Here is a 141,439-nt window from a genome sequence, read left to right as displayed (position 1 = left end):
CAGTCCAAGTGGTTAAAGAAAAAACAAAACAAAAGGCGGTCTTGGCTCATCATGAATCTAAAGGAAAGTGCACGTGAGTGAAGTGAGATGAGTGAGATATTGGTAAAATGTAAGAAAAAGAAAACAGCAACAACAACAACAAAAATTGGTGTCTGAGGTTCCCAGTGAGTTGGAAGTTTCAGATGGGGCAGACAATGAACAGCTGTGCATGGTTAAAAAAGAATCCAAAGGCCTTGGTACTTGGAGTAATTCTCCCCAGAAAGGCTTCATCAACATAGTTTAAAAATTAGAGACAGTCTTCCAAGCCACAGTCCCGAGACCACAAACATTTGTGTTGTGCGAGATAAAGCCCTGCAGCCATCGTGCTCATTACGATAGCGGCAAAGAGGCGAGCAGGAGAAGACGCTCTAGCAATCAAAGACGCTCGGCTCTACAATGTAAGCATCGAGCTTCTCTTCCTCCTCCAGAGAAGATTTGCTCCTAAGAGTCAACAGTTATCACGCCCTCTTTCTCGGCTGAAAAGGAAACCGTTGGGACCTTTTCATGACTGGCCTCTGTTTTCTGTGACATTTTCAAGAAGACTCCTAAAATCTAACAAAGATGGCCAGGGACGTTCTGTGAATTAATCAGAAACCTTGAATACCCGAAGGCCGAGCAAGTGTCTCCAACAATTTTTTTTTTTAAAAAGCAGCCTTCATTCACCAGTAGCGTGGTTACAGTGCACGTCTGACATTCCCAACTTGGCCACTCAGCTGCAAACATGAAGCCATCCAACATCCTAAATACCCTGCAAAGTGCATTGATACACTGCCAAGTCTTCATCAAGACTTCATCTACACTTCATCAAGAATCTTTTTCAAGTGTCCAGCACCTACATAAAGTCGTGACGCTTCCACTTTGTCTTTCGAAATACCAAGAGCTCATCAGCATACAAGAGTATCAAAAAATGAATTACAGTCCCGGGTTCAATTCTTACATGCTGTAGTTCACGCTACATCGGAAGTAGATGAGCAGTTCTACGCCGAGTGCATTTCAATCTCTTTCTCTGATTCAATATTTGCAAAAAAAAAAAATCAACACGACCCTCAGGGGGTCAATGGGTTACACAAGAGGTGGTTTCATTACAGTCAATTAAGACAAGCATGCACAAGGAGTTGACGTCCGCAACTCAACACTGATGGGAGGTCTGGAAGAGTCTACAGAAGTGTTTACTTGTATTTAACAAGAAAAAAGGGCAAAGATAAACACGTAGAAAAAACAAGCGCACGCCGATCTGCAACAAGCGCCCAGATCGCTGGTATCGCCGCCCGGGGCGGCGCACGTTATTTAAACAGAGCAAAGATCAAGGTGAAGTCGGACAATAGCTACCAATTAATGACGCATAGCCAGTAATTTGAGTCGCGCTTTGAACTCGTGCACGCCACATGGACTCTGTTCCAGAAAATCAGAAACGCTCCAACAAATCAAGTCGTCAGTCCTGCGTCGACATGTTCATTTATTTAGTCACACTGGGCTGCAGGTTGTTTTGTGGTATCGCCTGGAACTCTTATTACATGATCTGATACACACACACACACACACAGGTCAAAGCAGACAACACTTGCATGCACTTTTCCAAGCCCTCATTCTAGAGCAGCGTTTCTCAAGTGGTGGGTCGCAACCAAAAAGTTGATCTTGTGATTGGGTCGCGGCTTCGTGGGCAGTTTCCCCATTTTTTTTTTTTTTTTTTTCTTAAGGGATTTTAAAATATATGTATTCATATATGTTAAAAGTATATATTATGTTTTGTTCATATGATGACTCAGAAAGGATGGAGTCATTCTTTAATGTTGCACTATCTTTCTGTTTTTGTGGAATAAATTTGAGTGCTGTGTAATACACTTGGATCGCCACCTCATGACAAGGAAAACAACCGGGGTCCTGAGACTCCACCAGGTGAGAACCACTGTTGTTGAAGAATCACTCCAGGCTGCGCTTTCTCGGAGAGGAAGAAGAAGAAGAAGTACCACTTGCTGTGTGTCAGACATCAGCCATCAATCTGGGGATGGGATGCACTCTGCACATGTTGACATGTCGACAACACAAAGTAGATCCAGACACACCCACAAGCATGCAACCTGACTCAGGGCTCCGCCAACGCTGTTTACGGCCGGCGTCCTCCCACTAATACTCGTGCGTACAACTGATGCCACCCCTTTTCGCCAGTAACAAAGGAGCGGCTTTGCAGCGAGGCTTGTGTTTGAACAGTCGCCGGAGTTCGCCTGGAGATATTTTTGTAAAAGCAGGAAGAAAAGAGAGGCACAGCCAGACTCGCAAACCCTATTATTTTGTTTTCACTCTGCGCTCATAAAAGCCACATGATCATTTTTTTTTTTTTTTTTTTTGGGTCCAAACATCCGTTATAACAAAACCAGGTTCCACGTGCAGATTCATCATTACATGTTCTTTCAAGCTCTTAAAGTAATCTACCCGCCTCAGGACATAATGACACTCGGTCACATATTTTAAGACTGTGAGTTTGAACTCTCTTTATGTCATACCACAACTCTCCTGCAGTGTTTTTGTTTCAGCAATCCCACAAGGCAACAGTGCACTGGCACCCTGGTTTCTCTATGATCAATACTTCTTTCACAGACACTGTCCCAGATTTCTGCCTCTTTGCAGACTGCTTATTAAAGAAAGCCGAGTCTTTATCTACCATAATGCAGCAAATGCGGGCCGATCACAAAATTGCTGTTTATCACTGTACTCTGCGAGATGGCCGTTTATCCACGACTACTTAAGGTAATTAGACAAAACACCATTTATAGAAATGTGAGCCAGGTTTTAGACAGCTCAAACCGAGTAGAACTGGAAATCCTTTAAGTGAACTGCTGACTTAATGATGCAGGTGATTATTCTATTCTTGTTGAGGAACAGCTATGGGATTGGGAATTTTGACACAGGCTAAACAGATGCTGCCAACCAGGATGGAAAAATTGGATGCCGCCAAAAAAAATTGCCTTTCGTTTATTCTCACTTTTAATCACACCTGATCTATAAATATATTTGTGGAGTTACACAGAAGTCAACCCTGATCAGTTTTCCTGCACTCATAGCGTTGCATGTCGTTGCTAACGTGAGTTCACACGTGTGTCTCTTTCAAGGTCAAACGAGACACAACATTATCCCAGTGATTCCCATGGCTGCACGAGAAAAACAACAAGAGACGAACCACATGTCGCACCAGCAGAGGAATGAGAATGCCATCTTTTTTCCCCGAACGGAGAGAAGCTTCTGTCATTAGAATAATTTGAGAGACTCCATTGCCACATAAAAAGTCCGAGGTCGATGAGGTTACGTAAACCACTTAAAACAAGAGTGAGCAATAAATACAAAGGAACTTTTTTTCTATTTTGACATTTACTGGTAGAAGTTCACAATAAACAGCCATTAAGTGCAGATCCGGGTTACTGAGGACAAAGCCCTCAAAACACACAAGCACTCTGGCCTCTTTCATCGACAGGCTGGAATTTATGAATAATTGCCAGTTTGTCTTCTGCCGGTAGATTCTTGCCCCCGATTCCTTCTCTTCGTGTTCTTCCTGTCAATCTTTCCCCGTCAGTAAGTGCGTGCGTGTGTGTGTGTGTGTGTGTGTGTGTGTGTGTGTGCTCTCTTTCTTTTACCGCAACACTGGCAACACTTGATGAAAAGAAAAAAATCTTGCATCATTAGCAGCATGAGAGAATAAAATAATAAAATAATGTAATTTCAAATGTCCTGACGATACAAAGTGAACGTTTAGTACTTTTTGTCTTTATTTGTGTTGTGAAAGATGAACGGCGTCCTCTGCACAGTCCTCCTGTATCTGTGTCTGTATCTGTGTCTCATCAAACCAAAAGTGTTTGAATGGAAGTCATCCGCCAAATGACTTTTTCTTTCCATAATTAACTAACACGTAATGTAACATCAGTTTGACTTTTACGTCACTGTCCCATGGCATTTTTTTTAGGGCTTGGTCCTTCGTGGCAGGACCTTGTCATTTTTTTTTTGTACACAGAACATGAAGTAATCACATTTTTTCCAAAGAACCGTGCGAGCACAGGATCTTTGATTGATCCAAAAAGAACATAACAATTGACTGTGCATAAGCATTGACTGCGACTCGCATTCATTCCAGGCAGGTGAGGGCGCACCTTCAGTCAGCACTTTTTTAACTTACAATGAGCCCCCAAAAACGACGTAATGACACCCTTGAGACATTTCTTTGGGTGTAACGTCGGTTAATTCCTGTTTACTGACTAAACACAATGAGATGAGGGGTTTTCTGAGCGACCAGCCAAGGAGGAGACAGGTGGGCAGCTCTGCACGAACCCAATCACACCGGAGAAAAACCAATATCGCAACGGGTGGGAGGGGGTGGGGGCAGCGCTGACCCAGCATCAGTTATATTACGGACTTCAAAGGGCTGCAGGAAGATGTCAGGGGATCTTCAGAGGGATGCTGAGGAGAAACAAGGGGGCAATCTTCCCCCGTCCTCCAACACACACACACACACACACACACACACACACACACACACACACACACACACACACACACACACACACACACACACACACACAATCATTTTGAGCGTGCCCAGCCTGATGAGGAGGAGGAGAGGCAGCCGAGTGTGACACTGTCTGGTCCGGAGACACAACAGCTGCCCTTGTCTGGCCGCAGTGCCATCCGACAGGGACCTGACCTCCGCTTGATGTGAGGCCGTCAGCTGCACTAATGAGGTCGCCGGTTCAGACTCTGAGGTAGCCGCGGATGGAAACACGTGACAGTAGCCACAACCCCACTGGGCTGTTCTATGGTACTGCTCCTGTGACTCTTGCTCTTGTCCTAATGAACAATTATCAGATTTTAAAAGATTCCTTCTGGTGTTTCATACAACCAGTTGGTGAATTGACATGAACTGGGCAACTTTTCCAAGCACCCATAGTGGGACGTCAGTGTCACTCCTCCACTCACCTTGCTGCAGTATTTTGCCAAAGTACTTGTTGTGGCTGGTGCAGTTCCACCGGCGGTACCTGAACTGGTACTGGCACTCCCTGATGCCCAGTCGGGCCCCTTTGGCCACTTCGCTGACGATCTCCGGCTGGTTCTGGCACAGCTCGGCCTGCTTCCCGGCCAGCCGCCTCGTCTTTCTGCAGATGCTGTTGGGGTCCATGACCAGCGGACTGCCCACAGCCCTGCAAGGCAAGAGCAAGTCGACGGCGTCAGCACAAGGAAAACAAGATGGGAAGGAAGAAGGAATTAATCTCCATCATAGAAGAAACAACAAAAAAGTTTTTATTTTTTATTCCCTCCATTCTCAGTTAGCAGCACCTGTTAAAGGTCCAGTATGTAAAATCTTTTAAAGGAGTATTTAAGGAAGCACGCCACTTCTCAGCTGCAGTGACAGTGCCGCGCCTTGAGGTTCCCGGAGGCATCTCAGCGGCCCGGACATCGGACTTTGTGCGAGTCTGTGTTTTGCCGCCGCAGTGGATCCGGGAGAGCGGCGGAGGTCTCCGGGGGTTAGACGTTCTTTTTGCAGAAAGCCTACTTACAGTCCATCCTAATGCTAAGTTAAGTTAGCCAAACCGAAGAGGAGACTTTCTAGATTTCATAATGATAAAAAGTGTCTCCAGGGGGATTTCAGAACAGTTAAGCGCCTCGCGGCCCCCAGACCACACAAATCCTTGGAGTCGCTGCATTGAAGAAAAAAAATTAAAAAAAAATAAAATAAAAAGACAGTTCTAAAAGACTCACAAAGATGAAAAGTTTATTACGTTACCTAAAAAACTGATTAAATGAGTGGCGAAGGAAGTCAACCTTGTATATTGAAAATATTGCCCCGTATTTGATGAATATTATTGGACCTCCTGTGGACCTGTTGCAGATGAGCGTGAATGATAAATACTCTTAAAGGGAGGTCACTGGGTTCTGCCACCCCAGGCAGAGAGATAACTGTTTATTTCCACTCTACCAGCTGCCCAACATTAGCGTCGTTCCATGGTTTCAACACTCTTTTCCCCGTCGAGTTTGACCAACTTGCAGTCAAATGTTACCTTGTTGCCCTGAGTTCAACCGTGACCCGGTAGTCTCGGAGGGAAGGTGGGGGGGACGGCGGGGGAGCTCAAGACTGCATCGGTAGGTCGGCTCCTTCAACTTTTGGCCCGCGCCGCCTGCTATCATTCGTCTGCTTTGAGAGACTGTTTTAAGAAGCAGAACAAACAGTCTGGCAAATCCCCTCCGCTGGCGGTGCCGCACAAAGGCGTTTGCACAGACGCAGACGCACGGACACGCACGCATGCGTGTGCAGACGTTCATCCTCTGACTGCGTCTCCATGTTGAGCCGCCGACTGTTTTATTTCTAATGTTTATGTGACTTGATTACAAATGCATACACGTTGCAACAACGACCAGGAGCAAGTGGAGAAGTTGACTGGCGGCCAAACTGTTCGCCCGCTTAAATTGTAAGTCCTGACCGAGCATTTTGATTGGACAAGAGGTACTCCATGAGTGTTGGACTTGGACTTCAAGCTTGTGTATGTGCGTCAGTCTACGACTGCATCACACCCTTTTCATATATTTACATTATGTGTCGAAGGATTCGATGCCATAAATATATATATATATATATATAAAAAAAGGAAACGTCTTATGTGCAAGTTTCCATTGCAGAATATTTATGTACCGTCTCCTCACCAACATCAACACAAGTCTGTCAACACACTCAGGGAACGTAGCTGTGATTAGTGCCAGCCAACAGGAAGTGTCACCATGGAAACAGGCTTTTTTTTTCTTTTTTTCAATAGAAGTTTTATGTGTTTGTAATGTGTTCATGAGAGTGTGAGTGTGTGTGAGTGTGTGTGGTAGTCACACCAATGATTAACACAGACAAACAGACTCTGTGTGTGTGTGTGTGTGTGTGTGTGTGTGTGTGTGTGTGTGTGTGTGTGTGTGTGTGTGTGTTCGTTAATTAGCAGGTAGCGGTACATCACTTAGCAACACTCACTCCCTCTCAACAACCAGTCATTATCCACCCACTGCCACACGTGTGCATGTTAATGTGTGTGTGTGTGTGTGTGTGTGTGTGTGTGTGCGTGCGTGCGTGCGTGTGTGCATGCGTGTGTGTGAGCAAGAGAGGAAAAAATACGTTTGCAAGTACAGTATATGTTTTATGGATCGGAGACAAAGAATTTGGTTTTTCTTTTTCTTTTTTTCCTGGCGTGTGGCTGCATGTCTGTGCATGTGCACGTGCCAGTGGCAGCAGTGGCAAGCTGGATTTTCACAATAGACAGCCTCGATTTTAAAATGGGAGCGTTGAGTGGTGAACTTCGCAGCAGCCCAGGATCTCAACGTCTGTGTCTGTTTCTTGTTTTTGTGTTGAGCCTGAAACCTTCAAATTTCTCCTTCTGCATTTGACCAACATTTGACCACTTCTAGCACCGTCCAGGGAACGTAACGACATAGACATAACCGTGGTCTGATCTAGTTACTGCCTTGCTTATTTGGTGAAGGACGTTCACGAGAACAAAAGGATTGATTCAGTAAAGCTTCCAGTGTTTGAGTGTCTGATGCCAGCGTGCAGCTCGCTGCTCACCCAGAAGCTCAGACTTTGAGGATGACTGACAGTCTGTGTGTGAATGTCTACGCTTTGAGAAGAAAAGCTCAAAGACAACAAACCAAATCGAGAGGCTGTGCATGGACTTAAGCAGCACTCCAACACAAAGCAGCCTGGTTCAAAAGTGAAGATTGCTGAGTTTTGAAAAATTGTGAGTGGAAAAATCAAAACCAAAAACGAGTGTGTTTGGATTGTCGCGACCGAGTAGAAGCTTTAATTACCAACATGGGCTACGAATGTAAGTCACTTTAGGCACTGGCGGTAGCAGACATCACATTAATTTTGCCGGATGCCAGTTAGACCAAAGCCAAACACGGTGCAAATGATTTAAGTCTGGAAGAAGCTCCACAGCTTCCAATTGGAACACAGAGCAGGATCAGCTGAGCCGCCATCGGCTGGCGCCAACTCGGTTTTAATGAGCGGGCTGGACATCTTGCACTCACCCAGTGAGGATGCAGTTGTCGGGTTTTGGGGTTTTTTTTTAACGGCTGGAGAGCGGCAGCGATGTGGGAATCAGAAAAGTGGAGGGAACTGAGGCGGAAAGGCAATGGTAATATAACCAAAGATGGGGCGCATTGATGGGATAATAGGATGAAGGACTGCTGGGGCCCGACATTCTTTGCCTTGTTTGGTATTAAAGGAAAAAAAAAAAACATGCATCCTACAACGTCGGAGAGAATGGTGGAGTCATTCCACGCAGACGTAGCGATCCGCCTGCCGTTGGCTTCAACTCGCCTCGTTCCTTCTGTGTGCACATCAATGGAATATGGAATAAGGTTGAACGTAACGAAGGTGAAATTGCAAAGGTGCGATGCGCCGAGTCAGTAAGCCAGTCAAAAGATGTGCGCAAATCCCCGCGTGCACACCAAACCGGGTCTAATCGGAGCCGACTGATTCCTCCGTGTGCAGGCATGCGCACAGATAAAAGCGCACGGCGGCGCACTTGAACCGAAGCCTGAAAATAATCGGATATCCGTCCCGTCGCCGGCCCTTCAGAGCCAACCCTCCACAACAGCCCCCATCCGACCGGATGACATCAACAAGAAGCGCTGCCACGGATATTATCAAGAGTTCCAATGAAGCGCCGTCCCGCTCGGACATTTCGCCGTGATAATGTCCCTGCTGGGTTACAAAAATAAACGCGCTGCGTCACCGACAGCGGGAATATTGATGGTGCTACCGTGTGCTCCCACTTGCCCCCCCATCTCCACCTCTTCACCAAAAAAAACAGGCCGCCAAAAACGCAAGAGTTTTGAAAATGAGGAAGCAGACGCCTCCTCCTGAGGCCTGGAGGTCGCGCACAAAAAGAGATTAGAGCTCGGCGCGACCTCAGGTTTCATTAAGGATCTCACGGCACCGCAGATAAAGTGCTGTACTGTACGGGGCCCTTCTTCTTTTTTTCTTTTTTTTTTCACTCCGCCCACGAATGAGTGAGTTTCATCCCTCCTTAATCCCTCAAGTATGCCGGAGATGAAGACAGTCACGACAAGCGCCAGACTGAGACGCCAGAGCTGGAGAGGGGGAAGAGGGCTGAGAAAGAGGGTGTCTGGAGACTTGGGGGGGGGGGGGGGGGGGGGTGAATGAGGGTGTCGCTCTTAGATAAGGATGAGGCTGGATGGATAACCAAGACATACATACAGCAAAGATAACCTGCTGGAAATAAAAACACAAGCGATTGTCCCAAACAAAGAAGCGAAGATGGAAACTCGTCTTTGTGCACCCGCTGCAGTCTGCGACCCGCTGCAGACCCGCTGCAGTCTGCGACCGGCTGCAGTCTGCGACCCGCTGCAGTCTGCGACCCACTGCAGACCCACTGCAGACCCGCTGCAGTCTGCGACCGGCTGCAGTCTGCGATGTGTCCATCATTTTCAAACAAGTTTGCTCACCTTGCTGCTAGCAGTCCCGCAGGTTTCACTTATGATGGAAAAGCTTTGCAAGAGCAACACAGCAAATTTTCGAAGAAAAAAAAAGTCCCTGAACATTTTCAAGCAGACACGCTACAGCACTGCAGAGGGGAACTGTCCAAAAGTGTGTGTGTTCCCAGAAAGCAGGGCTGGTGCACGGATACTAATGAGACTCAGCAGTGACTCGGAATGTGAAAAGGGGAAAAGCTGGAAGGATAAACAGCAGGTCGGTGAAAGCTGATGCTTTGCAAGCAAGGTAAGTGTGGGTGAAGAGCCGCAGAAATAAACACAGTCAACAGCTGAACAGCTGAGTCTTGCATTACCACATTATAACTATTATCAGACCTTCACTTTTTCATTCTGGACTGGATTCTGCATGATTTCCCTTGGAGATCTCCAGGAAACGGCACACTTTGCCCTCTGTTTAGAGCTTCCTGCTCAGGCTTTTTTTTTTTTTTTACCCTTCACTGATGGAAGGCTTCTATCACGCACACCCCTAAAGAATGGGCACGCACACACACACACACACACACACACACGCATATGCCATCGCCCCCCTGCGCACAGACCCGCATAAACACATTTCATTTAGTTGCCCAGCGATTGCCAAACCCGCAAAGTCATTTCAGTCCTTATCTCCTGCCCCAATCTCACTGCTCGTGATTACACATCCAGCTTCAGAGCACACGAGAGGAGCGGACAAGATAAGATCTGCTACAGTCAGGCCTTCTTCTGGTGATGATGGCAATTCTCACTATTGTGTGTGTGTGGGGGGGTTGTGGTGGGGCATGAGAAGGGGGATGAGTATAACTAACTCAGAGCATGACTGGACAATCCCATTTCATACATCCTTCTGTGGATGTTTGTCAGATTAACCAGGAGCCGGTGGTTGGAAATGTACTGGGACTGACACGTACATACACAAAGGGGAGTAATTGAATGCAAAAAGGCACAAACACACACACACACACACACACACACACACACACACACACACGGCCCATGCAGGGGGAAAAACCCAATAATAAGTGAGCAGACGGACGGAGGCATCCTGCTCTCTGCTCCGGGGCCAAATGATTAGCGCGCCCTAATCAGCAGGAGGCTCTGACAGGACGGCGTTTCATCTCTCTAGCGCTCGCCGTCTGTCACCGCAGCTTTCTTCTGGCGACAACCTATCCCCTGAGCCACGAGGGAGCCGAGCGACCGCAGAAGCTCGGCAGAAGACACGAGCAGCGACAGGACAAAGAAAACCAAGATGCGCGCTGGTATGTCCAGCGGCTTCTTCCCACAGAGAGCATCATTGTCCCGGCAGAGCCGAGGGCCGAGCACAGGTGTGGCCTCCGCCTGGTCGCACCACAGTCAGCCACTGTGTGTGTGTGTGTGTGTGTGTGTGTGAGTGTGTGTATGAGGGGGGGAATCCACATGGAAATATGCGCACTTGTGTCTCTGTGAAAAGGGAGCTGGCGATAAAGTGAGTGAGTGAAGGAAGATGACAATATGTGTCAGTGAGGATGAAAAGCAGGCGGCTGATTTCGTCGTGCTGATTCCCTCAATCCACCACAGCTTATTTTCAAACGGAGTCCCCCCCCCCCGCAATCACCCTTCACCCCCAACACAGACATCCGAGTCCTGAGAGCGAGCTGCGTGAGGAGCCCCGTCCTGTCCCGTGGCTCACGGATACACAGGCTTGTGTGTAGAAAACAACGCTGACATTCGATGGAAATCCGATTGACTATTATTTACCAAGGACACCAACTGATTCCTCCACTGGAGACATGAAGCGACACTTAAAGTGACCCAGTGGTCCAGATTAGTGTGCAGGTTCACTTTTAACCCGGTGCGCACATCTGCGCATCTGCCTAATACCAATACAAACATCAACTCTTCACCCTTTTGGAACTTCTGCAAACTCTTTTTAAAGTGTTCTTTCTTAACAGTCAGTCGTCACTGGCCAATAGAAACGCAGCTCTCAGGCCGAGACAACAATGTCATAATGAACCAACGCAGCTCACTGATCACCTGAGAGTTTGTCCTGCTAACCTGCCTCCATCACTTGCAACATTCATCTCAAAGACAATTAAAAAAAAAGTCCTTGAGAGAGTGAACAAACTTTTTCGCAAATATTTCATATTTTTCCATTTCCATGAATTTTTAAAAGTGATCTTCTCCAAAATGCACATTCAACTACTTAAAATGCAGATGAACAAATCTGTGCAATTCTTCTCACATCTGAAAAACATCCACTTCGAATTCATCCCAACAGGAGGAAGAAAAAACAAACGAAAAAAAAAAAATGTGAAAGACAATGTGCTGAATGCCCAAAACGCCCATTGATTCATCAAGTGAAGCATGTGTGACTCCACTATAATTGCACACGCCGTGTCCACTCTCAGTGTGTAAGCACTGGACCTTTGTTTTCCCGCTGACCTATGACGTCACAGATCAAATAATCAGCAAGGTTGAGTCACGCTGCAATATCTCATCGCTCGTCCAACAACGCGTCAGTGTCTCTCCAGCAGCTGCTGTTTACTGTGTTGTTCTTGGGTCCGTCTTCTTCCTCTGTTCACACTCACGCTTGTTGACTTCCAGGTCTGACCTCCGAGCAGGAAACTGGACCGGTTTGGATCTGGTCGAAGTGAATAAACAGAGTGGAAGAAGTCCGACCTCTCAATGTACAACAAGTTTCTGACTTTGAGAGATCTGATTTGATTCCTTCCTCTTTCAGTTTTCCTCCCTACATGGTATCAGCGTACAACCTGAGGCCCGGACATCCATCGCACACACACACACACTCACACACACAAACTTAACAAAGGCTGTGAGTGTCTGATAGGCAAAGACAAAGAAAAAAAGTTTTTTTCCCCTGGCAACTTTTTTCGATTCGTGCTTTTACAGGTTAACTGCACTCCTCCCTCGCCGTCGCAGAGCAGAGTGACGGAGCAGTGAGTGACTACCCACTGAGTCGGGCCCACCCAGCTCTCAGTTATACAAGGACAATCGGCGGACTTTCTCCTTCTCTCTGACACCACAGCCCACGCTGACCTTGACTGCTGCGAGCGAACAGTGGGAGGATTCTCTGGGAAGAAGTCACAAAGCTGCACATTCAAACGTTGCCGCTTCACGGGAGTAGGGAGGCAGCTTGCATGCGCGCGCGCGCGTGTGTGTGTGTGTGTGTGTGTGTGTGTGTGTGTGTGTGTGTGTGTGTGTAAGTAGAAGCAGGAAAGGCAGAAATACTGCATATGCTGAGGGATGAAACACAACGGGCAAAGCACACAGCAGAGGCGGGCGGACGGACAGACGGACGAGATGCAGATGGACGGAAAGTATGTTATCAGTCGATCTTCAGTGGCCGTCTGTCCGTCCGTCCGTCCGTCCAGCTGTCACACACCTCACAGAACTGAGCCAGTATGGATTGTTTTATGATGACACATCCACTGCGCCTAGAGGGCCACCTGACATTCCTGACTCCAAACATCCAACACACACACACACACACACACACACACACACACACACACACAGTGTATGACTCCAGGCAATGAGGAGCAGACAGACACCCAGCTCACCCGTTTCTTTTTTTGTTGTAATTGTGGTTCAATATCTCAGCATTTAAACCCTATTAGACCTTATATAAAACATTGAAACACATATTGATTTTGTTTTTTTTATAATAAAAGAAACAAAATTGATGAATTGATAAATTTTGCATTTTTTAATACATTTATTTCACTGCATATTTGCTCTGATTCTCTGTTTTTGCTACATTCATTTATTGGACTTGAGTTTGTCTTCCTGGCTGACTGTCTGGCTGTGATTGCAGTGACTGCGCTGGAGGTAAATATAGCAGGTCGGGTGGGAAGTAGGCAGACGAAAAAGAAAAAAAAACAAAAAGAAAAGGAAACCTTAAACCCACATGTCGGCGCGCGACATTGGGGGCATTAAACACGTGGTGCGGACGGACGGACGGACGGACGGAGCACTCACCACCAGAGGCCGATGATGTTGACGGGGCAGAGCAGGATGAAGAAGAGGGCCAGCTGGATCCGGGAGAGACGAGCCGTCATGGTGAACGCGGCGAGGTTCCCCCCCCACAAAGTTCAAAGAGTAGTGACGAGTCCAGCCGACGCCGATTCAGAGTGTTTGCAAACCGCATAGGTCGCCTCGGAACAGTGTTCACTTTGCAGCGGAACCAGCGGGAAGTCCCTCGCCAGATTCCGTCAACAGGAGCGCAAAGAGTTCATCATCCAGATCCTCGCCGCCGCTCGGGCGCATCTTATTGGTGCGTAAAGGACGCTCGTCGGGGGACTCAGGGGTCAGGGGGCTCCTGGAGAGCCGTCCTGCTCCCGGAGCTGCGCCTGAAAACAGCTCGTCATCGTCGCGGGGCTCCGCTCCGTCGCCGCAGCGCATCACATGCCTCCAGGGACGGTGCGAAGATGAACCGCGAGCGAGTGCAAGACTTCCGAGTCCCCTCGTGAGTCCTCCGGGTGACTCCGGTTCGCGTGGACGCCGGAAATTCTCGGCACGCGTTGAGGGAGATACGTTTTTAAAAAAGAAAGAAAGAGAGAGAGAGAGAGAAAAAAAAGTTTGATGGAGAGGAAAAGCGCGCACTGTCCTTGAGAAGTTTCTTTTAATCCCCTTGTTTTGTAGATTCTGATGCGCTCCGAAGGGACGAGCTGTTGAACTTGGTGAAGAGCTGCTTTGCGCACGAGCTGCAGGTAGAGGCGTCGGTGCGTCACTGCCTCGCGCCCTGTTTTCCCTGGATAATAAAGGCAACGGGGGAGAGAGAGTGAGAGCGAGAGAGGGGGGAGAGAGAGAGGGAGAGAGAGAGAGAGAGAGAGAGGGAAAAATGTTCTCGTGTTCTTCCACCTTGGTGTGACGTCGCTCGGGGCGAAGCGAAATCCTCGCTGTCACTCAAAGAGCAAGAGGGAGAGAGAGGGAGAGAGAGAGAGAGAGAGAGAGAGAGAGAGAGAGAGAGAGAGAGCGAGAGAGAGAGAGAGGGAGAGAAATTAGCTGCGAGAGAAGCAGGAGAGAGAGAGAGAGAGAGAGAGAGAGAGAGAGAGATCTGCCTCTCTCACATGTCCAGAGTGTCTTGAGGGGTGGACTCGAAATCAGAGCCTATGGAATGAGGTGATGTCAGTACAGGTGTGGTGGGTTACCTGCTTGATTCTGGTGCCAGCATAAACTTTATCATTTTTTTTTACAGCCTTCTTCTTCTCTTTTCTTTTTATCAGCCTGCAGTGGCTCGTGCCAAATGTGTGAAGAGTGGACGCGCGCGTGCGCGCTGGGCGACTGGCAGGATGGGAGGAGGGCCAGCGGGGGGTCGGCCGGCTAGTATTCTGGCCAAGGGCATATCCATTGAAATCCAACACCACTGTACCGCAGTCACCTCGAAAAGCCCGCGTGACAGCCGACTTCGTTCCACCGCAGTGATGCAATCAATCACAAGTGTCGCGCGAGGTGTCACACAGGCTGAACCCGAGGCCCCTGTCCATGTCCAAAAAGGAATGAATCAATGAGTCAATTTGCCTCTACTTTGTAAAATGTGAAATTTCCCCAGTGCAGCTGTTGGTCTTCAATCCAGGCTTTAAAGGCCCAGTGTGGTACAACTGAAGGGATCGGATGGAGTGAAATTGAACAGGAGATGCATAAAGTAAATTCATTAAAACATTAATTATTAATACTTGTATCAGCAAGGAATCACCATTTTTGAGTTGTCATGAAGAGCAGGTTCACTTGTTGGGATTATACCTGCACCTCGTTGGATCTGCGGTAGCCCAGGACATCACATGAGCACAGCAGTGGCATGTGCACCCATTGTTTTGTTATTGTTGTTGTTGTTGTTGTTTTTCCAAGGCGGTCAATAAAACTTTGTGAGGGCTAACTATCCAGTGCCAGATGCCAAAGCTCTCACAAAAGCGTACAGATCTTCTGGAATCTACTGGAAAACGTTTCAAGTCTGCCCAAATTCTTTAAAAACCTCGTGTGCAACACCATCAAAAATGCACCCTTTATCTGTTCGCCGCTTTTGTTATTCCTTAACCCCCCCCCCACCCCCACCCCCCCCCCACCCCTTTTCTTTTCCTTCGCAAAGCTATGATCGGCAGCTGGAGTTGAACTTTTACAAACCTGAAGCTAAAACGTATCTGCACAACCTTATCTAAAGTCAACCTGGTCGCAGGTTCAGTTTCTCTTGTGATTACACGATTCACCGCCGGCGATAAGAGGAAACAGGTGTCGCATTGACATGGTGGATTTATCTGCTTTTCTCAACGCTGAAGGGGAAGGTCTTTGAGATTCGGCTTCTTCTCGTCCGCTCAGAGCACCCTGACCCAAAAAGATCCAAGACCATGGCTAATTACTGAATGACAATTGAGTATGTCTGAGCTGACTGCTGATACTTCAGGGCAGAAGCTTGGTACTCTACAGTGCAGCACTGAGATAGACTCTCTGAGATGTCGTTGGTGATGAGGTGTGAGGAAAATGTGACATAAAATATGAGAGCATATAGTATTTGAGGGTTTTGCAATAAGGCGCTGAGGCACGACAGGATGTCAGCATGTTCATGCCTGCCGTTATTCTCAGACTCACAGACACCTGAACAACACACCTGGTGCGTTGTTCAATTTCAGAATCTTTGAATCCGGAATTCCGTATCTTGTTTGTCAAAACACTGGGTCTTTGAGGAAATAAAAAAAGCAAAGTGAAATAATGTCTTCCACCAAAAAAGGCTGTAAAACGTGAGAAACACCTGGGTCTGCGCTAGAGGCCTGCTGGGTTCCGCAGAACACTATTAAACTGTGACTTTTCATCAAGTCCGGTCGAAGGGATTATTGGTGGAGATTTTCATAGTCACACCTGTTCATGTCAATGCCTATTTCTTCTCACTATAAAAAAAAAAAAATTGGCTTGAGGTTGCCATGTGAAGGTCACAGGTGAATCCCAACATTTGGGTCCACTTACTTTGCTTTGAGCGATGGGTTTGGACCGACGCACACTTGCTCTCCAGACCTCCAGAAGTATTTGCTGGAAGATCAGATACGTTGCAACTGAGTTCTGACGTTAAGCCTTTTAACGGTTTACAGCCTGCACGTTCTAACCCTTCCCATATTATCATTTCAGCAGAAAACTCAGTGTCCTTTGCACTGAAAGTTTAGTCCTGGTGTTGTTGGGACAGTTTTTGGCCCCGATTGTGTTAGCACAGACAAAAAGTTACAGCTGCCTTTAATTACCTGCTTCAAAAACACAACCCTGAACCTCACAATGTCCAAAACGTAGAACAACAAGTCATCAAAATTAGTGTCGCCTCAAAGATGTCTACAACCGACCACCCCCCCCCCACCCCCACCCTTGCATTTCCCCCCAAACAAATGGTCAGATCACCCGGCTGCCTTGAGTGGCGGTCGCTTTGGCAACTGTAGCAACCAGCTACGCAACACCTCCACAGACCACGCCCCCTCCTGATGAGACGGTACGGTCACTGAATATAAGAGGATGTGCACTGTAAAAATACTAAAACAGAATACCAGGGTTGTTCAAAGTCGGAGTCAGACGATCTCCTGGGCAGGTTTTCTGTTGGTACATGAACTGGGGCGGCGGCAGAATTGGACAGTTATGAAAATTGAGTTATCGCTCATTGACCTATAAATAACTGCGCGAGCGAGAACCATTGTTCCATAGCAACTGCTCTCCGCCTCGCCCTCGCCGTCTTTCTCAGACTCTCTCTGCCTGCATCTCGCCCAGTTGCGCTCTGGGTCTCGTCCCCCCTCGCTGCTGGATGAGTGTGTTTTGTTAGAGAGGGGCTGATTCTTCATACTTGGCTGAAGCTTTATGGACAATAAAGATCTGATTTCAAAGTCCGGCAGGGTGTTGGGCCTGGGGTCTTGGCTCACAGCTTTAGTTGCCTGCTGGGAGGAGACAGTGCACAGCCCCTAACCAGATGGCCATCGGCCCACATATAGATTCATACTGCACATACAGTCCGCTGTTCAAAGCCTGGGGCCTGTGCAGCTCTGCGCACCAAGACCACAAGTGCTGGACAGAGTTGCCGAGCTGCTCAAAATGCCTCTGTCAAGGTTTTAATCTGCTTTTCATAGAGCAGCTTGCAGCTGACTCCCAAGTGTTGAGGTTTCCATAAAGGCACCAAATGATGGATTCATCAGAAATCGTCTAGACAGCGTTGCCACACAACCGAGGCGTAAGTTTGAGGGAGAATGACTTCCAGCAGGGTGGTAAATACAGAGAGTGCAGGCCACTCAGCTGTACACCGGGCCCCAGGGGGGAAGCAAACACGACAAAATGTTCTCTACTTCCGTCTTTTGCTTGAATAGACAAAAGAGCTGCGATTTGTGTTTGCTTAACTTCCGAATCTCACCAATTCTTGATCACATTACTTCTGAGGTTGACATCAGGTGGCTACCTGGACCGTAATTTATAGCACAGGAGATGCTGGACATGCCATAGAGTGTGTCCAAGTTAGCGGGCAATATTTGAAATTCAATTTCTGAAATGAAGTTTGAATGAAAAAACGGAAGCTTAATTTTTTTTTTTTTGTGAAGAAAAAACACAAGGCGCCGTGCTCTGTTAATTTGATTGAGTTCTGATAAAACGACCTTGGCAGAAGCAGCTTTCTTCAGCTTGGTTTCCAACCAAAGGCTGAAAGCACTTCAGATGGGAGGTTCCTAAGATAAATCGATGGGATTTTAGACTTGGAATTTCAGCATTTCAGCCACCTTTAAAAGGTAAATTGCTCAGGTGTTTTATCGCAATGTTTTGTTGGGTGGTTACCTTTATAAAGAATATTATAACTAGATACCTTTTCTTGATTAGGGTTGGTATCTTCCATTGAACCTTCAAGGCTTTGGTTTTGTGAACTCTGCACAAATGTGACCCCCTAGGAAACAATACAACGAGCATCAGGATGTAAATATTCCAGGACACAACTCTTGACCACACAAACAATGTACTGATCCCTCCCTCAACAGTAAGCAGATGCGGTGAGCAACACAGCACAATATTTACAATGGTTCACCGATACACAACAGCTCAGATCTCAACTTGTCGCTCTCTGAGGTCCAGTGGCTGGAAGAAGAGTTTCCCCGATAGAAGGAATTCCTCTTGACCGACTCCCCTCCCACTCCATGACGCCACCACAACCTCAAGCTGCTTTGTGATCAGCAAAGTCCCCTTCGATGTTTGCTTTTTTTCCGCCCAGCCCATTTCATCTTAATCACACAGTTCACAGCACAGATATCACACGCCCCCTCCATCTCGTATTGTACATCTGCAGAGACTTAATTTCGGTGTTCTGAAGGAGAACGCCCTGATAGATACAGGGCCTTTGCTCTGAGCTGCCAGCAGCACATTTTTCAGTCGTTATATTGAAGTTCAGGCCTTTAACATTGTTTTTGTTTTGCGCGATATCATATCATAATGGGCAAGGGAGGGTAAATAAGAGGTGAAACAAGGATTTACATGAGTCCATGACATATTTTTCACTCTCTGGGTGTAAAATGTTTATTTTTCGGAGTCGTGCAACAACATAGAAAAGGAAGCTGCCTGCACAATTGCAACGTTTTTACTGAGACATTAACTAAACGACTTCATTTTCTTCTGTTCCACCGGGTGAAAGTGTTTTCACCAGTGCTGGATGGATGCATGGATTTTGTTGTCAATTTGACCACTTTTTCCATTTTTTTCCCCCAGCTTCCCTCAGTGCAACCCAGATTTTAACAGTTTTAAATTTGAATTTTTGGGGTTTACCGAGAAACCAGACAGAATCACAACTTCCTGTATCAAAGTCCAATAAATACCAAATAATATTGTTTTCTAGTGGATACATTCAACACCCTTGATGCACGTGTGTGTGTGTGTGTGTGTGCGTGTGGTCTGAAAACAATGTGGAGATCTCCTTTTCATAATTGTACGTCTGAGAGCGTGGTGATGCCGGGCCCATCCCAGAAGGAGTGAGCCTTTGAAGAATGCCTCTCTGATACGAAATCGTGATACTCTCACCTGGTACCAATCAATCTGTTTACCTGTGGAATGTTCCAAACAGATGTTTTTGGAGCATTCCACGCATATCCCAGTCTTTTGTTGCCCCTGTTCCAACTTGCTTCAAACATGTTTGCTGGCATCAAATTCAGAACAGGCATGTGCTAAAACAAATCAGGGAGGTCAACCGTGACAGTGAACTCCATTGCGCGCTCTCCGCTTCTAATTCCGCGATAATTATAAAACAGCTAAGCGGTTCCGTTGAAGCCATTTATCACAACACGCGTGCTATGATAATGTTTTCACAGCTTCTAAAATCTCACTCATCCATTTTGCCAAACTCCACAAGATAGCTTTTTTTTTTAAAAAAAAACTTTCTTTTCAGCTTTGATGAACGCAGGAAGAAAGAGCTGCTACGAAGAAACTTGGGGAGGGAAAGTGAGCCTAAGTGCAGCTAATGAGATTAGCATGAATTCTGTAGTAGCAGCAGTTTTTACACTTTCACGTTACAATAAGAACGTAGCTACCATCTTGAACTGGCAGTAAAAGAAAATGTGATTTGATCACTTGAATTTAAGAAAGAGAAGGTTGGTCCAATCACATTCCAAGTTTTGATTCCTCTTTATAAAGGAATTTCTGTGGGCTCTTTACAGGATGGATTCACCAAATACATTTGTTTTTTTTACAATAACTGCCCAGCCGACCATCTATTCTCACATTGTCAAACTTATCAACGCATCTGCAGATCAGGGAAGACATTCCGGAATATTGTCTTCGCCGGAACAATGAACATTTGCCAGTAAAACAACAACCCCGTGGTCCCTCCCTGCTCTTTGCGTCTGTCGCCGGTAGAACCGCGGGAGCATCGTTCCAGGTCACGATGTGTTTCCTCCCTCCCTCTTCCTCCACCTCGGAAAAGCTAACAGGCCTAACCCCTGTCCTGCCACACCTATCGCACACAGGCAACGCACACATTCCTACTCTCACACTGCTTTCATCTGGGGCGTGAAATGGATTCCCACTGTCTGCCAGAATGCACCACCTATCTCTGGATGTGATTCTCGTCCGAAGCCCCCCCACCCTTTTCCTCTCTCTCTATCTCGGTCTCCCTCTCTCTTTGTGCCACATGCGTGCCCCTTTGTTTCCACAGAAAAAAAAAGGCCTCACCCACTTTGTGAAGGTTCACAAAACACATTCCCGCAGTGGTTTTAGTGGAAAGTGTGCAGAAATCCCATCGGGACTAATATTTTATACGATAACTCGAATTGGGCCTAAATTAGAAACACATGATGGTCGTCCACTTTTTTTTTCTTTTTTTTTTTTAAACAAACCACAGTTATCCCAGGAATCCCCAAGGGGAAAGGCATGTTCATAAAATTTCTTCATAACTGGCAAACACACACACACACACACACACATTGCAAATGTGAGAGGCTGTGGTGCGAAATATTGATACCACCCGCTGCCACATGATGTTACATGTCCACAAGGGGAAAGTTTGTCTTTGGGAGAGGGAGGAACTGCGCTTGTCTAAAATGATGGTCTTGTTACGGCGAGTAATGGAAGTCAATCCTGCTCGAGACCAAAGACAACCACCGTTCGACTGCAGTCCGTCAGCAAGAGCTTCGTCACTTTGGTGCGATTCGGACACGTCACGCTTGCCACTTCAGATTGAGCCCATGAGTGGTCACATGTTATTTGGATCTTAGGAGCCGTCAGAGCGGATGACAAGATAACTGGAAGAGTTGAGGCCAACACCGCTAACATGTCGGGCACAATTATTTTCTCTGGTCGAACTGAGATCACTTGATGTCTCAAGAGGAATTTCACTTTTGGACTGTTTTCTGTATGTTCAATATGCGTGCAGCCTGTCAATGGACCACTTGTTCACATTTTTTTTTTTTTTTTTTTTTTAAAAGAATTGAAAAAAGAAAACGAATAAAAACAAAGGTTCTGGAAATTAGTTTTTCGTGAAGTCACACAGGACAAAAAAAACACTGATGTGAATCTTCCCCAGGTTAGTACATTCCCGTAGCCAACATTTTCATGACTCCTACACTCTCCATTTAACTTCTTTTCACTGTTTATGGAATATATGGTTGCTTCATTGAAATAATTCCAATTACTTGTAAATGTTTTGTAAAATATATAATATTTAATACTTTATTTATAAAAACTTACTGGAAACCATCATGGCTGGTCTACAAATATAATGAATGTATGTATGTATGTATTGGATTTCCTTTTTTGTAACACATTATATAAGTGTTTTTGATAGCAGTTGTTTTCTGTGCATGTGGGTTTGTATAACTGCTGTGATTCATAGTCCGAATCCAAAAAATTGAGAATTTTTTCAACATTTCTTAGGAAAATGAGAACGGCTGTCTTCCTGAGAACCCAACGATTGTGTCCACATTTGATTGGAAACACTTGAGTGTGAAGAAGATTAATGACCAGACAGTCCTAATTTCATGGTGAAGTTAATCATTGGGACTGTGTGTTTTTCTTTTTTTAAATCAGCCACCAGGATTATTTATGCCAGACGCGAGTGAAGTTGACATACTCAGCCATACTCACAAGTGGCAGTGACGCATCTGGCGATACAGCCAGATGCGTCACTGCCACTTGTGAGTAACGATGACATTGTGGCTGAACTTTTGGTTTTGGTATCAGAGTGACCACGACGTTCCCCATGCATGTTGCTTGTGCACGCCATAGCCTGCTGAAACTGAAGCTTTTTGCACGCTTGTGCAACAATCTAAATTTTAAAAGTCATTTAAAAGTAGTTTTCCTGCTTTTCATTCTGACCGACAGAAACAAGGTTCTCTACAGTTTGATTTCCCAGCATTACCTACACAACACTGACCCTATTGCGCCGTGTATTACATGCTGTGCCATGCGCTCCATTTTAAAATCTTCTTTATTCTATTTTGTTTTTCCAACTCATGACCAGAGGGCCTGCAGGGTTGCACAGAGATTGAGGGAGATCCAGCCAGATGGGTGAAATACACACACACACACACACATACACACACGCAGATTGTCTGAGAGATATGGTGTGCAGATGACTTCTATCCACCCTGTGTCTCTACCAGCCACACACAGGAACGCGCAGCGGTTTAATAACAGAAGCACATGCCACAGATCTATTCTTATCCTCTCTCTCTCTCTCTATATATATATATATATATATATATATATATATATACATATATATGAATTACAGGACGCATCCAAACAGATCAAGTACAATCACAGGAAGTATCACAAGGAAAAGCATGCAAAGCTATTTATCCTCTGCATGTGCTGCATAAGCACGCCTCTCAAACAATCATTCAAACACGTTTAAGATTCTTAGCACGACAGAGTGTGTAATGCATCGCAGTGGAAAATAAGCCGGTTAATGACTCTGATTTACTGGAGAACACAAGCGAAGGGGCTGTGGATTGAATTAAGTTCAGCTGTGACAGATGAACGTTAACGAGTTCAATAGAAACCAGGTGAATTTGTTTGTGCATAGTGCCATCTTGTGGATGATGTTGTCAGGGGAGACGCGCGTGTTCTTGCTTGTGTGTGTTCTGTGGTGCTGGTTCCCTGGTAACCTATCAGATGGGTAATAGATTAATAAATGGCATCTGAGTGTGGTTTTAATTTTTGGTTGTGAAACAGAAATCATTGCCAGGCGTCATTGTGTGTTTGGTATCCCGCCTTCACGAGGCCTGCATAACTCTGCAGAAGTCCAAGATGGGTTCAATTCAATTCACATTAAAAGACTGACATACATTACATTAAGAATGTGTCAAACTAGGAGAACATTTGAGTTGCAGACATGCAGCATGCGCATACAGTCCTTTACTTACCTGAATCATGTGTATTTTTATTTATTTATTATTATTATTATTATTATTATTATTATTATTATTATTATTATTATTATTATTATTATTATTATTTTCCAACTCCCGGCCCCTTTTGTAGCTTTATTTCAGCCGGCCAATCACAAAGCACCCGAGTATATAATATGCAGGCACCGTGCACTACACTTTGTGACCACACGATGGCAGCACATGTAAACGCACGTGTCCGCCTTACACAAGCCAGTTACCAAACCGCTGCAGTCGTGTTCTGTAACGGGTGGCAGCGGTTCCCCGGGACGGCGGTGACCACCTGAAGGTAAGACGCGTGTACGGCAACACCGAGGTCAACTTTAATCCAGAACTGCTTGTATATACTGGCGCCAGGGTCTCCGCTCGCCGCCTTTAACAACGTCTCGTAGTGTCCCGAACTTTCCAATGTAACGTATCATTCTCCTTCCATGTCGGTCTGCCGCATGACGTTGCATTCGAGTATGAGTAAATGTATGTAGACAAAGTATTGGGGGGGGGGGAAGTGTAAAGTAAGTTGTGAGAGAGCGAGAGAAGGGGGGGGGGGGGGGTGGAGCTGGTAAACAATGCAATGATGACACGATGACCTCTTCCTCCCCCTTTCATTCTGTTTTCATCTCGACGTACAGGAAGCTGCCGTTACGTCATCGCTGTCAAGAGCATGAAGTCCGTCGCCTGTCTCTCGTCTGTCCGAGCGGCCTGTCAACACACCGCCGCCTGCCTCCCTCATGGTCTCCCCCTGGTTCGAGCTGCTGCTGCTCCGCTCACGGCGCTCGGCAGGTCGGCCACCGGCGGGGACTCCGTCGGCCTCAGATCTGCCGTCGTGCAGCAGCCTCTCCATGGCACGCGCGTCAACGCGGCGGCGGTGGTGGTGCGGCAGGTGAGCGCCGCTGCCGCGAGACCACCCATGGCACCGGGGAGGAGAGACCACGAGGTGGCCGTGTACCGGCTCGGTGGGTGTGTGGGGGCGGCGCCACAGCCCTCCCAGTACAGCCCCTACACCAAACCCCGCAGCAGAGTGGATGTGAAGTCCCTGTTCGAGGGCGATGTGATCCCAGAGCTGTGCTCCAGGCTGGCTGGCCTCCCGAGCAGCGAGCGGACAGAAGGTCTGGCCACGCTCCTGGGAGCGTGTGCCGAGTACGGCCTGGACTCCCGGAGCCCTCTGGTCCGCATCCTGATCGACGAGAGCCTGCAGCTCCTGGGCCGCCACGGCGGGGACGTGGGCTTGGCTCAGCTCTGCCACCTGGGCGAGGTGGCCTACACCCTGGAGGGCCGCTCGTCGGCCGTGCTGGCAGAGGTCCTGAACTCCGTCGGCTTTGCCGTGGCCGAGGGCGCCCTGGGCCCCGGCGAGGCCGTCGGAGTCTACTCCCTGCTGGCCCTGTGCCACGACCCTGCCAGCCGCCGACAGTCACACACGCTGTCCGCCCTGCACAGGCAGACGCAGAGGCTGGTGCACCGGCTGAGAGCCGGCCAGGTCAGCGACATCCTGCAGCTGCTTGTCAAGTTCCAGCAGAGGCAGGTGGGTAGAGCGCCGTCGTCCTCTGCGGCCCCTCGCGGTGGTTGGAGTGCCAAGTTGGTCCGTCAACGTCAACCCCAACCTGTGCCCTTCTCCTCAGGCCATCTCCCTGGTGCTCAGGCTGAGTCACAGGGCCTCACGGGTCTTCAGAGCCTTCAGCGACGATGAAGTGGTCAAGGTGCTCTCTGCCCTCACAATCCTGGGCCAGCACGACGAGGAGCTCCTGGCTGCCATGGAGGAACACCTGCCTGGTGAGATTTGCTCTCCTCCGTCTGGACGCTGCGATAATCCTCCTGCACTGTCCAGTCTTCACTGTTCATGTTCACTGCGACGCTGTGGCTGGGGTTTCTCAGGGAGGCTGGAGAAGTGTGATCCGGACCTCATCAGCACAGTCATGGAGTACTGCCTGCAGACGAGGTGCCGCTCCAAGCCCATCTTCGAGGCCGTGGCGGAGGACTTTGTGCGGCGCGGGGAGAAGCACACCACCCTGCAGATTGCCAAGCAGGTCATCGCGATGGGGAGACTCAACTACTTGCCACAGGTGAGCGAAATGTCTCTCTGATCAGCTGACCATTATGAACCAACTCTGTTCAAGGAAGAAGCGTTTTATGTCTGGGCTCTTGTCGTCTTTCTGTTCTGTCAGTGCTCCAGCCACATGTTCAAGAAGCTGGAGAGCATTTTGTCGACCAGGTTCTCCCAGTTTCAGCCTCGCTCCCTTATAGAGGTGTTGCACGCCTGCATCCACCTGGAACGTATCCCACTCAATCATCTGTCCAGAGTCTTCAGTCCATACTTCCTGCAGAGGCTGCAGGGTGAGGCGACTCATTGTTTTTTTTTCTTTATTTTTGCTGTCTCTCCATCATGACAAAGTTCTTTTGGTCACTGTCAGTGTTTGTCATGGATCTGTGATTCCCATCATACAGTGCAGGGCGAACCGCTGGATAGAAATGCACTGGGACAGCTGACGCAGCTCCATCTCGCCACCTCGCTGGAGTGCGACTTCTACTGGGTCAGTTTTCACTCACAGTGAATTCACTCACAAAAAAAATCCTTGCCCAGGAATTGAAAAGAGTCAATGCCTCTCAATGTTTCACTCCTCAGGGTCCCAGACTGCCCTACTTCCTGCACGTGAAGAAGTTTTCCTCAATGGATCAGGCCTTCGAGACGCCCATGGACAGTCTCTTGTATAAACTGGTCCGAGGGCCCCTCACCGAACTGCTGGGTGGGAATACATACTCCACCAGGACAGCAACTCCATGTGGCTACACTGTCGGTAAGCTTGAAGAATCCCACCAGGGACTCCACACATTTGTCCCGATGGTCTCTCCTCCTCGTTTCAGTCTTTTCTCTTTCCAGACGCCGTCCTAACAGATGTTCCCGTCTTTGTTTTTCAGACGTAGAAATATGTTTGGATGAAGGAGGGCTCGTTCTGCCTCCGTCCCTCTGGGAACACACTCACAGAAGGCAAGGTGCACTCGGCACCGACAAACAACTTGGAAAATTGATCGATGGACAACTAAACTAAAACCGTGTCCCCTTTTCCACCACGTCCTTGTGCAGAATGGCCTTGTGTCTGGATGGTCAGAGCAGATTCTGCAACAACACGCATCACCTGCTGGGGAAGGAAGCCACTAAAAGGAGGCACCTCCGCAGGATGGGCTACGAGGTCGTGCAGGTAGGAGTCAGGAAGTTTTAGGAATATGACCGTAAGATTCCTCTCACTTGGCAGTGTAATTGTGTGTTAAGAGAGATGTCAGTCATTGATTGTTCACTGATCATGTTAGGGGAGAGGAAAGTAAAATATCGTCAACAAGAAACACCCAGGATGCTCTCTGCTCTCGTCCCTTTCAGATCCCATACTATGAATTTGAGAGGCTGAGGACTTCGCAGGAACAAGTGGAATATCTTCACAACAAGATCTTCCCCATCATCTTCAAGTTCAGTCACAAGTTTTAGTTCTTCACTTTCTGTGGAAAACTGTGATTGTACATCATCACACCGGTATGACTTGTGAAGCATACACCTAAGAAGATGAAAGACTTGCAATAGGAAGGAAAATATTGAATATTTTTGCACATTTTTCTGGGTCACCTCAGTAAGAGTGAAGCTCTGGTGCAGTTTTGTGATTCTTGCCAGTGTGCAGTTCCTGTTGTCACAAAATTATGATTTTGCTCCTTGAGGTGGGCATTTCAGGGAAAATTAAGAGAAACTAGTCTTCTTTTTTTTTTTATCCTTTTTTAGCTTGAAATAAAGACATCAACAGACTTTTAAGACGACGCAATGAAATGTCAAAGCTGTCTGTTAAGGAAGTGGAGACCCATCTGGCTGTTATTAATAAAGAGTAGCAGAAAATCCTACCTCTAAAAAAAACATTTCTCAATAGTCTTTGGTGCACTTTAATACCTGCAGAGGCTTTAAATTCAGCCAGTGAAACACTGGTGTTACTCTTCAAATTGTGTTGTGTTGTCAAATTGACATGACTGTGCCTATTTATCGAAAGAAATAAAATCCATGTGAAGTGTGCTCATTGTTCAAGACTTTTGTTCTCTGGTTAAAGATGGAAAATCAAATGCCAAAGATCACACTTGTTGATAAACTTTTTTTTTATGTTTGTAATAATAATAATAATAATAATGTGTTGCCATAGTAAAACGTAAATATAACACGTGTGTCAACAAAATTTGGGACAGAAACATAAAAAAGAAAATGTGCCACTTCATACTATTGGAGACGAGTGTCTATCATCACTGTGAGGATGACAGTGGGACATCCGTCCCAGCAGGTTCCTGCCCAACTTCCAAGCTTCCTGATTCTTCTCTGTCCGAGCTCTTGGGGGTACTCCTGATCACAAATGAAACACGCAATGTCTAGATCAGCTACTGACACTGATATTTCTCATTATCCCTACGTACACAACACACAGTAGGACGGCAGCGCTGTTACCTTGTGTGTGTGCGTGTGCACCACGTGTCTCTCCACTCACCTGTGAGAGGACGGCAGGATGTTGGTGTGGGGGTGCGCTGTGAGCACCAGCTCTCCTCTGACGGCTTCCATCATCAGGCTCTGGGTGATGCCCAGCAGGAAGTGCTCGTACGTGTCTCCTGGGAGATCTGTCGCGCGCCGCCGCGTCTCGGTTTGCGGCAGCTTTTCCAGACTTTCCGCGGTAGCCTCGGTGTCCACCGGGCGGCGCTGTTTCCCTCGCTCGGCCACTCGCTGAGACGGTGAGGACGGAGCAGGCTTGGAAGACGGGCTTGATGGACCAGGCTGCTGCGCCATGTAGACGATGGGCTTGCACGGGGTGGCGTTCAGCAACTCCATGAAGACTGGATCATCGATCGCGCACCTGCAAGAGGGTGGGGCATAAAAACGAGCCATGTGACCGTGCATTCATCAAAGCCGTGACTTAACTTTGCGTTGGAGAAGTATTACCACAGCAGGGATGTCAGTATGTCCCCAACTATGTGTTTCTCTGGGCAGAGTGTGGATGAAGACACCGCAGCTGGACGATCCAAGTTTGAGGGTTTAGGTTTCTCAGAATTCAGAGACTGTAGATACCTTTGCAAGACATAATATAAAGAACACTGGGTCATCAGCTGGAAAGGCTTTTAGCACTGATATGATACAAACAGAGCTAAAAGCAGGGGGGAAAAAATGGAATAAACAACATCTATTTTGTGTATGTTTTGTAGAAACCGTTGCCATTAAATGCAACATTACCGATATTATAATTTACAGCAAGTAAAGTAAAGTCAGCGATACTGTATGTATACTTCCTGATGAGACAGCCCCCCCACCGAAATAATATACAGTGGGTTTCTATTGTAACAAATAAGCAAAGCTACTAAAATGCCAAAGGAATATATATATATATATACATATATATACATATACATATATATGTTTTTTAATACCTATGAAGCTTCTGGAACTGCTTAGGGAAGTGCGACAGGTAGTCGGGCAGGCTGTGGGAGTGTGCCGTGACCCACAGCTGCAGCACAAAGGGCTGCGGAGGTTCCGGACGCTTCCACAGTCTCGCTGCTTCCCGCTGCACCCGGCGCTCAGCTCGCGTCGATTTGGTAAACAAGGTGCTCACCAGTTCAGTACCGTCGTAAATTGGAGGAAGGGTCTGGAAGGAAGAGGAAGGCAAGGAAAGTGTCATCGGGTCTAAATCTCCAATTTGGAGTGTCAATATTTGAACTGTGTGACAAAGTCATGGCATAACAGACCACCTTGTACTTCCTGATTGGTGGCCCTTGTCTCACTGAAGGTACATGTTCCTGTAATGAGACAAAGTACAGTTAGGTTTGGTAACCAAAACTGTAAATTAATTAAAAGTAATGACCCTAGAATATTAGAAAATTACATCTTCTTCTAGGATGGGCTGAGTTTTTAACAGCTTTTTGTCGGTGATGATGAATTCAGTCTGCTGTCTCTCTTTCTCCTTCTCCCATCGCTGCAGGGCATTTTTATACTGAACCAGTTCATCTTCCTGTAAAATCTGAGACGGACACAGGTGTGACGTCACTTCAACCTGGCGATAAACTTTATTTTCACAGGCGACTATAGACATGAGCTGCACGATCCAGTCCAGTACCTGACAGAAGACATCTAACTGATAACAGGTGGGATGTTCACTGGAGATGAAGGTCAGGACGAATAGGACGGTCTCCCCTGGACTGAGGGTACCTTCGTCTGGTTTGATCTGAACCAACTGGGATGAAAAAGGAACCTCATGAGGAGAACTGCTTTCAAGTGAAGGAGTTCAGAACTTTTGTAATGTATTGCAGCCTCCTCTCTGGTTGGCTCTCTGTGTTGTATTGTTCCAAAGTGACCCCTGACCTGCTGATGGCTCTTGTTCCAAGTGAAATGAAGAGTGTTTGAGTGGGACAGGTTGATCAAGAAGAGGAGCCTGGAAGATCTCGAGCAAACAGGGATGTCCCCAAAAGAGACGTTGTCCTCTGACAGGAAGACCAGCTGCACAAAGACACACGAGATGCACAAACCTCAACATGATCGAAAAGACCAATTGATGAAAGCCAGTGTAATCCTACCTGTCCTGGGAAGGGCCTCTTCAGCAAACTCTGCTCTGATGCCACCGATTCGCTGCTGCTCGACAGGTTCTTGTAACTGAGTTCTGGAGCTCTCAGCCCGCAGCCTTCAAACCTCACCACCGCGGTGTCCCCGTTCTCAACATGGATGGGAACGTCCATCTGGTGAGACAAGCCTCGGAATTACATGGCAGCAACACGAGCATCAGGCAACGTGCCAACAACAGCTTACTTCTGATGCAAGGAAGTCAAATCCCATCGCCTGTAAAACATTTGAATGGTCAGTCAAGAGTCTCCGTCCTCACCTGGTACAACTTAGCCTCTAGAGGGGAGAAGATCCATTCCAACACAGCCGTCTGGCCCGGTAGAACCGTTCCCTTCGGGTTGAGGCAACGCAGCAGCGGATGGTTGAAGTTGTCGGTCTGCAGTCGTGACAAAACCGACGCGTCCACTTGGTAATGGACTGGCCTCGCGCCAGCATTGTGCAGTTCATACACCTGCAAGGCAAAACTGGGCTTTTATGCAGAGCAACGCAGAAAAAATACATCCATTAGAGAGAGAGAAAAAAAAAAAACCCTAACTGGCATGTCAGGTTACATGGCCGCTTCTTGTATCAAATGATGTGAAGGCAGATACCTGTCTTGGTGATGTAGAGTCTGCAATTGATACAGAGGTGAAGACGTGTCTCTTGGAGGGAAAGTGAAGGTAGGATGAGTCCTTCTCCACCGTCATCGCCTTCAGGTTGAGCTGCACACGCAAGCACAACACACACTGCTGTCAGCATATCTGCCAAGCCAGGAGCTCACCACACCATCGCCGAGGGTAACGCATTCATAACACAGTCATCATACAGGAATTCTGCTACTGACAGTAGTCTAGAGCGTTATTATGAATGTTGTCCCATAGCTTACTAGAATCTCTCTCCCCTGGGCAAGTTTCAACACCACAGGATACTGTTTTGGACCCACAAAGTGATGGCTGCAAAGACAAACATTTTATTCATGTTATTAGAACTCTCTGGTGCCAAGACTGACCGAAATAAGAAACAATCATGGTGTTTATCTAGAATGAGCCGTAAACTCCCTCCCAGTGCTGCAGACCTGTAACTGAAGTATACTGCCCTCTGCTGGCCAGGGAGTAAGGTTCCAGAACGGGGAGAAATGCCGAAGAGCTCTTTTTCCTCACCATCCTGGTGTAGAAGGAAGATTTGCGCTTTTTGTCTGTACCTTTGAATCTAGATGTCCGTTTCCTCCCAAATGCACTACTACAAAATGCATATTTGAGAGTGAAAAAAAAAAAAATCCTTTACCTCCAGCTGGTTTATTAAGAAAGCCCTAATAGTGAAGAGAAGACCAGGATCAGTGGATTAGTATTATAAGTATATTCTAATAATAAGTATTTTAGTATAATATAAAAGGATTTAGTGATTTCACACAGATTGCACTCACCATTCCACAGGGTTGGAACACGGATTGTGAAATATCAATACAAAGACTGACGGGTCAGAATGCAGTGGAGCTGCGCTGAAGTCAAAGTTCAGCTTGGAGTCAGTGAAGACAGAGGGACTGGAAACACAGAGAGGCCACTTCTTGAAAAAGCTTGAATATATTCTATGGTATGGATAACTGACACTTGCCAGATGTTATCTAACATGTTATAATAACTAAATGATTGCGTGAACCACTGGATACAAGGATACAGAACCTTTGCTTTCTGCCGCCTCTGTGTGTGAGCTCTGCAGGGGTCGGGCTGGAGCGCAGGTGCATGTTAAGCCTGTCCAGTGAGAAGAGCTTCCACAGGTGCACCTTGCTCAGTTTGCCAACGCTGCCGCCCGTGCAGACGTCAATCACCATCAAGGTGGGATACACAACGGTGGCTTGCACCTCGCACAAGACCTGCGGAGGAGAAGAAGCCGACCCTGCAGACGGGAAGGTGGATGTTTTTAACAATGTAGATGGCCCTTTGTACAACAGAGTGTGCATATTTCTTTTTACCGTTGGCATTCAGTGTCTGGTAGCTGATGGTCCACAGGTACTGGGCTTGTCTTTGTGGTCTGATAGTTGAACGAAGCAGCAGAGTGGATTGTGAGGTCATGGTGGCCCTCTCAAACTGCAGCTGAATGCCTTCAAGAGGAAACAAAGCGGGATTAAGTCACCTGTTCCATCATTCTACTCATACATTAAAACAAAGGAGTACCGCTTGACTCTGTCTCCGGGTCCTCATCCACAGGACTCTGCTGCACGGAGAGGCTGAAGGTGACCGAACACGGGCTTTTGTTCACCAGAAGAACCTCGAGCGGCTTACAGCTTCCAACCAGAATCTCCCCAACATCCAAAAGTGACTTTTCAGCCTGGGAAAGAAAAAAATACACACACACACACATACACAGTTCTAGGTTTGGGAAACGTAAGCTACAATATTTTTAAAAAATTCAACACATTTTCTCAGGCATCTGGCAAACTGCAAAAGCGAACAAACCTCGATGAAGCCTTTGAAACCAATGCCCACCACTTTGAGCCTTTGCTGTGACTCACTGAATCCAGGAGTGTGAACGGGCCAGAAGGTGAGGGTGGGTCTGAGGTTGTATGTTTTTTCTTCACTCGGGCTGAAGGACCAGACCTGGCCCTGCGATGTCCAGAGGAGAGTCAGTAAAATGATCAACACTCTCAGGAAATGTTTCAGGGCAGACGTTCTATCAACCTGTAAAAGCAGACGGCACGTTTTGGTGACTCACTGAGTTCTCATTGGGTTGCAGCACACCAGCTTCCGGTTCGACAGAGATAAAGCCCTGGTCATCCTCCGGAATGTTCCACTGGAATCTGTCGTGCAGCGCAATCAATCACAGTGATGTGAATAAAACTATACAAATATTTATGCTGGAGTAAAACTACTCGGCCAACCAACCGCAGAGGAAGGTGACTCTGGTTCTGGATGCGGTGGGAGCGCTGCGACTGCGAGCAAACCGCCGTTGGTGGGAAATACAAGCTGCCGTCCCCTTCCAGAGCCACAGACACACTCTCCACCACACTGACGACCTTCAGTTCCTGCAGGGTAGAACGCACACGTTCAAAAGACAAGCCCAAACTCCGTCACCTCTGCCAGGTTCACGGCTTTACCTTTGTGATTTTGTTCCCATTCAGCCGGAAGCTGACGCTGAAGCCCTGCCTGGGACTCTCTTCGGAAGGCGTGGTTCTGACAGTGAGGATTTGGTGACACCCCGGAGGGATCAGGCCGCAGCTCGGCACGACAGACACGGCTTCGGCCAAGGCGGGTTCCGAGCCGCCGTCCAGGCAGAAAGTAAGTGGAAGGTCCCCACGGTTCTGGATGACTGTTGTACGGTAGGACAGAACACCGAGGGCTGGAAACACCTGGGAAGAGAAAAACATCGAGAGTACACGGTGCCTGACTGCCTGCTGAAATTCTGAAGAGCAAACTTCCCAATACAGAAGGAGAAAGAGGGAAAGATATATTATGACTCCGACTCTCACCAGCCCAGGGGGTTTTAGGACACAACAGGGAGTGGGAGGCTCCTGGCCGGGCAGAAAGTAGTGGCCTACAACTCTGACGGTCAAGCACCAGGGCGGACGTGGATATCGGTCGTCTAATTGATCCTGCGGCCCAGAAAAAGTCACAGGGGAGCAGCGGTTGGAACATCTAAGTGCTTTTAAGAGCCGCAGATCATAATTAATATACCTTATTATAGGCAAAGCACTCCAGCTGCGCTCCGTGCAGAGCGCTGGGCTGCTTGGGGTCATAGTTCACTCTGAAGGAGGTGGACTTGAGTGGAGCCAGGTCACATGACGGGGGCGACACAGAGAATGGGGAGTTTGGAGCAGCCGTCCACAACAGGCTGGAGTATGAAAGGAAGAAACAAATTATTCTTTTTCATTTTCATCACGTATTGATTTTCTTATTAAAAATTACATATTCTTCAAAGGCATGCACTCTTTTGTTTTGTTTTGTTTATCGCCTGTTGTGCTAAATAAATAACTAGGACAACGTCGTGTTCCTTCTTGTCGCCAGCGTACCTGAGTTTCTCCCCCGTGTAGTTGGTGATTGCGACGGATTGCGAGGAAGCAAAGGAAACAGACGAGGAGGAAGAGGGTTTGTGATGAAACACCAGTTCACTGGGCGCAACAGTCATGTGCGAGGTTGACGAAGCGGAGGCAGAGGAAACAGCATCGATACACCCCTGGGTGGCCTGGACATACTGCTGCATGGGAGATATCGACCAATCCAAGGCACTGTCTGCTCTCTGTTGACAGGTGACAACACGGGAATAGAGTCTGGTTTCTGATGTACTGGTTCCAGGCGGAACTTTAAATCAGCCAATCTGCACGTCTGCTCTACTACCTCCTCCAGAAGACAGAGCACGGACGTTTGCTCCGAGCCTGACGCGTGACCTTGCCGCATGCCACCAGGGGAGTGTTGTGAGTCGGGCCGCTGGTAACACCGAAGCAAGTGCTCAGCTTTCAGGACAGTCGGTTGCTGGAGCTTTGAGTGACAGGTGCCGATCAGGTCGAGGAAGACGGGCTCCTGCAGGGGAGGATTGTGGGTGAAGACAAAACAGTCTGAAAGACACACTTGCGGTGGTGTGTGTGTGTGTGTGTGTGTGTGTGTGTGTGTGTGTGTGTGTGTGTGTGTGTGTGTGTGTCTATTTCCTACCCTGTGCAGAATGAGACATGCCACCCTCCTGTGATGTATGATGGGATGCGTTGGCCTATAGACCGCCCTCAGTATGACCTTGCCATTTGGGCGTATGGCGCCACTCGCTGGCTGAATGCTGAACACGCTGTGCCTGCCGCCGCCGTCCAGGTCCATTTGATAAACGGCTTCGGCCGGTGAGGAATTGACAATCTCCACCGTCTGCTCGACCGTTCCTCCCTCCTTCACGAAACCAAAGTCCACCACAGAGGAGGACAATGAGACTTTGGGACCTAGTTATGACAGAAAGTGGAATTAAAAATAAAATTAAACCTAGCTAAGTTCCCCCGACAGGACTTTGTTTTTGCAATGCCATCCACGGCCCTGACCTTCACACCGTCCGATAACTTTGAGGCGAGTTTCCCCGAGTGCTCCCGAGCACTTGAGATGGAAGTACTCCACAGAGATGGTTTCCACCACGGCCGGGGTGAAGGTGACGGACGCCTGCAGAGACTCGCCAGGCAACACTGTGCCCCTACTGACGTCACAGCTGAACTCTAACTCCAACAAAGGCACTGAATCAGACTGGAGTGAGAATGAGAAAGATGCCGTCACCTGGAAGAGATGGAGGCAGGAAGAGAGCCGAGAAAAATTTTAAGTTTGTCAGTTGGCTAAAGTCCAGCTGAATGTAAATACGTCTTGTGTTGCTTACAATACATTTACATTTAGACAATACATAATTAGTCTTTAATGATCTCACTTATATGTGGATGCATACTTGATGCATTACTGAGCATGGTGCTTCTTGTTTTGTATTGTTTTGTCGTAGCTGCTGCCGGACAGACGTTTGTGAGGCTGGGAGGGGAAAACAGTGAGTACCCACCAGAATAAACGAGACTGCGCCACTGATGCTCACTTTTTCAAAATGCCAACAATCAATCTACTCGCACTTGTGTATTTGTTCACTCACGGGGGAAGGGTTGAAGATGTGAAAAAACTTCTGGGAATTTTGTCCGATCGCTACAGAGCCAAAGTCCAGCACCGCATCACACTGTGGTTTTTCATCCTTGGAGGACAGATTTCGCAGCAGAAGATATGGATAGCTGGCTGAGAAAGGGAGCGGAGATGATCTCGAGTTACACAATTAGACCTTCGCTTGCAAATTCTGGAAAGTCTTTGAATGTTGACACTTGACCAGGTCGGAGAACATGCAGTTTGTATTTTTAAGGTTTTGAAACTAATCAGCAGTTTTTGCTGAATTCTGCTCAGGCAAAAGAATGCATTCATTGCTAATACTCATGGTCCAATAAACGCACTGTCTTTTAAAATCAGTGGATCTGGAAAAGAATAATTGTTTCTGCCAGATGCTGAGTGCATACCTACTCCCTGCAGCAGCACCGTGCAACTGCTCTGTGCAGTCTCACTTTCTTCTCCAAACCTGCAGGTGGCATGCTCCTGGTACACCAGTGCTTCCAGTGCCTGGAAGACCACAGTGATGTAACACTCCTGGTTCGGCCCTAGCAGGCCTCGCTCGGGGCTTAGGTGAAACGGCGCCATGCCCTCCCACTGGAAATATGTCTGGAGTTTACTGTTGGAGGGGAAAGGTCATGCAGGGAGAATTGACATCACATTTGCTCAAAGCAACCTGTCGCATTCCGCCGCTTTCTCCTTGAACGACTCCTGCTTTTCTGTAAGACCCATTCGTGTTTTGTACCTGACGTTCCGGAGCAGGAAGGAGGCCTGCGTGGAGTTCTGAACAGCACAGAGAGGCAGCAAGACGGAGTCGGGCATCTCCAAGGCGTAGCACGGAATGGTGGCACGGAGAGACACGGAGAAGCTGCCGTCCTTGCCTTGAAATTCAATATTGTCTTCATACTCACACTGGTAGCAGCAATAAGACAAGTCACACAGGGTAGAGAGACAGAGAACATCAAATAAAGACCCACTTTTTTGCCGTTCACAAGACAAGTCTATTAATGCAAATGGTGTGAACGGTTACTTGTTGTTAATATAACCTTCATTAAAAAGTTGTGAAGTTTTACCTTTTGTTGTGGTTTGAAGGTGACTTGCATTGAGAAAGACGTCCCTGGACTGATAAGAATTGATCGGGGTATCAAAGTGTTGAAAACCTTGGAAGCTGGAGGCCTAAGAGAGTTGAACAATTCAACAAGAGGTCAGCTAAATGTTCTGATCTTACTGTACATAGAAGCGTTACACCTTGATTGACTCTGTTTTTTTTCTGTGTGTGTGTCCATAGTGTTTGTGAGACCTGACGATCAACTTTTGCAGCTTGCTGTGGACATTCTTCAACACCAATGTCTTGGTGAACTCTCTTTGGGGTTCCCATCGCTCCCAGACCAACTCTGACTTCATTTCCAGCCCATAGCAGGAGATTCTTTGGCTGGAGGTTTGTTGTCGGCTCCTCCATCCCTGTTGACTCTGACGAAATTTAAGAAAAAAGACTCAAGTCTGCGAGGAATTTATTCTCATTTACAGTAACAGCAACGAGTCAGATGACACCGTGGAGGGTAAAGGCTAATTGGGCCTAGTTTGGACAATTTCACCTCGGGGTGCACTTACTTTTGTTGCCAGCAGGAGAGACATTTAATGCTGTGGGATGAGTTGTTTTGATGGAACAGCACTTTTCACTGTTATTCAAGCTGTACACTGACTACTTTACATTTTATCAACTTGTCATTTCTTTCGCGTTGCCCTCTGAAGATATAATCATTATTATTATTTTTTTATAGAAATGTGGGGGGTGTACTGACTTTTGTGAGATGCTGTATATAGAAGTTGTGTAATGTCTACAATGTTTATATGAAAGAGTTATCTACCTTGACATCTCTGCCAATGGTGGAGAGCTTCCTCGGCGTTGTTGAACCAAATGGTTCAAGACCTCGATCCTCTGCCAACATTCCTTTCGGGAAGAGACACAACTGGGAATTTTATTGAACCTAAGATTTAGGTGTTTGCTAAATCAAACTAAATGTACATTAACAGGCGGATGGCAGACAAAGGTTTCGACCTAAAGTTGGATAAATTGACAGTCTGCAAGACTAAGACTGGCGCTTAATGATAGAGGCGAATGAGCGTTCTTACCTCTCAGATTCGAAATATTGCGCCCACTATGCTCTAAAAATAATTATGTTTTCATGGCCAAAAAAAACAAAGAGATTTTGAGGCCACCACGGACTATTTAAGAAGTTTGTCACTGCGGTCAAACCGACCGTCTCCGTTTTCCCTGACCGGATGTCTAGAATTCGAGTGCACTAGTATTCTTGCCTTTGTGGTAAAATCCCAAGCAGCAGGAATCACTCAAACACGAAGGGCTAACGACTTTTGTCTGTTTTAAACGATGACATTTCACAGGACAGAAACAAATCTTTCTTCTGTTAGGAGGGTAAATGCAAGCCAAATATCTTCCGTTATTGCCGTATTTCGCAAGTTAATTATATATACCCAATCTTTTTCTTTTTTTTTTTCTTTTCCCGGTTTTCAAAATAAGGACCCATTCATCGAATGAGAAATAACGTCACTCCTACCTGGGACACCTGGGACTTTTAATTACACACGTATGTTGTCCATGAAATATTTGAACGTCTCCTTATTCCATTATTTTCATTAGAAATGAAACAAGCACAGGGTTTAACAGCAAGTTGCATGGGAAAATGTCGAGTTCCTGCCATTCTGTCACGAATAATTTGCTTTTTTTCAAAACGCAAACTCAGAGAAGAGCCAGTTAATTAATTACCTTTATCTGGGATAAAAGGTTTATCTTTAGTAAGAAGTACACTCGATACTTAATTGATGAAGATCGAGATTTCTGGGGGGGCGACAACCCTCACATAAATATGCTGTTTTGTATTAGGTATATAGATAAATAGAAATTGTACTCACTCTGAGGTAACGAGCAGTCAGATTCGTTTACCTTCCGTGACATCTGTGCTACAGAGCATGCTGCCCTCTGCTGGTTATTGATATACCTACGTTAATTGAAATGGAGGGCTGGGCACATTAGCAATAATAATACGACAAAATACAAGCAAACGTCAAATGAAATGACACTCTTTTTTCCATGCTTGTAGCGCTTTCCCCAAAATACACAAGCGTTCCTAAATTGCTAATGTTTCGCCGGTTGTGTGCAATCGTTATCTGACAACAACTCTGAAAATGTTGTCGTACCATCGCCGTACAGCCGCTTTAAACAGTTCAAATTGTTATCCCCTACATTTAATTCGATAACGTCTCACAGAAATAAGATACTGTTACATTTAGCTTGGGTGTGCTAATATTTTGAAAAGCGGAAGTCGTTTTAACAGGTTAGCCACTAGCCTTTTTAAGAACCTATTTTTGCGGTCCTAAACTTTACATTTCATGGTCGTTCTGTATAGGCAGAACATTTTTAATAGTTAGAAAGTAAAACAAACGAACGAATAAAGAAAAAGTCCCTGACTTTGCTATCCAGAAAGCTCAGTTTCAATGTAGCTACCTTAATGGTAAGAATACACGGCCCTATTAAATGTAGAAGCCGCTGGTTTGGCTAAGCGGTAGTGTTACCCCTGGCAACTGTCTACTGCGTCTCAAAACTGCGGTATGGCAACCAAGGAGGGACATCTGCGACGTCTAAACAGTGAACACACGTCATCGTTCGTCTTTACTAACATTTTAAATAGTGACGCCTCAGGAGACACGGTATTGTTTGGTGCTGAAACAAAATATATTAAATTTTTATGTTTTAAATTATACAGACAACATAACACGTTAACTATGGGAGGACTAGACAAAAAAATACAAGACACATACCATATCAAAAGCAAAGTTGAAATGTCTTACATTACATCCGGGCTTTGTGTTTAAGGGGCTTTAACAAGACACAACATGCGTTTTCATTCAAGGGTACAACGCAAGGTAAAACAAATGAATGACCGGATGGTCCAAATGTTTGACTGAAGAGAAAATATTTATTTTACCAACTAATTTCCTACTTTGGCTGAGTCAATATAGATAAAGATTTATTTTTTTTATTTTTTTTGTCATCAATGCTAAAAGTGGTACTTTTTCCCCCCCCTTTTATTCCAGTATTTGTAACAGACAGGGAGTAACAACATAGCACTTGTTGCACTAGCCTCTCAGTAAACTTTTTGGGGCACCTTGTGCCTTTCCCTTCCTGAAATAGTGCTTTTTTTTTTTCTTTTCTTTTTTTGGAACTGACAGGACAGGGGTGTTTCTCTGGCTTTCAGTTTCATTCATTTAGAAAAAAAATGAAGAAAAAAAAAGATTATTCTAAGTCGTCTGAAATGGAGACCTTTACACAAATATTACGTTAATCTCTAATATAGCTGTACATGCGCAGGTCAACGCACACATTTCTTAATGGCATTTTGGATTGGACAGCGAAAAAGTGATCCATCATTTTTGTGTGAAGTGTACAGCGTTGTGTATTGTCTTCTCAAGAGCAATAAATATGCAAAAACACATACAGAAACAGCATGCCAAATATTCTAACTAAGGGTAGATCACACTTCTTGTTCTGGGCACTCCTTCCTCCAGCTCCCCTTCCGAGGAAGAACTGTAGTTCCCCATTCCATTTCTCAAGAATCCCGTCGGGTTCAAAGAACCTGCCCTGAGCTGCCCCATTCCCTCTTTCCCGTCGTCGTCCCCCAGCTCGAGGTCCTCGTCATCTTCGGGACTCGAGCTGTGTGAATCTCTCTGATGCTTGCTGCTGAGCACGTCCGTCTCGGCTCCTTCCGAGCCGGTCTGTGGGGATGACGGGCTCGCTTGTTCCTTGGCTTTGCGACTCCTTTTCCACTTCATGCGTCTGTTCTGGAACCAGATTTTAACCTGTTGAAACACAAAAGGTTTTTTTTTTATGTTATATGCACATTCTAGATTTTTTAGGACAGCATGAAGGAAAAAAACAAAACAAAACATTGTACAGCTTCCTGTCTAACCTGCGTCTCAGTCAGCATGAGTGAAGTGGCCACCTCAAAGCGTTTGGGTCTTGACAGGTACTTGTTGAGTTTGAACTGGTTTTCTAACTCCAGCAGTTGCTGGCTGGTGAAAGCGGTCCGGGGTCGGCGGCATTTCCCCAGCAGACTCGCCTGAGCAGAAACTGAGAAAAGAAAGAACAGAAGCTGAGAATTTAAATATTTTTTCTAGGATAAGCAGCACAAGAAGACGTTGTTTTTCAGTCCTAAACTTTCCAAATCAGCTCTAGTTTGTTTGTTAAAGGGCCTTCCACATTCTGTCTTTGCATCTAACTGTCCCAATAATTTATCTCATGATAGGGGGTTCCTAGTGAGAGAATATTGCTTTGAAGGGGTAATAAAGCACCACACAGAACCATTACCTTAATGAAAACGCTGTAAACGTCAATGGTTGATTAAGTAGTATGTCTATTTTAGGTGTTACCTTTACCGTAAATGTTGCCGTTATTTATGAGCGGAAGTGTCCTTAAATGACAGGATCTCAATGTCACAATGTCATGGTATTTTTATGAAAGAACAAAGACAAACAAAAGCTGGTTTAGAAATGTAGTTATTGGCCTGTTACCTGTTGGTTTGCTCTCATCTGTTTGATGTTCTGATTGTTTTACATACATGTCTGTGACTGAAGTTAGGCTACAAATGTATGATTTAAACCCAAATGCTATTTATTTATCTGAAAATAAACTAATTGAAATTGCTCAAGAAAAAAGAGGCCTCATACATGGCTGGGGACCATTGAATGGAAAAACAAACAAACAAACAAACAAACAAACAAACAAACAATTGATATAGAAATGTTTACTACAGCTAATGAGTTTGAGTTTATGACCATTAACTGACATTCAACATGTTAGACGTGCTCTTGAAAATATGTTTGCCTTTATTATATTATATATCAATATATTTAAAGACATCCAATTAGGAGAGCGGTTACTTTCGCTTCTTTTCAACCGATCAGATAGAATTATGACCAACAAACTAACGGAGATGGACAACTGTTATTTATGGCTTGCATACAGTCATAAACATACATACGCTCTTTCGTGTTTCACTTTGACATTTCTGAATCTCTTGGTGTTATTTTTAATAATTATTATATAATAATTATTACTAATTATAGACAGCTGAGTTTGTACACACTTGTCAATACAAAGTTGACTTTGTTTCTGAACAAATGGTACCCGGCTCACCTCCAAACTCCCCGACCCTCGGGACCATCATCCCGGCTCGGATCCAGTGCTCCAGCGGCAGGGAGGCGGCCATGGCGGCCCCCTTCAACTGCTCCGGGTACGGATGGACGAGCTGCGCGAAGCCGGGGTACATGAAGGCGTGCTGCTGGCCTCTGAGGGCCGCCAGATGATACATGGAGCCCGGGTGCATTCCTAGCAGGCCCGCCTGGTGCAGCGCAGCGATTCCCGTCTGCGGCGCGCCGAAGAGCGCGGCTTTGGCCGCAGCGCCCTGCTGGGCTGGAGAAGAGTTCGTTGGCTTTGGGTGAGGGGACGGCGTCTCGGAGCCGCGGTGGGAGCCCGGACTTCCGCCGGGGCTCCTGCTGCTCCTGCTGCTGCTGCTGCTGCCGCTGCTGCTGCTGTATAACGTCGGAGACGCACCGCCGAGGTCCGCCTTGTGTTCCACGTTGTGCGCCAGCAGTGCGTCTATGCGAAAGTTTTTAGATTTCTCCATGGTGCTGGTCATTGTGCACGACACCGACTCCAAAAAGTATTAGTTGTATACTGCAGGTAGGTGGGGGGGGGGGGGGGGGGGGGGAGAAAAAAACACCTTTCGCTGTTCTATATTTTGTTGTACTGAAACTAAGTTGACGGAAGTGTCTGCCAGCGTGCTTCCTCGCTGATCTTCTCCCTGCTGTGCTCCACTTGAGCTCCCTGCCTAAACACCTCCTCAGTCAGTCCAGCTGTAGGCTGAAAAATGACTCGGACCCGGTAGCGCAATAAAGTTTGCTCCACTGTGATTGGCCAGCGCGCTGCAGACAGCACCAGCGGCAGGCTGCACCTCTGAATTTATCGCAGAAGATTTATTTATTATTTTTTTTTATTTTTTTATTTTTTTTGCTCAGTCGAGCTGTGCGGCCCACATTTCCATGCCTTCTCTTCACCTTACTTTTTGTATCGCTGCTCTCCTGCTATCCTCACCTCAGGTGTTATTCAGGTTCTGTATCCTCTGAACAACCCTTTCACACTTTCGCCAAGAAGAAGATAAAAAAAAAAAGAAAAAAAAGAGTGGGACACACCCAACCCGGGAAACGGGTGTGTGGTGTTAATTACTCTAATGTCACTTCAGAGAAATTCATTATTTTACAACTAAGCCTTCATTAAATTTTATTGCCGGCTAAAGGGTTATAGAAACCCGACCGCCCTTATCACCGCTCGCTCCTTTGATTATGGGCCATTGCCACACCTCGGCGCAGATAAACTGGCTGTAAAGTCAGTAAAAAACAAACTCATTTTCTCTCCATGCACCGGAGCTGGACGCAGGCAAAGCATTCAAGTCTGCCCTCCTTCCCCCAACCCACCTAATCCGCTCATATGTGCATGAGGAGCCATAAATTAATAAAACTGCACGCCAAAGTTGCGATTACATTTGAAAGCACACACTCAGGTGTTTGCAGGCTCCACTGACCGACCGCCATTCACAGGCTGGTGGGATTTTCACTTGTTCATCTTGCCAGTGACCAAAGCGGGGTCTCATCCTGGAGAAATGCTACGCTGCGCGGCTTGATTACACTTTGAGGCTGAGTGTGTCCCTTTGCGCAGGGTGATTTCCAGCTCCTGGTGTAATCGGGGACTGATAAGACACACACAGTCTGTGGCCTGGGAAAACAGTCTGCCCTCACTTAAAAGGCAAACACGTCGACACCTGCTAAACTCTCCAATAAACTGCATGACCTGTTGATCTGTCTGCATGCAAGTCTGTGTGTGTGTGTGTGTGTGTGTGTGTGTGTGTGTGTGTGTGTGTGTGTGTGTGTGTGTGTGAGGGAGGGAGAGGAAATGAGAAAACTTGTGGATCATTGACTGTTTTTAATACGTCAAAGTTTTGGGTTTCAGTTTCTTCACAGTCAATTACTAATAATAAAAAAAAACGCCTCTGTTTTCTGCAGCCTACAGCTGAGTGAGGGCTACCACATAGACTTCCCATTAAGAGAATCAGAGTGGCTTCTGCTTTTGAGATGTGTCAATAAAAGAAACAACAACTTCAAATTAACATGTAGATCAGGTCATTCTTCATTTGGATTTGGCTTTGTTGTTCCAGCTTTATCTTAAAAAGCAATGTCAACTAATTTACAAGTGCCATGACCACTAATTATGCCGGTTCATTATATTCACAACGACCTTTGGCAATGCATGTCTGTAATCTCTGCGGTTGGTTATCAAGAGAACAACTTCAAAAGTAAGATTCGTCTGCGTCCTTCCTCTGTTTTTGTTGACGACGCTGATGATTCAATGGTAAGTAAGTCATGGCTGCCTCTGCCCTTGATGGACAGGTTGGGCAAATGTGTGAGGACCGGGACGTGGTTGTATAAGCCTGCCGTAAACTCATTAATGTCCTGTGATCTGTTCTGCAGTGGATCAAAGGAAGAGGAAAAAGATAGACCTCACACTTTAATAACGTTTGCACAACTTGTTTTCACAATGATAAATTAGCAAAAAAAAAAGAAAAAAATATCTGATAAGGTGGTGCAGATAAAGAATAATAAATTCACACTGCTGCCTGGTATTAAACAGGGTGCTATATTGTAATTGGGATTTATGGTCATTGAATTGCCGTGTTAATAATGCCAAAGATGAACGACTCTGTGAGCCAAGTATTTTTAATCATCAAGCAAATAGAGCATTAGAAAAAACAACCAAAAAACATGCAGCAGCAACAACTATACAGTGCATACTGTATCCCAGTGGAATTGGAACTGAATCATATTTAAAATTGAACAGCAAATTATGATTTCTTTTTTTATTTCAGTGTCAGAGAGCATAACTTGGACTAAAAGTCAAATATACATGAAAAGTTTTATGCTTTTGAGATGAAACTTCACTTGTATTATTACTGATATAAGAAAGTACAAAGACTAATAATTGTTCGGAGAAACTCTTGCTCTAAAGCCACTAAAGATGTAGCACATGCACACACACACACACACACACACACACACACACACACACACACACACACACACACACACACACACACGCGGGCACAACAATGCAGATCACAAAGTCAAATTAGAAAGAAACAAGTGTGCAAGACACAGGGGAACTACATAGGCCACAGAAAGTCTCGCTGGAAAGGGACCATTCACTATTCACTTTCCCTCTATTCATACACAAATGTAAAGAAGAGGTGAACCCAGTGGGCGAAACTGCCAGACCTCTAGTGACACACACACACACACACACACACACACAAAGGTTCCCTCATGTTGCACGCTGAATGAGAATTTAACGAAGAAAAAAACCAAACCCACATAGATTTGCTCTTGTTTTTCATATAACGGATGAATTACATTGTAGTTTTTTTTTGTTTTTTTTAATGGCTATTTTTATGCAAAACCTTGTAGTATCAGTATAACGCATATAACATATATACTTTGGAAACATGTAAAAAAAAAAAAAAAGAATTAGTGTACTCCATGAAAATACATATTTTGCTCTAACTGCTCTGTATTTCAGAAATGTGTCACAGCATCTCATGGTCAGGACCATGAATATCAATCATGTGAGATATATATATATATACACATATATTTTAAATCAAGTATTACTATGCATCCCTGCAGACGTCAGGAAAATCTCCACTAGAATAAAGCCTGTTGTTCTCTCTCTGTGCTATTGTGTTTTTGTTTTTCCTTTCATGTGTCATATCTGCTTTTTGCTCCCCATTGTTGCACCCGTTGTCAAGTCTCATTTTTTGCACTGATTGGCCTAATGAGCCGTGGGGGGAATAGAACACTTCCTGCTTGAGAAGGGATGGGTAACACTACTGCGGGGTGGCAAGGTTCAACATCGTTCAAAATGTGGTGATTAATGGCGCCCGTCACGAGTGAGACCGCTGCCCATAATGAGGAGGACGAGAGGGAGGAGCGGAGGAGGGTCCGGAGCCGGGAGGGAGGGGTCGTGGCAGGAGGAGAGCCGAGATTGGATGATTATTACTTAGCGCGGTGACAGCACAATGGGATGAGGCCCGGGGGCAGCGGCAGAGGAGGCGGGCAGCTAATTAGTTCTAAACAGAGGCGGCTGAATGAGAGGAGGAGACGGACACACGTAGGGCTGGTCCGCGCACAAAGACGGGGGCCGGACGGGGGCGGCGCTCTGCTGGCAGAGCAGAGTAGTTAAACATCTGTTGCTCTGCGGGACGGCCAGACCGCCCTGCAGGGTCCGCTTCCCAAAATATCCCCCGTCCACTCCCAAATATGTTGCTCCTTTAAGGAAATCTGGGTCTGCGGCAACGTGCAAGAATCCCAGAGAGCAGCGCAACCTTGGGACCAGTCCACTGGCTTCCATCAAAGCGGTCAAACTGGGACCAGTTTCAGTATCGGTCTGTACTTCTGAAGCACTTTTCATCCAGTAAAATGTAGCAGCCCTCCACCCCGACCTCCTAACATGCTCACACAGTGGAATTATTTCTGTCTCTAAAGCTGTCTTGAGATGTTAAGTCTCATTCTCACGTCATTATACACTGCATAACTTTATGCACAGGTCGGGTCACCCGAGAAGTCAGACCCAACATCTTGCGCTTTGCAACGATAAATGTAAACATGATGACATTTTGCATTGGCAGGCACTGGGATTTAAACTTCCCAATTTGTCAGATTGAGCAGAGGATCAAAAGAAAAGCGAGAGAGCAGTGACTGACAGGAAAGCTGGAGAGAAGCTCTGAGTGGAGCTGAGCTGCTGTGTGTTAACGAGGTGACGACCAGGTGTGTTTGATTAGAGATGCAGAGCAGGTGTGGGTTCCAGGTGGAAGGTGACAGAGAGCAGGGCACCGTGAGAGAGAGGGAGAGAGAGAGAGAGAGAGAGAGAGAGAGCGCACACTACGCACTTTGAGATCTGCATCTATTCTTCTTCTGAAACTTGATTTCTGACACTGCTCATTCATATAGTGTTGCAGTGCAGTGCAGTGTGAATTTGGCCTTTTTGTCACACAGGTTGTCAGATATGTTGAAAAGCAAATGTTTGAAGAAGGACATGAAGTATTGTAAAAGGGCAAATTTGTAAAGTATGTTACAGTTTTCCTATTCAAAATGGCTCTACCATCAAATATTAATCAAAAATACATATGTACAAGCATCAGGAATTAAAAATGAGATCTGGGCCAGCAGGAATCCACAGAGGAGCTGAAATCCTTTCTACTTAAAGTTCTCTTTGCATTGTAACATCAAAACACGTCAGTCACATGACACTCCTGCTGCCGCTGCCGCCGCCGCCGCCGCTGCTTCTTCAATCCAGCCACCGTCACTCTCGCCACCCTTCACCACGCCGAGACGCTTCAATTAGCCCGGCGGCCCGCCAACACGCCCACCAATCCATGGCCTGTGCGCTTTAATCAGAGCGGGAGTGTGCCGGGGGGTCTGCAGGTATGGGCGATAAAAGGGAGCGCAAACCCCTCAAAACATATTCATATCACCTCTCATCCCCCAGCTGTTTTATTTATCCTCTCCCTCTCTCGCGGCCCCTCTCCTCCCCCAGATGCAGAGCAGCCACAGAGGAAGATGAAATAATAAAAGGCTGGGTGGGGGGAATGAGCGAAGGCTGCTGGTTCTGGAGCCGATTGCCTCCCAGTGCAGGGTGCTAAAGCCCCGCGTGCACCCAAATGAACCTGCCCGGTGATTTACAGCGTCGAGGCAATTTGGATAAAAGAGGCAATAAGGCGTATTGGTGGCATGTGTCCTTTACAATAACCCTCTATCCCCCCTGCACAAACACACACACACACACACACACACACACACACACGCACGCACTACAGGGTTAAAAAAGATATTTGACGGTGAGGTTTTGTCTTTGTCTGGTTGAGGGAGCGCCAGTCGGCGACGATATCGGATTATATGAATAATAAAATTCTTCAATCTTCTTTTATGCTCTCTTCTAAAAGGTCTCGTATTATAGCTGTCGTCAGATCTTCAGTTTTTCTCAGAGCCGCTTGGCCCGATTTCTTTTTTTTTTTTTTTACCAAGCCCCAAAAACACTTTGCAGAAAAGTGCAGGCAGCAAAATGAAGCTACGGATGGACTTTCCTCCATTCAGAGGGAGTTTCATTGGCAGGTTAGAGAGAGATATCACATATATAGTCAGAAACAAACCTAGAGTATGGAGTTTAAAACATTTGCATTTTGAATAATATGAGTCTTTGGTAGCATAAAGAAAAAAACGATAGCAGGGAAGCGACTGGAGAGAGAGAGGAGCCTACAATCAAAAACAGGCTTTCAGTGTTGCTTTCAATTTCAAATTGCTATAAATAACAAACACTACCACTACACAATTATTCATTTACGTTCAGTATCACGCTCACACTAAATAAAATCTCTACACAGCTGCATGTCGTGAACTGAATGTTCAATGCAAGTTTAAAAGCATCATACAGATCAGGAAAAGAAAGCAAGTGCACCCGGGTACTTGCAGAAAAAAATGCTCTGTGTGGGTTCTCGTGCACAGAAGGAGGCTGTGGAGGCTGTGGAGGCTGTGCCGGGGTTAACGGGGGGATTAGCTTTGCTTTAACAGGTCGTTTTGACAGAGGCGGGATCGACATGCCAAGAGGAGGGGCTGTCACCGCTTGATGTATGTCGTCCCACACTGAAGATGAGATTTCATTTCCCTAATTGACCCCTTCCTCACACACACACACACACACACACACACACACACACACACACACACACACACTACCCCCCTCACTGCTTGTTTTACTCTACCTTCTGCCGGTGTCTCCTCCGCTCTTTAGCTCTGCCTTCGGTTCCGCCCCCCCCCCACCACCTCCATCCCCCAAACACCACCGCCAGATGCTGCCTACCTAATGTCAGCCCTGGCGATTCCATCACACGGAGCAATGGGCAAAATGAAATGAAATGAATGAAATGAGAGGCCAGGCACTGATTATGATGGTACAATCAGCGGTTGTGTGAATGTCAAGAGGGGAATCGTTAGTGTCTCTTGGGACGACCACCGTGAGCTGCTTAAAGACCTCAGCCAGACACAAAACAAGGGCCAGTTTGTGTTTGTCTCGCCACTAAAATTGCATTCAATTGATCTTGAAGTTTGCGATGGATTCCATCAGCAGTTGAGAGGAGGAGGAATGAGAGTGAGGAGCAATTGTTCCAGACCTCTTCATCCGAGGAAGACCAAGCCATTGTCTTTAGATATCTTGTTGGATATCTTGGCACTCGCTGCAGAACAAGACATAAACAAATGGCACTGGAGGTTTTTCAGGACGGCACTGTTTCACTTTGCTTCCGGTCGCTCCCATCATGGCCGAGGGAGAAATCCCCAAGAAACACAGAAAGAAAGGGAACAATCCGTCGTTCAGCTCGATACCTGGTTCTGGAGTTCATCCGAGATCTTGAGTATCTGTTACACTGCTGGCGACGCAACCATGGGTGTAAGTGCCTTGATAATGTCCTAGTTTTTAAAGAGGGGGCCACTTGTAACCAGCAGTAAATGTGGGATAATATGGGGAAAAAAACAGCAATCGAGGAATAGCTCATGACCAAATTAGTTCGGCACGACGAGTCTGCGTCTTGATACAATCTGCCTAGAAAAAAAAAAAAAAAATACATGCAGCAATGTGACCAGGGCCTTCGTCGGGGTCATGACCTTGTTTAGCGAGTGGAGAGAGAGTCACAAGTAGAGTTTTGGGGTGAAAATAAAGGTACAAGGGAATAATTACCCAACACAAATTGGGTGCGGATGTACGACCACACACACACACGCGCGCACACACACACACACAAACACACACACACACGCACATGCTGGCTCGGATCCACTGAACTGGAGCGAGTTTGCCGCTGCTGTCTGTAAATGAGCACCTAATGATGTGTGTGCAGCTATTTGCTTATCATTGTATCCGCGACGCAGCTGCCGGCGTTCACATGCGCGGTGCCGACGAACAGACACAGACTCACACAGACTCTAATACACCCCAAACCCCCCACCCACCCACCCAAAACTGTCCCCTCGCTGTCGAGGAAGATCGGCGAGTGCGGCCGCTGATAGCGATGATTTGTTCTCTGACTTGTTGGCTCAGTGATGCAAGAGCAGCGCTGGGCTGAGATAGCTGAGGAGGAAGGACATATTGATTTAGCTGCACAAGGATATATGGGTGTTTTTTTCCTCCTTGTTGCCAAAGTGCCTCTAAAAATCTGCACCTGTGCAACCGCCACAGCAATCATCCACCACAAGACTGTAATTGGAAATATTTATATACACGCTTCAATAAAAATAAAATTGGATATAAGCTCAACTTTAACATTGGCACTGGTGAGCTCTGAAATGTTTCATATATTGTCAAGAGCAACAAAGAGAAAATTTGTGATCACGTTGGCTGATTTTTTTTTTCTAAAATTTTAATTTAAAGATTAGTGGCATACTATGGCACAAAATGGTGTGTTAATAATAATCCATGTGTTTTTTTTTTCAGGTCAGGCTCACATCATTCTTGTGCCAACTGTGATGTCAAAGTTAAAATGATGAAACCCCGATTCACATGATGCACTCCTGTAGATCCAGCTGAAGCAATTTTCCTCCTTAAAAACCATCCAACGACATTAAAAATGGGTTTTAAGCAGATAATCACTGTCACCTCAGCGACACAGCAGCAGCAGCAGCAGCAGCAGCAGTGACGGAGCTCGCTGACGTGGAGCCGTCCACAGATGGCGCGACAGACGACCCTCTCTCTCACTCTCTCTCTCTCGTCCTCCCTCTTCTCTCTCCATTCTTGGCCTATTGACGGGATAATGGCCACACATTGATAAAGCCATTGAGGGAGTTAGTGTCACGGGGGGTGAGCGGGGACACAAACTCTCCACCGCCACCCAGTAACGGCCATTAATCAAGCCGGGGCCCCGCCCTCGGCCCCTCCCTCCAGACAGCCCGACACGGCGCCGTGCTGGAACGCAGCGGCTCGTCTGAGTCTCTGAGTCTCCTGCACGCAGCTCCACTTTAATGTGGCTGTTGTACACTCAATAAATTCACTGATATGAAGCCTCAAGCTGGAGCCTCCTGGCTAAACTGACACAGGCAAATGTGATTAGTCCACTTAAATTTAACATACAAAACTTCTGTCCAATCATCTCGCATCTTTCTCCCTCAGATTTTCCAGTTGCGCCATCTACGGGCTTTGGAATTGATGAACGCAGAACAATAAATTCAAAGTACTTAGGAAGCTCTCCATCTGAGGCTCTAAGTGAGGAGTGACCTTCACTGCTTGCCATCTTATTAATCCTGAATCGAAGGTGCGACGCAGAGTGAACCGACTCAGTGTTTTTTGAGGTCGGGGCGTTTTGCATGTAAATCACACACATGGATTGGGTCCAGAGTAAATCAGGGGCCCCAAGTGTTGACATCTACATCTACAGCCTCAGCTCACTCAATAATGAAAGCAGCCTTGACGCCGCGGCGGCTCAATACAGTCGATGGTATTTAACTAAGTTGCAGCGGGCGCAGGACGTGTCAGTAACGTAACGCTGATTAGAGGGCCGCCGGGGCAGAGCCGGAGAAACAATTCAGACGTTTGGAGGCGGCTGGAGGCCGGCAGGGTTCTAATTGAATTACAGGAGAGGAGTCACAGGGCGGCTCTGTCTCAGAGTGCAATATTTCAAGGGAGAAAAACGAGAACGATTGTGATTTCGGGTCAAAAGAAAATATGCAACGTTAATTTAATGGCGAAAATAGAACAGAGGTTGGGAAATGTGAACGTGGAGATTTATGACTTGGCCATGAACTTTGATCTTATTGACTCTGTGGTTGTAAATTCCAGAAGAAACCCTGGTTATAATACAAATGGCAGCTTCCAGGTTTTAATGCGCCAGTGTGTGTTTTTGTCCCCCTTCACACCCTCCAGTGTGCTCGGGGTAGCGATGCGTTGCTTTTGGAGTGGACCGAAAGGTTGTCGGTTCAATCCCAGCCACTCTCGCATGGTGAAGTGTCCTTGAGCCTGAGGATAAACCCCAGATCGCTCTTGAAGAGGCTCCATCACTCAAAGAGGAAGTGCACACGGTAGCCATGTGGCATGTGTTGTCTTGTAAATAATGCAAGCATTGACTACACAGTGGTTAAAAGGAGCAGTGTACTGACAAATTAAATGATACTGTTGTTATTAGAAGGAGAAGGAGAAGGATGATGACAATAGCAAAAAATGCTGGCTGCTTTGTTCAAAAAAGGAATGCCAGCAACCACCATGATTGATGCCCTGTCGTTGGTTCCACGGCTTGAATTTGTCTGCCCCCTAGTGGACGTGCTAAAGCAGCTGCTGTTGCATATCTCTGACCGCCCCGACCTATGGAAACCAGAAGACGGCCAATATTGATATTGCATCCACCCTCACCACTAAAAACACCCCAACAATCCCCCCACGAGACGGAAACAAAAACAAATAACTGAAAATAAAAATAATTTAATTAAAATTAAAAACATTAGTTTTTTCCCCACATATTTACCTCAATCAACATAGTAATATTTCCAGTTGTTCAAGTCGTTGTACGAGGAAAAAACAACAACTTTAATTTTTTGCCTCTGTTTACCACAAAGTGCACAAGGAAAGCCAGTAAAAAGCATCAGCGGTGAGTGGTGTCGGAACAGGAAATGTGAACAGTTAAACCTTTATCGTCAAATTTGCATTTCAAATGAATAAACTGTGCTGATAAAATAGTCATTGAAGTGAGCAGGGAAAAGGAAAAGACAATGAAACTTTACCCCTCAAATCATAAAGGAGGTCTGAAGTACTGAAGAAACTTCAGACTGTGAATGCAAATCATCTCTTTCCAGTCCAGTATCTTGTACTCATCACACTGGCGCAGGGCGCCGCATGTGCAGAAAACACAGGCGGGGCTTTGGAGAGTCAAGTGGCAGGGGGTTCAGACGCGGGGTTGCACAGCTCGAGTTCTTCTCTCCCTGAAACCTCTTGAAAGTCAATCGTCGAGGTCGTGGCTTTCTTGAGTCTCTGACGATCGGAGAAGGCGACAATTCACAAACAGCTCAGGCAGTCAAGTCAAAGACACAAACAACGGGTTTGTAAACAAAGGGAAGGATGTATGTTGCCAAAGTCAAAGCAGCTGACCCAGTGTTAATCTGCATAGAGCATTCGTTTCCCCTAGTGGGCTGTGAAGGTAGTGCCAATAAGGCTGAAACATGTAGCCTACTTTTGAAATTAATTTCTCAGTAAAAAAGAATTTGTTTTCATCCGAGTTGCTAATGATGTTTAAAAAAAAAAAAAAAAAGAATTAAAAACTTGACAGAGGCTACATCCCTGACTGAAACAGCACAGTTTCAAGTGGGCCAGATCTACAAAGCATGGAGTGTTGTTGATAGTTGCCATAAGTTTCACGCTTTAAACTTGACGGCAGAAAAGCTGCAAACTGAGCAAATGACAGGCACAGAAAAAAACAACTGACAACTGAGTCCTTCTCTCACCTGGAGAAACGAGCCTTTGTGGCAGAAGATCTCATGAATGGCTCCGACTGGGATCCACACAACAGAAACCATTGCAATTCCCCAACCCAGGACCTCAGCCCACACCGGGTACGTGTACTTCCCATAGCGAGTGCGCGTGTACTGGGCCATGCTGGTGACCATGATGACCTAACGTCAGGAGAAGGAGAAGGACAACCTTGAAACGACTGGATTAGACAGCTGTGGGGTTCGCATCCAAATCTACAATATAGAATGAATGGAAGGTCCAACAAAGCAGCAGGAAGTTCAGGTTCTGCTGGTGGAATAAATCCTCGAGTGAAGCAGCCTCACTGGAGTCAACTGACACATCTGACAAACTCATCAGTTTGAAATCCTCTGGAACCTCACCAGCACCAGCACGGGACACAGCAGCAGCCAAGACAGACGGAAGTAGATGTGTGGAGCTCTCCCCAGCATCTTCTTGATCATTAAAGAGAGTCTTGGAACACCTTCACACACAAAGGGGAGGAACTAATGTGATGTTCTCAACGCATACGTATGTTGTCTGTGTCTGGTCTCAAATAGGTAGAGCAGGTTTTTACCAAAGATCCAGCTGACAGGTACAACTTCACAGAAGGCCAGGAATACAAGGGACTGCACCGCAGTGTAGTTGTCCATCAGCTGGAATATGTAGATGCCTCCCTGAGCCACAAGGTGAGAGATGAGAATCAGGGTGAAAACACTGATGACGTGGTGAGACGTGTGAGACTGTTGCTCGTGCACACCTTGGTGACGTGAGGAAGGCCCAGGATGAAGCCAACAGCGCATATAACCAAGGTCACCAGCTCCTCCCTCCTCAGGTAGGGCAGGGCCTTGTGGCCAAACTCATCTTTGATGAACGTTATGGCCACGTCCACGTTGGCAAACTGGGAAACCAAAAAACTTTGGCCTATGAAATGTAAACTTCCTCCACACATGCATTAACTCTTTAAATATAAACGCTGTCTTAATGTAGTTTGACGCAAATGTCATATGAACAATGAAACACACAGCGCACAATGAGAAGTGGAAACAATGTTCCCATCCATTACGTCTCAAAGAAACATCTGCGAAGACAAAAGGCCGGCAGGTCTCACCTGGCTGTCTAAGCTGAGAAGCAGCAGCATGAAGAAGAAGAGAACGGACCACAGCTGGGGGACGGGCATGGTGGAGAGGATCTCCGGGCACACCACAAACACCAAGCCAGGACCTGGACCACCACAGTGTTGCAAGGTATTTCTGGTACAAAGCATAATGTACACAGGAAAAATGCAAAGAGACATGATGAGAACGAGGTGCATGTGTGGCTCACCGTCCGTGGCTATCTTGTCCACTGGGAGGTTGTGCATGTGAGCCATGTAGCCAATCGCAGAGAAGATCACAAAGCCGGCCAGGATGCTTGTAAACGAGTTGACAGTCGACATAATTAAAGTGTCCCTGGGTGGAGAATGGAAAATGCTGTGAACTGTGGCTCACTCATTATTAGGATAGCAATAGTACAGTGTCTATTTGGGGGGTTTAATCCGAACCTGAGGATGTTGCTGTTGGACTTGCTGTAACTGGCCATGGAAACCAAACAGCCAAAAGCTATGCCGAGAGAGTTGAAGACCTGACCTGCCGCATGGGCCCAAGTCTGCAGGTGGGTAGAGGGTGTCAGTTACAATATCTACTTGCCTTCAATCAGAACCTTGAGATGTTAATGGCAGTGGCTGCTGGGAGGATGAAAAATAGCCATATGGTAGCCATGGTAACTCTAATTTACAAAAATGCGAATTAATTTACAATATACCATCATAAACCATAAAATAGATTATCGGAGAACCTTCCACAGTGGTTTAGTCCCCTGAATACATACTCTTCATTAAAACGATCAAAGCTCCATTTAAACAGGTCACAGACATGACCTCTCTCTGTAAGAAACACCTTTCAGCGCCATCCAAATCGTTGCATCCATGTCCATTCGTTGTTAATACATGGTGAGTCACAGGACTGATATTCTTCAGCCTAAAACTTAAAATTATTTTTTTGTTTGTTTGTTTTTTTTAATTAAATGTGAGCTACCGCACCTGCCAGGCTGTCTTGTCCTTCACCAGTCATAAGGGGACTAACTTACCGGCAGAGTCTCACCTTTACTTTAAACAGTTTGCTCCAAACAGGCGTCACAAAGTAGAGGATGCCGTCTTTGGCACCGGGAAGCCTGACGTTATTAATGAGCAGAGCAAACAGGATGACATACGGAGCTAAAGCAGTGAAATACACAACCTGTAAGACAGAAACGGTGAAAACGGGGGGAAATTATATGGAAGAACAGGAGAAAACATGCAACATGAAATAAGATGCAAGAGGATATGGTGGAATTTAAAATGCAACATAGCTGCAGACTTTATCACACTCATTATATGATTTAAGATTGCGCTGACGGTTAAATGCTAGTGTGCTAATGTCAAAATTATGAACAAAACGCTCTGCAAAGCCGTGGGAGCAGCAGAGCTCGGTGGCGGGACAGCGCTGGAGTTGAAACAACCTCTACGTGCGCTATCGATGAAAACGACCTCTCACAAACACATCTTTCAGAGGAGCGGCCGTTGTTCTGACCTTGCCGGTGGATTTGACTCCTTTAAATATGCTGAAGTACACAATGACCCAGGCCAGGAGGAGGTAGCCGCAGAGGTCCCAGCGAATGCCGCCTATGTCTTCGATGCCATTGGTTTGTTCCAGAAGCTTGTGACTGTGAAGTGGGGTGCAAGAAAAAATGTGTGAGAGCTAAATGGAACGACCGGTGTGTGCACTAAAACATGGCGCAGGCCACATCTTGTTGACACTCCGACTGGAGGGAGTTTCTCACTCGAAGAACTGCTGGCTGGCAGACTGCCTGTTGGTGACGTTCCTGCTGAGAAAACCACTCGAGCAGTTCCCGTCCACGTTCCAGGTGTTGTTGCAGGATGTCCACGGGAGCGTTGATCCGAACGAGTGGAACAAGTAGTAGAGTGCCCAGCTGATCAGCACCATGTAGTACGTGGAGAAGATATAGGACATGAAGACTGCGGCCAGGCCGACACCTGCAGAGTGACAGAGTGGGGTAGCAGACCACAACGACAACAACAATGATACACCGGAAACTTTTGATTTTCTTCCTCTAGATCTTCAACACTCTCTTTGCACTGTGCATAAACATTGTTATCATTGCATCTACATTGAATCTGCATTAAAGAAGAGGAACACGCCGCTTAATTAAATTTGACACGCAAAAAAAAATTATCCAACTAAATAGACCCAATCAAGCCAAATCAGATCAAATTGGAAAAATACTAATTAACGTATCTCCAGCGAAATGTAAAATCATCAAATTCAATGTCAGCATGACCACCGTGGATGTGCATGAGTGAGTGTGTTTTGTGACGTTGTTGCAGAGAACCCCAGGGGCTGGAACACAGCAAATGTAAAGACATTTACATACTGCAAACAGACTGCCAGAAGCAAAACGCCTTTGGAAACACATAAAAAAACGCCTGAAAACCAGGTCTTCCTTTGGCAAACAGACTACAGCACACACAGGTGTAATCCATCCATCTATCTATCTATCTATCTATCAATTCTGGGATGAGAGTTAATCCTTTAATTTTGCAGCTTCACCTTAAGTGAAGAAAAATACAAGCAGCATTGCTTCCCACTTTATCCCGCAAAAAAAAAGGGCACTTTCTTGTGGATAATAACAAATTCACAGGCATGCATACCTTCAGTGGAACGATTCAAAGACCGAAATTATAATTTGCCACTCACCTTTGAACAGTGGGCAGATCTTAGCGAAAGCATGCACAGGCCCTAATTGAGTACACTGGCCAATGGCAATCTCCATGTAGACGAGAGGGACTCCGCAGACCAACACCATGATGAAGTAGGGGATCAAGAAGGCACCTAAGCAAGAGCACAGCAAGAGCTCGTCATCTGCCGCTGATGTTGACTTACAATCACAATGTGTTACAATTACTGTCAGGGGTGACAGATGAATAAAAATGTAATTTGTTGGAAACCAATATTTCACTCTCAGTTTGCCCACAAGGAGAATGGGACAGGAGAAAATGTCATTATTGTGCGTGGTCAACAGTTATTTTCTGCTTGAGCTAATATTTTGGAACCCTTTGTTCTGGCAACCATGTGTGTTTTCTCAAGAAAAACGCCATTCAAACCGCAACTGGAGACTTGTTATAGCATGCATTGTGTGTTAAGGGTGGGGCACAAAGAAATTCACCTGTGGAATGTAAACGGAGAAGATAGGACCTCAGAGAAACCACACAGTGAGCTTATTGTCACACAGCAAGTAATGCTAGAAATAAAGACAAACTAAACAAACAAACAATTAACTGTGCGTAGGCTTGTGGGGGGCAGGAGCCATTATTTTCACTGGACGTATGAACCATAAAGGGAATTCTGATCATTTGACAGTGGTCAATATTGTTGAATTCACACACACACACACACACACACACACACAAACACCAATTCACAGTGGTTGAAACAAGCAAATAAAAAAAAAAAAACGGCAGCAGCAGAAACAACAACGACAACAAATAAATGGTTGGTTTGCAGTCAGTACATCCAAACTTTTTTTTGTTGTTGCCATCAGTTATGATGCTGCAGGCGCCTTCAAGTCACCATACTGTCACTATACACAAGCTGGCTTTCAAACTCCAGTTTGAATTCTAAAAAGAAAGGGAAAAAACTGGATTGCAGCCAGGACGCAGCCTCACCTCCTCCACTGTTGTAGCACAGGTAGGGGAACCTCCAGACGTTCCCCAGTCCCACCGCGTAGCCCACGGTGGCCAGGATGAACTCCAGCTGCCTGCTCCATGTGGCCCTCTGCTGCTGCTGCTGCTGCTGCTGCTGGTCCAGCTGCTTGAGAGCGAGATCTTTCTCCGCGTCCTCACCATTCATCTCCATCGTGGGAGCAGCCACAAGTGGTCTCTCCTCCCTTGCTGCACGGCATTCGGCGGCTGCGAGTGCTCCGCAAACATAAACTGAAGTGCACCTGGCCACTAGGGGCACCAAACCGAGGGATATTATGGACCAATCCCGCGGCCCTTTTTATTTTCTCTGTATTCATTTCGGTAGAGGTGGAATATAAGAGGGTACATTTCCCCTTGTGTCGTGTTAAAACTCTTGGCCGTGACCTTTAGGAGCATTACAGGAAAACAACCGACCTGCGCAGCTAACGTTAGTGTGCTGGTATTTTCATTTATTCTGTTTCCTCGTGCGAAGTTTGGCGACTTCCCTCTGGCAGGTTTCAGGGAGTCTCCTTGGAAGTTCATTACTCCAACATTGAGATGAGTACACTATATATGTATATATATGTATACATATATATGTATATATATGTATACATATATATATATATATATATATATATATATACATATATATATATATATATATACATATATATATATATATATATATATACATATATATATATACATATACATATACATATATATATATACATATACATATATATATATATATATATATATATATATATATATACGTATACATATATATATATATATATATATATATATATATATATGTATATATATATATATATATATATATATATATGTATATATACGTATACATATATATATATATATATATATATATATATATATATATATATATATATATATATATATATATAAACAATTAATAAAAAAACAACAACAACGAATTAATAGAATTTGTCATAATACTGTTTATGAGTCTGCATTGGTTACCGTGAGCGTGTGTTCCCGCTGAATTTTCTGAAGCCATGTAATACCATTTATATCCACGGGAGGCCGCCAAAGACTGCCCAATAACAAATACTGCTCACTTTTTACCCCCCGGCGACTCTGCGACAACTCAATTTTTGGATGTGCACGGATGCTGCCATTACGAGTGTAATGATTCTAACAAAGGTGGGCGGGGGGGTGCAAATGAAAAGAAAACACGTGACTCTGACTTCTCAAACTTTACTTCTCCTCAAATATAAGAATCCCGCGACTCGCAGATGCTGCGGTGGGGCGAGGTCCCCGTGAATCACAGGTAATTTTTTATGCCTTGACACGATGCAGATGTGGGCGAGTGCTTAAAACAGGCAGGATGTGAGATGGTGCGCTGCGACTCCCACCGCAGGCTGCACGTCCTCCGGGAGGCCGCGACTCCTCCCTCCTTTCCCAGCCTGCAGAGTGGTGGGAACCGAACCGAGTGCCGGGCAGCCCAGCCGCGCTATTTTTACCACACTGTGCTCAGGCTCAGTCCGAGGGCCCAGTCCCCGGAGACCTGTAGCCAGCAGCCTTCCCCAGGCCGCGGAATTTAACCCCAGGACGACTCTCCCCAGAGGTGATGGAAAACATCTGGCCAGCTGCTCCGGCTACAAGGCCTCGGTGCTGCTGGAGACACTCAAGACCTCTCAGTCATGGACAAAACCTCCCCAATGGTGCTTGATTGTATTGTTTCTGCAAACAGAGTATGAACATGTTTATTCTGGACTTTTCCTGTTATGGTAAAGCTACCATGGCGAGCAAACCATTGCTGAAGAGCCCACGTTTTGCAAACTGTACATAATGGATGCGTCCAGGTGTTAGGGCATTAGCAGTCCTTGATACGAACATCCATGGATTTAATGGAGGATGCAATGATGAACTAAGAACACCTGAAGTTGAGACTCTACCTTTTGAAAAGTTTCCCCATGTAGAAAGTTCAATGATTTACACATTGTGTTTATTGTATATTGTGGGCATCAGGATGACCATAATAATGACGGCAAGAATTTGGAGAATAAAAGAAGACAAACAAACGCGCCAGTGTTTTTCAGAATAACAACATTTATTGATGACTGATTTTTACTTAATTTAAAAAAAAAAAAAAAAAGATAACTTGTAAATGTTACACTGAGCTCTACTGAAATGTATCTAACCCGTCTGGCAGCACAGGTCATCATCATTAGGCACACGAGAATGCAAGACGTCATTTTGCAGCTTGAAAGCAGACAGTCGAGAAAGAGGAAAAAGAGGTGGGAGGGGTCGGGAAGGGAGACGCCTCGGGGGGGTGGGGGGGGTCGGGGGTCACCTTAGCAGCAGCGCAACGCTAAACTGTGCTGCGCCAAGGAAGGAAACGCCGCACGAGTGACAGCGTCATTCCATTTAATCGAGTCCTTGCGTCGCAGCCGACATAAGAGAGAGAAAAAAAAAAAGAAAAACGGCTTACAGAGACTGAGAAACCCTGGACTGCAAAACATGTTTAAACCAACTTTGGTTGGAAGCTTTGTCTTTGTCTTCCCTCACAGTTGGCCCAGAATGATGGGACTGAAAAAATAAAAAAAGGAAAAAACCCACTACCAGAACATGAAAACTTGTTATACCAAAAACAGCATTGTTGCCTCTAAAATCATTTGGCCTGCGAGTAGTTAAATGCGTACTAAGGTTGCAAAAAGCTGCGAGCCGTTGGATTTGTTCCAACGCCTCAAATTCTATGGTCACGCACGCTTCATATTTGGCCTTTTCCCCTTTGAAAACACACACACACATTGGGTCAGAGGAAGTCAAGCACTACCATTAATCAAGCAGCAGCAGCAGCAGCAAGAGAAAGAGAGAGCGAGAGAAAAAAAAACAACAACAGCTATTTTCACGGACACAGCAAGTGAAATGATGTCACTAAAGAAAGATGTTACTAAAAAGCCTTTGTCCATGCCGGGGCTTCAGCTTCAGAGCCTATGTACAACCTATAGTACAGCCAGGGGGCCGCGGGTTCTCATTGGTTTATGTTCGAGGGAGTACAATCAAGACGAGACTTCTCATTTATTGCACATGAAAAAAAGAAGAAGAAGAAAAAAAAAGAGAACAGGTCAAGGGATTTACACAACGTTGGTGAAGTGGCTCCTGCGTCCTTCCACCGCAAAGTCTCTGGGACCAGCAGCGTGGTTCACTTCAGGTTGGACTTTTCTTTTCCTCTTATTTCTTTTATTTATTTTTTTAAAGATATGGATTCAGTTTAATGAAACAAATCATAATGAAATAAATGGATTAAATGGACGAGATCACAAATTGTGCCGCCCTCTGGGGGAAAACGCAGTGGCGCAGACGCAGTAACAAGACGACGGCCGCACTGGCGAGCTCCCTTATAAACACCACAAACTGATCAGGATTGATTCTCTCGCACTAGATTTTGTAAACGCTCTCATTTCTTCACCGGCACGCGACAAGTCAAAGGACTCGCTCGGTGGCACGCATGGCAAATGAGAGAAAAGTAACGTTTTAGAATTAATCAATCAAACCACAAATGACTTTTTATGCCACATTTTTTTTTTTTTTTTTTTTGCACCCCTTCAGAAAAAAATATATAAATACAACACAACATACAATAATCAGATGGTTGTTTTTTTTTTTATGTCATCCAATTTTGGTCATACAGAGATGAAAACAAGTGCCAAAATAAACTTTAGAGGAGAAACAATCTGCGATAATCGGAGCCTTAAAGTACAGAATCGTCAGGGTTTGAAAGTCTAGGCCTGCTGAGAATGAAGCTCCTCACATAGTTTTATATATTCATATAAAACAACATTTTCCCTCATTTAACATCAAGCCAACTCACTTTTCATCAACATCACCACTGATAGACAGAATTCTCTTACTTTTACGCCCCCCACCAACTCTTTACTCCAGTTTTTCACCACATTTCTATGGCATGCAACCCAATGAAGGGCTTTCTTTGCCAAAAAAAATGGCACTTGGTTACAAATAGTAGCGGCAAAGTAAATCTGGGCAAAAACAAAAACAAGACTTTGAGAGAGAAATGTTCAATAACACAAGTCAAAAAACCTGCACTCTTATGTCTGGGCTTGCGTTTGTCGGGCACTGGAGTGGGCGGCGGCCTAGCGGGAGGGGCGGCGCTAGGCCGTGGACGGCACCATCACCTCCAGCAGCCGGTTGTTCTTGCGCCTGCAGGAGGCGCTGTTGCCGTTCTTGGGCGCTCCCTGGATGAACTTCACGCACACTTTGTCCTGCTTGAACTGGACCAGGAACCTGTGGCACACAGAGACACAGTGAGAGCAGCCCCCCAGCTCCCATTCATTTCAATGGAGTTGTTCACTCAGCACATACTGAAAAAGTTTTGACTTCCCCATTAATGGACCCATAGAGCAAAAATCTACAATAGAAAGATTTGCTATGAATCGCGTTTCAGTGTCATCGTCGTCCTGTCAGCCGCTTTAAAGGCCTTTATTTTTGTACTGCAGTCAATGGGAAAAATACTTTTTCTGCTGCAGTACCTCGAGTGGCCACTGGGAAAAATCGGTCCGTAGTATCCAGTTCTTAGAATACATCCATGTTTGAGAGACCATCCCCACCCCTGAACTCCTCCACCCCCCCCCCCCCCCCCCCTTTCCTCCTTCAGGCCTCTTACTCGTCCGAGATGTCGATGTTGAGCTGCTCCTGGTCGGCGGCCGTGGCTCCGGTGCGGTGCAGCTTGGTGATGATCTCGATCAGGTGTTCGCTGCTGAGCAAGAAGTCTCCCTTGATGGCTGAGGCGGAACCCTGAGAATGAGTTGAACAAACAAATAAACCAAAAAAACAAAACACCATACATTTATTTGCATTGCACGGCCCTCTATAATATCAGTCACATCTTTATTTTTCAATCCAGACTCTCCGGTGCTCCTGTTCATCTTCATTTCACTTTCATTCAAAAGAAAAAGTGTTGACAGTTAGCTTTTTTCATTGTCTGCCACTAAATACCGCCGTATCGATCATCCTCCCTCCCCTCATCTTCCAGCCTGAGATCGAAGACGACGACTCCCAGCTTTAAGTGGATAAGAAAAATAAAATCCTGTAGCATTTGGGAAAAACACCTGGCAGTTAGCGACGCGCCACCTGGTTCTGCACGCGCTGCTGTTGCTGCTGCGGATACACAACCGCTTGTTGCAAAGAGAAAGAAACTCGGGTGGAAAAAAAAAAAAAAAAAAAAAAAAATCAATGAGTCGCAAAGCCTCTGACGAGCGCCTTAAGTGGCGCTGCATCATCTCTTCTCCTGTCGAAAAAGAAACGCCGAAAGGTTGCGGTAAAAATAAAAACAAGACGAGACGACGGGAGTGAGGCGCTCGACCTGGTTGCTCGCGTCATCGCTATTTTTTCCCCACTTTTGAGTCTGAAAAGAAAACTTGTGCTTCAAGACTCGCAGCCACGCTTCATAATGTATCAGCCAGTCTGCTTTTCTGGCTGACTTCAGAATTGTTCTCCCTCTATTCCTCAAACAAGGCTGCAGACTGAGATCCTGCAGTCAGCCGCTCAAACAAGGATCCAAAAACTGCCTTTTGAAGGCCTTTCTCCATAAATGTTACATTAAAATGGGCAATTTAGTGAGTCTGACCGCTTTGAGTTTGAGGGCGAAGAAGCCGTCGGTCTGCGTGCTGACCGACACGCTGGCCAGGTCGGGCAGAGGGACGCTGGCCTTCACCTGGCCCGTCTTCTGGTCAGCCAGCACCACGCTCTTCTTGGTCAGCAGGAAGATGCGAGCAGCGCCCTGCAACATACACACACACACACACACACACACACACACACACACACACAGTTTACCCCATGCTGTCTGTCTGTCAAGATCCCTCCCACTTTTTCTCCCACTGACACGTCTCTCTGATCTACAGCCGTCTGACAGCTTCTGATACAAAAACAACAGCAACACAAACAAAGAAAACAAACAGTGGCACTTTTTCTTCAATGTGTCAAAAAATATCTATCTGACTGCTGCTCAGGTGACGTCAACAACAACAAGACCATCTCAGCTGCCTGGAGTGATGTGCTTTGTCTGCAGTGGGCGCAACAAGGCGAATCTTAAATACTTCATCACTGCTGCAAGTGTGTGTGTGTGTGTGTGTGTGTGCGCGTGTGTTTTCTTACCTTGCCGTTGGCTCTGTTGATCTTGTTGACCACGTCGGCCAGCAGGACCTTCTCGTCCACGGCGCTGTTGAGCTTCTGGTACTTGGGGTTCTTGCCGATCTCCAGGTAGTCTCCTTTGAAGGGCTGGTTCACGCTGGGAGGTCAAAAAGTAGTTATCACAACATGGGAGGGAGTTGGGATGGGGCTGCTGATTTAATCAAACTGCAGGGGTTGCTGACTTTGACTTAAAATTGATCCATTTTTTTAAAACCCCAGCACCTCCACTGCAAGCTCCCTGGCAGCTCTGTGCACCTACCTGCTGGGGTAGAGGGCCTTCTTGTCTTTGAAGATCTCACTGGCCTCCAGCTTCTCCTCGTACACGGCCTTCATCTCCTCGGTGAACTGGCTCCTGTACTTCTTGCACTGCGCACACATCCAGCACAGGAGAGACCAGAACACATGTGCGTCAAGTTTCAGGCGATACTGTGGCGAGTTGGGTGGATTTTCTTTGAAAGGTTAAGCGTGTATTATTTGGAGATTTTGAAGAAGAAACAGCGACATCAAGTGGTAAGGTTTTAGATTGCAGCATCTTTCACTCTCCCTCCCCCTCCTGAGCTTGCCGGTGAGCTACAGTGGCCTGCGCACCCAAACCTGGATACCTCATCCACCTTCTTCTTCGTTGGTTTGTTTGATGGCACCAGTGTTCACCTTAAATACGCTGTCAGGCAGCTGGATTGGCCACACCAGGCTTCCTTAGGAACATGGTGGTGCAAGATGGCAGCTACCTGGGAGCAAGACCCTTGCTAAATTACTTTTATTGTACTGTGATTATACACTTTTAATAATTTATTAATGGGCAGTATATTTTACGGCAGCTTTTACCAATATAAAAATCATGGGCCTTTAATGGGGGGGGGCGGGGGGTCGACCACAGACCATGCTGCTGCCTCTGGGGTTTTTTGTTTTGATTCCATGCGACTCGAACGTCAAGATTTTGAACAGGTGAGTCAGCATTGACTTGTGACTCAGCAGGGATTTCCTCCAATGACCGAGCTCCTCCTGTGAAGATAATGGGAAAATGGACGGAACCGACCACTGCCTCTCCGCAGTGTTTGGCCTTCGATCGGCGGCGGCGGCGCTATTCGCTCTGCAGAGGGAGACGCTGCTATGCGCTCGGGAGAGGGACATGCCGCTATCTCGGCCGCCACCTGCTCCATCGGGGGGGCGCCGCAGCGTTCACGCAGGACAACGAGACGGCTGTGCCAAGGACGTTCCGACACGCCGATGGAGGTTGTCGGTGATCGATCCGCCGCAGATACCAACCCCCTTCAAACAACAAACAAAACAAAACAAAACAAAACAAAAAAAAAACTACCCGTGACGACGCCTGTGGATTATCAGGCCAATAAAATAACAAAAATACAAAACGATGGATGGGTGGTTTGCCGGCTGCCGCTGACCTTTACAGACGCAACAAAACAAAACAATGGAGATGAGACGTGGAGGCTGTGGAGGATTTGGTAAAAAGTTGTTTTGCTGCGATTTTACGTACCTGGAACAGCGACCGATGTCGCTGCTGTTGTGCGTTTTAATTGCGGGCTGCTGCAAATCAAACCAACAAGGCTGACTTGTAGTCGGAGGCCTGTATTATTATTATCACTCTTATGATTTTAATTCTAAACTGAAGTCGAGCAGCTTTGTTTGGTCGAAAACACTCAACTGCAGCTCACTGTTTAAAGCCTCCCGCAAAAAAGAAAAAAAAAAAGAAACGCTCACATCCTGCTGAAAGTGACGCTCGTTTCTACAGTCGACATGTTTGCTTGTGGATAATGAGGGGGTATCAGCGTATTTTGACATCACAAAGGGTTGATTTCAAGAGCAACCGTCAGTGAGTCACCACCTTTCACGGCGGCCTCCCGTTACTGCTCGCTATGTGAGACAACATATGTGAAGTTATACGAGGTGGGAAGCAGCTCCTACCCGCCACAGATGGAAGATCCTCTGCAGCTCCCTGTGGGCTCCGTCCAGGAAGCGGTACGGTCTGGCCGGCCACTTCTTATCGATGGGCGACATGGAAGGCATGTCGCTCTTCAGGCCCAGGAAGTATTTCTGCATCTGGAAGAGCACAAAGGCAAGGACACAGAGGGTGGATTGTTTTTGTGTGTGCGTCGAGACCCGAGGGCGACATTTCTTCGTGTGCTCGTGCCGCACTCACAATTCTCTGGATGGTGAAGTCGTAGATCTTCTTGCCGGCGTGGGCCCTGAAGAACTTCCTGTACTCCCTGCGGACCTTTTGGCAACGACACGGCAAACAAAAACAGCGACGAGAGAGTCAATGGTTTGTCAGTTTGGTGTTGAAGCAGGGGGCAGATAATGAGATGCACAAGCGGCACTGCAGCAGTGAGAGACGTTGGGTTAGTCACAAACGATGAGCACCTGCCACGGGACACACAAAAACTCCAAGCAGCTGGAATGCATTAAAATAAAATAATGGAAAATCACATAAAAACTGATGTGGCTGTTAAATTCATGACCGGACAAGTCAACGATGTTGCCGTCATGTCATGTTATGACAGATGACCTGCGGACCTCAATTGCACAAATGGAAGCCGCAAACAGGTGCATGACTCAATTAACAGGATGAGGAAATTAATACGAGGGCAGCGTAAAAAAAAAAAAAATTCTTCACGCAACAGAAATCACACACACACACACACACACACACACACACACACACACACACACACACACACACACACACACACACACACACACACACACACACACACACACACACACACGGTTAGTGTCACAGGTGCCGAGGGAAAGACAGCCTCCTTCTGTTTGTCTCAAACTGCTCAGTTTTATTCATTTGTATAATCACTTGAGAATTAATTGTGCGATTCTGGTTTAATGAATCACTTTTCTTTCCCGTCCAGCTGAGGGATCACAGGCCAGTGCCTAATTTTCAGTGGCTCTGACACGCCTGCAGATTCCTTTCAATAGGCCGGCTCACGCGGCGCCATTGCGTCATGGCTCCGAGTGGCTCTTATTGAATCCCATTTCCTTCGCACCTTGTGTGCACGGCTGGAAATATGTCCAGGTTTTTTCACTGAGGTGAAATCGTAAGTGTAAAATAATCACTGGAAAAAGGGCTGAAAAAAAAAAAAAAAAGCAAAACAACTCTAAAATGTGCTGAAACTTTCTGGATCTTTGCCCTGGCAGCTGCAAGGTCTTCATTAAACGGCAGCAATAGGAGAAGAAAAGAGAGGGAGGCTGGCTTCCTGCTGGAGAGTGTTAGAGGGGAAAAAGCAAACTAGTGATGGTAGTGAGTGAGCAGGCGGGTGGGCAGGAAGGTAGGTGGGTGGGTGCGTGGGCGGCAGGTCAACGGGGCCCCGCAGGCCGGGTACCTGGAGTCCCTGCCAGTAGGCCCAAATGACGGCGACGGCGTGCTTCCGCCGGGCCTCCTCCTTCAGCCTCCTCAGCTCCCTGCGAGCCTGCACACACAGGGTGGGCGGGAAGAGACGGAGAGCAGGAAACCCATGAAGCAGGGGAAGGTGTGAGGAGGAAGAGGGAGACATCGTTTTTTTTGGTATTTGTTGCCTGCGGTCAGCAAGCATCTCACACACAAACACACTGCACAGCACTGCACTCTCACAGCAGCCGTCCGCCTCCATGGAGAGGTTTTGAATCCAGACTGAGGGAAAAACAAAACACTGGAGAGCTGCTGGAAGGAAAACCGAGTGAAAAACTCAGGCGGCAGCGGCGGCAGTGGAGGGTCAGGGGAGGGTCAGTGGAGGGGCAGGGGATCCAGATGGTTGACAAAGACAACACCAAGAAAAAAGAAAACATGCTCTAGTTTCACATAGAGGGACAGTCACACATGCAGCGTGCACTGGTGAGGATGGAGAGGAGCTGCATCACAGCTTGATCTATCTGTGTGTGTGTGTGTGTGTGTGTGTGTGTGTGTGTGTGTGTGTGTGTGTCTTCTTATGACTGACTTTCCATCACTGCCAAATTGCAAAATAAGAGCGTGGCGAAGCAAACAGGCCGACACATACACAAAAAAAACTGACTGACAACGATGAAAACCGGCGATCGGTGCTAAAATGACACAATGGTAATGGACGGACAGACGGATGAGTGGACGGAGCTGGGCGACGGGCACGACGGGGCGGGTGGCGAGGTGTTGGGGCGGGGGGGGGGGTTCTTTGGAGGCTTTTTTTTGGATGGCGGCTGTGATGACACGCACGGCAGGGGCGGCGGCAGAGCGACGGCAACGTTTCTTTTCAAACAGGCTTCCCAGATACCTTGGTGCCCTGCCAGCCGGCCCAAATGACCGACACCGCCTGTCTGTTCCTCGCCTCCTCCTTCAGCTGACGCAGCTCTCGCCGGGCCTGATGGGAAGTGGTGGTGGTGGTGGGAGTTTGCAGTTAGGGGTGAAGGAGGATGAGGAAGGAAGGAAGGAAGGAAGGAGGAAGGTTAATTGAAACAATAATCAAGAGTCGAGGACTGGAGGAGCTGCAGGCGGTGACGCTGCGGGACACTGAGGAGGGACGTCCGAGGACGGACACCATGCAGGACGGAGACATTTGCTTCACACATAAAGACACTGAACAAAGGTTTCTGGCGAGACGGCGTTATCGTACTGTTTCCGACCCGGCGTTAACAAACAGGATCAGAGCTCCGTCGTTATCCGAGCGACAATCGCTCAGAGCAAAGTTCCGGAGGCGCGGTGAGTTAATATTTAACAACCTCTTTATAAGGCAGAGATGACGTCTATCTGATCAGCGGGGGGGGAAAAAAACACAATGACTTACTTAACAAGCGACAATATCTCCCCCGCGATAAGGAAGCGGAGATAACGGCTGTACGACTGTACGCTGACACGCAACCACTGCGGGCTCCCAGAGTTACAGCACACCTGCCATCTCGCATCTGGCACAGCGCCAAATATTATTTGTACTTTTACCGAAAGTCAGCTGTGTGGCTCAATTTATGTTGGAGAGAGACAATCGTTGAGTAAAAAGAATCACTTCTGCTCTGCGTGTCTCCACGCCGGTCACACATCAAACCACAGAGGCTGAGTTCTCTTGTTTTGTTTTGGGTTTGTTTTTTTTTGCCAAAGGGCGAACTGAAGAGCCTGGGACGGAGGCTGAACTAGGAGGGCGGGGCTGCCGCCTCCCGGACAGCAGGGGGCAGGACAGGACACGACCAAACATGGGAGGACACAGACGGCTGAGACAGAGACACACTGCAGCTGCGGCTCAAATACCTTCGTTCCCTGCCAGTACGCCCAAATTACTGTCACAGCGTGTTTATTCCGCGCTTCTTGCTTTAGACGTCTCAGCTCCATCCGAGCCTGTCGGGGGGGGGGGGGGTGGAGGGAGGAGGGGGCGATGGCCGGAGGGATGGCGGAGGGGCGGAGAGGCAGGATGAGCAAGAAGAGAAAGAAGGGGAAGAGAGGAGAGGTGGCAGTGGTGTGATCAGAGAGAGAAGCCAGATTTCAAAAAAGGAAATGCAGGTGGTGATTAAATGTATATAGATATAAATGTGGACACGTGGAGGAGCCTCTGCAAGAGAGTTTGCTGCTGCTGCTGCTGCTGCTGCTGCTGCACATCCAGGGTTAAAAACAGCATCTTGTTGTGGTTGCGGGTGAACAGCGCTGCGGCCTCTTTACCTGAGTGCCGTGCCAGTAGGCTGCGATGGTGGTCACCGCCTCCTTGCACCTTTTCTGGTATTTCAGCTCTCGCAGGAGTTTGCGGGCCTGGAGGAGACACACACACACACACAAAAAAACCCCAAAACCCTCAGTTTTAGAGTTGTGCACAACAGACGGTAAGACCTCCCGCTCGCACACACGCACACACACACTCACCTGCCATCCTCTGGCGTAGGACTGCACCACCGTGGTGGCGCTCTTGATCTTCTTGTACTTCTTTTGTTGCTGCAGGAGGAGAGGAGGGGGAGGCAAGGACCATCAGCCACTTTGCTCGACTCAAAAATTGTGTGCTTTCTGTGTTTTTTTCTGGGCTTCTCCTGCTTACGGCGTATCGGCGGTACCAGGCCGACACCACGATCTGGCTCTTCTTCAGCAGCAGGAAGTGTGTGCGGCACTTCCAGCCGCGGTAGATCTTCTGGATGAGCGCGGCCAGGTCCTGCAGGCACTGCTTCCGCCGGTCCTCCAGGAAGAAGAGCTGCAGGTGGTGGTGGTGGGGGTCGGGGGGGGGGGGGGGAGCAGGGAAGACGGCGTGAAGCAACGGAAGGCACGAGGAGGAAATGGTGCGTCTCTTTGTCTTGTCGTTATTTTTTTTAGATACTTTTGAATGTCGACACCGAGCGCACTGCAGCGGCGGCGACCGCGGCGGCAAATTTCACTGGAAGAAACATTGTCCTATCATGTCTTTTCTTCTTCCATTACAACGGCAAATGAAAAAAAGAGAGAGAGAAAAAAAGCCCACTCAGATCAAGTTAAGCTCCCTGCTGCCGGCTTTATTCACGGAGAAATAAAAGGAGAAATTTTCCGCACAAAGGGAAACGGGCCGGGCCCTCCTGGGGAGCTGAAACGAGTCGAGAAATCGTTCTCCACGGTCGCCGTCCCTGGGTGACCGTGGCGCAAATGGACTGGCGGTTTTTAAAAAAAAAAAAAAAAAAAAAAGAAATATCAAAAAACCTTTCAAAGCGAGCCCACTAATGGAAACGAGGCGAAGAGACGGAGGCGAGAGAGAATTGGAACTGGAGCGGCAGCCACCTCAGCAGCAAGAACCACACATCACGACGTCTTCTCAAGAAGAGATCAATAAAAAAAAAATCAGAGGAGCAAACATTGAATCAGTGTGATCTGGAACTCGATCAACTCTCCGTGCACACGGGGATTATAACACGAGCGGGACAGAAGAGACGCTTTGATTTCATTTTTCAAGTTCAGGTCCTGCTGCAAGCCACAGCAAAAATGTCCCGCAACAGTGACATTCGGGCCTCATGCAACGTTTCCCCATTTGCCGTCTGGACTTCCCCCACACAGAGGGAGGCGACGGCGGCGGGGCGTGGCCACAGCGCAGCCCAGCGCGGCTGACGCCAGAGGAAACGGTCCGAAAACGGTGGATTAAAACCCACTCAGCCGGACTCGATGCGGCGATTTCACAGCTGCTGATGTATAATTGAGATAAGTTGATGAGATAGAAAAAAAAAAAGCAATTATTCTCCCCGCCGGCATGAGCTCATGTGACGGCAGGCTTTGTTTGGGGCCTCTGTGCGTGGCGGGTGAGGCTCCGAGGGCAGAGATGCTCGGTTCCCATGTTGGAAAAGTGAAACCATGTGTGGCTTTAATGGTGGTTGAATGCTAATTGCTGAGGCGGCGGCTGGATGTGCAGCCCACCCTGCTTCGCAAACATCTGACTGTGAGAAACACAGGGGGCTGCTGGACACACCGGACCCCATGAACACAGAAAAGGAAAAAAAAAACTTGGATTTTTTTTTTTCTATTTACCGTTCTTGGGTTCCGGATGAAGATCTTGGAGCGGCCGTAGGAGAACTCGTCTGTCGGGACCTGCAGGTCATCCATCAGAACCTCCACGCCCTGCCTGCAGTCAGCCAGAGGTCACAGGGGTCACGCAAAGCATATTTCATGACGTTCCATACAGAGACATAGTGATCTGCGTTTTCACAAAAATGTGACAGAATTTTTCAGAAGAAGAACCGCAGAAGACAGAGTGAGGATGCAGAGGTTGGGAACAAAAAGGCTTCTGTAGTGACGGAGGAAACAAAACAATAAACAGGCGGCCGAGCGGCTGCGCGATGGGTCCGTGCGATAGGAACGATCGCAATCAGCGCGTTTAACGGCGTGCACGTTTTTTGGGGCGAGACGGAACAGACGAGGGCGGTAAGCAGGAAGTGTCTCCACATGTCGCGCAACAGACGCCGGGCGATTCATTTCCTGTCGAGTGTGACGCCGACGCCTGCAGGTTTCACTGACGGAGGGGGAGGAGGAGGAGGAGGAGGATGACGTGACGGCTGCTGCTATCAGCTGCGTCAGTCGGCAGAATAAAACGGCTGCTTAACTGTTATTATTTCTTGCATGTTTCTTTCTTTCTTTTTTTTTATTTTTTCTTTTTTCTGAGAAAAAAAAGCTTTTCAAGCAGCAGAGGGGCAACAAACAAAGAAAAGAAAAGTTTTCCTCTTTTATTTCCTTCATACACCAATAACTGATTAAATTCTGCGGATGATTCGGTTGCTGTTGTCGTTACTCAGTGGTGAGAACTGCAGTGTGCAACAGGGGTGAGTCGTCATCTTTTAAACACTTCGATGTGGGAAAAAAAAAAAAAAAAAACGATCCAGCAGACACAGAAATGAAGGACGGCCCAACCGACGCTGCATAATGTTTGGTTATTAGAATGCAGACTTGCTTCAGTTTTGTATGCAACAGCACCACCGCCACCACTAGCAGCAGCACGCTGGGTTAGTGCTTGTCAGGCTGGTCTGATTATCTCCCCTCTTTGAACCTTTGTTTACCCATTTTAAAGCCATTTGGGCCCCATTCCAGCAATAACCTTCACATTCAAGCCGCTCGGCATAATCACACCTGGGAGCTGACCACTCTGACTGCAGCCTATTAGCGCCGGCCGCGGCCGCTCCCCCGGGTCGAGTCTTGAGGCTTGCGGCTTCAGTTTAACCACGCCGTGGGGAGCGTTTCTCACTTTCCACACTTGTTTTCTTCCCGCAAAAAAAAAAAGGAAGGCGGGAAAAAAAAAATGCCCAAAACGCTTGGGCATGCTTCCAGTTAGGAAAAAAAAACAACCTTCATTACTTCACTCGAGTGCCTTCGCAATTAGCCGCCACCATGGGAGAAAACCGGGCCGTTACCTGGCGGGTCCTCGCCAGTGCGGCCAGGTCCGCTTGCAGAGCATCTTGTAGCGCTCCAGGCACGGCTCGTAGGCCTGGCGGAAGGCGTAGCCGGCCCTCCGCACACGCACGTTCTCCATCAGGCCCAGGTAGCGCGCCTGGTGGCACACCAGGGACTCGGTGAAGATGTGGGAGGCCTTCTTGTCGTTGGGTTTGATGCAACTGCAGCGAAAAAGAAGCAAAAAGAAAAGGAATTGTTGTTTTTGAAAAAAAAATAAAAAAAACATCACTGCACATATGTGTAAATATGTGAAACAAATGTATTATGTGTATCTAGACGACCATTATGGACTCTATGACTCTAGTATCTCCAAAAAACTGTCACTGGCTGAATCATCTGCTCATCATATGTAAGTTAAATATGCAACCTGGACCCGATCCGCTGGCAAGATGTGTGTTGTCTTTTTTGGAGAGTGTTTGATTTTGTCTTGCTGTGGTTTCTTGTTGTAAAAAAAGTTTTAAAACTATGAAAAAAAGCATAATTTTATATTGCGAATAGGGATTGTTTGTTCACTGGACTACAGTTATGGTTATGATTACGCTGATAGTGATGATAGTGATGATGCATGTTGGCTGGAAACCTCCAGAAAAAGCAGACACTATTACCGGATGTAGTTTGGGTTCTTGGTCTGCAGGTTCTTCATCAGCGTCGACACCGAGGCTCTGAACTGGAAGCCGGCGGTGGGCGGCCTCTTCAGGTTGACCTTGGCCGGGTTGCCCTCGGGGAAGAGCTGTTTGATGAGCGAGTGCGTGGCCTTGTACATGGCCTGCGACAGGTCGCGGTACAGCAGGTCGTTGTTCTTGTCCACGAAGCCCTCCGCGCGGTACAGCACCTTCACGACAAGCAGCAAAAAAAAAGAAAAAGAAAGAGGCGTCCGTTTAGATCATACCAAGAAAATGTGTAATATATATATATATTTATATATTTTTTTTCCTTACCTTGCCGGCGTAGTGCTGGATGCGGAAGCAGCTGTGCGGCAGGCTGTGGTCCGTCAGGAACTTTGAGTTCTTGCTGAGGCGGCTCTCAAAGTGCTGGTGCTCGGCGCACACCGTGTTGAGTTTGTCCAGGAAGGTCTCGTCGGTCACCGTCCCCGGCCGCAGACACTCCTCGTCCAGCATGGCCAAAATGCCGTTCTGGTTCTGGTGGTGCGACAGAAAAATAATAATCTGATTTCAATTGCACTTGGCTCTGCCGGTTTGTGCTGAAGAGCTCGGGAGACACACTCACGTTCTCGATGAGGTCGCAGATAACCGCATTGTTGAAATATTCAATGTTGGTCCACTCGATGCCCTGCAACAAAAGACACGAAGGTCAAGGGGACAAAAGCTTGTTTTCCCCTCTTCGCCAACGTCCTCCCGCAGCCACTGACTCCGCTGCTCGGAGCCGAGTGGCTGCTGTAAAGAAAGAAAGGCAGAAAATAAACCCTCCTGAGTGTCTTTCAACAATGCTGGTGGCACCAGGAGGGAAGACGACCCTCAGTCAAAGACCGCGGGCACCACTGCCGGTGGAGCCCGCGGTCTTTGCAGCGCAGATGTGTTTTAGTGATGAACCAACTGGTGACAATCTAAAGTAATCTTTATCCTTTACTGCAACGGCAAAAAAAAAAGAATAGAGAAACAAATCCCTGCATCGCGTGTTAAAGTTAAGAGAAGAAGACAAAGCAGTTCTTGCTTTCACTTCACATTGCTTGGGAAATGTGTCGCTTTGACTTAATGCTTCTTGACAACCAGCGTCCTCAGTTCCAGCGACTGACCTCGGCTCTGTGCACCAGGACGGAGGCCGTGGACAGAGAAGCCTCGCTGGCCTCAGAGGAGGGCAGGAAAAAGTTCTGAATCAGGGGCAAATATTCCGATATTCGGCCCCCAGACTGTTGGGACGCACCCCCCACCCCTCCCTCCAGGTCTGATCAGTCAGTCCGGTTGGTTCTGAGCCGGGCGACCCCACAGGCCTGCAAATAATTTAACCAGAATGACCAAAGATCAAACCCGTCTAAACCCAACGAGCAGATTCAAGACTCTCCACACTGGTGATTTTCTCCTCTTGGCTTCTGATTAAAAAAAAACAAAAAAAAAACAAAAAAAACAGACGGTCCATTCTCATCCAATCGGCCGCTGCCATCAGGCGAGGATGGAGTGCGGCCACTTTTGATAAGAGGAATGTGGATGGTTTATTCTGGGAGCAGAGGGGCGGGGCTTGAAGCACGAGCCGACTGGCGAAATTATTGATTGGCGGTTCTCCCTCCTTCATCCGGTGCTGTGGTATTTTCCCATGGAGCTCACTGGACGGGGGCCAGTGCTGCTGTTAGCGGGGTGGGGTGGGGGGGGTTCCAGAGGAACGGGGAGGGGTGGGGCGGGGCGGGGCGGAGTCACCACGGCGGGGCTCTTACATACATGCAGAGGACTTTGAAAACAAACAGAGCCTCCAGGCCCACGGCGGCGGAGGGCAGTGTTTACTCTCGCCGCAGTGAAGGATCATTTCCGTCCCCTCGGCTCCACCGACGGGGAGCCGGGGGTGGGGGGGGGTGAAAGCCGTTTGACAGTGACAGACTGCAGAGATGGAACAGAGTGAAAGGCAGAAAGTGTTTGGGGTGAAGAGCAAGAATGAGGTTGTTTTTTTTCTGGAAGGGCACCAGACCAGGTTGGGATCAGGGACGACCGACGACGACGACGAATGAAAAGGCCCAGGCTGCCTGAGCTCGCAGCAGGGGCTGATGGGTAACCGACGCACTCTGATGTGCATGGCTTGGATCGTGCTTGTGTGTGTGTGTGTGTGTGTGTGTGTGTGTGTGTGTGTGTGTGTGTGTGTGTGTGTGTGTGTGTGTGTGAGTCCAACGTGCAGACACACGCCGTACCTCCCTGACGTACTCCTCCTGCTCCTCACGCAATGTCAGCTCAATGAAGATCTGCTGCAGCTTCTCGTTGCAGTAGTTGATGATAAACTGCTCAAAGCTGTTGTCCTGAAAGAAAGTGAATAGATTAATAAATTAATGAACAAACAAACAAATAAATAGATACATAATTAAATGTCAGTCCTTTGATTGAACCGTTCCGTCAGTTGAATTACTTTTCCCCTTTAATTTTGCGCTATTAAAAAAAAGCAGGAAGTACAAGCCTGTTAGCACATGTTTGAAGGCCCCCGCTTGACCTCATTTTGACAAAGCAGTTCATTCACTCAATGTTCCCTTTAGGTTTTCTGCAGAATTTGCACATACATATATATGTCTTTTGTTGCAGTGCTACACTGTGTACACATTTTTCATTTTCTTTTAAGAAATTGGGTTTATTCACTTTACCAAATTCTTAAAAGCTTAACAAGAAATGTGTTTCTATTTATGAAATCGTGCTTGCTTTATTACTACGGTTTTGAGTCAACAAAAATCTTAAAATCAAAAATTTTGTAAAATTGTAACATTCTCTTTCATTTGCAGTAAAATGACTCCGCCTCTTATATGATCTGCCTGCATGACCCTTTCTGTGCATCTATATCTGTACCTATACAACACAGTAATAAACACCTGGTGCAAACTAAGCCGGTTCACACCATCCGCTCTCGCGCCGCCTTCCTCGTGAAGTTTACAGCCGTCACTGGACAAACATTTTGATCTGCAGAGTCAACGAGTGGGGCCAGTAAATCTGACTGAAGGAACTAATAAATCCCTTATCAGGATGAGATCATGTTCTCGAAAAGCAAAAGAAAAAAAAATCATCCAGGGTTTTATGAAACATTAAACAGGTAAAAAGCCTGGCCAGGTTATAATGAATTATTGCTGTCAACAATTATGACTGTAAGCCTGTGAGTCACGCTGACCGGCAGCAGAGTTGGAGTGAAACGCTGACAGAGTGAAGGGCGACCGAGGAGAGGAGAGTCAGTGACCAAGAAACACAACTAAGGCACTTTTTTCCCCCCGCCCCATTATTAATATTGAAACTCCATTTCCTCTGACTGAGAAACCGGAATGTCACCTTCACCACGATAAAACACACTGCAGACTGCAGTGTGTCTGTGTCAGCAAGACAGAACACTGAACTGCTTCAGCCACGACTGGACTGGGTTTATATATCAGCTGAAATATGGTCAAATATTTATTTATATGCTGCTCCTTAGCCACACACACACACACACACACACACACACACACACACACACACACACACACACACACACACACACACACACACACACACACACACACACACACACACACACACACACACACACACACACACACCTCTTCAAGCTATAAACACAAATTGAATTTGCTGTATTGAGTCGGGTTGAGTTGGTTCATTTGATTTGTGTTGCTGCTCTTAGATGTCAAGGGTTTGAGGTCGGGACGAAGGGTTAAATAAAGTGCTGCATTTTTATGTTTTTTATTTGGAAAATATCGTAGGAAAATGAACTGAATGAAACTGAATTAAACAATGTTAAACACACAGTGAGATATTAGTCAGACCTTCTGGATAGGTGGAGCTGGTGTACAAGTTTATGGACGCAATTAGTTTTGTTAGATAAACCACAAGACGGTCCAAACATGTTTAGTCAAGTATTAAACTGGTTAAGGAGTAAGTTCAACATTTCACCCAGTAGAACAACAAGAAGCACTCGGTCTTCTTTTTTTGAAGCTACAGCTATATAAAGCTAACGCAAGCCAATACAACAGCCTTGAAATAAATAATCCATCCATCCAGCTTCCACAAAAAACAGAAGCAGCTCGCAGTGTGACTTTCAAAGGGAAAAAAAAACACACACTCAAATTCGAAGATAACAGACACAAACATTATTAGAGGTGGTGGTTTCATTCCATGGCTGTTGTACGCTAATCCATTAGCTTTAGCTCTGCGTGCCCACAAATAAGTGGCAGCTTATGTTGGCACACGGCTGATGCAAAGGCTTCTTTAGCATCGTTTCCTCTTTTCAAGCTGCACACCAGGAAAAAACAAACCAACAAAAAAAACAAAAACACCCTGCATTGTTTTTTAAATGAGTTAAATTAACTGGAGGGGAGCTGAGATTACAGCATGCACGCTGGCACAGCAAAACAAAAACAACAAGCCGGCGCAGATGTTACTTACTCCGTCCTGGTTGACCCAGACGTGACACACACAGTAAGGGGAAGAGGGAAGGACTTTGTGAGTGAGTGGGGTGAATGCACAAGCGAGGTGGGCAGGTGAAACGACATGAACGTACCAGCGATGGTGGCGGGCACCAGGCAACATGGGGTGGCAACATATTCATTCCCAACTGGGCAGTTACATGCACGCACATACATGCAGTCGTGTCTGGGGGCCTCATGTGAGTCAAATCATGCCCATGTATTATGCAATGACTCTGGCGGAGACTTCACAATGCTGCGGTTATATCTTCTTCTACGTGAGAGGCTTTTTTTTCCTTTTTTTTTTAAAAACAGTGACATCATGTCGGCGCCAAAAATATGTTCACCCCAGGGGAGCAAATAAAGCTCAACTAATCTGATCTGAAAGCGGTTTTATTAGCCCTTAATATGGGATGATAAGCTTCCCACAGGTGCAAACGCACGCACGCACGCAAACAGCCCGCGGGCCAAATGCTTTCGCATGTTATAAAGAAAAAGGCCTTTTGCTGGGCCAGAATTTGTCCTTGCTGCAGATAAGAATTTGAAGGTTGGGGGGGGGGAGGGTGGCATGAACGGGAAGAGGGAGGGATCTGCCTGCTGCCCAGCTTTTTCCATTTCCTCCTTACCTCGAATATCTCAAACCCGTAGATGTCGAGCACGCCCATGACCTTGTGGCGAGTTTTAGTTTGTGCCTGCGGGGGAGACGATAGCATCAAAATGTAGAGAACACAACGTTCTCACCATGGTGGAAAATAACAAAAACAGAAAAGAAACTGAAATTGTGGATTAACTGAGAGTTGGATCGGGAGGGGGGGGCAGCGTACTTACTTTAATGCTCTCGTTGATCCTGGTCACTAGCCAGCTGAACAGACGACTGTAGAGGTTTTTGGCAAGGGCATCTCGGGCATAGTAGGCCTGCAAGTCAATTAAACAGGTTTGCTGCATTCGGATGTGCATGGCGCATGTTTGCAGCATCACCTGCTGGCAGCAAACTCGATAAGCTCCAACAACATGACCCACATGTGGATGTCCGGGAGGAGCGGCGCTTATCTATAATGGAGAGGTCTTCACGGAGCGAGCGGGTGGGTGAGATGTATGAGGGTCGACATCCAGCGGAGCAAGTGAGGTGGAAGAAGTGGCGCTTGATCTTTGAAGGCAGTGTGTGTGCGTGCGCGCTCGGTGTGTGTGTGTGTGTGTGTGTGTGTCCAACCTGGGCCACGTTGAGGGTGGTGGACACCTTCTCCAGCTTGGCCTCCACCGTGCGGTAGCTGAAGGCCCTCTCCAGCACCGACTGCTCGATGCCCAGCAGCTCGCACATCTCTTTCAGATCTGCAGTAGTGGGAGCAGATTTAGCAAAGAAACACAGCACAACAAGGCGGCGAAGCGGCTGGATAAAACTGCGGGAAAGAAAAATATTTTCACGCTGCGAGGTGGTTTCCAGAAACTGGCAATCAAAAGGGGGGAAAACATGCAAATGTGCAATTTGCCTGCGCGGTACGGCTGAGGATTTATGCAAATCACACAGCGGCAGAGTTTTGCGTCAGCTGAATGCGACGGTGGAGTTTATATGCAAAACTTTGCACAAGAATTAGGAAATAAAAACAGAGCAAAACAAACATGGAAAGGACGAATACGACTGCGCTCATCTCACATTAATCTGGCAGTAACCGGTCAGACTGTCGACTGCATGAGGTTAAAGTAATCAAACCAACAGGAAAACGATTTTGGGAAACTCGACGTCTCTCCAGCACCGACCGTTTTTGTCCTTGATGCGACTCTCGTCGGTGCCGTTGCAGCGCGACTCCGGCTTGAACTCAATGTTGCCCAGCTTCAGCACGGCCGCCACCAGCTCCAGCACCGACTGCATCTCATCCTCCATGAAGCCCACGATCTGCATGGCATTCTGGACAGGGCCGAAAGGAAAAGGCTTTGGCAATATGCATTCAAAGTAGAATGTAGTGAGACACCGAGATATAGCGGATGTGTGTCCACGAGGTGCAAATCAAAAAGTATTCACGACTTAAATCAGTTCCCTGAAAACAAAAGACGAATAACAGGAGGTCATTTTTAATACGTTTTCTGAAAATCAAGTCATTCAGCCTCTAAGTTTCTGTTTGATTGTCCTGATTATGACATTTTTAGATTTAATAAACAACTTTTTGTGTTGTATTTCCAGCAATCAAGCCAATGAAATGCTTGAAATGCTCAAATTGTCATCTTTAATGCTTAGCATGGTAGTTGACGTGCCAGCAATGCTAAAAGACACGGTGAAGAGCAGAAAAAGTCCCTTTTTGAAGGATAAGGACCCTTTAGTGTGACCTGGGATCAGATTTCACCCTCAGCTGCTGCGGCCGCCACAGCACCAGACAATGGCCCCCGTCCGAGGAATCATTGTTCTGGGGTCCACTTGTGTTTTTCCGGAGCTAATATGCAGCTGCGAGGGGAAACCCGAGTGGAAACCGAGTGGCGATGAGAGGCAGGATGTGAAAAACAGCGAGGAAACAAGTGCAGTAGGACGTGACATAAGTGCACACAAAGGCCCATTACAGTAGGCGAGCGGAGCGTGCTGGGGCCGGAGCGCAACAATGGGCCGCGGCAGCCACGGCCGTGTTGTAGACATAACATCAGGCCGGGAGAAGCTGGTCGAACACACCAGGGGCTGGTTTCTCTGGGTGAACTTATCAGCCCTCGTGTCGGAAGCTTTATTGACTCGCCAAGCCTCTCGCAATCGAGGTGCAAGTTGACTCTGGGCTCCAGGTCCAGTTCAAAATTCAACTTGTTTCGCAACTGCTGGTTTCTGTTTTACAATCTAGACACGGACGCGTGCCCTCGCTTGGTTTAGTTATTGAGCGAAAGACAGCAAAGAAATCTGCCTCTGGCCTCAGTTTCAGGACTGAAGGAGGGCAGTGCAAGTGGGTAAGTATCTTTTTTTTAATCGAACAATAACATTTTCCGAGGCCAATGTCCACATTTGATCCCTCAAACATCAGCTCCGACTCTCCCGTCTGTCCTGAAAACATGAACTACTCACTCTGACCGTCCGGAAGTTGGCGGCGTCGTCCAGCCCGTTGACGGCGGCCGAGTCCAGGCTCAGGTAGTTGTACTTGCTGAAGTCACGGTGCAGTTTCAGCTTCTCTGCACACACACACACACACACACACACACACACACACACACACACACACACACACACACACACACACACACACACACACACACACACACACACACACACACACACACACACACAAATCAAGCCGTGAGCGGGTAAACTTGCATTGTGTTGGCTATAGTGTTGGAGTGGAGTCAAGACCAACCGAGACCAAGACTTTATATATCAGAGCAAAATAACAACAAAACAGAAGAAAAGAAATGACCAGTACCTTTTTGAAATTCAAGTTTGCTTCTAAATGGAACAGCAGCATCTCTTTTTTAGCAAGGTATCTTTTTATCCTTTTCTTTAACATTTTGCTGCTTTTCCCAACTATTTTGAACCATTTTCACAACAACTTTGCTTCACAAAAGCAAAAATAATAAGGGGGCAGGGAGTCACTCTGGCCGTCACCAACAGAGCGTAAAACGCCAGCAGCTGGATTCTTTTCCCGCTATTATCGTTGCATTACAGTGTTGCCGAGACGAGACTGAGACCCTTCAAAAGTGGTCTGGAGACCGAGACCAATCTCCAGTACTACAACACTAGTTTCGGTCCATTTACATGGCGTGCGGGATCTACAACAGCGCTCTGGCAGCTGGCGGGCGCTGCGTTACAAAAAGATAACCCAACAAAACAACAGAAAAATATGTGAAGAAAGCTTGAAACGCCGGCCCCCTTTTCATGAGCAATCTAGAGCGGTTTGTCGCATGAACGTCGTCATGAGCGACACCCAGACGTTGTGAAATATTCATTTGCCGCCTGCAACTCCCTCCCCTGCACCCCTATCAAAAAAAAGAAAACGACACCAGGTCGCTTTCAAGCCTCAACATTACTCTGGGAGATTAAGTGGGTGCATGCGTCACATTTCATTAGAGTTAGCATTAGCTACAGCTGAATCGAGTCCCATCTGATGTGTGTGTGTGTGTGTCTGTGGGCTCCGGTGTCCCTGGCCATTAAATTGTTCTGCCGTGCTCAGGACATAAAACAATGGCCTCTGTCCGCAGCAAAAGCAAACAGGTTTGACGGGGAGCCTTTTGTTCCCCGCCGCCGCTGTTTTGGGCAGCGGCAGGAAGAATGGCTCATTGATGCATCGGCCATGTGTTCCTGCAGCTGCAGCCCCGCTGGAAAATACTTAAGATGTTGACACGGGGAGGGGCATGGGGCTTCAAGTACAGGATGATTAAAATAATAATAATAATATTAATGATACGATCAAGTTGGATTTATCACTTCCTGTAGGAAGAGATGCTCAGGCAAAATGAATTTAATTCATTCCCCAGAACTCGTTTTTGGGCCGATCGTGAAGACAAACTTGGAACCTTCCCTCTTTTTCTGCAGATCCTGCACAGAAGTACAAACAAACAGTCCGACGCTCCGTCTCGCCTCTGCTTTAATAACGACTTACTGAGCGTATCGTCGGAGGCTCCCGACAGAAGCTGATAGAAGATGTGGAAGTTCCTCTCTCCCCTCGGCTGCTTCACCACGCGCGACTTCTCCAGCAGATCTGAAGGAGCGAAAGGAAACCATGACACATTTTTTTTTTTTTTTTTGTATTTCTCTTTGCAGAAAAGGAAAAGAAACGTCGACACCCAACAATAGCCGCCGCTGCAGGAAAGAGTGATTCACTGCGGCCCCGGGGCCGACCTGCTGGCCTAGTTAGGCACCACAGCTGGATTTAAACTCCAGTGCACAGTCAAGCTGCCCTGTGCTGGTGTTGGTCTGGGTCTGTGTGTGACAGTTTGTGTGTTTACACTACAAAGGGAAGAAGCCACGCTTGTATATCAGAACGTCAGCCCTTTTTTTTGTTTTTTCTTGACTTCCCGGCTGGGCTGCGGCCCAAGTGAAACAGCACCTGATTAGAAGGGGAGTCGTCATCTGCTCGCCGCATTAGACTGAGCCTGATTTAATTAAAGGCCGGCTGCGGGGTTCACCGTCTGAGGCGGGCGGCCCTGAGATCTTCCTCTCCGGCCGCTTTAGCCGGATAATAGCATCCAATTAGCCGGCTGAGAAAACATCTTTGGAAGCCTAAAGAGGTCTCCGCGCACGCCTTACCAAAAAGAGACGCCCCGCCCAGGTCACATCTTCAAACCAGACGAGCTCTGACTCACTCACTCGCCGGTCGGTCGGTAGGTGGGCGCTGAGAGGGACACAAGTGCCCCTTTATGCAGCGCTCGCCGCTTCCTAGACAGCGATACAGCAGCCTGAGGCCGTTCAGGGTCAGCAAACTACAGCAGCGCTTCTGTCAGCGGCTGCAACAAGGTCCAGGATTGAGATTCAGCGAGTAATAAATCCGAGTTCAGATCTTAAACTCTCGACATATTCAACGTCCTGAGTATCATTGCTTCGGTTTCTTTTGCTGCAGCCGCTCTCAGCCTGAAGCCCAAAGAAGGGGGCGACCTGGAAACACCTGGTGCATGCGCTGAAAATATCTCGGGCATCAAGAATTTACTTCCACGATATGTGGCCCGTGTAGCATGCGCAGTAGTGTCGCTGCCCATCATGGGAAGAAACATTTTCCTGGGCATTTTCTGGCCTTGAGAATTGTTTAGACAGATTAAGAGTCCATGAGCTAAGAATCTACAGTTGACGGATTTCTTAAGAACTATGGGTTTGGTTGGAGGCGTACCGTCATCGGTTATACAGGTGTTTATTTTTGTATTGCGGTCTAAATTGAACAACGCTTTTAAGGCGTGGGTTTATTGACTGCAGTACCTAGATTGGCCACTGGAAATAATTCCACGCCACTATATTGGAAGTCTGGTATTCAATTCTTATAATACATCCAAGGCTGTTACTGGCAAATGCAACAACGTCCCATTTTAAGTTGCAAAGCATGCTGGGAGGCTTTTATTTCACACCGTTCCACCTTTTCGCCACAGACCAAGCGAGTTAAAGTTTGAAGAACGACCCGTTTGCTTTTTCACTCCAGGCCTCTCGTAGCTCAGCCGAGCTGCTTTTCCAACCGCTTCGCCGTGTCCACCCAGTCAGAATCACAGTCATTTGTGCCCAGTCATAGGAAGCACTTAAGCCCAGGGAGAGAGGACGTGTGTTTAGTCTGAATGTGGAGCTGAGACGGTAGAAGGAGAAAGAGGAGGAGAATTGGGGGGGGGGGGGGAGCGTAGGAGGAGGAGCAGGAGTGGGAGGAGGAGGAGGTGGCAGCGCCAGATCATCGCCGAGTCACCGTCTGGCACAACCTGCCAGCGTCCGTCTGAAGAAGCGCTCACATGTCCGCAGCTCGTCCCGACAGACGGTCCCTTGTTCCAGACCAACTCGGACCCACACACACACACACACACACACACACACACACACACACACACACACACACACACACACACACACACACACACACACACACACACACACACACACACACACACACACACACAACACAAACACACACACACACACAGAGGTTCATTTGTGACTTTGGCCATCAGCCACTCTCTTTGTATCTGTGACCTCTGGCGGGGAAGGCAGCGCAGACAAAACAATGTGAACAGAGGCCAGATAAAGAAAAAAAAAGAGAGGGAGAAAAATACAAGGCCGGACTGTCGGAGTCAGCACTTTTTTTTCCTCAGTCGGTCCGGGAATGGTTTCAATTAAGCGTTCGATTGCACCTCGCCGACTTAGAAAACACAACAACAAAAAACTTGGCACTACTAAACAAACAGAAGATCCTCGATTCCTGAAGTTTTGAACTCACCGCAGCCGAGAGACCAACATGTAACCTCAAGAACCAAAAAAAAAAAGGAAAGAGAAATCGGCAAGAGGAACGATCATTACTGCGCAACAGCAAGACATTGATGTCGCACCCAATCAAACGACTTCAAACAGCTCCTGGGTTCTCTTTGAACTTCAGGCCAGAAAAAGGAAACGATTCAAAGTGCAAACGGATTGAAAACTTGTAATTGGAAGGAATTCTGGGGGATTTTGCCTTCACATAAAATCTGGGAACAACCAAAAAAAAAAAAGAAAAGAAAAAAAGCAGCAGCACAGGAGTGCTTAAAGTGTGATTAATCTGAATGAGCAGAGGAAGACTTTTTGGAAAAGCCCGGTCACCAAACACAGTTTCAACCCACAGAGCAGAAACCACCAAACAACATCTGAAGGCTCCGACGTCAGCAGGCCTGAGCACAGACGCTCACAGTTCACAGCTTGGAGGAAATCAAAGATCTCTCCTCTTCTAAATATGTAGATCACAACCAACAGAGAAGAAGCGTGTCAGCAACTTGTAACGTCACGACAGAGATTATTAACAACATTATTCTAACTTACAGTTGCTGATGACTCCGCCCAGAGGATCTCCTTTGAAGTCAAACTCGATGTCCATGTACTTGCCCTGCGGACCAGAGTGCAAAACAAAACGTGTTGTGAGTGTTGTAAAATGAACACTGTGACTTGGTGCACACACAGGAGTGGCTGACAACATGTAAAAACTCCCTTTGCAGAGAGGACAGCACCAAGTTTCAAACACATTACAACACACCAAGTCGCGCACTACTTGGAGATCGCATGGTCACTATGAAAGGGGAGGAGGGGGGGGAGGGGGGCTTCCTCATCAAGCGCCGCCAAATTCCTCCAGCCAGTGACTCAAAGAACCCATTTCTCTCTGAGACTTGGACATAAAAATATAGGAAGCTTTTCTTTCTTTCTCTCTCTGCCCCCCCTCCAGATTCCGATACATTAACAGCGGACACGTCCTCAGACCGGGCCGCCGCCAACACCAGCAATCCAGCCGCACTCGGCAAAAACCAGGCGACGGTGACGATTCTGACAAACTGGCCTCGGCGCCAAGGTCGGCTAAATACAAGCAGATCAGCGGCGTATAATCCTCCATAATGCGGCCGCTACAAGTGAGGGTCCGGCCGCTGGGACGCGCCGGCCGCCGCTTCATGAATGCATAAAGAATATTGGCGGTGAGGATTTGAAAAGGGGGAAATAATGTGGAAGTCGGTCGGGGCTCCCGCCGCTGCCAACGCTGCTAGAATGAGCAGCAGCAGCAGCAGCAGCAGCAGCAGCAGCAGCAGCAGCAGCAGCAGCAGCAGCCACGGAAACACACCGAGCAGAGATTTTGAAATAATCAGAGCGCTTGTTGTCTGCAGCTCCGTTTGAAAAATTAACTGCAGTTTTGGCAGCGGGCGCAATTTTTCTTTTTTTCTTGGAAACTGAAGCAAATTGTAATCCTTGGGGATGCATTTTCTCCAGGGCCGAGGTCACATCGGTTCCATCTTTATGTGACCTGACGCATTCTCAAACTGATGACGGCTGCACAGCCGACACACGACGGTCAAGAATTTCCGAGTTTCAACGAATGAAACATTGAAAAAAGCAAAGCGAAACAAAACAGATCTCTGGGACCCTGCGAGTGTTTGGCCTCTGTCTGACTAGGTCAGCGTGACTGGCCTGCGCTCGCTTATGGCAGCACAGTGCAGCTGATTAACAGCAGTTAGGGGTCAGAGGTCGTGCCCTGTCATTTGTATTAAGGCCATGTTTGTACCCGACCCAACCCCTGTGATGAAAGCAGGCTGGCTGCAGTGGCGCTTGGCCAACACTGAGGATCTCACGGAAGTGCCCCAGCAGGAAAGTAACAACAGTCTGCACCAGGAAACAGGATATTTAGCCTGTTGTTTGCAGCCGTCTTGTAAAAACAGAGTTTCAGCTTCCAGTGGCTGACGCTTTGTTGGACTTTGAGTGTGTTTGGAAGGGGGGCAAATTAATGCAGCCGGCATGGGAGTGAGGACAGCTCGGGGAGGGGGCGGGGGAGTGACCTGGGAAATCAAGGACCTCTGTGACATCACAAAGGGCTGATTTTCCTAACTGTGTGTTTTAAGGCATACTTTTATTTTTTCAAAGTGGAGTCAACGAATGGAAGGGAGTTCAGCAAAAGGGCAGCAACATTCTCACTGGCTCGGTGACTTTTACACAATTTGTGACCTTTACAGGCTTTGTGGTCGCATCCAATTTCCAACCCACAACTCTGCCTGACTGCTGCATAAAAGCCTCCTAGAGGCTGGAACCATGAAAAGAAAAAGACACACGGTGTTTAAAGTAAAAAAATATTATGTCCCGTTTTATTCATAGTCGTTTTAAACATGAGTCTATGACTTTATTGTGTGTCTCTCCAAAGACCTGAAAGCGACACACAGTTGTGAAGCGCAACGTGCGGCCCGGCACGAGCGCTGTGCTGAGAATAGAACGAGCCGTCGACAACATTATAAATCAAACTCCAAGAGTCGACTCATTCAGCGAGCGGGGCTTAATGGCAGATTCACAGAGTCTGAAATAAATGTGGGGATTTATGGAGAGCGCCAGAAAAGTGGGTATTTAAGAGGAAAACACTCAGGGGCTTCATTTCATTATCGAAAGAACAAGAAAGAGGATGAAAGTGGCAGGTTTAAATGGAGTCTGAGGAAGGAAAAAAAACACACACTTCCGAGATTTGCATCATTTTTCGCCAAATGAGGCTTCATTAGAGATGCGACCATCTAATTAAACAACACGAGTTCATTGCTTCTGAACGATGTACTTACAAAGCGGGACGAGTTGTCATTCCGCACTGTTTTGGCGTTTCCGAAGGCTGAAAAAAAAAAAAGAGGGGGAAGCGTCGTTAGGAGGCGAGACAAAAACAAACCGCTGTGACCGATAAATCACCCTGTGACATCGCCGGCCATTTGAAATTAACCGAAGCCTGTTGACAAAATGTTTGTGGTGACCCCTGACACGGCGCCTGGCTCCAGCCAGCTGCCAGTCGACGTGTAAGCGGCAGGATGTTGGAGCTATTTGGCCCGATAACGCTCCATAATTCGCTGCGGATTAGGCGAGCGCCGGAGCTCTGAGACTTCAGGGAGTGGGAGACTCAACCTTGTCGTCGCACTGCAGTCACGTCAAGTCAAGTCAAAAAAAAAAAAGAGAGCTTCGATATGTGACAGGGCTCAGGAACACAATGTTTGAATGCGCAGCCTCTATTTTCTATTTTTTTTTTTTTTTTTGCTTCAAAGCACTTCTGCAGATGAAGGAAACGTCTTCATTTGTCTCTTGTCGCAGTGCTAATGATATAAGTGGGCATGGGAGCCTATAGCGGCAGATTAGAAGCTGCTGTTTGGGGTGGAGTGGAGACAAAGGGGGAGGAATCGAAGCAAGAAATGGAAAGAAACAGAGGGTGACGGAGAAACAATTAAAGATGCTGATGTGCCTCCATCCCTTCTCCTGACTCTGCCTCTTAAAGAGCAGCAGCAGCAGCAGCAGCAGCAGCAGCACTGGGATTGGCTCCTGTTAAAACCCTCTGCAGATGTTGCTGCTGCTGCTGCTGCTGCTGCTGCACTGGGGGCAAACAAGCTTTATCCTCACTGGGCACTTCCTGTCCAGCAGAGCCAATTAAAATCCTGCTGTTCCCGAGCCGGCAAAAGATCATAAACAAAGTCAGAAGTTCACCAACACGACTCCGTGTGCAAAAGATAACAAAATAATAATAACAAAATAAGGGCATTTTATTTAAAAAAAGAAATAATAAAAATTCAGTCTACCGAATTTGGACGCGGCCTCCTCGCTCGCTCGCTTACTCACCCTCCAGCACGGGATTGGACTGCAGCAGCTGTTCCTTGACCTTGTTGACCTCCTGGCCCTTCCCACACACCGCAGCCACGTATGACATCACAAGCTTACTGGCCTCTGAAAGGACACACACACACACACACACACACACACACACACACACACACACACACACACACACACACACACACACACACACACACACACACACACACACACACACACACACACACACTAGGCTGAGGCATTTGAGAGGAAGGGCGAGTGAGACATGCCACTACTTTTCATACCAACCCCCCCCACCCCCCCACCCCCATCCCACCTTACATCATGGACCCTAATAGAGACCCACTTTGTTTGGCGAGATGGTCGACAGCTATTGCATCAGGTTAGCATCACTCTCACAACGAATCCCACAGGGCCAAACTCCACTCTCAGACGAATCATTTCTTTTTCTCTCTCTTTTTTTTTTGTCCAACCACAAAAGCCGATTCGGCAGACTGCCGAGCGCACAGAGCCCAGATCCCAAAATCACTTCCTGGATTAGGACGTGGGACGCGAGGGGCGCTGTGCGCTGGCCGAGACGGGTGACGTGCCTGGTTGGATGACTGCTGGCATCAGGATCATCGTTCTCATCAGCCAGATAGAGAGAGAGAGAGAGAGAGAGAGAGAGAGAGAGGACCGTGACCCAGAACTGATGATGTGTGCGATGTGCCAAAGCAGAGGATGAGAAAAGAAGGCTGACGACAGTCAGTCGTTAGTAGTCGGCTGCTGATGAAGCCGCCGCGACACGCTAAAAACCCACCTCCAGACACGCTCACGCACCTCGGCGAAGCGGGACGTGTGCACGAGAAGGAAAAAAAAAGAAGAAAAAGAGTCCATCCTCTGTGGATGCTTTGTCGTGGGTTTTTTTTTGTTTTTTGTTTTTTTCTTTATCTCTGAGGGGAATTGCAAAATCCACTCCCCTCAGTCGCCTCCTGTAGATAGAGGCACTGTGTTGTGTCTCCCCGTGCAACAATGCTGGCACCTGACGATAATGTCTGCCCGCCTGTAAAAAGGCAACAGAACCGCGGCGCATAAATAAGCCGCAGCCACAGACATGAATGTCAATGACCCGTGTCGGCGGGGTGGTGCACACTGTGATGGGCCCGGCTCTGCTGGGGAGCTTTAGAGGTTCTGGTGAGATGAAGAGTGGAGAGGGAGGGGGAGGGGGAAAAAAAAAATCATCTCTTGGTCTTGGCTGAGCAGCTTCTTGGAGTGGATTTTTTTTTTTTTAATATCCATGAGAGGTTGAGCGGCTCCAAATAAAAAGCGGGAGCATCATCGTCAAAAACATAATCCGTCTGACTGACTGGACGGCAACTTTTCATGGCGCTGCCCCAGGAGCTGTTTTTTTTTTTGTTATTATTTCAGCCTCCAAAGTTCACACGCTCAGCAGTCATTCTGGAAAACTGACAAATCTTTTACCGTGTTGTCCGCCGCCTTCATTTAAACGCTTGTGTGACTTTTGTGGCTCCGGCTGTCGGCTGGCAAAGTGCTTACGGGAAGGGGGGTGGCAGTGTGTGTGTGTGTGTGTGTGTGTGTGTGTCGGGGCGGGGGAGAGAAAGTTATGTTGTGAAACCGGAGCTTCAGTGTGGGATCAATGTACCAAAACTTAAAAATCCGTCAACGGCAGTAAAAGAAAGGAAAATTTCAGAGTCATAAAAGAGAGGAAAAGAAGTGGAACCAAAAACAACAAAAAAAAAAGGGGGGATGTTTGTGCAACACCAATATTAAAAAAAAAAAAAAAAACTAAAAAGGGACAAAAGAGGGGAGAGCGTCTCTAAAGGCCACATTTAACATTTACTTCGATGTCTGGATTTATGTCACCAATCCATGTCTTGCTGTCTGATCTGCAAAATAATTCATTGGCAAAGTCAGTCGAAGTCAACAGGAGGAATCTGCCTGTGATGCTGATTCCTCCTGGGGTTTTTTTTTTTCTGTGAAGTGGTGGAGCTTTAGATAAAAACACAAAAAAAGTCCCTGGATGCAGCAGGCAGGGCAGCCTGGAGCCTCGGCACGCTGCGTTCAGGGTCTCCAAGCCTGGCGAATAGTCTGACACCAGCTTTCATGTCTCTTGACAAGGAGGCGCTGCAGCAGACTGTCGCATTTCATGTAGCGACATGCTTTTTTTTTTTTTTTTTTTTTTTTTTTTTTTTTTAAATAAATGCCTGCTGCTTGAAAAGAAAAAAGGTGCATCAGATCAAAATCTTCTCTGAGACTTTATACAAAACAACCCTTATCGCACAGCAGCCCCTGGAAACATGTTTTGACTGAGGCAAGAGCAACAGCCGCTGCAGACGAGGCGACCCGGACGAGGCGAGGCGTCACGTCGCGTGGCATCCCGCCAGGAGGTCACGTGACTGCCGAGCGCACATACCGACGCTTTGGGAACCTGCCGAAGCTCGTCGGGCTCATGGCTGCAAGTTAACCTGATGAGTTGAACTGTAGTGAATCTGTTTACTTCAGGTCACTTCAGTTTCAGCCGAACACTCAACCTTCAAAAGCAAAAATCACAGCGTTTCACAAAATCCAACATCCTTTTAAACGTATACATGTGTGGCTGCTGCACTTCTGAGCAGCAGCTCAGATAAACAGGACATTTTTCCTAGCTGGAACCCAAGTCTGGTTGTATTTGTAAATGATATGATGAACACTACATCTTGCAACTCGTCGATGGTCTTTTTCCCTCTGCAGAGTGCAGAGAGTGAAACACGACTGCTTGCTCGGACGACAGTTAAAAATGTTGCTGACTCAGGTGGCTCATGCTTACTCATTCAGTGCAGTCTGCTCAACAACAGCGAGCCCGACTCTTCGCGTAATTAAGTGTCCGTGCAGAAGACGCGGCGCCGCTGAGTGAGAACCGGCCAATGGCGGCGAGTCTTAATTTTCCCTGGAATGCGCAGGGAGAAGTGACGTGACGGGAGTGGAAAAACCTCCAGCAGGTCGAGCCGCTCACCAGTTTTCCCAGCGCCGCTCTCCCCGGTGATGAGGATGCACTGGTCCTTGTCCTGGTCCCTCAGCGAGCGGTAGGCCTCGTCCGCCAGGGCGTAGCTGCAGGGGGGAAAAAAATGGAGAATTGCACAAATTAAAATCACCTTCACCTTTTTTTTTTTTTTTTTTTTTTACTGGTGTCAACTTTCCAGGGAGCCTTAAAGACAACACAGAAGGGTCTTGTCCATGTTGCGTTACATATAATCAATAGCATGTGGGTTTTATGAGGAATTAGGTCGCCTCTCTGCTGGACAGCTACAACAACACTCGTCCTTTTTTTAGCTACGCTCACCAGCTCACGGCCGGGGTTTGGTGTTGGACGGAGGGAACACTGGTTTGCTCTTTTCCCTCTTTTCCCTGGAGACAGAACTACTACATAAACACATCTCGAGCTCCTGCACTCAAACCCATAGGAAAAAAAAAACCATTACATTCTTAAAAGAACCTTCAGCCGCCGGCTTTAAGTTGTGACCGTCAGAGTGGAAGCGCCTGGGATTTTTTATCTTTTTTTATTTACAGTTTCAGTGGGAGAATGAAGCCGAGTTCCATGCCTCTTCTTTTATTTCACTTCTATTATGAGACAATTAATCACCAAGAGTGTAAAATAGCTCTCGGTAGGGGTGAGCGGGTGGAGCCAGGAATAGGAGACTTATTATTAAGTGAAGCCTATTGTCACACATTCCAGGACAGCAACACAATGGTTAAAGTGGGACTGACTATTGTAGTTTCACCCACGCTGGACTCCAGAACAATACAAGATCTGTTCTTCTCATGCAGACAGTCCCTGATGACAGTTTGCAGGGGAAAAAAAAGAAAAAAAAGAAAAGAAAAGGGGAGTGGATGCATCAGGGGCTGGGGGGTCTCACCAGGCAACTCTTTTAATATTGCAGGGCAACGTGTTCGACAATCTTAGTGAAACTGCTACTATGAAGGCTCAATAAAAACCAATACAGCAGCAACACCTTTCATTTAGAAGAAAAAAAAAAACACATGACTACTTTTTTTTTGCCCTCCATCAACATGTGAGTAAAATTAACTGTCGGAATCCCCGCCTCCACCCCCGTGCACGTTGGCATTCATTAGTCTGGAATTCTTTCCAACAGCCTGTCTGGGAAAAGCTGTGATTGTACCCTGGAACACGCTGGCTGTTGAAAAATTAGGTGAGGCACTTTTGTGGGGGATGAGGTAACGTGGGTTTTTTTTTTTCTCTTTTTTTTTTGAGGAGGAGGTGGGGGAGGAGGAAGAGGAGGACTTTAATCATCCAGGACCTCCAGGATGAGGCCTGCAAGGTTTAGTCGCTGTCTTTTGTAATTATGGCCGGGACTCACCGACCACCGCAGAAGGTAAACCAGGCTAAACAAAGCAGAACTTGGCACAATGGAGCAAAATCATAAAAACATGTGAAATGCTTATTTGAACACAAACGAACTGTTGAACATTTTCAACAGTGGGGGGGGGGGACATGTGCAAAGGATTGTGGGACAGAACGCCAGAGAAACGTTGTGTGCACAGTTTGATGTCGTTTTGATGACTTCCTGGTGAAACTCAACTCTTTCTGATGTACACACCCACCAAATGTGTGCACTCGAGTGCCTTTGAGGCAAACAATGAATTTCTACCGGCTCAATAGCAGGAATCCGTCTTAATACAAGCAATTGCTGCTCTCTTCACGGCAATCCAGGGCTTAACCTGGCGCTCTGCTGTGAATCAAGCCAAGATCAACTTCTTCAAGTCCTAAGTTTCACACCGAGTGCAGGGTTAATCTGGCTGGAGGTAATTTCGGAGGAATGCATCAAAATAGGTTCCCCCAAGTGCCCAATTTGGTCTTTGCCCAAAGGCTGGCCGCTCAAAAAAACTCTCCAAGGTTGAAGTCAAAGAATTAATAGGGTCTTTTAATGCTCTGCGCATAAATACAGGGATAGAGGGCAGCTCGCTCACTGTGCTCGCTAGTGTGGAGCGAGATGAGACATACAATCAGCGTTTAGCCAAGACAGCGGTGAGGCTTCAGACTGATTGCTGAGGAAGATGTCGGGTCAGCGAATTTTAAAGTATAGTGATGGGTGCAGAGTGAGACTTCAACAAAGTACAGCAACAAGTTGGGGGAAAAAAACAAGAAATGTCTAGAAATCTTCGTTTGGGGCAGAGCAAAGAATAAACTGAGGCGAGGCAGCGAGCAGCATATAATCAGGGAATGAACTGGCACTGACCCTTCGGCTCGTCAGGGAGCAGAGTGCTGCTACTGAGAGGGAAGCGGAGATGGACGGCCAGATGAAATGCATTCCAGGCCGCAATGCAAAGCTAAAACTTGCAGGAGGCTAATTGAGCCTAAAGTTCTGCACCATCAAACATCATTTTGGGACAGGGCCCATGTGGCCCTGCAACCAGCTGTCTCCGTCCAGAACCAGAGTGAGTGGGCCATTACCAGAAAAGAGTGAGAAAAAAAAGGGAGGAGAAGCAAAAAAAAATTTGGGGCTTAAAAGCTTCAAGGTTGTTGAACAGTAAAGGTGATCAAAAGATAAATGGAGGCAGGAGTTTTGGTTTGGCCTTTTGCTTTGCCTCAGACGCACAACTGGAGTTTGTCAAAAATCTGGAGTCAAACTGGTTTCCGGTTATGCATTTTTAAAATACTAATTTTTTTCCATGAGAAAAAACTCTTAAACGATAATTGAAAAATTGACGCATTTTCATACCAAATCTTGTCTGTACTGTTAGGACTTTTAGGGTGATTGTAGCATAGAATCCATTTAGCAAACTAAACTAAAATTTGTTGTAATGCATTTCACATCCAAGCAACAACAACAAAATATCAACTTGACTAAGTAGGAAATGCAAAACATGAACTTTAACTTGTGCAGCGTTTCCTACTTTAACAAATGTCTGAATCGATGTGACTTGAGAGGAGTAAATGAATGTGGCATTTACGTCCATTAAAATTGAAAACCCAACACATGATTTTGTTCTGCCAACCAAAGCCTGCAGCTCCAGCTCCAAAAAAATCCACAGCCATCCACCCATTCCGGCATGGCAGCCCCGCCCCCGGCCGCCGCTGCTGCCCACCCTCTCATATAGAGGAGGCAGGACATTACGTCAGTTTTTGAAAAGGGCAGCGCAGCAGATGTCTGCTTTGTGAAAACACTCCTGTTGCCTGACCTGATCCTGACAATGACCAAACCATCACACAATTATCTCGCCTGCCCAGAGGAGGCCAGAGTCGGGGGAGGGGTGGTAGAGTGAGGGCTTCTGACACACACACACACACACACACACACACACACACACACACACACACACACACACACACACACACACACACACACACACACACACACACACACACACACACACACACACCACTGGTTCAATGAATATGGATGGTCATTGCATCATCAGAATATGAATAGACGTCAGCAGGAAATGAAAGAGCAGGAGAGGTTCTAATCTGAAAGCACAACAACACCCTTCAGAAGAAGCCAAACTGTACTCATATTCCCACAGAAAAACATCAAGGAAAACAAACAAAAAACAAAGAACATGACACACACACACACACACACGCGGCAGCTGCTAGGACGTTGCTACGCTATAATTTCGCGGCCGTTTCCGAGGTTTCGGAAAAATTAGTGGCTGGCTGTCAAGACTTTGCACAAAGAAAAAAAAATAAAATGTGGAAGCCAAAAATGATGATGAGGCACGCAAAGGTCGCAATCAAAAGGCGGAGGAGGCACCCGAATCCCCTCAGAGGCCTTGGAGCGTTAAGTGCAGCCTGGCACCTCCCCGCGCTCTCTCGCGTCGGCCCGCACACATGCAGGCTGTAATTTGGAGGCGCACGTGGCAGCGGCGAGTCGCGGAAGCCGCAACTGGCGTGAGGTGAACGGCAGAAAATAGTCAAGTCAGTCCTTCTTTTTTTTTTTTTCATGAGCCACCTCTGGTGAGCCGGGGTGTGTGTGTGTGTGACCTGAATCTTCAAAAGGCGTCGGGGGGTGGGTCGGGGGGGTGGGGAGAGAGCGCTCCGAGGGCAGATCAGCCACGGTTGGGGGAAAAGGAAAAGGAAAAAACGGGAAGAGCTGTGCCAGCCGAGCCGCTGTTTATGTGCTCAGCTGACGGGACTTTTTATTTTTTTTGCAAACAATATTAATCTTTGGCCAAAGCTGCAGCGCATTTACATCTCACTTTGTTCACGTTCCAGCGCGGCTGGAGATAAATCCCGTTCGGCATTTTGATGTTAATCCAGCCGTGGATCCATCCCGTGTTTGTGTGTCTATTCTGGGGGGGTGTGGGGGGGGAGGGGGTGGGGCAGATTGGGGGGGATTGGGGGGTGGGGGTGGGTCAAGGCGGGCATTACAGTAGCCTGTGATCTCAGCGGGGCCTCGGAAGGCCCACAGGAAATCCAGCAGCAGCACAGCAGCCGGCCGCGGAAGCAACTCCTTCCTGATGCCTTCGCACCAGGTGGGAGAGTAGGTGGGTGTTTTGCGGGACACACACACACACACACACACACACACACACACACACACACACACACACACACACACACACACACACACACACACACACACACACACACACACACACACACACACACACTCTAGAGACCTTGTGGGCGAAGCTGCTGATGCCTGCGCGTGTGTGTGTGTGTGTGTGTGTGTGTGTGTGTGTGTGTGTGTGTGTGTGTGTGTGTGGGCAGGGGAACAGGAGACGAGGAGGAGACGATGGTTCGGAGGGATGTGGCTCATCTCTGCGCTGGTACGACAAACAACGCAAAAGTAGGAGAATATCCGGATGTCTCTCCGCAGAGATCAAGATAAAAGTCTTCCAAAAAACACAAAGGAAAAAAATAGTTTTTCAAAGCAGCAAAGTGCACGTCTTCAGCGGCCGAATTAAAAAGCAGGGCTGCCGACGCACGCCTCTAATTTATTCAACACTTAGTCGAGGGTTGTCTGAGATCGCGGCTAAATGATTTTTCTTTTTTCCCCCCCTCCAACCCTCATTCAACCCGACAAACTTCCAGGGGGTCCAGGGCTTTAATTTACTTTTCAGCACAGCAATTAAAGGTTCGGCGATGGGGGGGAGAAAAATACCAGCCCGAGCTGGTCGTCTGATCCTCTCAAAAGCAGGAAATAAGCATGTTGAGTACGTTGGCAAAATGTCCACCCAAGGCAAAACGGTCAGAGGAAAACTCTTCAGAAGCAGCAGGCAGCACACTGGCTGCACCTAATAATCAAATAATCTATAATTATGGGCAGTTAAACAGGAGATGTGACAAATGATACACAACAGAGGCCATGTGACTTTAGTTTGCATGGCTGTGCATAGAAAAACACGTTATGAGAGGCGCACACACACACACACACACACACACACACACACACACACACACACACACACACACACACACACACACACACACACACACACACACACACACACACACACACACACACACACACACACGATGGAAAGAAGTCAGGCTTTTTATAGCCGCAAGGGCAGCGAATCTGCAAGACTCGAGCATTTCCTGTGTCCATTTTCCTCTGCTTGCCCATCTCAGACAATCCCAACACACATCCCTTCTCTTCCTCCTCATGCTGGTCAAAACTTCAACAAGACTTAATAAAATCCAACGATGACATCAAAGACGCTGCTGTGTCGTGCGGCTTTTTCTTCACATTGATTCTGACATATTTTCAGACTGAAGACATTTTACTGGGTACAAATCAAAGTGTCATCACACACACACACACACACACACACACACACACACACACACACACACACACACACACACACACACACACACACACACACACACACACACACACACACACACACACACACACACACCATTGAAATAAACTGCTACGCCTTAATTCCCTACAAGATCGTTGCCGTGTCTTCCAAGATGCAAAAGCCTCAGGCCAACCATGTGACCCACCGAGCCCAATTTCGACAGCACACAGGGCCATTGTGGCTCTAACCGACCATGTAGCGCCGGTTCCACATCGGCACCGCAGCGGTGGGCAACACAGCAGGAAACGAGGAAAGGCCACAGAGGTTGAGGTTGTTGCTGCTGCTGCACGGAAATTAAGTTGTCAAGAGTTCTTTTTTTTTTTAAAAAGGAAACAGACAATAGCTGTGTTCTGCTAAAACAAAGACAGATGACAGATAAATAGAGGGAAGACAAAAGATACAGAAGTGATTCAGTCTTTTGAAGCAATACAACATCAGAACTCCTGCATCAGTCAGGCTTTGGTGTTGATATGTTGACTTTGATCGAATAAAGACCTTGGAATTCAGGAGGACACTTCCACATTCACGGTGGAGGGTGAGGAGTCTGGGGAGGGGTGTCACGTCTCCCAGGAATGAGACATCTGAAGGAAACAATGCAGTGTTTATGCCGTTTTAACGACGTGGACCTCCTGTTGCGAAAGCCTGCTTGGACACAGCGCTGGCCTAATTTAGTGTGAATGAGTGAACACCTGTGAGTCCCACTGCTGGTCGTCTCCACACTGGCGCTCGTGGAATGTCTCTGGACCAATCTGGTCGGCTCTGGTCAGAACAGAGCGTTTCCCAATAATGTTCATTATCTGAAAACCTGGAAAGTAGCTGAAGCTATCAAGAGGACTTCAACCTGAGGTGGGCCTCACCTCAAATGACAGTTTCAAGTATTAGGTAAGCGTCTATGACTTCTTTTTGCTGTATTATGACGTTCAGAGTCCTTGGGAGGCCTCAACAATATTGACACAACCACCTCCAAGTTCCTCTTCTGAAAGGAGACGTAGAGCAGCTTCAGCGCTCCAAAGGATTCAATTTATTTTCCCCAGTATTATCTAAATTAGCGCTGTGCACGAAAAGAAAGCAGAACACGACTGTATGTCTGACAAGATTAATTAAAATACACAAGAGCCTGAAGAAACACGAGAATCCATACAGGAACAATATCCTGCACAGCTGATATGAGTCGTCCTCTGTTGCCTTTGTGCGTTTTTTTTTTTCTTCCCATAAGCATCACGTGTTTTTCTGCAAGCTGCGAACACACAAAGCGCTTGAAACCTATTGTTCTGGCAGTGAAAAGGAGTTTACAGTGGTTTCAACCCGGTCACGGACAAAGAAAAACCAATAAAATATTTCTTTCTTAAACTCACAGAGGCAATAAATGGCGCAGGAGCAAATGTTTAACCAGTTCAGGACCGAACAGGTGGTGGTGGAGTTCAAACCAAGGAGGAATTCATCACAATTCTCTATTAATTATTGGCAGTAGGCTCGGTGACCAGAGTTCATGCGAATAAATGGATTGTGCAACCAGAGAGGACGCACAATACCGGAGGCTCATTATATTGCAATTGACCCTATATTGATCTGATGGGGCTTGAGCAAAAAAAAAAAAAAAGCAATAATGTAGTCAAATTTAGATCCATTTTTTTTTCCAAGTATGTGGAAGCTTAACACCACCAAGGGATAAATAGATAACACTGACCACCTCAGTATTCTGCAGGAAAAACCCAGAATCCAATTAACTGCGCATATGCCAAACCATGCAAACCATCTGCCCAGACACTCCTGCAGCCTGTGCAGTCGCCTCCCAGTTGGGGCCATGTGTGCTGCACGGAGTCGTGTTGGCTCAAGAGGGGGGTGGACGCTATGCCCCTCATTACACCTGTAATAAGATCTAATCTTGTTGCCGATAAGGCAAAGACACCACGTGTGTGTTGGACACGTGCAGCGGGACAGACTACGGCTGCAAAAACCACCGGTCATTACCGTCCACATCATCTGATGTGATACATTAGCAATTCATTCCTGTGTTGAAGATGTGGGTGGAACACACTCACAAACTCGAACATACACACACGCGCAAAAACACAAATTCCGATTGGGCTTAGTGAAGGTTGGCCGCGCTCACCATCACGCCAACACACACGCTGGAGAGGACTCGCGCTGCCCACCTGAGTCAAAGTGTCGTTTCAGCGAGGGCCCACTCCGGTCTACCTACGTGCAGGTTCGGCGCTGCAGCCTTGTGTCCGCCTCCTCACAACCCGTATCTTATATAACACCGAGCACACGAGGCATGGGTTTGTTACCAGTGACTGGATGAATGCATTGTACAGGTGACAACACTGACTTTTTTTCCCGGTTGATATTAGTGGAAAGGCAGTCATTGGCTCTAAAGTCCACCTTTCACATGGGCAGAGCAGTAAACCCGCCAAGGTCATAGGTCACTATACATCCATTCATCCTTTGTGTAAAACCGATACCCCTCACCGATAACATGTGACATGAATATAATAGTTGTGTCTTTTTTGTGTTCAGGCAACTTGTGATTCATTTGCTAACTAATTGAGGTGGAATTAATGTTGTCACTGCACAGAGTTATTGTTTTAGGTGTTTTCGTCAGGGAGGTGAAGGAACTCTAAATAGACTACGGCTGTTAAACTGTCTCAATCAACAACAAATCATCGCAGCTGCTGATTGATATGCCGTGATGCCAAACTCCAGTTGTGTACCGACACGGATGGAGCAGAGTGGCAAACAGCGGGTTTCTTTTTGCTTATTCATACACAGCTGTTTTCCGCACCGGAGTGCTTCCACGCAAAAACGAACAGGAAACATCCAATAATCTGTTCAACCACTCAGACAAACTGGCACACAAACGTTGCGCAGAAGGTGAGAAGGCGCGACAGCTAATCAAGCCAGTCCTCCCTGGTCTCATTCAGCACCTACTTCACTTGGCCACAAGAACTCACTGCAATCAATCGTCGGTAACCTTAGCGGAGATGCGACTCCAGCAGGCACTTTGAAAAGCTGCGGCTTGCTCACAGGGATGGAACGACTGTACGCGAACTTTAGAGAAGTGACAGCCTGAGCCGCAATCCCATCGGGACGGCTCAGGCGATGAGAGATAAATGATTAAAAGTGCCACGTTTCAAAAGGTCTCAACATTTTATGGGTGGTGCAGATCTGGCAGACGAGATCAACTCATCAACGTCTGGAAAGCCAACATGAGGTCTCGCCTGGGGCCCCTCTGCCGGCTGCCGCTGGCCAGTCACGATGTCCGTGTCAGCGACGCAGCAGCGGTGGAAGGTATTGAGCGTCCGGGGGATTGAGGAAGGGGGCGGGGCTCACTACCTCATTAAACATTGGAGAAATACGATCCTGCCCAAGAGACGTGGGTCCAGTCTGCCCCTCCCAGACACACACACACACACCTCTCAATCTGTGTCAGGCCTGGGTGGCAAGGGACATACAAAAGATGACTCCGGGCCATCTGTAATGCCGCTGTGCCTGGCGAGAGGCCACTGATTAGGCCGCTAATGCTTCGATTGTGTGTGGAAAGGAGGAAAAACACCTGCCAGTTAATTGCGGGGCACCTCAGCTGGGCAGGCAGCACTTTGCTCAATTGGCCAGCAGAGACACGGTCGGGGTGTGGAAAAAAAAGAAGAAAAGAGAAAAAAACAACACCGCTAGCCCTTGGTTGGGTTTGTGTTTTGAATAACACAATGAAAAAAACTTGGTTTGTAGGTGTCGTTTTCAAGAAGAGTGGAGACCATGTTATGTAAGTGGCCGCTGGTCTGGGCAGGAGCCAAGATAATCTGCTAGGACTCTAATGGAGATGGACTTAACAGGCAATTAGTGAAGAAGCAATGCAGGAAACAAAGCCAGGTGTCTTCTAAGTGAAATTCATTGAAGACATCATTGCAAATTAACAACAACAACAACAGCAACAAAACAAAAAGCAGAGACATACACAGTGTATGCAATTACTGTCTGCACCAGGGTCCTTTTCCATCCGTTGAGAGGTGCACGCCTTTAGAATGAGTCACAATGATGGGCGGCATTAATCAGAGGCAACACAGAACAGGAAACTAATCCTGCACCTGCCTCCACCAATAATTACTCCAAATTTAGCAGCGTTAATCTTTCATCTCATCCAAATGGGCCATCCAAATCCCCAAAATCCCCCTTTTTGGCAATGAATTTGAACATGTCCTCGGACCTCTGATGAGTTTTTTTTATTTTTTCTGAAGCAGCGACCACGACCTCTGTTTGTTTTAGGTGTCGCATGCATCCGAGGGGTCAGCTGATGTTTTGTCATCACGCTAAGTACGCCGTGGAGGGGCAGCTGACAGGGAGCTTCCCCTCAGCAGACGGTCGCGGGAAAGTGACACATTAGTGTTATTTGCACAGCGCGCACATGCGCCTTCCGGTTGGCTGCTTGCTAATCGTTGAGTGAAATGTGTTTGTGTGTGACAGGAGGCCGAGAAATCGATTGACGCTTCAGCAGAAAAAAAAACCCTAAACATGTAACTTTCCTGGAATTTGAAAAAAAAATCTCAGTGCAACTTCAGTCACAAAGCTTTAAATATCGCTCACCCACTGAACAATCATTTCATTTTCAGTGATGAAAAACTGCTTTAATATTGATTTGCAAAGGGAACTCACGGCCCTGGAACTAAACCTCGGCACAGGGAGTTTGCAGCAACAAACAGTCAGACTGTGGCCCTGGACGGGTGCAACCCAAGCTGAGCCACTGACTTTAAATACAGTTCAAGTGTCTAATGAGGATCAAACCCAGGAAGTGAGACTGGGACCAGGGACCCCTGTTGTGACCTTAATTAAAGCCCAACACTGATCCCCTTCAGTCAGCACGTTTTGTGATGGCCCACATTCAGTTGAAGCTCAGCCATGCAAAAAAAAAAAAAAACTGAACTGAACTGCTTGCAACTATTTATGACAAAACAAAACCACCAAACGACATTAAGGTCAAACTGACTGAATAAAATCTTCAGCGTCCGGCTCTATTAAGCTTTTCACCATGAATAACCGATTCAATACAATTAGTTCCTCTAAAAATTCCATCCAGTCTTTGGCATTCAAACATCCTTATATCAAGCTTCTGCTAGTCGCTAAACGGCGATAAACAGGCGAAAAACACAGGGTCCCAGTTGTAACTTCTGTGTATAGACAAAGCGCTCTGCTCAGAACACCTTGGGCAAAAGCAGCCACAGAGAATCCCTCTTAGTTTCTTCCCGAGTGACACACAACTGATCATATTTTGCTCACATAAATTTGGACGAGCTTTAACATGTTTGATGGTGATCGATGCAAAGCCACAAAGCCTCCTCCAGATGGCCGGCCGGAGGATTAAGATCAGTGTATGTAGCGTGTCGAAACATTCTGCCACTGACTGGGACTTTTTAGACCCACAGCACGTCCTATTAAACTGGGCCTAATCTCCTTTACTTAAGACTGGGAGTAAGTTGATATTAATAGGTTTACAGCATGCACATTTCAGTAAACACAGAGAGAATGTTCTTTTTAACATGTGACCTCATCAATCTGCTATCAATGGGGTAGTTCAAAACCCAGTTCAAAATCTCAGATCTGAATGGAGACGTCTCCATCCTGACTTTGGTCAGCAACACTACTTTTAACCTGCATAGACTTCTGGGGGGAAAAAAGTATCATGCAAAACAGTTCAAATAAATTATCCGCATGTACCTTTCCATCACCTTGGTGGAACTTTGCATTAAATCATAAGCCAGTGAGGACACTTTATTATTGTCAGGCAGAGTAGTCATTACAATCATGCAAATGTTCACAAAATCCCTGTGCTTCTTTGTTTTTACTCCCCCCTCTGAGTTGTTACGAAAATGATCACGTAAAGATTTTGACAAATGGTTACCAATTTATTCTCTGCCCCTTGGCGACCATCCAACGTATTGTTTGAGCGCAGGCCATTTATTAAAATGCAAAACCAAAGCCAAATGGAAACGTCTCATAATTTCCCCCCAAAATGTGCATTTCCCGCATGATTAATGTGTCCCAGCTCTCTTTGTAAAGTATTTATTAAAATGCTGATCCGTCCGGTAGCTGCTGGGAACACAAACCAGGCCTGTTAGAGCTCCTCTTTCATTTGTTTGGGGTATGTCCTCGCGTCTCTACGTCAGGATACTAACATGATTGATGGCCAGCAAGATGCTGGCCACAAGAAGCCATTCTGCTGACGTAAACCAGTGCAACTCATATACAAATGATGGAGCGAAACAAACAGGGTCAAAACAAGCGGAGCGATTCTTTAGGTTGGTTTGCAGTGACTCGGTCTGCCCCTGGGACAAGAGCCCTCTCAGTGCAGCCTGGAGACCCGGTGGGCTAATTGACCAATGGCGGGCTTTTGTTTTGTCTTGGCAGCCTCACTCTGTGCCGCCGGTGGACAGATGGTGCGCCAAAATGCCGAGTGGCCGACACGAGCCACAAGAATGGCGCTTCACACGAGGGCTGGGGTCTCTGTGATCTCAGCCCACCCCTCCCACAACCCTGCTCTGTGTTGACTGGGTCAAAGCTGATAAGCCCAGCAGGGGTTTGCAAAAGAAAGAAAAAGAAGTGTATCATCAAGAAATACTCTATCAGGAAAAAAAAAAGTCCCCATCTCCTGGCACTGGAGTTCCCACTTGTACAACCGATGCATTTGAAAGCTCACTGTCTGCCTTTAAGGGTCTGAGAGGTTGAGGGGTGTGCAGGAGGTGGACTCACATGTGTGGACTGAGTTCGTAGAAGTTCCTGTTGCGGTACTCCTCCACTTTATCTGGCGTGTAGATGGGCAGGGACCTGTAGGGGTTCATGGAGATCACCACGCTGCCGATGTACGTCTGGAGGGAGGAAGACACGAGGTCAATGTTGTTAGCGCCGCTTCCGATAACACACTTTCGCCCATTCGCTGATAAAAACCGAGAGTTTAGAGAGAAGTTCTAATGCTGCCTGCTTGTCTCGGGTATGAATAATATATTGTTGATTCACGCCTGCAGTGCAGTTCGAAAACACGCAATAACAACGAAGATGGCAGAGAGGTCGAGGCGCTGAAGGGAGGGTTTCAGTGTGTGTCTGCACTGGTGCATGTATGTTGTGATATCGATGCCTAGCAGAAAAAGCTATTGATATGTTTTACCATTAAAAAAAAAAAAATCAAACAAACAATCTAATCGACCAAAGCTTTGGTCGATAGCTCAGAATTAACATGCGCAATCTGCTGGACATCAGCAGCAGCAGAGTTTCAAACTCTCAGTTGCAGAGAGAGAGAAAAAAAAAAATAACACCTTTATGTAATGTTCACACTGGTGCTGCTCGACAGACACTTGTCAGATATTTCTGAGGGGGGAATGTAACCAGCCATCGGCGGCGCAATCGCCCTCCCACGCTCAAAACAAAGCGCAGAAAGCACTTTCAAACGTCCACCCCAAACGTTTTTTCCTCCGGCGTCCACAGTAATGGCTGTTGCATAACGCACTCTGACAAGAGTGGAGCACGGCCTTCCCTGTGGCAACGCCGCAGCCTCCCACGGCCTCCGATTCAAAAGCCCACTGCAGGCAAATTGAGGCCTTTTCAAGTGCACTGGGCAGGCACAAAGGGAAAGAGTGTGCACAATGTAAACAAAGTGTCATGTGTAAATGAGAGGCTTCTCTTGACCAAATGCACAGAGCACTTTTTACAGATGTTAAATAAAATAGATTTCCTGATAATTTGGTGAATTTTCTCTTGCATCAGACTCATAACAGACTCCAAACGTGTAAAGTTTTTTTTTCATTTGTACAGAAACGACCTTCAGCCACCTGAACCGGAGGCGAGTCTGTAGTTAGGCATGCTTACTAGAGCTTTAAGCACCTTTTACAATAAGATTTAAATAAAGAAAGAGAATATTTTAAAAATGAAAAAGTCACTTTTTAGTTAAGTTGAAACATTTAGATTGGATTAGCAGTGATGCCATGTGTTGGACTAAACTGCTGCGACACCAGGATCTATCGCAGTTTTTTTTTTCTAAGTCACATAAATATGGCGTAAAATCAAAGGGTCGGCAGTTGGAAGAAGCTATTTCTAATCTCTTTGATTTTTATATTGGAACACAGGAAGTGGCATCCCTCTGGAAAACAAAGCCGTGATTCTGCTACTGCTGCTGCTGCAAACTGTCATATGATAGTTTGGGTTGGGGGGAGGGAGGTTGGGGTCGTTTGTAATGAAAGATGACACACGTGTGGAAAAAACAAATTCATACATTGCCAGGGTTGTGCGGCACAGATTTATCGGATAAGTACAGACTGCAGAAGTTGCCCATCATCCGTCTTGAGGTGCAGCTCAACCATCGTGGACTGAGAAACGCTTCACCTTTGCCATCTTTGCCTTCACTTTACAGTTATTCAATTCAAAATTAAAACCGTGGCAGCAGAAGCAGCAGTGGCTTTTGTCTCCATGTCTGAGTGGAAACCCAGCATTTAGGTCGGCACCCCGCAGAAATGAAAAGCTCTCCGCTTAGAGTTTGGGACAGGAAATTGAGGGCATCTGAAACGGTAGACATCATTCCAGTGCCTCAGCAGGATTTGGGCTGTATCTCAACAAAATATCTGGTGTGCCACTAAAGTCAATTATTGCTTTTGAGGTGACATCATCCCTTTTGGGGCCGGAGCCCCGTGAGCCAAGAGAAACCAGAGCAGGGCTGAAATCATCTCTGGGGGAGCAGCCCAGCAGCCACAAAGAAAAACCACTTGGCACCATCGTTTTGACAGACTTCTTCTTCTTCTCCTCCTCCTCCCTTCCCAAGAGGTCATTCCAAATTTAAAAAGGCCCATAGATTTGTGAAATGATTTACTGATAGGCCGGTTATTGTGACCGCTTTAGTTAAAGCGGAAAGGAGCTGAGGAATGCGACGGCGGTGGAGCTGAGAAAATGATGGTGAGTGTCTCAATTAAAAAGTCATGAACAGAAGCCTTGGAGAGCGAGAGTCTCAGACAGCCGCTCGACTCGGAGCCAGTCAGACAAACACACGGGGAAGACTTGTGGAGACTCACGTAGATCTCATTGTGATCGAAGCGGTTCTTCAGGTTCTCCAGGAATGAGTCTTCAGACAGGGGTTCCAGGAGGACCATGTCGCCCACCCCGATCATGTTGTCTAGAAGTGACGTCTTCACCTCCATCTTGACTGTAGATGCCCCCCCCTTTGGAAGAGATGGAGAGAAAGGAAGACAATACATCACATAAATTGCAAAAAAAAAAAGTCATACAAACTGCAAGTGCTTATTTTACAAGAGTTATGAAAGAGTTGTGGTTGTTGTGTGGGTGCGCCTTTGTTTGCACCGTGACCTCCACAGACGATCGAGCCGCCTGATTCACACCTTTCCAAGTAGGCAAAGCTCTGTACGGTGGGATGATTTAAAATATCCTCCAGGTGTAAACAAACTGATTCACCCACAGTTTGTTTTGAACGAGTTCCAGCGAGTGGCACATGTTCCAAGACAATGTAAACAAACAAAGAAAGGAAAAAAAAATGAAAATGCAACAGAAATTTGTGACTTGTGAACTAACCAATGCTTAAAAGGTATGGCAGAAAAAAACTTTTCAATTATTCTAAAAACAACCATTGATTTACAACCTCTATATTTCTAGAAGTGACTGCCGACAGTTCTTCATGTTTCAGGGCATAGTTGTCTCGTCGGCTGATTATTTTTTGAAGAAGCAATGTCCGAGCAGAAAATAAACAGTCCTATATTTAGCCGATGTAAATAAACTCTGGGGTGTGCATGTTTGTACAGTGTTGGTCCGACTCCAAGTGAGGAGCGGGGCCCCTCCATTGGCCACTCACCCTCGCACTCCTGCCGCGCACATGAACGTCCCACAGCTCCATTACATAACCGGAGGAACTTTGCCCTTGACCTCCGGGGCTTTTTGTGTGTTTTTATTTTTTTCCCCCCACGCACAGCTGGAATCTGGTCCTGTTTCAGGGTTTCATTTACATCAAAGAAGTCGCCCTAAACAGTAAACTTTTCATTGGCTTTTTTTCCTCTGCCGGTCATGCTCCCTTGCTTGTTGCAGCAACATAATATTTGCACCCGGTAAAGGATATGTGCTGCAGTGCACCGCGACAAAGACATTGCTGGGGACGGCAGTTTTTCAGGCCAGCGTTGCCTTCCACCTCCTTTGGGAGAGTAATCCCAATGCTATGGAGCGGCGGATAAAAGAGGGGCCTCGGCAACATTCAGGGCCCTGATACAGGGCTTTGCTCGGCTAAAAACCCAGGGCGTGCTGTTGTGATAGACAGTAGAGGCCACGCAAAGATCCATTGTTCGCCTTCTAGCTGCATAACTGGAATCACATGGAGATACATCAATAAAAAGACACATTAAAACAGTAAAAATGCACGTTTCATACATGCGTTTCACTGATAGAAAGCAGGAGGACCTAAAAAAAAAAAACATAGAGACCGCCATGGAACTAGCTTTCCTTTTGTTGTTTTTTATCCCCCTCAAGATAATTACATCCGACCATTTGATGCGGATTAATTCTGTGGGCTTTGACTTCACGTTTCACGCACAGATGAATTAAAAAGGGACGTGACATTTATGATCTGGAAAAGGAAAAAAAAAAATCAAACCTATGGAGTTTTTCTACCATAAAATTACGGTTTGAAAATCACTTTTATGACTCGTTGACTTGTAACAGTGGGAAAGGCACCCTGGCTGACACTGATAAAGTGCACAGTGGCTCGTCTGGCAATAGGACTGTGTCACTGTTGTTGCCTGCCAAGCAGTCTCTCTCGCAGCCTTCGCCCGGCTATGAGAAGCTAGCTGGCTTGAGACAGTGCCTCAGAATGACGGGGGAGCAAAAAAAAAAGAAGCGAAGATGACAACAACGCTGTTGGAGGAGGCAAGAAAATGAGGAAGAGTAGCAGGCCGGGCAATATGCTGAGACAGGGTGCTGGGCAGGCCATCAAAAACTTATCTAGTGTTAAAACAGGCCAGCCGGACTCACCGTGTCAGTGCCAGGAGATGAATTCTCTCCCATACAAGTCAATTTGTTCTAACAATACTTTTGAAGCAATAACTTTGAATTATAAAAACTCCATAACGCTACTTTAAAACTCAAACATATGAACACCAGTCTTTACCGTGTGCCGAATCTGCTCTCAGGAGTAACAAGACATTCCTGAGGAAACCAAAAAAAAAAAAAAAAACAAGACTTCTTCCGAGTCTTTACTTTCTTCCCCTGGCTTCTGTTCGCCTGCAGGGCCTGACGTTATTGGCTAATAAAGAGGTTGTGCGGCTCTCCATAGGAGACAGAGCTCAATTTCTAAAAGGGCTCACTTGCACAGCATGAAAACAAGCTTCTTGGAGGGAAAAAATAAGGTCTGCTGGAACCAGATGGGCGGCAGAAAGCAATGACTGAATTTCTTCTGCAATTTAAGACACCAACTTCTAAATTCTAAGAGTATAAAGAGGAAAAGATATGTTCTTTTCCCTTTCTCCTCTTTTTAAGACACATTCCAAATACACACTGGTTTGCACACACTAGCAAACAGCATAAGGTCAAAACGTGTCAATTGGCAACTTCTCAAGCTACCAGCTGGCTTTGGTTGTCTGAACAACTTGAGGACAAATCTGACTTTGAAGAGAATCTCCCTCCCTGTGGGACTAAACCCAGCATCCTTAGCTTTGTAATCTCTTCCTAGGTTGTTTTTTTTTCCTTTCCCTTCAGGGCCCAACAATGCTGCTTTGGCTATACTTGAGATGAGGTGTGAATTCAAATTAATTCTGAGCGTGATATCTTTCCCCAGCAATTTACCCATCTCTGGGCTTGAGGATGTCATGATCAAAACTGTGAATCCCCATGAGGGAAACTTTAAAATTAAATTTATTTCCACTCGATCTAATGTTTTACCACACACAAATACCATTAGAATTGACTGTTAACAGTCAATGGAGCATCCTGAGGACAGGATAATGCATGCATTAGCCTTGTGCGATCAATACTGGCCGCTGCAACTGCAACACAGCAGCAGCTGACTAGCACTATCTCCTGCATAGTGGGTGAAAACAGATGCTGAAGCCTGTCAGTGACCTGGGGGGAGGGGGTGGGGGGGCACGGCGAGTCGATGTGGCCCAAGTGCCTGCATGGCGCTGACCAGCGACATACTGCATCTGTCTGTAGCATGGATGTCAGCAGCCCTGAGCTCCTCTGCTGATAACCCACTACCCCAGATTTGGTGGCGGCTTCTAGGCAGCAGCAATGACAAAATCCCATTAATGATAGTCGCTTCCTGCTTGCCAGCTCGATCCGAAGGGGGACAATGGAGAAAAACCTGACAGCAATGATTAATACCCAGCCGGGGATTATCTTCTGTTGCTGGTGAGTTGCAAAAACAGGGGCACAAAAAATGACAAAAAACAAGTAGCTGTCACCGTGACTCGGATTCCTCGGGAAAATACGGTCACTTTCTCTCTCTGCATCGAAACGACCTCAATGTGACCTTTTGCCAAATTACTCTGAGAAAGTGGATTAGAAGCATTCAGCTTCATCAATCTCCCTGATGCAAAGTGCATCAGGGAGATTGATGGAATCTGTCCGATGCATGTTTAGTGGTCGAGTGTCACATGTCCCCACATGCTCTGGCTGTTATTAATCTCAGATCTAAATCTCCAGAGTGGGTGATGGGGCGGGGGGGGACTCAAATCTGTCCACGGCTGCATGTGTGTCGCCTTCACCGTGACTGGCACAGTACTCGCTTGGCACACGGTCCAAGTCTGTTGCACTGAATGCTGAGTCAGCGGGTCGAGAGCATTCGGAGCTGCCATGGTAACACGTGGAAGAACAATGGGGGGGGGGGGGAGAGAAACATCTTGTGTCTATTTTCCAGCTTTTAAGAGCCTCACCGGCACTAAGCAGCAGCTGTTTCCCCCCCGACCGGCTCAAGTGAAATCCCCCCCCCCCCCGAGTGTCTGAAGCTGCTGCTGAAGGTGACCGGACCCACTCCCTTTTTTTCCATCTTTGGATGATGATGATGACGACACGCGCACGAGTCACAGAATTAAATCTAAAATTTGAGCGCTAACAGTATTTCCTGCGGATTAAAGTGCCCTATTCCAAAGTTGCTTGACAGCAGTGGTGATGGTCATGGTGGTGTGTGTGTGTGTGGAGGGGAAGGTACGAACAAAAGTGAAAGGTTTACATCATTAAAAGTCTGCCAGCCACGGGTGGTGGGTTGCTCGTGGTGGGATTTCAAAGCATGTCACCGACAATATTATAAAACCTGCTCTGCTTCCTGCCTTCCGACACTGACCTACATTTTCTGCCTGCATGAGCAAGCCACAAGAAAAAAACAGCGTCGCATATAATATATGTATTATTTACTAGGCTGAGGGCTCTGGCTGCGCGCTCTTTCATCCTGGGACGAAAAGTCACTGCACCAGGAGTCAACAGTGGCTCCGGTCTCGCTGACCTTACAAACGGTGACGCCAACAGTGAGTTGACTGACTTCAAAATATATATACTTTACTTCCCTAAAACTGGCTCAGACTTATTTATGACCATTTTAATTGTTAATAATTTTGATCACGGGTCGGCGATAAACAATGACGTTAAGACAATGACGTCGAAGAGAAAACGTACACATTTCTGTGTGAACAAACGCGGAGATGATTGGCGTCACTCTACCTTGGGGAGCGGCTGTTTGAGAACACAGCGGCGTGGCTATGTGCAAACAGACGATAATGAAAATCTATTATGCAGCGTAATAGTCTGTAACCCCCCCCCCACCCCCCCACCTCACCAGACCAGTGTGGCCTTGTCACAGGAGAGCAGAGCCACAACATTGCTGGCTCTTGGCAACGGCAGCGATTTAAAACTTGCCCCTAAAAAAAAAAACAGATCTGGGGACTGTGCCAACTGACTGGGGCTAGCGCTGGGACCGGGACTGGGCCGAGACGACCAAGGGCAGGCTGCCGTCTGAATGACGTGACCTGGAGGTCCTCAACGCTGCTCCAGGTGCAAAGAGCAGTGGCAGGTGAAGTGCCACACACACACACACACACACACACACACACACACACACACACACACACACACACACACACACACACACACACACACACACACACACACACACACACACACTGCACTCGGCCTCTTATGCACACATTTGCCAGTCAAATGACGTCTGATGGCACACAACTGTCCAGCCTGGTTAAACATAAACCTGCAATTCAAACAAACACTGGGCTTTTATTTACAACGGCCGCTCAAACAAGCACGTAGACGGTGGGAGTATTAGATGGGCAAGGCCTGTTGGGCACAAAATCAAAATAACATAAAAAGGATCTGGCAACCGGACTCTAATTAATCCACTGAGCATACAAAACCTTTACAGAAAGCCCGTCGAAACTGGACAGCTGACAAGGATGAGTGTCGTCTTGTGAATTTTCACTTTAGAGGCAATGGGAAACACAACTCTCATGGCGAGCAAAGGGATCCTGCCTGATCAGGAATCAATCCATCAGAAAGATTTCTATTCATCAACAATCAAACTTGCAAAAGTTTGCACAGAAGTTTTTTTTATTTCCCTCACTACTGAGAAACATCAGAACGCAACAGCCACTTTCCATTTAATGGTAATCCCGTCTGCTACTTTGAATCACACCCACACACATTTCCAATCATTTAATAACTTTTCATTTGCAATAAATTTTGAAACTCCTCCGTGATTATGAAAAGTCAGAACCATAAAGTTTGGATTGGAAACGGCTTTTATGGAACTTTAAAAATGCCAGTCATCTGCTTAATGGCGCTATTAACAAAACATATAATGACTATTCTCAAAATGCTGTACATCGTTTTGACTTTACATATGCATAATAATGCTTAAACATTAACACCACATGGTGGTTTTATTGTTTATCTTCATTATCTGTGCAATGGTTGTGAGGCCTCCTTACTGATGATACAATGAGTACAACAGTGCCACTCTGCCCAGCCAGGATGAGCCAGCGATTGCACATTAGGCAGAAGACCCTGCTCCTTCTGATTGCCGCCACATTTAAAACTAACAGAAAACCAAAAGAGACTCTGGGGTTTCACTGCCTGCCACGTTGCCCTCGACAGAAGCCATGGTGCTTTTCGCCTGAACGGGATGTTCCAAGGTGATCGGGGTGGCACTGGAAGGCATCCCACTCTGCACGCTCTATAATTAATACGCTCAAGCCTCCACTCTATTACCATCAATCAAATAAAAGAGCGCTCTGGAAGCCTGCAACGCTACCAATGCTGCCTCGCCCCAGTCTATAAAATCCTCAGTTTCAGCATCATCAGCACAGCGGGCGCGCCACCACTTGGTCTCCAAATACGTGAATGGAGAAAACAGCTACGCTAGACTTGTAAAACAATCAGCGCTGAGCTGAATCCAAGTGTGTGGTATTTCTCTCTGCAGCTCTTCCTCATAAAAATGACCTACTGTTCGGTCCGGTGATTGGAAAACGTTCCAACTTAAAACAACCTGAGGAAGGATTTTCACTTGGATGCTGGAGTTGAAGACCGTTTCAGTGTGTAGCAAAATAAATAGCGAGACAAATAATTAAGTTTCTCCATAGTTGAAGTTAGAACTTTGATGGTCCAATCAATGGAACTCCACATGTGAACCACAGTACAGTACATCTCTATTGGTGAAAGGCACATGCCCCACAACACTAAGCTGCTCGGGCCAACAGGAGCAGACACTATTCATCACCATGGCACTAGCTAGGGGGACTTTGGTCTTCTGGACACACACAAACTCGTGCACGCGCACAAACTGCACTAGACCGCAGCATCTCATTAGAGCATATGAAGAGATTCTTGGCACGTTCTGGTTTTAAAACACTGATGCAAGTGAAAGTGTGTCTGGCTGACAAGCTCACATTGACTTCCAGAGTCGCCAACAGTCACACATGCTGCTGTCCTCCAAGTCTGAGCTAAACGGTGGGTACTTTTCCTCTTTATTTTCCCACCCCCAATCTGGCCGCTCTGACTACCTTTCACAGCTTACATCACTGTTTGTTTGATCAGTCGGGGTAATAAAGTTCCCATCTGGTTTCCCAACTCAGACTCTGGCCAATAGAGGCAGGACATATTTGCAGAAAACCACAAAGAGAGACACGCTCCTTTTTCTCTCTCGCTCTCTTTTTCTTTTTAAAAGTCCTTATCTGATCCTGATGAGGTTTCAAAGTTCAAGAATGCACAGTATAAGGAGTTGGGAGTATTCAGAAGTAGGAGTGTACATTACGACATCAAAAAGAGACCAACCAGACCATTCAAAATACAACAGGACGGTGGATTTGTAAAATTTCCACTGCCGTGGCTTCATTCAGTTTAGTCTATTTTTAACCAATGGAACATGAGTGCATTTTCATATTATGATGTCGACTTTTTTCCTACTTCTTCCCACAAGGTTTCTCTCTCTCTCAGCTTGTTTGATTTGATTAGTTCCAAGCTGCATTCCCTTAGGGAAACCCCAGCAGAGGGAAAGCAGGTCAACTCAAGGAACTTTGGGATGTTTTTTGGCGAGGTGAATAGTTTTATTCATGCGGTTCACGCCGAGCAGTAATTTATTCCCGCCAGCGGCATTAAGATCTCCAAAAACCTGAAGCAAACCGGAGGATAAACCCACCCTCTGACGGGTTATCCACTTTAAGGGCAGACACTGATCTTCTCTTGCTGTATGCTACGAATCCTCAGATTACAGCTGACATAATGTGAAGATATCATTTGGCATTACCTGATCCTAAAGTATGGGTGAGGACTCATCTGTACAAAAAAAAATGAGTCAATTGTATGAAAAAACAAGTTTACATTCAATCACTGGTAGAGCTGTGTGATGTCACGAATCTGATACTCCAACTGCTGAATAAACCTCGTTTTGATGACAGCTGCCACCTCAAAAAAAAAAAAAAAAAAAAAAAAACTCGTGAACTCCCCAATGACGACTGAGAAGCGACACATCTGCAAGTGACTACTTCCCGGGATCTGCGGTGGTTTGAGCCAAGCTTTAGTCTTTCAGTCGCAAGCAGCAGATGTAGGCAATTAGAGATCACACCGCTTTATCAGCGCTGATGAATCAGCCTGGATCTCGGCATGAATCTGGTGCAACCGCAGCGCTGAAAATCAACAAGACACTCAACTTTTCCATTCTCACGACAAGTTCACAAAGAGACGAGAGAGATCAACAGTCAAACAACCCCCCCAGCTCCAGAACCGAAGGAGGAGACGAGGAATGAATGAGTCTGACGGTCTTCAGGCGCTGCGCGAAGTTTAGTTTGGAGCAAAGTTGCAGCGGCTGCAACACGCATGACCCGCACGATAACAAAGGAGTCGCAGAGTTCCTCCTGCATGTTCAACACCAAGCCAAGAGCAAAGTCAGAAAGAAATAAAGAACAAAAACTAAACTTGCCTCTTTATCTCCGCTCGAGTTGCTCCCACTCGACCTACAATCCCACCGCTTAAGAAAAAAAAAAAAAAATCAAAAAAAAAAATCAAAAAAAAAAAATAATAATCAGCGGACAAAAAAGTAGGATCCCGCAGGAGGTTCTCCGAGTGTGGAGCGGCTCCAATGGAAGAAGCCCCTTCTCTGGTTTGAGTTGGTGTGTACCGCCGCTGGATGAGGCTGCTGCTGGACGTGGCTCTCATCCGGACCTCAGCACTTTTTGAATTGGAGCTCGGGATGGACTTGAGAGCGCAGGGTCCGCCGGGCGGGCGGGCGGGCGTAGGGAGTGGCCGGAGCTGGGTGGGATAGTCCAGCAGCAGCAGCAGCAGCGGCAGCAGCCTCTCCTAATCACCTCCAGCCCTGGGGGGAGGTGGGGCTGTGCTGCCTTCAGATGTTGTCAGAGGAATCACACTTGTGTTATTTATTTGCGCCTCCTTATTTCCTCCCCTCTCTCCCAGGAACAACGCACTTTTCATTGTGATCGTACACAAGTGTGTTGGTTTTTTTGGTTTTTTTTTTTATTTATTTTTTTTAATGTGTGGCTCTGCCACTCTGGCGATCATTTGAAGCTAAATGATTTAACACATGGCCCCGTTTCAAATGGACCCTTGTTTCACATGGCTCCCCCCCACCCCCTCATCATTTAACATAGCAGAATGACGGAGTAGTCTGGCTTCATTTTTTACGTTTTACATTCTCTTTGAAATACTGACATGAGATTACATGGGCAAATTGAGCTAACCAAAGTTAAGACGTGTAATGCCTTAACTTTTTTTTCTCAAGAGTGGGGCAAAATCAACGACTTGTTGTTGTTGTTGTTGTTGTTGTTTTCTATATACGAAATGTAAACGCTAACTTCAGCTTCCCTCATGTCACGCTCAGCATAGAGCAACACAACAGCACAACACCTCCCTCCTGTGTCTTGATGCTGGATCGCAACGCTTCGGTGGCCTATTGTTGGGTGGTGGGGCTACTCTCAGGCATTTCGGCCATGTCTGTTCAAGTGTGTGTTGCGAAAGAGAGTTAGGAAACTGATCCCGTAACAGATTTGGCGGTTGAGGCCATTGGTTGACACATTTTTCCTCCCAATTCATTTACAGGCCAACTAGAGAATATTGACCCTGAATTTAAGAACGGGGGTGTCGCAAGTGGTGGTTTCGTACAATTCAAACTGTACACGATGGAAAGAGGTGGCGTACCATCATTTCAGGTTACGCATAAAAGGTTTTTCAAAATTGTGCTCACGTTTGTGGTACGTGAGCATATTTTTATGGCGTCTTTTAGGGCATTTCCGTTACATTACACCCCCACAAATGTAACGGCCCAGAATGGTGGATAAATGCGCATGCGCACCAGATATTTCCCCTTCCTCTGATTGTGATATCGTTTGGCACATATAGTTTTCTGTTTGACGGACTGTTTTTGCCCGCAAAGAGGATTTCGGTGAGAATTTGGTCGTTTGCATGTTTCGACGTAACGGAGACCTGTTTGTGTACTTGAACGGCGAAAGCTAAAGTTTAGCCGCCGCGTGTCACCGTGGAATGTAAGCGGCGTAAGCTAAGTAGAGCTAGCTGTGGTTAGCTTCGGGAGCTAAACCAGTCGACGCCAAGTCGGACGTTGAGGGTTTTTTTTCCCCTTCAAAATGTTTGTTCTGTCCTTCATGTTAGCTAAACTAATATAATTTTGACAACATTGTAAAAACGGTATTATTGATAATCGTCCGAGAAAACAAATAAGACAGCATTGTGTCCAAACTGGGCAGATCTCGAAAGTCCAAGACAGTCGTTAAAAATCCAAAACTACGCTGCTTTCATTTGGTCGGGAAAGGCACATGACCCGCAAAATGGCTGTTGTAATCGTGAACAATTTTTGTTCTTAATGTCGGTTTGTTTTATTGTGTGATACACCTATACGCAATTTCATTTTCATGTGAAGCTTTGTTCTTTGTGCAATCAAGCGTTTATTCAGGAAATATGTGGGTTTCCCCCCCTTCGCCTTTCCTCTATTTATTGACTGTGTCTTGGCCTACAGGTATCTTTTATGAGTAATCAAAAGCAGCAGAAGCCTACGCTAACAGGCCAGCGCTTCAAGACCCGAAAAAGAGGTAGGAAACTTTAGGCCAACTACTCAAATTTTACCTTTTGAGAAATTTTGTCGAAATCATTTGTGTTTATGTGATGAACAGCTGAGTGTCATCCAGTGTTTGAAACTCATGCTGCTTCAGATCACACATTCAAATAGCTAAAGTTTGAAACCTGACACGCATTGATTACTAATTGACGTGCATTTTAATAGAGAATCTCTCATTTACGTGTTTTCTTTCCCTCAGATGAAAAGGAGAGATTTGATCCTTCCCAGTTTCAGGAAAGTATTATCCAAGGTCTGAACCAAACTGGCACTGATCTGGAAGCCCTTGCTAAGTTCCTTGATGCCTCTGGTGCCAAGCTTGACTACCGCCGTTATGCCGAAACACTTTTTGACATCCTGGTGGCTGGTGGAATGCTGGGTGAGAAACAGTAATATTGGATTTCGTGATGTTGCATCGAGGGATCCTAAGGGGCCTTCTTTTGTTAACTAAAGCAAAGCACCTCTTGTCTGCCTAAAGACATGTATGTGCATTGTAATGAAATTGAGTTGCTGTCATATTTCAATATTTTTTTTTTATCTGGTGGTTTGAACAGCCTTACGTTTTTTTTTTTTATGTATGACAATCCAATGTTAGCATCGGGAAGAGTTGCCATTATTTTGATGATGATGATGATGTAACCATATGTGTGATGGGAAAGCTTTCAAATTCTGTCTTTATCTCATTCCATCTACATTCAGTAAAAATGGTTGACTGCGTTTGTGCTACGAAGCATACGTTTCTCAAAATTGAAAATATAATTTCTCTGCGCAGCCCCAGGTGGTACCTTGGCCGATGACGTGACCTGCACTGAATTCTGCCTTTTTAAAGCACAAGAGGACATGGAGACCATGCAGGCGTACGCACAGGTGATCACCATTAAATCGTTGGTTTGGACGCTCACTCGCAGTACAATATAGGGAGGGCTTTGTGAAAACTGTTCTCTTTTGTTTACAGGTCTTTAACAAACTGATCAGGCGCTACAAATATCTGGAGAAGGGTTTTGAGGAGGAGATCAAAAAGGTGTGCATTGGTGAACTTTACTGGAATAAACGGCACATATCCAAGTCAAGATGATGGGTTCCTGAACATTGTATTGCAGTTCAGTGTGTATATATATAAAAATGGCCAGTTTCGACTGCCCAGAGGATTGCATTCATGAGTTTGCTCTTCCACAGCTGCTGCTGTTTCTCAAGGGCTTCACGGAGTCTGAGCGCAACAAGCTGGCCATGCTAACAGGGATCCTGCTGGCCAACGGCAATCTCTCTGCATCCATCCTCAGCAGCCTCTTCAATGAGAATCTTGTCAAAGAAGGTACCTGTTTCTCAGACTCGTAGGATTGTCTGTTGGTATTGGTTTTAACAGATGGTTAAAGATTTTAGTCAGGTATCTGGACTGTTTCCCAGAAGCAATGTAGATGCACTTGTCTTTCTTTCTTTTTTCTTTTTTTTTTTTTTTACTGCAGAATGCTTTTTGTGTTTTGTTGAATGAAAAGTATTTTTTACTCTTTCACCAACTTTTTTTTTTTAATAATGTGCAACATCTCAAAAGAAAAGTGCATCAGCCATGTAATATGTTGTTCAACTCAGACTTTTCTTGTCACCCAGTGAAGCAAATCCAATTATTCTGTACTGCACTGACATGATTAAATTCCTAGTCTAGCATATGAGGTTCTTAAAGTGAAGGCTGGCTAAGTGGTTGTGTGACAGACCTACTCTGAGTGCATGTTTTACATATTTTTGCGCTATTTCTTAACACGCCTCCAAAGGATCACAAGTACCAACATGACTAGCGTCTGTCGTTGACATAATTTGTGTACCAGCAATTGGTGTCCAAGAAACCTTTTAATTTTGGGGTCTTTTGCACTTCTGCCTGCAAAGTAATTGTAGTACTGCTTTTCTATCTTCTTTTTTTAATTAAAGGCATCGCGCTGTTGCCAATCTGTACAGGTTTTACCCTGAAGCATTGTTTTATGCGACTGCCTGGCGGAGACCTAAGTTTATCCAGGCAGGTCTGTTAGCAACAGCTGACACCTCCTCTTTCATTTGCTCAGGTGTTTCAGCCAGCTTTGCTGTAAAACTCTTCAAATCCTGGCTTTCTGAAAAGGACATCAGCTCTGTCACTGCCAGTCTCCGAAAGGTTGGCATGGACAACAGGCTCATGGTGAGACACAGGCTCAAACATTTAACGCTCTGCGAGGATAAAATGCAGTAAAATTACATTTTCTGTCTGCGTAGAAGAGCCCATAATGATGCACACAAATTTAATTTCAACTTAATCATGGCATCCACTACTCTCAATATAAATAAATAAAAGGCTCCTGATTGACTGCCTCGATATGTGTGCACTTTCCCAGGAGCTGTTCCCAGCCAACAAACGCAGTTGTGAGCATTTCTCCAAGTACTTCACAGAAGCTGGGCTGAAGGAGCTTTCAGACTTTGCCAGGAACCAGCAGTCAATAGGTGCTCGGAAGGAGCTGCAGAAAGAGCTCCAGGAGCAGATTTCCCGTGGAGAACCACTTAAAGACGTAAGTCTCGTTACCCCTTTTACCTTCCTTTGTGAGTCACTCTGCTCCCTTTTGCACGCCAGGGTACAATTTGGGGGAAAAATGTCCCAAACTTTGGCTGCAAAGGTTTGAAATTGAGTTGTTGTTAAAATCGACAGCATACAATGAAACAGCACCGCTGGCTTTTATATCAAACTTGCTGCCCATGTCTTCATGGATTTGTCTGCTTCAGTAAATCTACCAACCCGCTGGCGTACCCTCTAAAATCTTACTGTTTTGAGGCACTCTGGCAGAGTTAAAGGTTGAAACACTCCGTATGGACAACTTCATAAACTGTGACTCCCTTGATATGTCCATTAAATGATTACAAAACTCATATGATTGTGCTTTGTAACCTGAACATTAGTGTTAAAATCTTTTTTTTTTTCTATTTTACTATTACTATCAAACTAATGAGTCAACCCCATCATGTAATCGTGTTCAGATTAGCAGAAGAAATCTGGATTCTTCTCAAATTCAAATTATTACTGTCACAGATGGAATCAATGGAATCAAGATTCTGGTTGTATTTCATCCAGATTATTCTAGTTTCTTTTCCTGCCCTCTTGCAACTGAAGGACCGCTGACTTGAGGGCAGTGAGTCAGCGACACTTGGACGTTGGCAGCGTTGCACGCCAGCCAACAGTTTTCTGCTTTTGCCAGTAATTTGTGGCGCATTTGTGTCGTTGCGTCTCGCAGATCATCATCTACGTGCGCGAGGAGATCAAAAAGAACAACATCACGGAGCAGACGATGATCGGACTCATTTGGCACAGCGTCATGAGCTCCGTGGAGTGGAACAAGAAGGAGGAGCTGGTCTCGGAACAAGCCATCAAACTTTTAAAGGTGACACCTCCGTTATTATGGCAGGGGTTGGGGTTGGCTCAGTGGCAGCCGCAGTCACTCATCCAGCAAGGGGAAGGACCGGGCGTGTGTAATGACCATTTTTAAAACAAAATCCACCCAATTGTTGGCTTTAAACTTGTAGAGGGAGACGGTTCATTTATTTTCCATCCTTCCATTTTCTATACCTGCCTCCTTGTGCACTCATATGTATTCTTAATGGAAGTAAATTTGATAGGAAAATGTAATTTTCCACGATTGGAATTCTCTACCATCTTTAATCTTTAATTAAATGTTTTTTTTCTTTTGTTTTGCGACCCTCTCAGCAATACAGCCCACTGTTGAAGGCTTTTACCTCCCAAGGCCTCTCCGAACTCAGCCTCCTACTGAAGATCCAGGAGTACTGCTATGACAACATCCACTTCATGAAGTCCTTCCAGAAGATTGTCGTCCTGCTATACAAAGGTTTTTAAAGTGCCGTCTTCACCAGTACATATGCGGGGCAGGGGATAAAAAAAAATGCATTTATGTGATAGTCAGAAGACAGTCCTAAAGATGTGCGTCAGAATCATCTGTATTGTCATGTCTTGTACAATAAAGTTGGATAGCCACTCCTTAAACAATGGTGGCTTTAAATGATTACGAGCAACAGTTAAGAATATTCAGTATAAAACATGAAAATATTATAATGCAGGTGTAAAATACCATCGTATTGGGCAAATGAATACAAGGTAACAGACAAAAAGGTGCAAGTGGAGGTAATGCAGCAGTAAATAGTGCAAAATGATGAGAATTAAAACAGTAAGTCGTGCAATGGAGAGAAATGTCAGTTTATCAGTATTGCACAGAAAGACCAGCTTCATGGTACATTGTTGGAGATGGTGGATGAGAGACCACAGGTGCCACATGATGTCGTGTAACCTTCCTTCCCACGTTTTCTTACTTCCTTTAGCTGATGTTTTAAGTGAGGAGGCGATTCTGAAGTGGTACAACGAGAGCCACCTCGCCAAAGGAAAGAGCGTTTTTCTCGAGCAGATGAAGAAGTTTGTTGAATGGCTCAAGAACGCCGAAGAAGGTAAGCGTGCCCGTCTGCATTCTCCTCTCCAATCAGCCAGGGGGCCGGGACTTTGTGCTGATTGTGTCGGTGCTCTCTCTTCACCCAGAGTCCGAGTCGGAGGAGGAGGAGGCCGACTGAAGAGCCGTCGCTGTAACCGCCGCACCCACTCTGGTTTTTACGTCAACAACAATGCAAATGCAGTAGAAAGATTTTTAAACGCGAGTCTTTTCAGAAGTTTCCCATTGTGTTCCCTACCTCCTCATATCTTACTCAACTGTAACGTAAGGGCTTTAATATCGCTTTTATTTTCAAATCGACACCTAAATTCTTTCTTTTCAGAACCAGAAAGAAAAGAAGAAAAAGAAAAAAGACACAAATGGTCAACCCTTGTTTTCGGCAGAATGCTCCCTTTAAATTCAGCCCGTGAGATGCCCAATTTGGCGAATTTAATGTTCAGCCATGAATCTTTTTTTTTTTTTTTCTCTTTTGTCAGGAATATATGTATGACTGAACTTCTTGTAATTCCTCTTTACATTTTTACAATTCTGTGGCAACCTTTTTTCTTTTTTTTAAAAATAAGAATTCTCTCTCTCTGAAACGTGCCAATGTGAACAACGGTTTTGGCTAAAGGACCTCCATAAGATTGACTGAAATTGTTGGATTAAGTAACAGCAGCGTGCTAGCTTCGCAGTTTTCCCCTCTTCCACATACTGAGTTTTTTTAAAAAATAAAATAAAAATGAAATTATGGTTTTCACCCCTGCTTGTTTGTTTGTGTTTTTATTTTGTTTCATGTAGTTTGTTTTTTATTGACACTCAGACACTTGTGTTAAGTATTTTGAGCAATTGGCAGAAACGGGCAGAACGTTCTGACGAGAAACCGTGCTCGCAGAAAATTTAAGGAAATTGATTTGCTATGACAAAGATCGGGCTGCGTTTTCTTCAAATTTTCCAGCGGAAGCTGCCTCCCCTTTAACCAGGTTATCAAGAGAGGCGGCCGCGAACGCGTGACCCGAGGCGCAAACATTGGTCTCATTCAGCTCACCTCCAGCTCACTTTAAATAGTAATTAATGCTCAGTCAAGCATGTGAAAATGGGTGTAAGATTGTGATTCGAGATGTTATGAAAATGAGGGTGTGTAGGGGCGAGGGGGGAGTGGGGGGGTGCACAGTGATGAGGACCAGTCGTTTTACAAAGACCAACCACAGTGGGCACCACACCTGATGGAGGCTCTGAGGGGCTGCTTCCACTTCAGATCATCTTCTGCATAATGTGGTCGGGACCGCACCAACCGAGACCAAGATATTATCAATACTAGAGAGTATTGAGCCCAAGACAAGACTTTATTTATCAAAGAAAAATGACAAAACAGAAGAAAAAAAAAAAGCCAGTATCTTTTTAAAATTCAAGTTTGCTTCTAAATCGAACCGCAACATCTCTTTTCAGCAAGGTATCGTTTAATCATATTCTTTAACATTTTGCTTCATAAAATTAAAAAAATAACTTAACCAGGAATAAGGGGGCAGGTTTGTCACTCTGGGTGTCACAAACAGAGCGTCAGCAGCTGGATTCTTTCCCGTTATCTGTCGTTGCAGTGTTGGCTGGTGGAGTCTTGACTGGTCTGGATCAAAAATCCAGAGCTCGTCCAGTCCGGGTCCGGGACCGAGACCGAGACAAGATCGAGTAAAAATGCCTCCGAGATGAGACCGAGGCCCTTAGAAATGGTCTGGAGACCAAGACCAATCTTCAGTACTACGACACTACTCCAACACAAGTGTTGTCATTTTTCACTCAACCAGACCTCCTGTGATGCGTTCAAGTGACCACAGTTCAGATATGAAGGTAACACAACAGGTCAATATTGTTCTCAAATCGGTTGTTTTATTTCTTTATATATTTGTCACTGGACATACTGTCGGTGTTTACAGGCGGTCACGATACACCATCCGGCACAGTGAAGCGCGCGTAACCTTATCGATCGATGATCACTTTGACCGAGTACCAACAGATGGCGGTAAATCCTTAAGAGAGGGAGGGATCCTCCCACTGTGAAAGCCCTCCTCCTCCTCCTCCTCCTCCTCTCTCCTCCTCAGCGTCAGAGAGAGTGGACCTCAAACACAAAAATGCCATTTTGAAGAAGCCAGCGCAGAAAGTATTAGACACGGGCACAACAACAAAGTATGCGGATGCGACGAGTATTTTCTCTCTCGCACTGTGTGTGTGTGTGTGTGTGTGTGTGTGTGTGTGTGTGTGTGTCGGGAGGATTTGTTTGCCTTTTGGTTTTATTTAGTCGCTCCAAAGAACATGAAACAATTTGAGAGTGACACGCCGGAGTGTGTGTGTGTGTGTGTGTGTGTGTGTGTGTGTGTGTGACCGCTCCTGAGATTTGTTCGTGTGAGGCGGTAGAACACGCGCGTTTGAGAGCGCCCAGCCTGCCTCGCGCCTTCCCGCGCAGAGTGCCGTCTTAGCGGGACTGTTATCTGCTTGTTAGCAGCACTGCCTCAGCACCGCACACACACACACACACGCACGCACGCACGCACGCACACGCATACACGCACTCACACAGGGCTCCTCCTCCTCCTCTGCGCGCATCGCTTCGTTCAGACTCCGTCGTGCGTGCACACGTGCACAGAGGAGGCCCGTGTTTTGACGAGCCGTGCACGGCGGCCTCGCCCCCCCCCCCCCCAACCACCACACACACCTGCTGGTTTTCCCCTCATTTGCCATTTAAAAGCAGATGTGCTGCATGTACAGTCGAGGTCCCCAAGGCTGCCTCGTTTTTTCCTTTATTCCTTTATACCACACATCCATGTCAGAGTGCGACAGCTGTTGCCGTTGCTTTGGAGACACACGTATAGTATATATGTGTGTGTGTGTAGAGAGAGAGAGAGAGAGAGAGAGAGAGATACAGTATATATTGAAATTTCAATTCAATTTTGAATTCCATGGATTATATTTTTCAATTTGAATTCTTTTTCCTCTCTCCGACAGACGTGAATGGGAAGAAGAAGAAGAAGAAGAAGAAGAAGAAGAAGAAGAGCAGAAGGTTGCCTCTTTATTTCAGGGGGGTAAAAAATTCATTCTGAGTGAGTGTGATGTGAGCCGACCAGCCAGCTCCATGTAGAGGGCGACGCCAGAAGGAGTTGAGCAGAGCAATTATTCTGGATTTCACACTGCGGCTTTGGTCAGTAAACACACACAGCTCAGACTGCAATGCAGAACTCATCTAAATAATGTCAGAAAACAGAGGGCGACTTGGGATGTATTTTATTCAAGTTTTTGGAACAAAAAAACACTCACCCGGCACCCCCGACTGTGCCCCTATTTTGCACCAGCACAAACAAAAAGACAAACTTGCGTTTGTTGTGGCCACAGTGAAATTGAATATCTGTTTGTTGTGCATTTTGAGCAGCGCCCAGTAATGGGGTAGTTTCGGTCTTCTTCTTCTGCTGCCGCTGCTCCGCTGCTTCTCTGTGCGCTGCCGCCGCTGCCGCCGCAATACTGGGAGGCGAGCGCTCAGGTGAAATATGGAAATGAGGATCAACATGTTGTTGACTCGCTAAATGCGGCTGCTTTGCCCTGTGTTGCCGGGCGGCGGTGCAGCCCTCCCAACCTCAATGCAAGGCCGACAAGTGAGCAGGCCGTGACAGAATATCGCCACTAAGCTGCTGAAACCAAGAGGGCTGAAGAGTTTCCCTGTCAGAGGCTGACAGCCGGCCGTTCCTGTTGGCTGTCCCTGCTCGGCTCTGGCTGCTCCGTGTCCCTGGAGGCAACGCCACCGTCCTCTCCAGCTTTTTCTCCACCCGGAGGCAGGCGGGCGGGCGGGCGGGCGGGCGGCACATGGCTCCTGTTCTTTTCTCGCTTTTTCTTTTTTTATTTTATTGCGGTTGTGGCCAGCGGCCATTATTCTCAAGGTCGTCCATCACTGCGTAATGCCCCTGTTTCTAAAGGCTGCTTAATTAAAGGTGACAACTATAGGTGTGAGGAGCTTCTTTTTTTTTTTAAGGCTGCTGCCCGACTCGTTGTGCTGCAAAGTCTTTGGGCGTGATCTCGGCATCGCCGCCGTAATTTGTCACTAACGGCGGCGTCGGTGCCAGGTGCCGCAGGATGAATCGCCGTTGTTTAGATGCTTGTAGTTCTCACATCTGTTGGATTTGGCAAACGGCGCTGGCAGGATAAATTTCAATCAGAAAAAAAAACCGACCAAGCCTACTGAGTTTTTCAATCAGAGTCCTCGCCAGCCCAGGAAAGACGACAACATGTTTACAGATTTATTTTAAAAAGAAGGCAGCGGGCCAGAGACACAACCGAAGCCTCGGATTGTGCTTATTGTGCTCTGAATATTTAATGAGCTCTTTTTCTTTTGCCCACAGACAAAAGGAAGCAATTGGTGCAGAAGTTTCCTGCTCTCTAAATGCTGAGAGGTCCACATTTGACTTTTTTTTTTTGTCAAGCGTTTGATGTGTGAGGCTGTTTTTTTTTCCTTTGTGTGAGCTTGTGCTCTATTTCTCCGCTCAACCGTTTAGAGGAATTGAACAGCAATTTGAGCTGCGCGTCATTAAAGGACCCCTTTGCTCATGATAGCAGACTGTTGGCAAGACGCTGGGCTCCACCAATCCAGACCTCACACAAGACATGGAGGCAAACACAATCATAAAGGGCACCGCTGGGAAAGAAGTAAAAAATAAAATAAAATAAAACAGTGCGGGATCCCCCGGCAGGGTTCAGTGATCTGCCGGTCACTGCAGCCTCAAATAAGAGCATCTACGCTCACTAAAAGCCCCTCTGCCAGCTTATGGCCACCACGGTGAGTGTGTGTAATGGCCTGGCTGTGAGAATCCAGGGATTTAGCGGCTCGACTTGAGTCAACACTGAGACTCATCACAAACATCATTACTTTCTCTCGGCCTGTCCTTTCCCCACCTCAGTGCCGGCTCAGGTCTGATAGCGGTGTACAAACGGCAGGGAGCAAAGGGATGGATGGCCTGGTTTGATAACGAATGATTGACTGGAGGGCTGTTATTTATTGGCTGTGCGCTCGTCCAGGGTTCCATTTCCACTGGAGTAAAAAAAAAAAAAAAGAAAAAGGAAAAGAAAAGAAATGAAAAGCTCTTGCGGCCGACCGTATCACCCGCTGCTCCTCCCCGGCGTTAATTCACTTTTGTGCTTTTGTGTAAACGCGCCTAATGGTCGTCATCAGGGCACGGCCAGTGGCGGAGCTGCAGGAGAGGCGGGTGGGCAGGTCCCCCCCCCCCCCCCCCACTCCCCCATGGGAGCTGCCACAGCTACATGGCAGCGGAGGCGGCGGCGACTTTGCAACGTGACAAGCGGCGCCGGTAACGTGCAAATGGAACGAAAGTTTGCATCTCCAGAATTTTTATAACGAGTCTCCCTGGAGGGCGGCATAACGACTGTGCAAATCCGGAGAGGAGTGAGATGGAGTGAGTCTGGGCGGCCTGCAGCTCTCCGTGCACGCACCAGCGGCTCCCGGGAATCAGACAAGCTGTGAAAAAACATGAAAAAGTCTTTTCAGTCGCACCCCCCACCCTCCTCCCCAAACCCCCCCCCCCCCCCCCGTTTTTTTTTCTAAGAAATGGCAGAGCAAGGAAGAGGAGACTATTTCATAATAAATACCTCAATTTTACCCGGTTGCCTATTTCCAACAGAAGCTTGGAAAAAAAAAAACGTGATAAAAGCAAAGACATTTGAAAATGCCGGCATCAAAACAAGGACGGAGGAAATATAGGCAGATTTTCCATCTCAGTCCACTTTTGCGGGCTCTTCCTTCTCTTGTGCGCCGGTTATTAGAATGAGTGGCCACTTTGAGGCATCGTGCATTCTTATGACGAAATGGAAACAAACCCCTCTGTGAGAAAATCGAGAAAACGCTGCAGACACTGAAGCAGTTACAGGGAAATGCGAATATTCTGCTAACTCGACTTGCAAGTTGATTCTAAAAAAAAGAAAACACACAACAACGACAAAGAAACGCAGCTCCAGTGGCTGAGATGAACCTTCCCTCAATTCAACCTTGTAAACAGTCCGCTGATGGCCGATGACGTGGGCGGACGCCGCCGCCGCCATCATCGCTGTGTGTTAGCAGGCGGCTGCAGGAGTGTTGAAGACGCCTTGGTGTGCAGGTGGAGGTTGAAAGTGACTCTGCAGCTTGTATGACTGCAGTTGTCAATGTCACTATTGTCCAGCTCAGATAACTTCAGCGTCGGAAAGCTGAAGCTTATATAAAATTGGTTGCCTCCCGTTTTTTTTGTTCTTTTTCCAACCGATGTGTCAATGTTGAGAACTGGGACGACATGAAGAGATTGAAATTTGCCAAAGATTTAAATATTAGAAATCATTTCTCATGGACACCAGAAAAAAAAAAAAAAAAGCCAATGAGAGACAGCCAGTTATCAGTGAGGGACAAATCTAAATTATTCAAAGCATTGAATGAAAGAATTAATGGAGGCTTTAGTTTAAAATTTGATGATCAGAAGACAAGTGGTGAATTTTAAATCTGCAGCTAAGATTTTATCTAAACGCCCCTGATGTTAAGTTTGAACTTAAACTACTCCATGTTCTGAAGAACAAATGAGGCCGGAGTAGCTCAACCTCCCCCTAGTGGCGGGTTTCAGTATGGGTCATAATTACGTCCCTTTGTTACAGTACATGGGGCAAGCTAAAGCTTTAAGTACGACTTTTTTTTTTTGTATTTGTCATTTGAATCGCGGATGCCTTGCCCTTGTCCTACTGTCGTTGTTCTATGGATAACAATAATGTTTTACGTTTGAGGGTTTTTTTGGATTATTAATCATGAAGCTGTCTAAGGCCGTTCCACCCAAATCCTGAACAAAAACTAACGATCCAAGCAAAACAAGATATCTTTGAGTTAGGTTGATGGCATCAATCTAACTCGATTTTAATATGTTTGTAAATAAATGTAGGAATATTTCCCAGTATTCTGTTAAAACAGCTGTTAAAATAAAGAGGAAATGTTCATATTTCCACAGTCCCTTTGGTGATAATTGCTGCCGGATTCGCAACAACTCTTAATATCGATTTTTACAAGCTATTTTGTTATTTCCTTTTCACTTTCATGTCAATATTCAGCACCTGAGGGAGCACAAGCAGAGTTTTCTTTCCATATGTGCGCTACTCTTCCTGGCATCGCAGTCCACGCTCCAATCAAACCAAACCCCAATTCACTGGGAAGCTGAGTAGGGCTTTCTATTGATCAGTGAAACAACTCCATGTTGTACACATTGAAAAAGAAACAAAAAAACTTGTACGGACAGATGCCAATTTTCGCCCATGTGCTCAAACCTTAACAACCCTGCGTTATAGTAGGATATATAGGATATGGCGTGCGATATAAACAATGAGGACCCTTTGTCTCTGATGAGATGAGAGAGGGGCAGATCGCTGTGCCGTATTGATTTTGCCTTTCAAAAGGAGAAAATGGGGATGAATAAACCAGGCAGACTAGTAGTTTTAAGAGGGAAAAGGAGCCAGATTGCAGGGCTTCCGCTTAATAGCAGGGGACTGTTTAATGCCCCTCGCTCTGTGTAGTCTGTGTATTCAGGCAAGTGCAATTTGATGCTGCACAGGGAAATTTAGCACAACGCTTGTCTAGGTGGATCCCATACCTGACATTAAGGTTTCGGTTTGCTCGAGCAAAGGAAAAAAAAACAACAAACTCAAAATATGTTCTTCATGTTTTATTTTTTTTTGTTTGTTAGTTTGTTTTTTAAACCCCAAAGTCAGAGTTGTGTGGCATCCAGTGTTTGCTGGCCTTCTACACACACTGTGCAAGGTGTGGCGCTGTGATACACAGCCGGGGGAAACAAAGTCTGCTGTTATTGTGGCTTGTTTGCACAGGCCGGTCTGCAGCGTGTGCTATAGGTTTTAGCCTTGCATCAGTGCACAGCGGCAGCCGGCATCAGGTCAGAAGCATCCCAATTAAAGCAGCTTCATGCTGACACGCAGTGTGTTGGGTTAGACGTGTTTTCATGACCAAGAAGCAATTAATCATTTGCTGCAGTAAAAGACCCGGCCGCTGAATAATGCAGGCTTATTTTACAAGACAAACAGGGAAGAATCAGCTTTTAAATATGCTCTTTGACCCGATCTCGGATCCTTGTTTTGATACAGCCTTATCCTGGGATTATCCAAGTCAATGTTGATATGCATAGCAATGTAATGCATACATAATCAAAGCCGGGACCTGAATTTGAATTTTTTGCGCTCCGTCTCTCTCGCGTTTGCCCGGCGAGATGGTGAACCTGAGCCGGAATGTCTGCTGCTGCTTCCTGGTCCCCTCCTCGTCCCGTCCTAAATTCTCCCACTGATTTAGATGTCAGATGGTCTTATCTGAACTGTAACCCATCCCGACCCAGGAGACTGAGCTCCTCCAGGCTGGTGCTGCACGCTGAGGCTGCTCTCCGCAGAGAGATTGGACAGAAGATGACACAGTAACATTTCTGCTGGGCAATGAAAGAGTAGTTTACTGCGGGCAAAAAAAGGAAATTATTCTCCTATGCCAAAAAAAGTGTGTTTTGCCTGCAGTTTATGCTGCCTGTGATGACTCAGACTGGGATCAGTGACAGAATGATTCATAAGAGTTCCCAAGAAGTTTTATTTATTTTATATATGTGTTTAGCAACTCAAGTGCTTCTGATTGAACTTTAGCAAGCAAAACAAAAGGCGTTCATAATAAATCAGCGAGAATCACAGCAATTTGAAAAATACTGGAAAAAATACACAAAACCCCTCGCCTCTTGTTATCTGAAGTTTTCTTTGTTCTCTTCTTCCTTCTGAAAAATGCCACCCAGTGATTTCTCACCAGCTGTGCTGAGAGCACAAGCAAGAATAACCAAAAAAGACACGTCTTCATACTCATCCGGAGGATAATATATGTAAAGAATCTCTAAAATCTCGATTTATACACATGACAAGATCTGAATAAGAATAACAACTGCGGCTTGTTTGCCGGGTAAACACACTGAAAATCAGAATAAGCGGCACAGTTTGGTGCCTCAGTGAGCACCCAACAAGCCTTGATTTATCTCCCCATGGCTGATCGCAGACAGTGGGACTATGTCATCTAGACAGTGTGTATTAGAACAGCTGCAATACAACTCCATAAAGCAGACAGGGTAACACGCACACGCACACACGCACACATTGACTCTGACAGTTGCACAAGCATCGGTTGGCGTGCACACGCCCAGGAAGCTCTGGAGCAAGGACATTTATTTACACGGTGGGCGCGGCGTCCAATGTGCCGGAAAAGGTGACATTTGACAGACTTGTACTCGCTCACGTCGACTGTTCAACTCAAATTTGGGGAATTTTTGCTCATTTTAAGAGCGTTTTTTCCCCCAGAAAAGAAAGCCAGTGTTGCCTCAAACTAGAAGTCGTGTGTGTTGTCTCCATTTGGCTGAATGTCACGAGCCCTGATGTCCGGATCTGGAGATCAAGATCAAAAAGTCCTTGTGTCTCTGAGGCCGGCTGCACACAGAGAAGGTGACCACAATGGGAAATTTCAGCGGGAAGCGAGGAGACGGCGAGTCCATCCTGAAAGCGGTGCTCGAAATAAAGGACGACCCCCCCGCTCCCCCACCCACCCACCCCTCCTCCTCTGTCAGAGCGAGTCAGCTGGGTGGTATGAATAGCTGAGAGCTCATAATGCCTGAGATGGAGCAGAATGAGCAGGATGACGTCCCTCCTCGCGTCTTCCCGAGGCGTTCCTGCACAGAGATTCTGATCTTCTACAGAGGACTGCAGAGGAAGGAAGACAGACAAATTCATTTTGGGGGTGTTTTTTTTTTTTTTTTATAGGATGAGGAAGTGATCTGCAGAGGGTCCAAGTGGTGCTGAGATTATATAGGGAGAGAAACGAGCTGCTGACCTTCTGGAGTTCTTCATGGGGGGCAGATTTTCTTGGTGAGAAGGAACTTCTGCTCAAAATAGATAACGCTTTACCGCCGAGTCCCAGCTGCCGGCAGTTAGTTCGGCGGTGGAGGAAACCAACTGGCTGTCGATTTGGTGTGGGCAGTTTAAAGTTGAAGTTAAAGTCCCAGTGACTGTCACATTCCAAAGGATGCAGAATTTGTCCTCTGCATTTGACCGATCATCCCCTGAAGGAGTGGTGGGCATCAGTGGTGCCAGGTCCAGGAATCACTGGGTGGTCTATAATACTGAGTGCCAAGCAGGGAGGCAATAGGTACCGTTTTTACAGTTTTTGGTATGACCCGGCTGGGGATCGAACCCACAACCTACCAGGCTGAGCTGGACCTGAAGCCTCCACGATGGAAGAGTACGGGCAGGACTCGATCGTTTCGCTCTTTGAGCTGCGCAGTCTTGACGGTTTAATGGTTTTGTTTACATTCCTCACTGTTTTGTTTCACTGTATGTTTTTTTTTTAAGTCTCTTAGAGCAAAGTTTCCAAATTGCGCTGAGCAGCGGAGCGTCTCACAGCACCACACTGCAGGAAGCTGGGTTCATAGAGCCGGGGGAGAGTCAGCAGGCCTGTTTTAATATGTGACTGCTGCTCTCACTGCTTTTTAAAAGACACTGCGGTACTCCAGCCAAGAAAAGAAAAAGAAAAAAAGCTGCTCGCTGTGCCTCCAGTCATTTGACTTTTTTCTTTTCTTTTTTTTGCCTTTTAAAGGCAGCCAGCGACATCAAGCCCACAAGCTGACACCGTCATGTTGGCCAGTGTTTGTTTGTCTATGAAGATTGTTGAGAGGGAAAAAACAAAGGAAAAATACTGGTGCAAAAATAGATGTGGGATAATAAATGCTGGGCAGATGAGACGCTCATTCATTGCTAGTTTTCAGGTGGTGACCACAGATACTTTTTTTTCTGACCCCATTGTTAAATCTATGCACGTAGCAGGCCGCTGACAAATTACTGGTTTCATTTAGGACCTAATTTCCTCCGCCTACTAATTCCTTTTTCTTCAAAGACATTATTACTACCAGCACTTGGAATAATATGTTCTATTATTCATTGCCGCACAATTCCAACCAGCAATTTCAACTAATTTCAGCTTTTGGTGTTCAACGTTTTGAGAGGGGAGGCAGAGTGGGACTCAAAATGATGACCTGACATGCAAAGCTGATCATTTCTTTCACTGATTTTTCATATCAGTAGAGAATGAAGCCCATTAAGAATCTTTTGATAGGGGAGACATTGTTTGAAAAAAGCTGGAAGGTGATTGGGTGATGAGTTTGTCTGTAATTACTAGTGAGACTCTCTTAATGCCCAGTAGTTCTTTATGGCTTGAGATGTGAACAAGTAGCTTTTTCTTTTCTTGTATGACAGACATTAGGGTTTTTCAACGGGCTCCTCCGTCTTCCTCAAGATCGCGTGCCTTACCCGTCTCTTGCCGCCCGGCATGTTGTCCCCCCTGACGCACTTGGTCATATTTCTTCCAACTGAAAACCATACAGAAATTATTTTTTTTGTCAAGATGGATGATTGTTAAGAAGGTGAGCAATATGTAGTCGAGTTCACCATTCAGGTTTCAGCTTCACATCAACCTTTGCCTCCGGTGCGCGACAAAATTAATCACAAATTCCATCACTAAGCGAGCCGCTGAAGGTAGAAAATCATTTTCTCCTCTTTAAACCTGCTAATGACTCGTTAAGTGACTCATGCCCCTCCTGAAAACCACTGGCGTCAACGGTCACGGCGATGGAGCTGCAGAGTGGATCCATGGCTTCTGCCACTGAGCACAAATCAAAGCCTAACCTGATTCGCCTGCAGTCCTTCTGTGTCCATCGACAGCAGCCTGGTGCCACCTGCTGAGCCACCGCTCAGTGTTTGCCGGGCAACAAATGTTGCCAACAATGACCTGCAACAGCTTTTTGACACTTGTGCACATCCGTGCGGAACGGCGTCAAAGATACTTGGCGCTGGCTTGAGGGCCATTTGAACACGTTTGATAGGTCTGACTGCATTTTTTGCTTTTTCATCCAAGAAAGTCTGCTGTCCACGGTCCTTTGATGGAATGGTCTACTTATAAAAAGTGGCCGCTGATGCATTATAATAGAAAATGGGGGGTGGGGGGGGGCACCTGTGAGTGTAGGTTTAGATCTTGTGGCAGAATGAATTATTTACGAAGAGGGGCCTTACAATGCACAGTGTAATACTGTGCAGTTTTAAAGCATTGCATAGATGACCCGACTGAAAGATTTGGGCCACAGTGGGCTGGCTGTGAACTCCGACGCTCTCTGAGCCGGAAGCTTCCCTCCGGACGTCAAAATGGAAAACAGATCAGGCACAAACATTCTGGAGCATAAAAGCAGAGTCACGGTCCAACACTTATTTATAGCGGCGACAGCGGCCCGAGGTGGCAATCTAACAAACAAGAATTACCAAAAAAGCCATGTCGGACTTGTAACAGCACAAGGGCCTTTTTGTGAGAAAGAGTTTATCGGACTATTTTATATCATAACCCACGTTGGGGAATTGTAATGCATAATGTAAGCAAGACTGCAATAACGATGACACTGACATTTTAATTCTCACCAATCAGAGAGCAGTTTCAGGTCACACCTGGTCGCTGACTGATGCAAATTGCTCTTGCATGACTTGTTGCTGCATCTTGGGTCCATTTTGCCAACTTGACACCAACTGTGCAAACAGCGAGGTCTGAAAAAGAACCAAAACAGCTGAAAAAATTCAACAGTTTCACGATGGATCACCTTTTAGTCTCAGCTATTTGAGCGCAAGCGGCAGATGTGAAAACTCTCTGGGACAACAGCGCAGTTTGCCAAACTTCCTTTGTGAGGATAAACATAGACTCCTGAATGATGGAGACAAAGACTGTGACGAGCAGAGTAAATGTCATTCCTTAACTACAGAGTCAGAGAGAATTCTAAAAAGGATGTCTGTGTGTGGCGAGAGGGGGTTTTGTTGAAGTTTTTTTTTTTTATCACCTGCAGTTCAATGATTAGTTAACTGGAATATATTAACATAAGTGATTTGTGGCCCAAAATGCAGCTCGTAGTGAAAGCAATGTAATAATAATAAAAAAAATTCAAACAAAATCCAATTTCCCAGAATAACAGCTTTTCTGGAGAGACTTTCAGCCTCTGACAAAGTGGTCAAAGTGTAAATGATGAAAAAAATATTTATTGTGGTTTAACCACCCTCTTGTGGACTGAGGGCTGATTTTTTCACACGGCACTGCAGCCCGTGGGAGGGGGCAGAAAAAAACAGAGACAAAAACAAAAACAGCAGGAAGTTTAGGAGAGTTAGTGAACCTATAAATGTTTCACAGCAAGCGTCTTTGGGCTTCGATGGCACCTGCAGACACATTCCACTAAGGCTGTCTCATAAAAATCTATAACCTGCACCTGCCAGTTCAGCGTGATGGACGTCTTGGCGAGCTGAAGGCATCCAGACCTTCTGCTCTTGGGCATCAACTGCGTATGTTGCACAAAGCTGTGCAGTCGCTGGAATAAAACTGATGCTTTGTTATTCTTTAGCGCATTCAGTCATGACTGACTAGCCAGGAATAATCATTCAGCCTTGCAACTTCTTTTTTTTGTTCACCTTTTGTTCCAACTTGCGGCTTGAAGGACTCATGAAGCCTGCAGTGGAGCTGAGCTGGAAGATTTGACTTCGCATTGTTTCTGCTCAGTGATGAGTGAAAAGGCCAAGCCTTTATTCAACTGTATTATTATTATTATTATTATTTTTTTTTTTAACAAAATCATTTTTAAAATGTTTAATTTCTTCAACAGTGGCAAAAACATTCTTGGGTTGAATCACTACAACGACACAATGTCTGTCAATTGTTACTATGGTAATGTCCACTCTGGTTTCTGGATTGGCGACATGATCAATATGAATGACCATCAGGAGCCATTGCTTTGAATTGGCTATACAGCAGGTTGTTATAACAACCCAGGAGTCCAGTCCTGTACTTTATTTAACCTCGTAACCTCGAGGGAAACATAAACACGAAACATGCACAATACAAACACAGAGATGTGTGTGCAAAAATGCAGCAAGTAACAAAAATAGGAGATTTCAATGGGCTAATGGAAATTTTAAGCCATTATGTTTAACATAATTTGATAAATATTTTTGGTATGATTTTTGGGGAACAAAATATAAGCAATCGGGTGCTGTATTGGTCACAGCAGCGCTGAGGCACGAAGAAGACAAGTGCATGTGTTTGTGAAACTTAAATGACCTCTGCATTTGATCTGTACAGATATAGAAAAGTTTTATTTATTTATTTATTTATTTTTTAAAGTTAGTTATGTTCTTTTAAATGAATGCATCCGGCATGTTTTACCTCAAAAAGGTTTGCCAAGATTGAATTCCTTTTTCCTACCATGTTGGCCCGAGGGCAAAAACAGGAGCGGAGGCCACGATGCATTTACAAAACACAACATCCCAGCCAGGAGATGAGACATTAGAGAGGAAACCCATGACCAAACTGCTGCACGCTGCCTCGCAGAAAACAAATTGGGCTTCACAAAATGCAATTGCAAAAACAAGGCAAAGCAGAAAATACATAACGCAGGGATTTAGGTCTGTTCCATTACTGTCCGTGCTGCAGTTTCTTCCCCGCTATCGAAATCACATCATTATGTCCTGGTTGAGGATGTTTTAAATGTTGTCTTTAGTCTTCTAAGTAAATGCCTAGACACATCTAAAATACAACAGCAATTTACTGCTGCTGCACCGTAAGTGCAGCTGACCAGCTCAACCAGTTCATGGCAGCAGGAAATAAACACAGCAGTCACTGTTGTTTCCATTCGCAGCTCCTGGATATGTTTGTTTGTATGTAAACAAATATATTATGAATAATGAAATAAAACTAATCTTGGTATTTCTCTGCTGATCTGTGCTGTGAATTTAAATTCCTGCGGCTCATCTCAACTTCCCTCGCAAAATACTTTGAGCTCCTGCCATTAGCTAGCACACATTGCGCGTCACCGCCGTAATTTTTGTTGATGCTTGATTTCCTGCCATGGAATAGTTGATTCATTTTACGTGGGCACTGTTTGATCTCGCTGATCTGACATAAAAAACCCTCAGGGAAAGACACAGCGGGAGGCGAATTCTTTTTTTTTTTTTTTTAAACTTTATTAGTTTTTATTTTTTTTAGTACCTCTACCTCCCAGCAGGAGGCGTGCGAACACCCACTGATTGGATTTTACGCCTCGTTTTGGTGCTGCTCTTCTTCTGCGTACACAGAGCCAAGTCCACAGCAGCGGCGGGGGCCCACGTATTTGTTTGTTTGTTTGTTTGTTTGTTTGTTTTTGAACGTTGCCTTCGCGGCCTTCCATCCCCAGAGTTTTCCTCGCCACAACAATCGCATCTCGAGGAGGACGCAAGAACGGACTGTACAAGGTACAACCATGCAGCACACTTCACTATATAGCCGAGTTGTATTTGTTGATCTGCGTGGAATGAGTTGAGGGTTGTGTCATTGTGAAGCAGGACATTTCGTCAGTCAGCTCGTGGGCCGCCACTTCAGTGGCGATCTCAGCTTCTCCACCGGCTCCATTTTGCCTGCAAATCTGAGTCGTAATTGATCTGAGAACGTCAGCGCACGTCACTGTACACGCGTGACGCTGAGTGTTGCAACCAACACAAACTCGAGTGTGATTTTCGAATTGTTAAACAAACACACACACACAAACAAATAAAGATTTGCTCACTCATTTATTCGACAACGACGCATGAAGTGATTTTACTTTGGTGTGTAGTTTCCTGTTGACGCGGGCTCTTAGTCTCACCTCTGACTGACAGTTGGTTGACGTGTGTGTGTGTGTGTGTGTGTGTGTGTGTGTGTGTGTGTGTGTGAGAAAGAGAGGGAGAGAGGGAGATTTTGTTAGGCGCCTGTGGTTTTGCAGTTTAGCAGGGGAGCCGGTGGTTATACTGATGATGACAATGATGATGACAATGATGATGATGATGATGATGATTATTATTATGGTTGTCAAGCCTTTTAAAAAGCTACTGTAAACACGCATTATAATTCAACAGAAATGACACATTGCCTTTTGCATGGACGGTGACAGTAAGTCACCATCACACTGTAATATCAACAGCGAGGCTGAAACGCTCAAGGAAAGTGTTTCCAAAGGCAGCATATGTGAAGGCCGCCTCTGGTATTTGTGCCGTCGTACTGGTCCTAGTAGCAGCAGCAGCAGCCGCAGCCTCCGTGCATGTGTTGGTATGTTCGGTATGCACGAGCCTAAAGTGGCACAAGACATCCTCCAGCCTCTTGCACCAAAATAAATCCTTCAATTAATTTTCCGTGTCGGCGTCCAGGTCTTACTGCGGAGATAAGGCGCAGCGCAGCGCTGCCCTGCCTGAAATATCTCGGTCACAGACCACTGATGCCTTCTGCAGATATCCTGCTGTGTTTCTGGAGATTGGACTCCGCTTTCCAGGTAGCCCATTGCTACAGAAAAAAGAAATCTGATAGAGTTCAGACTGTAACGCCCTTGTGTTTGACAGAGTCCCTGCAATTTCCCCTGGTTTCATTGACAGCATTTCAGTCACGTGCACTGTCAACTACATCCTTCCCCTCCTGTGTAACGCCACAGACAAACAGGCTGTTGTTTTATTTTTATTTATGCAATTGCGTTTCATCAAAATTTCAAGCTGGCTCTAGTTTAGCAGATTAGAAATGGAATTAGCGTTCCGAAAACATTGCTTGCGACATAGCGGCGCAGAAATGCAATTTGCATTTGCAGTGCTCGCGGTGCTCCGACGTCACGTCTGTATATTTAACCTTCGGATGTCATTGTGTGTCCCAGAATAAGCATCGCCGACCGCTGTTCCCATCACCGCGGGAATCCCGCCGTATATTCCCAGCAGAGAGACAACCCGAGTCTTCTAAATCTTCCTCCGCCTGCATCAGCATTTAAAAGTCACCAGGTGAGTCCTTTCCCTCCGAGATAAAGCCTGTGCCTGCGAAAAAAAAAAAAGCCCCCCACCTTCTTTTATTCCCAAATCAAAGGAATAAACACAAACTTTTTAATCTCATCTTGAGCCACTGAATTAAATTTGCTATCTTGCGTCAAAGCACATGGACTGGCGGGCTTCGGTAAATGCAAGATGGGAGATTTGCAAGGCATGGATGGCAACATTTTCAAATGAAAATGAAAACCTCAGTTTGCTCTCTTTGTGAACAAATGAATTTCTCGCGCTCATCGCCGATGACCTGGTGACAAATTCCAAATAAATTGCATGTTGTTATAAATGTGAGAAATATACATCTTGTCAAGAGCTTATTATGACTGAACCGCGCTTCCGCTGCAATGCTATCTAAAGCTCGCAACGTATAGACCCTTTATTGCTCTTGTCCTGTTGTGATCCCTCTCAAAAACACCTTTGTAACGCCGACGTCTCGCAATTAGCAACCCAGATTTACCGTTGTGGAGGCATTTCTGGTTGCAGGGCAGCTTTAAAAGTCAGGATATATGTAAGTAAGATATAAACTCCCAGCCGCTGGAAATAGAAGGGTCTTTATTGCCACTGCGGGGAGTGGTCATTAAAGGGAAATATAGGACGTGCGTCAGTGACCCGGTGCAGGCGTTTTTTAGGGTGCTGACTGGTGGAGGGGTGGGGGTGGGTGGGGACAGGGGGTGGGGGGGGGCAGCGAAAGCTTTTAAGGAGGTTCCAAATGGTTCCCGGAAAGAAAGAGGAGTCATTTATTTTCACTTATTCCATTCGGATGGACGGCAGTGATTGACTGCATGTGGATGAAGGTGGAGAGGGGGCAGGGGGTCTTTTGTGGGAGGGGCCTGGCGGCTGACTAGGTGGCCGCCGGTGAAGGCCTTTTTATGACTTTTTGCACATTTTAAAAAGGGGATATGATGGGGTGTTGCTAATGTGCAATAAATTGACACTTAATGTGAGGGATGAAATGCAACGAGTGGCTGCGTGAGAGCATATTGATCCATACTTCACGCTAACTGTCCGGTGACAAATTGTTATGGTTATGCTGACAAATTGTCTCACTTGACTTGTGCGCCGTGCCCGGGTACCCGTTAAGTGCCTCTCTCCTTCCATTCGTTCTTTCTTTCCTTACCTCTTTCTTTTTTCGGATAAAGCCGACGACTTCCTGTTCGCGAAATGCTGACATCAGCGGAGAGGACATGTGAGCAGCGCTTTATAGGAGGGCGGGGAAGCGCCGAGGCGACGTGATTAGTCAAAGACTAAGAGCCTGAGGTTTAATTAAAGCCATCAGGCAATTAGGAGGCGGCCTGATAGTGCTCTACACTGCATTTCTGTCTTGTCCATTACCCCCGGTGCGCTCTTAGAAGCCCCCTCATTGTGGCTATGAGCAATGGCTGTTATGACAATGTCCAGGTCAGACATGAGACTGTTCAACATCTTTAATGAGTTAATTTATTTATTTTGCACAGTCTGTGTTTTTTTTTTTTTCCTTAACTCAAAGTTAATTGGAGACGCGCCATCTGTTTATTGGGACGCAGCTTTGGCTGTTTTTTTTTGTTTGTTTTTTTTTCTGCAAGAGAATGTATCCGTCACCCAAATGGCCAAACACAGGGAAGCCAGTGATTAGCCGCCGCTAACGTAAAGACGCGCTCTACATTAGCGTAGTGGATATAGATCACATTAATTAGCCACTGAGGCTGCAAAAAAGGAAATTGTGCTGATATTGATTGCAAAACTATTGTTCTGGACACAGTTTCCCTCTCCTGGAAGTGCTTTCCAAACTTTTAAACGGCTGCATATTAATTGATGACTAACGCTCATCCGTGCCTGATTGATTGCAGCCGAGTGAGGTACGAGGATGAGCCACGGCGAAGTGCAGACACGCTTAGCCACATTGATCTGCCTCTGCCGCTGCTGCTGCTGCTGCCGCCGCTGCTGCTGCTGCTGCTGCTGGCGGCGTCCTGGCACACCGACACGCCGTAATGGAGTGTGAAAGTGGGGAAGATGAAAAGTAGCAGATGAGAAAAAATGATCTTGACCAAGTACGCCGCCGCTTAGAGACCGCAGGATTCACAGTAATGATTCAATAGTGTCAATATTTATTACCGCGCCTCCATTAGCAACGGCTGTAGCTCATTAATATGCGCACGGCGGCGGCGGCGGCGGCGGCACGGGATGACCTTCAGCGTGACGAGCTATTTCTGCTCCACTTACGCGCGAGAGCGAGTAGGGCACAAGGACAAACACTGGAGTCGGAGAAAGTTTCCGTCTACGGAGGGCGAGAAAAACGGCTGAGGTGGCAACAACTCACACGCGTCCGAATCTTTGCTCCAAACAAAACGTGTGCGTGTGCAAAGATGCCTCAGCGTTGGAGTGCATTCTGATTCTTGGGGTCATGATTCGATTCAAAATTGATTCAAGATTCAATTGATTCTTGATTTAAAAGCCAATACAGTGCCCAGTGTAGAATACAGTTTTTGGTAATAAGTGATTTTTAATTTGAAAGCTGTATCGACTGTTGCTGAATGCCGTAAACACAACATTTATTCAGGCTCGGGTGGTGAGGTGGAGAGGAGAAGGCAACTGGCCGAATGTTTTTGCTCCCCCAAAGTGCTGAGTTGTTTGCAGCAACTTAGCGAACTTCACAACGCAGCTTGTGCTGCAGCGCTGTGAGTGGAAACATGAAGAAAAACGTGATTTGCAAAGTTTGAATTCAGGGTTGTGGAGGATAAGAGTTGCGATTTTTTTACATGAATC

The 141,439-nt window shown here is 46.5% G+C and overlaps 7 protein-coding genes across 14 annotated transcripts in view; 2 read left to right on the top strand and 5 right to left on the bottom strand.

Moving 5' to 3' along the window:
* Positions 1-14,413, bottom strand: part of wnt6b (wingless-type MMTV integration site family, member 6b) — a 20,967-nt gene extending 6,554 nt beyond the window's left edge. Inside the window, exons 1-2 of the mRNA XM_076040028.1 lie at positions 13,525-14,413; positions 4,999-5,219 (exon numbers count right to left, since the gene is read on the bottom strand). Of these exons, the coding sequence (XP_075896143.1) occupies positions 4,999-5,219; positions 13,525-13,604 (301 nt within the window). The 5' untranslated portion in view covers positions 13,605-14,413. The remainder of the gene's footprint in view (positions 1-4,998; positions 5,220-13,524) is intronic.
* A 9,149-nt stretch (positions 14,414-23,562) lies between these two features.
* LOC142897528 (FAST kinase domain-containing protein 3, mitochondrial-like) lies at positions 23,563-27,453 on the top strand. The gene is made up of 10 exons (XM_076039934.1): positions 23,563-23,703; positions 24,044-24,933; positions 25,031-25,181; positions 25,284-25,471; positions 25,574-25,742; positions 25,854-25,939; positions 26,032-26,203; positions 26,325-26,394; positions 26,491-26,605; positions 26,782-27,453. The coding sequence occupies exons 2-10, from the start codon at positions 24,076-24,078 to the stop codon at positions 26,884-26,886; spliced, it is 1,914 nt and encodes a 637-aa protein (XP_075896049.1). The 5' UTR covers positions 23,563-23,703; positions 24,044-24,075; the 3' UTR covers positions 26,887-27,453.
* Positions 27,454-27,621: 168 nt separating this feature from the next.
* cfap65 (cilia and flagella associated protein 65) lies at positions 27,622-38,580 on the bottom strand. 5 transcript variants are annotated; one of them, XM_076039928.1, is made up of 35 exons: positions 38,523-38,580; positions 37,460-37,542; positions 36,892-37,061; positions 36,665-36,767; positions 36,337-36,503; positions 36,002-36,210; positions 35,593-35,729; positions 35,012-35,237; positions 34,644-34,915; positions 34,332-34,514; positions 34,007-34,233; positions 33,672-33,828; positions 33,467-33,589; positions 33,095-33,346; positions 32,883-33,022; positions 32,713-32,797; positions 32,457-32,603; positions 32,175-32,328; positions 31,973-32,101; positions 31,683-31,896; positions 31,427-31,543; positions 31,288-31,312; positions 31,079-31,167; positions 30,890-30,956; positions 30,615-30,725; positions 30,284-30,493; positions 29,982-30,140; positions 29,770-29,904; positions 29,525-29,641; positions 29,294-29,428; positions 29,160-29,207; positions 28,842-29,056; positions 28,360-28,485; positions 27,914-28,273; positions 27,622-27,771 (listed from the first exon to the last, which is right to left on the bottom strand). In XM_076039928.1, exons 1-35 carry the CDS (start codon positions 38,563-38,565, stop codon positions 27,675-27,677), a joined length of 5,232 nt encoding a protein of 1,743 aa, XP_075896043.1. In that variant the 5' UTR covers positions 38,566-38,580; the 3' UTR covers positions 27,622-27,674. The 5 variants fall into 5 exon arrangements, with proteins under 5 accessions (XP_075896043.1, XP_075896044.1, XP_075896047.1 ...); XM_076039929.1 differs by having other exon boundaries at positions 30,284-30,475; XM_076039932.1 differs by lacking the exon at positions 38,523-38,580 and adding an exon at positions 38,168-38,314 and having other exon boundaries at positions 37,460-37,561.
* Positions 38,581-39,692: 1,112 nt separating this feature from the next.
* LOC142897529 (uncharacterized) lies at positions 39,693-42,343 on the bottom strand. Its single transcript, XM_076039935.1, has 3 exons — positions 41,803-42,343; positions 40,577-40,737; positions 39,693-40,466 (listed from the first exon to the last, which is right to left on the bottom strand). Exons 1-3 carry the CDS (start codon positions 42,302-42,304, stop codon positions 40,131-40,133), a joined length of 999 nt encoding a protein of 332 aa, XP_075896050.1. The 5' UTR covers positions 42,305-42,343; the 3' UTR covers positions 39,693-40,130.
* A 9,927-nt stretch (positions 42,344-52,270) lies between these two features.
* LOC142897512 (sodium- and chloride-dependent GABA transporter ine-like) lies at positions 52,271-58,225 on the bottom strand. Its single transcript, XM_076039911.1, has 13 exons — positions 58,010-58,225; positions 57,042-57,176; positions 56,107-56,320; positions 55,857-55,989; positions 55,389-55,523; positions 54,791-54,894; positions 54,574-54,698; positions 54,359-54,471; positions 54,008-54,148; positions 53,825-53,924; positions 53,631-53,731; positions 53,244-53,411; positions 52,271-52,773 (listed from the first exon to the last, which is right to left on the bottom strand). Exons 1-13 carry the CDS (start codon positions 58,197-58,199, stop codon positions 52,672-52,674), a joined length of 1,761 nt encoding a protein of 586 aa, XP_075896026.1. The 5' UTR covers positions 58,200-58,225; the 3' UTR covers positions 52,271-52,671.
* Positions 58,226-60,104: 1,879 nt separating this feature from the next.
* Positions 60,105-115,467, bottom strand: myo1b (myosin IB). 4 transcript variants are annotated; one of them, XM_076039701.1, is made up of 32 exons: positions 115,137-115,467; positions 106,738-106,884; positions 104,435-104,550; positions 91,872-91,966; positions 88,886-88,990; positions 87,853-87,899; positions 85,598-85,661; positions 82,725-82,823; positions 81,197-81,300; positions 79,921-80,068; positions 79,376-79,494; positions 78,994-79,080; positions 78,792-78,857; positions 75,925-76,029; positions 74,301-74,363; positions 74,012-74,212; positions 73,679-73,905; positions 73,034-73,234; positions 71,661-71,754; positions 70,219-70,368; positions 70,050-70,118; positions 69,852-69,938; positions 69,447-69,533; positions 68,482-68,568; positions 67,582-67,668; positions 66,387-66,461; positions 66,152-66,286; positions 64,488-64,594; positions 64,193-64,325; positions 63,663-63,815; positions 62,700-62,830; positions 60,105-62,320 (listed from the first exon to the last, which is right to left on the bottom strand). In XM_076039701.1, exons 2-32 carry the CDS (start codon positions 106,861-106,863, stop codon positions 62,188-62,190), a joined length of 3,501 nt encoding a protein of 1,166 aa, XP_075895816.1. In that variant the 5' UTR covers positions 106,864-106,884; positions 115,137-115,467; the 3' UTR covers positions 60,105-62,187. The 4 variants fall into 4 exon arrangements, with proteins under 4 accessions (XP_075895816.1, XP_075895817.1, XP_075895818.1 ...); XM_076039702.1 differs by lacking the exon at positions 68,482-68,568 and having other exon boundaries at positions 115,137-115,466; XM_076039703.1 differs by lacking the exons at positions 68,482-68,568; positions 69,447-69,533 and having other exon boundaries at positions 115,137-115,464.
* A 1,007-nt stretch (positions 115,468-116,474) lies between these two features.
* On the top strand, positions 116,475-122,495 carry LOC142897498 (eIF5-mimic protein 2-A). Its single transcript, XM_076039890.1, has 12 exons — positions 116,475-116,612; positions 117,201-117,273; positions 117,499-117,675; positions 118,069-118,163; positions 118,252-118,317; positions 118,473-118,608; positions 119,348-119,457; positions 119,651-119,821; positions 120,539-120,685; positions 121,009-121,147; positions 121,635-121,757; positions 121,846-122,495. The coding sequence occupies exons 2-12, from the start codon at positions 117,210-117,212 to the stop codon at positions 121,875-121,877; spliced, it is 1,260 nt and encodes a 419-aa protein (XP_075896005.1). The 5' UTR covers positions 116,475-116,612; positions 117,201-117,209; the 3' UTR covers positions 121,878-122,495.
* Positions 122,496-141,439: the final 18,944 nt, after the last annotated feature.

This window comes from Nelusetta ayraudi, unplaced genomic scaffold (assembly GCF_046127955.1).
Source record: "Nelusetta ayraudi isolate G7.1 ecotype Tasmania unplaced genomic scaffold, CSIRO-AGI_Nayr_v1 ptg000060l, whole genome shotgun sequence".
Lineage (NCBI taxonomy): Eukaryota > Metazoa > Chordata > Actinopteri > Tetraodontiformes > Monacanthidae > Nelusetta > Nelusetta ayraudi.
This window is presented reverse-complemented; position numbering and strand designations above follow the sequence as displayed.

Bases quoted from the DNA above. Each gene is read 5' to 3' on its own strand.
- LOC142897512 (XM_076039911.1), bottom strand. From the start codon at position 58,199: ATGGAGATGAATGGTGAGGACGCGGAGAAAGATCTCGCTCTCAAGCAG. The intron at 57,177-58,009 runs GTGAGGCTGCGT...GCTCTTGCTTAG, and splicing joins GTGCTACAACAGTGGAGGAG to GTGCCTTCTTGATCCCCTAC. The intron at 53,732-53,824 runs GTAAAAACCTGC...TTGTGTGTGAAG, and splicing joins ACCTGTCAGCTGGATCTTTG to GTGTTCCAAGACTCTCTTTA.
- cfap65 (XM_076039928.1), bottom strand. From the start codon at position 38,565: ATGTCACGGAAGGTAAACGAATCTGACTGCTCGTTACCTCAGA. The intron at 33,590-33,671 runs GTATATTAATTA...TCTGGGCCGCAG, and splicing joins AGTGCTTTGCCTATAATAAG to GATCAATTAGACGACCGATA. The intron at 28,486-28,841 runs GTATTAAAAAAC...TGTCTTGCAAAG, and splicing joins CAGTTCCAGAAGCTTCATAG to GTATCTACAGTCTCTGAATT.
- LOC142897528 (XM_076039934.1), top strand. From the start codon at position 24,076: ATGAAGTCCGTCGCCTGTCTCTCGTCTGTCCGAGCGGCCTGTCAACAC. The intron at 24,934-25,030 runs GTGGGTAGAGCG...CCTTCTCCTCAG, and splicing joins TCAAGTTCCAGCAGAGGCAG to GCCATCTCCCTGGTGCTCAG. The intron at 25,472-25,573 runs GTGAGCGAAATG...CTGTTCTGTCAG, and splicing joins GACTCAACTACTTGCCACAG to TGCTCCAGCCACATGTTCAA.
- LOC142897529 (XM_076039935.1), bottom strand. From the start codon at position 42,304: ATGACCAGCACCATGGAGAAATCTAAAAACTTTCGCATAGACGCACTG. The intron at 40,738-41,802 runs GTGAGCCGGGTA...TTCTTTTCTCAG, and splicing joins GAGGGTCGGGGAGTTTGGAG to TTTCTGCTCAGGCGAGTCTG. The intron at 40,467-40,576 runs GTTAGACAGGAA...GTGTTTCAACAG, and splicing joins TCATGCTGACTGAGACGCAG to GTTAAAATCTGGTTCCAGAA.
- LOC142897498 (XM_076039890.1), top strand. From the start codon at position 117,210: ATGAGTAATCAAAAGCAGCAGAAGCCTACGCTAACAGGCCAGCGCTTC. The intron at 117,274-117,498 runs GTAGGAAACTTT...TCTTTCCCTCAG, and splicing joins CTTCAAGACCCGAAAAAGAG to ATGAAAAGGAGAGATTTGAT. The intron at 119,458-119,650 runs GTGAGACACAGG...GCACTTTCCCAG, and splicing joins GCATGGACAACAGGCTCATG to GAGCTGTTCCCAGCCAACAA.
- myo1b (XM_076039701.1), bottom strand. From the start codon at position 106,863: ATGGAGGTGAAGACGTCACTTCTAGACAACATGATCGGGGTGGGCGAC. The intron at 91,967-104,434 runs GTGAGTCCACCT...TCCCCCCTGCAG, and splicing joins TACGAACTCAGTCCACACAT to CTACGCCCTGGCGGACGAGG. The intron at 70,369-71,660 runs GTAAATAGAAAA...CACCACCTGCAG, and splicing joins TCATCCGGAACCCAAGAACG to CTCTTCTTCCTGGAGGACCG.